The sequence below is a fragment of the Ruditapes philippinarum genome, unplaced genomic scaffold (assembly GCF_026571515.1).
Source record: "Ruditapes philippinarum isolate M1 unplaced genomic scaffold, ASM2657151v2 ctg1666_1_1_1_1, whole genome shotgun sequence".
NCBI lineage: Eukaryota > Metazoa > Mollusca > Bivalvia > Venerida > Veneridae > Ruditapes > Ruditapes philippinarum.
The window spans coordinates 66140-210318 of record NW_026852677.1 but is presented as its reverse complement, the minus strand read 5'-3'; the positions used below and the strand labels follow the sequence as shown (position 1 = coordinate 210318).

The 144179-nt window shown below is 32.2% G+C and overlaps 2 protein-coding genes across 4 annotated transcripts; both read right to left on the bottom strand.

The window, feature by feature from the left end:
- Positions 1–17830: 17830 nt before the first annotated feature.
- Positions 17831–44528, bottom strand: LOC132720988 (adhesion G protein-coupled receptor B3-like). 3 transcript variants are annotated; one of them, XM_060705238.1, is made up of 13 exons: positions 44243–44528; positions 25118–25294; positions 24806–24980; positions 23979–24089; positions 23477–23568; positions 22868–23071; positions 22546–22617; positions 22021–22141; positions 20047–20187; positions 19715–19802; positions 19299–19410; positions 18325–18368; positions 17831–18047 (listed from the first exon to the last, which is right to left on the bottom strand). In XM_060705238.1, exons 3-13 carry the CDS (start codon positions 24873–24875, stop codon positions 17846–17848), a joined length of 1257 nt encoding a protein of 418 aa, XP_060561221.1. In that variant the 5' UTR covers positions 24876–24980; positions 25118–25294; positions 44243–44528; the 3' UTR covers positions 17831–17845. The 3 variants fall into 3 exon arrangements, with proteins under 3 accessions (XP_060561221.1, XP_060561236.1, XP_060561227.1); XM_060705253.1 differs by having other exon boundaries at positions 22868–22924; XM_060705244.1 differs by lacking the exon at positions 25118–25294.
- Positions 44529–71911: 27383 nt separating this feature from the next.
- Positions 71912–130928, bottom strand: LOC132721012 (adhesion G protein-coupled receptor L4-like). The gene is made up of 28 exons (XM_060705263.1): positions 130671–130928; positions 112789–112863; positions 107209–107283; positions 104897–105007; positions 102441–102623; positions 90440–90616; positions 89437–89610; positions 88380–88553; positions 87122–87298; positions 86821–86912; positions 86211–86414; positions 85625–85696; positions 85106–85226; positions 83011–83151; positions 82320–82407; positions 81752–81860; positions 80812–80855; positions 80389–80515; positions 79948–80051; positions 79400–79502; positions 78251–78401; positions 77603–77672; positions 77350–77416; positions 76276–76361; positions 75580–75706; positions 75070–75111; positions 74828–74895; positions 71912–73959 (listed from the first exon to the last, which is right to left on the bottom strand). Exons 1-27 carry the CDS (start codon positions 130729–130731, stop codon positions 74848–74850), a joined length of 3003 nt encoding a protein of 1000 aa, XP_060561246.1. The 5' UTR covers positions 130732–130928; the 3' UTR covers positions 71912–73959; positions 74828–74847.
- Between the last annotated feature and the right edge of the window lie 13251 nt (positions 130929–144179).

The following is a 144179-nucleotide window of genomic DNA, read 5'->3' as shown; positions in this document are numbered from 1 at the left end:
TAACATGGTTGTGGAAATAATGCTGAAAACTAGTACCTAATAAAGCTATATAGTTCGGCATTTTTTTAGGTACACCGAACAGCAAACTATACAGACGGCTATGTGTGCGTTATTGTACTCATTAATATCGGCGAAACACAAATTACAACGCCAGAACAGTAGCAAGTTCGTTTTTCTAACAAATAATCTGGAATAATTGTTATGAGGGACCTTACAGCCGTATGCGCTAATTCATTTCTTTTAATTTGATGTAGTTTAAAATGTATATCGACGCTTTTTCCTAATCGAAGTGGTCATTTTCGCCCCCCCCCCCCTCTCCTCTCCCATATAAATTTTTCACAATTCAGGGTTATTTTTCAAAACTTCTGAGTTACGGGGTATACGTTTACAGTAAATATTGACTTCTCATATTTTCTTTTGTATAGAGAACAATAGAACAAAAAGAGGTCGGTATATATTTGCAGACCTGTTAAGCGGTCTGTAAGTGATATTTATTAGACCGCTTTTAACAAAAGAGCCAATGTAAGAGGGGTTATTTAAATAAGTGACAACAACTAAATTTAACCATGACTTGCACTTGAGAGGAGTACATCTATTAAGATCATTGATTTTTATATCCAACAGTTTTATTTTAACAGGAGCAATATTATATAAGCAGGCAATTTTATTGCATATTGTTTTGTAATTGTTGTAAATATGGCTGAGTTGCATTGTGATTTGAGAGAGGGCATATGTTATTGGTTTATTGCGGGCCAGAAAATAAAAAACGGATATTGGGATTTATTTTAAATGGAAAAAAATGTCTTTCCCCATTTTTTTTCAATCTGCCGGTAAATTTTCCCAAATGTTTAATGAAGGTATTACTTTTGTTGGGGAGGGATCCCCCGCCCGGGTTGGGGGCCCATTTTTTGGGCTACTTCTGAAAAAAGACAGTTCTTTAAACTGTCAAAGGGAATAGTTATGAAATGTAAGATAATACTAGGATATAACTTTATAGGGCCATAGTGTACCCAAAATGTGTTTCTTTGAAAGAAAAATTTTAAACCCTAAAAAAAAAAGTTGTGCCCCTTTTTTGGACCCCTGCATTTGCAAAACCTCACGACCAGTGAAAAAGGGAGAGGGCTGAAAAAAAGCCTCGGGCTTATTGACTTAGTTAAAAAGATCGAGATCCTAGATGCCTAAAAGAGATTGTCACAAGGGGAATTTACATGCTTTAATTTGTTTAGCAAGCCATAGAATAAAATTTGTAACAGAATGTTTGGGTGTGTGAAAGGCGATTCGACCCTTAGCAGGAAAGTGAAAAGAGTTATGTGCGTTCGATATTTTTGACAGTGATATGAATAGAGACCCGTGTAGTCTTGTGCCCCAGACAGGGGGTTGTGTTAACTGAAATACTTTACCGTAACCAAAAAAGACTCAATGCCTGTAGGTTAATCACTGCGGCACGGTCAGCCCTTGGGTTTGTTGGAAAGCTTATTCAGAGGAGCGAGGATAATTAAGGTATGTTTACTTCAGTCCACCTTTTAGTCCTGACATATATCCTGCGACTTTTGGTTTAGTCAAAACATCACAATTTGCCTTCGCTGTCGCCGGTTCGAAACCCGTTGTGACGTCTGAAGCACTCTGAACATTTGTTTAACATTGTTCCTAAAAAACAGTTCAAAACTGCTTTCGGAATGATTTCTGAGGCTGAAAAAGTGTGTATATGGCCATGTTGAATCTTTTGATGGACCTACTTATCATTTTTCACAGGTATGACTTTTTAAAATAATGCGCTGCCATTGACGCTAATATAAAAATGCCCCTCTTTAGTGAAGTTTTGATATGCCAAAACAACAACAACACCAACATCTCATGAGTTGTACGAGTATGTTTTTTATATTTTGTTGTGAAAACAGTTATACTTAAGTATTTCTTCATTGATATCTAGTGTTTACTATGCAACAGAATGAAGAACTCTAATCAAAATATATAAACACGAATAAAAATCCTAACTATTTTAAAAGCAGAAACAATACAGTAATTTTTTATTAAAACAGTAAAATTTGCCAATTAATGCACATGAAAAGCTGTTGTTCAAATCAAAAATATATAATTTCTTTTTGTAAACATTTACAAATGTGAAATATTTAAGAAATAAATATCTTTCTTACCTATTGCATTTTATTCCACAAAGGATTATGTAAACCAAGTAAATTCGAAACAAAAGCTCCATTCTTTTTATTTTTAATTTTTTTTATTTATTTTAATTTTTTGTTAAATCCACTATCTCGACCCGTTTTAAAACACTTGAATTCTTTTATTTTTAAAATAAGCAGAACAGTAAAATGTTAGATAAAGTATGTGTTAACTAGGTTATATAGCCTATACAATATATTTCAATAAAAGCGTCTGTTGTTTCTGTTTACATGACAATAGGCAAGAAAAGTTATACGTCGGAATACGTTTTTCCTTGTTTTTATTCAAAGGTAACATTATATATTCACAATGAGAAAGGATAAAGGAAGAAAATAAAAGTTTCCCCAAATAAAACAAAATTACGAAAAAGAAACACGAAACAAAATTGATTTTTTTCTAACGCAAATGAACAGGACGTTGAAGTTACTTTGTTTCACAAATGTAAATTTCCCACGGAAGTTCAAAAGCCTTAAACAATAAATTTTAAAAAATAAATCAACTGATAGAAAGGTAATTGATGTGCCCAAGACAATTATTAAATACAGTCCTTATGAAATTCAAAATCTTTTTTATGCTTATCATGACACTGTCAGGTAAGGCATTGATTTATTTACGTACTTTTCATTGCGGTCTTTATAATCCGCGATATTTTGTTTTGATGCATTCTTTGTAAAAAGTTGAGTTTGAGCATAAAGTTTCGTTTTTTTTTATGCCAGAAAATGCCTCTTTGGAAAAGTCTCGGCTGAAAATTAAATTGCTTTTACTTGCTGCAATACTATATGAGACGTTGTAGAGGAGCAAAACGTTGCGGACTATAATTATAACCTTCGACCTTTTCGTAGAATTTCTACAACACTTGCAAAAATGGCGCGAGTTTCTTTCTGTTCCTCGACTTATTATAGACAAAAGAGGGATAAAATTAAAAGCCAAGCAATGACCTTTACGGCCACTGGAGTCAAAATGTTCCTTGCTGTTATAAGATATCGAAGTTAATATGTCCCCTATGACATTTTAAGATAAAAAAATAAAATGTCTCACGGGTTTGAAATGGCCGCATTTCGATACTTTTTCCATTAACACACCTGTATTTTCGCTAGATTTGTATAACGATAATGTCGAACCGAATCGAGTGAGCTTTACAAATAATATTCTCATGAGTGGCTGCCCCGTGTGAGAAAACTCTCGTGAAGTTCATGAGAAAAAAAACATCAATTACATCTCACACACACACGCACGCACGCACGCACGCACACACACACACACACACACACACACACACACACACACACACAAAATGATATGTTTTTGTTTTCTTTTTGTATGCTTAAATTTTATTTAAAGTCATATTTATTCAACCACCTCAATTTCGGACGAAATTCTTATAGATTTATAAAGACTGGAGCTCAAAAAAGAAGCTTAGAAAATCAACCTTAGATGGCGATGTTAAACAAAAATCATGAATAATAATTTAATAGATAAAACAAGCCAATCTAGATGATGAAAATTTCCCCCACAATGCGTTCAAAAAATTAAAAAACCCGGGGGGCCCCTTTATCCCAATTTATTTGTCCCGGGCCCGAACCCCCGCCATTTTCAAAATTTCCATTGACTGTGACAAACAGACCCCGGAAAATAAATTTGGGGTCATCAAACTGGGCCGGGGCCCTTCAACTAGTCTTTCCTTCTCTAAATATAAAAAACAGTTAATGTCTTAGGGTTTTATCAAAAAAATTGGGGCCGACAAAGAAAAAAAGCTACCCGTTGGTAATTTAATTGTTTTGTACTCCACGGGGACCCTATCTGGGAAAAAACGAACCCTTAATTGTATTTACAAAATAGAAAATTTTTTTTTTTACGAATTTTTTTTGCAAAATTGGGGAAAATAAAATTTTCGTAAAAGAAAGGTTAATTTTTTTTTATTTACGAAAAAAAAATCGTATTTATGAATTAAGTCCCAGAGAAAAAAGCGTTGAAAATGTCACATAAGGGGCACCGTATCAAACAGATTAATGTTAAGTTCTTATGCAAAGCTGATATTATCTTTATAATTCTTTTCTTATACCGTATGCATAATAACAGAACGCGTTAGCAGTTTGATTAAAATTAATCAGAAGAAATTACTTTTATGATGATTAAAATTTGTTTATATCTGGTAATAAGCCCTGTGTTAAGAAAGGTGTATAAACTTTTACATTTGTAACCTTGTAAAAACGCATCACTTTGTCAGCCGTAACATTGTGGACGGTAGATAGTGCACCGTAAATTTTTAATGGTGAAATTTTGTTTGTACTTCGGGATAAGATGTCGTTTCCCGGACAAAATCTATTTGGAAATATATATCGCTTTTCATTTAATCGAACGGGAGCATTGAAATAAAGCTGATCCAGTGATCACCGTCTCATGAACGCCTGTACAGATGGTTTGAAATTCTTACTTATACTGTTTCATCTGCAAAGTTTGAATTCAGCATGAACATTGCTAGGGACATGGATTGAAACTTGTTGTGAATCATCTGTGAATAAGTTATGTTACCTTACCGTATTGTTTACGAGTTATGGGTGTTTTTTATGAACTTAAGCTTGATTATCGAAAGAGTTTTTTTTAAATAAAGACACCCTTAAACAATCTAAGATATAATTGATATAAAATATGCTTTCCTATTGATCATTATAAGGAAGCAAAGAATTGCATACAGGTACCAAATCACTCAAGCACAATGATTGCTTTTCTCGAAATGTTTGATTTTTTACTAAAAAATTTTCCCCATCCACCCATGACACTTCCCCTATTACATAGAGAGCCTTACAAAAAACACACACTAAAATATACCAAAAAACGAGGGACTGTTGTCAAAGTTTGCCATTTGTAAAGTCTTAATAGAATATTGGCATAAAATACTTTTACCATGAACTCTTTTCGTAGGTTGTATTAAACTTTGAAACTGTCGGGTACCATGTTTGTTATTAAAAATTTGGCCAGAAAAACCTTTAATAATTGAAATTTAACACTTTTTCCTTTCAAAGGGGTATCTGAGAGATACATAAATAATATGTAAAGCAAAACAGAAAGAAAAAACTGACCCCTTCTGGGTTGTGAACCGACGCCACTGAGTTTCAATGTAGTTGACAGTATTTCTAGCCAATCTGAATACTCATTAGGGGATCTAACCTTAAATGACTTTGTGAATACTGTTGCTATTGCTACGCGCGACCACAGGCCATGGATCCGATTTTCATCAATTAATCCCTTCGATTTACCGCAAAAATAAATTCGGAATTCAGAACTCCTTCCGATTTCTATTATGTAAAGAGTCATAAATTAGTTGCCCCTTCAGTGATTCGCAGCATGTCATATTAATAAATGAGATCGGGAACAAATTTCACGCCAAATCGCTTTGAAAGCAGTATAAAAATAAAACATGAAAATAAACCTAATTTCGGTAATTTAGTTCTTACATTTGTATCTCTACAGGTCATTCGTGTCGCGCTATGATAATAAATAACAAACTGGAGAATTTTGCAGGAAATGAAATGTAAACATATTCAACAATAAATTGCACTCTCTATACATTTATAAGGCCATTTTTCAAAAAATGTTATATAATAGTATTATAATTTTGAAATTGTCTTTCCGGTATATAGCACCTATATGTTTACGGCTCTGATTGCACTGACATTTTTTACCGTGAATATTTAAATTGACCCTGATTTATCGAATTTTTTCTATAACAAGTGCAAAGGACATATTGAAAAGTAAAGTCCATGAAAGTTTTTGATTTGGCTTACGAACATATCAATTTTTTATATTTCTCTTATATTTCTTACCATGATAAGTTATTGATATTTGTATAAAATAAGAAACATTATAGGTAAAAATAAATGTAAATGCTTTGATATTTTTTGTCATCTTATATAAAAGAAAAACATGTCTCGAGATCTAAAAATAAAAAATCTATGAATACATTTCTAAGTTCAATACAAATATAACTGATAAAATGTCAGCTTTATAATGTATATCTACTTGTTTTAACATTGCAAATGAAAATACCATATACCTACAAAAACATGTTGAAATATTCCAAAATATTTATCAAAACTTCCGTACAAACTAGTGACACCAAAATATAACACAAAGATTGAATGACGAACCGACTCGCCCAGGTAAAAAATAGAGGTAAAAACATTTTCTAAATGAAAATAGCTCTGAAAACCCTGTGCCCATTTGTCAACGTCGGAACGTAAGAATGGCGTGGCCTCATTCCTTGCAGGTATGTGGTAAAGCATAATAAATGTAGCATTACATATATACAAAATATATTGTGCGTTACTCTTGATAATATATTTTAACAAGGAAAACGTATTTTATGAAGTAAAACTACAACTTTTCATTTTCTTTTTTAATTCGTGCCTGATTAAAAGCCTGCTAAAATGTATGTATTATAAGAAAGCTTACTGGAAGCATATGTGATGAAAAATTAAGTTTTGAAAATTAAAAAAATAATCACTATTAATATTACACCACCAATAAAAAAAACATAAAATTGAATTTGTATTTCGTAGAAGTGAATAATAATCTTTACACGCCCTATTTATATCCCAGATATAGATAATCTACTCAAACAAACACGAAAATCTTGTGCACAACTGACCATTACCTCTGAAACCGTAAATTATGTACGTTTCGAGAAGACAAATATTTCACGATATACTACGAAACGCTTGAAATTAATAATCTTGTAAGTCTTGTTTCTATTTAATGGAATTAATTTCCTTACCAAGTAGGCATCAGTGAAAGCTATTTTTTAAATTTAATATCTGGCCCATCTCTCCGGAATAATGTACAATAGTACTTAATCTAAATAGAACATAACCTGTGTGTAGGTATGATTTGGTAAGGTATGTGTAATGAGCGCAATTTTGCGCGGTGATTCTCAATTGCAGCATTGCAGCAACATTTGTACTTGTTATTATTTTGATTTAACTAGTATATCATGACATGACGTGATCATTGAGGCCATAGTGCATTCCCGTTTATAGTAAGATTATCCAAAAGTGCACCATTTAAGTTTGTTTATTTCTGAACTTTGGTAAGAGAACTTTACTAAACCTGTAACCCATGTCAACTAGTCTAACCCTAACCACAGCTATTTTGAAAACAAAACTTAATAAAACACATTAATTTAAACTTTTAAAGTTAAACGTATATTCCATATTCATTCGATCAGGATCAAGGGTAACAGAAACGGTTTCTTTTTACTCATACAATATATAGCTTTTATTTCAAGACTGATGTCTTATATTTGGAAGAACATACTTTGGATGGTCCAGTGCAAGTAGTCACAAAGTCAATTCCATTTGTGCTTACGTAATATTTTTTACACTTTTTATTGATACTTTGTTTTAGTGTTTACCAATGTCTATACTTACAAGGAACATTCATAAGGTGGTCCTTTAGGTTTACGTGGAGTTTGTGATCATTGGATTCAAGGTTAAGTCTTGCAGATATATATATTCGACAAAGTTTTATAGGTAAAATGAATATTTTTCAACTGTGTCATAAGTCATACAAACATGCTTTTTAGTATAATACCTTTTCTATATATATTAAAAACAATATGTCAACATTTTAATAGGAAAGCATAGTTTATTTCTTTCGTATTATCAGTTTTATATATGATTATATGCATTTCATTTTGTTAACAGGAAAAATATTATTGCATGATTAGCATTGTAATTATTATCATTATCATCATTATTATTACTATTAATTTTGTTTTGTGAAATTATATTTCTTTTAAGTATCTGTTTGCCCTTCATTTAGGTCAATAAATAACACTTTATAAAGCTTATGTGTGACCGATATATGATATACAAAAGACAAATAATTTTTTGAGTAACCGAATTATTGTTTTATCATTTGGCCGGAAACTAAAATGTGAGCTTGGTTTAGGAAAAATGTTTGGATTTGATTATTGTATAAAATGAAATATAACAGTAAATGTTATAAAAACTAAGGTTACGGATGTTTTTTGAAAAGACAACACAAACAGTAAAAACATGCTTCCTAAATAAAACGGTCATATCGTAGATATTGATGAAATTCGTTTTTAGGTATTACAATTTCCGCAGATGGTTCTTTTAATGCAACGTACGAGATATTTAAGGGCCAGGTGTTGGAAGCAATATATATCTGAAGTGTTATTATGCCCCCATTTCGAAGAAAAGGGGGTATATTGCTTTGCACTTGTCGGTCCGTCGGTCCTTAGACCAAATGGTTTCCGAGTGATAACTAAAGAACTTTAAGGACTAGGAACTTCAAACTTGGTATGGTGATTGGTCATGATCAGTAGATGACTCCTATTGATTTTGGGGTCAAGGGGTCAAAGGTCATGGTCACATTGACCTTGTAAACAAAAACGGTTTCCGATCAATAACTAAAGAACTTTAAGGCCTAGGAACTTCAAACTTGGTATGGTGATTGGTCATGATCAGTAGATAATCCCTTTTGATTTTGGGGTCAAGGGGTCAAAGGTCAAGGTCACATTGACCTCTTGGGTAAAAACGGTTTCTGATCAATAACAAAAGAACCCTTAGGCCTAGGAACTTCAAACTTAGTATGGTGATTGGTTATGACCAGCAGATGACCCCTATTGATTATGGGGTTAAGGGGTCAAAGGTCAAGGTCACATTGACCTTGTAGGTAAAAACGGTTTCCGATCAATAACGAAAGAACCCTTAGGCCTAGGGACTTTAAACTTGATATGGTGATTTGTCATGATCAGTAGATGACCCCTTTTGATTTTGGGGTCAAGGGGTCAAAGGTCAAGGTCACATTGACCTCTTAGATAAAAACGGTTTCCGATCAAAAACTAAAGAACCCTTAGGCCTAGGAACTTCAAACTTGGTATGGTGATTGGTCATGACCAGCAGATGACCCCTATTGATATTGGGGTTAAGGGGTCAAAGGGCAAGGTCACTTGACCTTGTAGGTAAAAGTGCTTTCCAATCAATAACTTAAGAACCCTTAGGCCTAGGAACTTCAAACTTGGTATGGTGATTGGTCATGACCAGCAGATGACCTATTGATTTTAGGGTCAAGGGGTCAAAGGTCAAGGTCACATTGACCTTGTAGGTAAAAACGGTTTCCGATCAATTAACTTAAAACGCTTAGGCCTAGGAACTTCAAACTTTGTATGATGATTGGTCTTGACCAGCAGATTACCCCTATTGATTTTGGGATCAAGGGGTCAAAGGTCAAGGTCACATTGACATTGTAAGTAAAAACGGTTTCTGATCAATAACTAAAGAACGCTTCGGCCTAGGAACTTCAAACTTGGCATGGTGATTGGTCATGAGCAGCAGATGACCCCTATTGATTTTGGGGTCAAAGGTCAAGGTCACATTGACCATGTATGTTAAAACGGTTTCCGATCAATAACTAAAGAACCCTTAGGCCTAGGAACTTCAAACTTGGTATGGTGATTGGTCATGACCAGCAGATGACCTATTGATTTTGGGGTCAAGGGGTCAAAGGTCAAGGTCACATCAACCTCGTAGGTAAAAACGGTTTCTGATCAATAACAAAAGAACCCTTGGGCCTAGGAACTTCAAACTTAGTATGGTGATTGGTTATGACCAGCAGATGACCCCTATTGATTTTGGGGTTAAGGGATCAAAGGTCAAGGTCACATTGACCTTGTAGGTAAAAACAGTTTCCGATCAATACATCAAACTTTGTATGATGATTGGTCGTGACCAGCAGATGACCCCTATTATGTTTTGGGTCAAGGGGTCAAAGGTTAAGGTCATGACCAGTAGATACTTGATAACCCTTATTAATTGTTTGATCACTGGGTCAGAAGTCATGCATAATAACCTTATCACATGACTAATTGGCTGCTGATAGGGGGCATAGATGTTTTACAAACATATCTTGTTTAGTTAAATAGATTGGCATTGCTATGAAGTTTTCTTTTGTACTTTTCGATTGGTTCTTTGCTCCTATTATGAGATACGGAAGTAACACGTGTTAAAGAGATTCAATATTGTTCTACAGGAAAAAATGTAGATTGAGATTTTATTCAGGTCAAAAACGCACATATGCATGTACACAAAAAATTATTTCTACATTATTTTTTTTTATAAGAGCAGTAAATAGATATATTTGTTTAAAAGAACTTTAGCATTGTGTTACAAATAATAACTTTTACAAAAACATATTGACATCATGTCTAAGGTCATTCGCATGGTGCTCTTTTTAATGTCTTTAGTCAAGGAATTCTAGTCATTAATTGCACTATAAAAGAAGGTTTTATTATCTTTTCCTTTACATTTGGGATTCTTAAATGTGCCGATTTGCCCGAGTTAAATAAATATGTATCTCTTGAACAGTTACAAAGTTGTGTTTTATGCATGAAGGGCACTTATAATAATCCATTTTGAATAATTTTTTGATACAAAATTGCTCATTTCTGTTTTCTTTATTTATCAATAACATATCAACAAGACTGAAATAATAAAATAGGCTAGACATATGTTAATATGTATAGTTGGACATAAGTTTTAAATATCATAAAGTTAGTGTAAAAATTAGATATGACATGTATACAATATGATGCTAAAAAACTAAGCAATGTATCATTATAAGATTTCAAAGGCATATAACATTAAACTTTTGTTGTCTAATTTTGTATTATCAGCTTTTTAATACTTAACAATAATATGATCGTGCAACCGAAATTCCTAATGTCTATTTTACCTCTACCTTTAACCTCATTTAGACGTGTTTGACGGTTTTTCACCCCCCTCCCCCATTTTGACGCCTCAAATAGTGCAAAGAATGCCCTATCTAGGCCCAAACACAGTTTTTGTTTGAGAAGTGTATTTAAAATGTGATCAATTTTTCGGCGCCGACCCTTTCAAAAGGCACATCAAGGGGGAGGGGTCCATAGGGGGATGTGCCCCCTATGAGGTTTGGGGGTTTTGGGGTTTGAAGGGGACAGTAGCCCCCCTCCACGCCAAGAATATTTTTGACATGTGACAGGCTAGCTAAAAATGGCCTCAGGTCGATCTTAAGGTAATGTGTAACCAACGTTAAAAAGCCAGTTACTCTATCTCTATCCATTGAAAGGTTGCATCACTTTGAAATCAGTTTTGATGGGGAAAAATGCAAAATAGTGATTTTTGGCAATTCATTGCCATTGTTACAGGATATTTTTGATTGAGCATGCTGTTACAAAAGCATTGGGTATGGTTCAGTCGAAATTCATCAAGTTTGAAGGAATTTCTATAGTTCCATAGCAGTTTGAACTTGTAACAGAAAGCTTTTCAATGAAAACTTTAAATTATAAAATATGCTCCTGCGGTAAAATGTTAAATCTTTTTTTTATGCAAAATATTGCAATCGCTTTTCTTGAAATGTTATCATAGAATCTTAAATAAGTGTTCAATAATTATATTAAAAGGACTTATTATACGGAATGTCCTGGAAGGCACTGTGCAATAAGAAAGTGCTTTAAGATTACATATCATGCCAAAAAGGTCACATGTATACTGAAAATAGATATTTCATGTTAAGGTAGTATACCTCTATTGCATTACCTCCGCTTTGAAAAGTATTCAAATAGGCTAGATGCATTGAAACCTTGGGGGCATGGGTTCAAACCCCAAAAGGGGCAAATTTTTATCTTTTTTTTCTTTTTAACATTGTTTATGTATCTTTCGGATCCGTAATGGGATGGAAAAAATGTTTGAATTTTTATTATATAATTATCGTAGGTAAGTTTAGTAAAAATAAAACATACACGGTAAAAGTATTTTATATTTTTCTAGATCAACCAATATACTTTCAAGATAATTTAGGGTTGAATACAACCCCTCATTGTGGTAAATTTCAGGGATATTTTGAATAAGGCTTTTAAATAGGGAAATGGTCAAATATGTGTTTAAATATGGTTGGGTAGGTAACATTTTCATATATATTGAAAGCATTATGTGTAGAAACAATCATTTTGCACGTGTAATTTGTTGCATGTATACTATTTTTTGTTTCTTAACAATGATCAATAGGCAAACAAATTTCATTATGATGATATTGTAGATTATTTAAAATTTCTTCATTTCTGAAAAAAAAACCCTTCTAATGGCAAAATTTTAGTTCAGAAAAATGTCCCTTACTCAAAAACCATACGGTTAATTTTGTTTAAAGTTTGCAAACATGCGTCCTTTAAGGCGTATAACTGTCCTTTGTTGTCAATAGTACAGTTTCGTATACTGTCATTAGAGGTGTTCTACCACAATAAACATAACATTTAAAGAAAATAAATTTGTAAAATTTTCCTCCTTCCTTGTACGTTTGGATCTTTTGTATAAGGTAAAAAAATGATCACGCAATGAATAGATATATATTTTATTGCATACTGAATAAATTAAGTCAACATTGCATGTGAATTAAGTTTAACGGTGGAGAGGTTTAACTCTCAGTACAATGTACTACTATTACGTCTGAAAAACAGCTTCTGTTTACCTGTAATCGTATCTGAAACTTTAATAGTTCTCTTTTTAATTTACAATAATGTATTAAATGTGACATATTATACGCTGTACTCTATTCATACAAAACATTTCACTGAAATCATCATGACAGTTGGGAATATAAATATATATTGCATAAGCATTTGAACGAATTAATGTAGTTTGTATGCACTTTGGATGAGCGTTACAACAGCACAGTAATGTTTTAACAAACTCTTTTGCTTCAACTCTAAAATTAATCGTATCAAGTTTTTTAAAAGGACAAATTGTAAATACTTTGATATTTTAATGAAATTCATGGTTCACTCTGTCCCTACCTATTATTTTCACCAAATCATCATTGATAGATTTTAAATTGTTTGCTCCATTTATTCTCATATAGTAAAAAATTGAACATCATCAATATTGCGCAATTTCTTTATGTAAACAAGCAAATTCAGGAAGCATTTTAAGTAATGGCTGTAGAGAAGTCGGTTTAAGTTCCGTTCATGTTATTTATTAATTAACATATTAAACAAAACAGTCATTTAAATGTTGTCTGCATAAAAAGGCAAACCAATGTTACAGACTAACATCTATCATATTTCTGCCTCATGCATATTAGGGAGGGGCGACATACATTATCTCCATATATTATAAAAGCATCATAAGATAAGAAGGGTTAATAAAAATGTGTATTATCATTGCTTATAAATATTAAGCTGATGCATGAATGGTGCTTTCTAACAACATAGCCCAATTTCCACAAGAAAGACTAGTCTTCATAGTTTGACTTTAAGATCCAACGATTTTTAGCTCGACTTTTCGCAGAATAATCGAGCTAATGCAGTCACCCATTTGTCGGCGTCCCTGTGGTTAACTTTTTGCGTGTAAGCTGGTATCTCCATACCTGCTGAAGGGAATGGATTGAAACTTCATACACTTGTTCTCTGTGATTATTTAACATGATTGGCACAAGACCCATAACTTTGATTTACCTTTTTGCATAATAATGCCCCTTTTTCGACTTAGCAATTCTTGGTTAAGTTTGTGTGTGTAAGCTGGTATCTGCATAACTACAGAAGGTAATGGATTGAAACTTCACACACTTGTTCTCTGTGATTATCGAACATGATTGGCATAAATCCCATAACTTTGATTTGCTTTTTTCGCATAATTATGCCCCTTTTTCGACTTGGAAATCCTTGGATAAGTTTTTGCGTGTAAGCTGGTATCTCTTAACTACTGAAGGGAATGGATTGAAACTTCACACACTTGTTCTCTGTGATTATCTAACCTGATTGGCACAATTCCCATAACTCTGATTTGCTTATTTTGATAATAATACCCCTTTTTCGACTTAGAAATTGTTGGTTAAGTTTTTGCGTGTAAGCTGGTATCTCTATAACTACTGAAGGGAATGGGTTGAAACTTCACAAACCTGTTTTTCTGTGATTATGTAATATGATTCGCACAAGTCCCATAACTCTTATTTGCATTGTTGCAAAATTATGCCCCCTTTTCGACTTATAAATTCTTGGTTAAGTTTTTTGCGTGTAAGCTGGTATCTCTATAACTGCTGAAGGGAATGGATTGAAACTTCACACACTTGATCTCTGTGATGATTTTACATGATTGGCACAAGTCCTTTAATTCTGATTTGCTTTTTGGCATAATTATGCCCCTTTTTCGACTAACAAATCATTGGTTAGGTTTTGCGTGTAAGCTGGTCTCCATAACTACTGAAAAGAATGGATTAAAACTTCACACACTTGTTCTCTGTGATTATCTTACATGTTTGGCACAAGTCCCATAAATCTTGATTTTCTTTCATAATTATGCCCCATTTTCGGCTTAGAAATTTTTGGTAAAGGTTTTGCTTGTAAGCTGGTATCTCAATAACTACTGAAGGGTTTGTGCCTTTTTTGGAACAATTTTATGCATTCATAATAATAAAGCAGTAATTTACTCGAAAGAACATCTTAATAACAAGTCTTTGTACCTTTTCGGATAATTTTATGTATTCATATAGGTAAGAATTATTATACTCGATGAAACACCCTTGTGACAACTTTTCGAATAGTCGAGCGTTACTGTTCTCAAACAGTTCTTGTTTAAATTTGGGTGCAAAAGACCAGCGCAGTTGAGCCAGAAAAAAACTGAAACTGTATGCATTTCTTTCAGGAGCTGTTGTGCTTCATTATCAGAAACTGATTCAATGAATTGTTGTTTTCTCCCTCTGAGAGTAAATACTGAATCATCGATTAAGATTTAATACGTCCGCAATGACCAGTCGATGTTCTACCATCAAGTGACCCGTAAATTATATATGTTAGGTTCTAAAATGTTATCGTCCGTTTGGTATTTTCAAGGTTTTGGCAAATAGTCACACGTTTACTTCGTCCCTCAAAATTTGAACAGCTACCAATATCCTTTTATGGGTGTGGTGAAAGTTACATGAAACGAATGGCTAAAAATTAGGAGGAGTGAACTATAAGGCGGCTTTAGGTCACATATTAGAATTTTATTTAAAAAAGTGCAGCGATCAATTACTTTCCATTGCAATTTATATATTATCGAATATACGAACTATACCCTATACTTAGCGGATGATGAATATAAAGATAAGAAACACAGTTTTATTATTTTATTGTAAACTTAAGCTATAGATAGATTATCTTATGTTCCAATACAACAGAATATATAAAAAATGTCATATATATAAATATCTATAGTATATATCAAAAGATACATACATAAACACTATTCTTAACTAAGCTACTAACATGTCCTGTCTGGTCTACCATAATCCTTTAGAAAAAATCATTCTGATAATTTCATTAGCCAATAGCGGCATTGAATTCCTATTAAAATGTTACTCCAACGCTAATACGATTTTGACATGACATAATATTTGAGTTATATATACAAGATATCAAAAATAAATAAATTCAATATCGTATGAAGTTTCACCGAAACAATTCTTAAATTTAATCTATTTAATAAGCAACACCCTCTCAACATCTTGCTCAAACATGTGTTACAACTTGAGTACTGCTCAAGCCGGTGCTAGGGGGCGTGAGGGATGTTGCACGTATTCATTATCTCTCATGTACAGACTCAATCAAACCGAGTCTGCAATTCTTATGTAATTTTGTTGCGATTAATGCTTCCGATGGATCACTTTGTTTCTAGATTTTTTTACTTCGCAACAGCAGGTGTCAAGTGCTGTGTGGCAGCTGTAAAAAGTTGCCCCGTACTTCACTTCAGTGTTGTTATATTTTCTGGTCCATCGGGATCATTGATTCCAGCACTATTAAGTGTTGAGAATTGAGTACCACTCAAGCCGGTGCTAGCGGGCGTGAGGGATGTTGCACGTATTCATTATCTCTCATGTACAGACTCAATCAAACCGAGTCTGCAATTCTTATGTTATTTTGTTGTGATTAATGCTTCCGAGGAATCACTTTGTTTCCAGAATTTTTTACAACTTCATAAGTGTGTATAAATTGAGTAAACCTACTAGCATAGCAAAGAATTAAATACAAGTTGTGTCAATTTTGACCAATCTAGACGTAGTATTTACCTGAGCCATTTATATCATTGAATTCCTTTCATTTGTAAATTTGGAAATAGTGCCGTCAATGAAAAATCGCTTTTTACGTGCAGTTTTTCCAATTTTCCAAACAGATTTAAAATAACTAAAATAACTAGACAACACCGCAGTCGGATGTTAATTAATAATTAATCATGCAAAAGTTAAAAAGCAGTATGTACATGCAAAAACAACATTCAATTTTTAGAATTATGTAGAAATAATTCATTATCACTAGAACGAGACAATACATTTATTACTTGATGTGTAGTTATGTCCAACGCTGACAACATATATAGAAAGCTAAGTTACATTAGCTAATTTACAGGTTAATCGTACGTATACAAGAACATAATGTATAAAGTAATACATTGATAACTTTTTGGAAAATTGTGATCGTACAATGACATACAACATCTTATCAGTTTAAGCTAAGTTTTAAGCGTTTAAGTGTTTAAGTATGACTAATTCCCATGCCTTAAAAGGATTATTCAAATATTTACCTAAAGCAGAGCTAAAAATATATACACCTAATATTGGTGACTGCGTTCAATGAACATTTGTGTCGCCTTAAGATCTTTGCTTTCATTAATGTGCATTTGATTAACATTGAGAATCTGATTATATATATGGATAAAAGTAAGTTCAAATAGATATCGTATTTAAAAGTCGCGATTAATTACTTCTTACACTACTTTCCGTCCTGTCGACTCCCGCCAAAAATAGAATGTAGGAAAATGAAAGGGCTACACACATATTTATCAAGGCAGATACCTTTGGTTCAAAAGAAAGTGAACATATTTTATTTAAAAACATGGATGTATGCTGTATTTTAATAATTTAATCGACTTCAAACGAAACAATTATATGAAATGGTTATACCATTATAGAAGACTTACGATTTGTCCGATTTGTCAGCAGAATATGTTAAACAAACACATTTTAATGCACATTTTTATTTCATTAATACCTAGTTATCGTCATATTGAACAATCAGATACTTTTAAAATTAAAAAACGTGTTCTTTATTGAGTTATGTTCATAACTTTATTAAACAAACTAAATAAATAAAACTTTTACAAGTAGTAAAATACGTGCATGAATACACAAATCAAAAATCAAAACAATTTAGAAATTAGATAAAAAAATTAATTTCTTAGTCTTGGATTTTGATCTTAGTATTGGATTCTGATACATTTGACCCTTAGTAAAAATAAAATTTTACTTCCAAAACAAAATGTGAACGATATGGGTAACTGTTAAACAAGCTATTGAGATCCCGATGCCGCTCATAGAAATTATTCGGAGCGCTTTGGATGCTGCATCTGCCTAGAAACGTAAGAATTAATGTGTTATACAATACATTGCTTAATTACGTTCCGTGTCTGTTTTTAACAGTTATCTAGAATAATCAAAGTAAACTTAAATCAATACAAAGATTTAAATGTGTCCTACTTAATAATTGAGCAACTTTCTTATAAATGCTTGAGATGCATAAATCTCATGATGTTTAGTTACCATATCTTTTTTTATTATAACTGGTTAAACCATTTGCATGATATCAGGCAACAAAATTATATGTCATGAACATAAGTGGATAAAACAAGTTGAAAAATTTAAATACACACAAACATATCTTCAAAGAAGGGCTCATCAAAACAGCAAAGTTCGTCAGATGATCACACAGACAGATTGTGTAGTTAGTATTTGTAGTTTTTACAATACAGCCCTCTGAAGACCAAAGGCCCTGTCCAATGTTACCACTTTAAAACATATTAACATTATGATATAAAAAAAGAAAACTTCAGCAAATTTCAATCATAACAGAAAAACATAAAACATTTGACAAGTTTGTACCTTGAATTTTGAATTCCAAATGCTAACGATTTCTTACCGCCCTAGCACCTGCTTGAAGTAAATAAATTGGTTATCTCCAAAACATTTAATAATATCGACACAAAAGTCAATCATAAAACTAAATTTAATTTGTTAAACAATTCATGTGATATATTGTATACATTCATATCAAAGCTTACTTACTTTGGAAATGCCCAATACGAACACAATGGATTGGAGAAATTAGTCTGTAATATAAGACAGGACGATCTGTTTTAAAATTTGAATTGAACAAGCGTTTGATATACATATATATAATTGAATGGTCAAAGACAGAATTAACATCAGTTTTGACAGCCTAGAAGTAAAGGTTAACAGCATTTTGCAGGATGATAACAAATGAACAATGGCTAGAATATTAACCATGAATTGAGTCTATTAATAAATGCATAGCATTGAAAAGACTTAACGTGTCATACATGTTGAATGTTACTAGATGTTTAATAATAGCCAAAGTCTTAATAAACACTAATTATATAAATGCTTAAGTATTGAATTGACAAAAATGACCCAATTTGATATCCAGAAAATATTTCAGTATAAATTACTTGTAAATTATGTATATTAAAGATACAGAAAAGAGTTAACACATAAAGCATATTGTTTTTGAATGAAAGAAGAATACAACATTTACATTGACTTAAACTGTTATTGTAATAATGTGTTTCGTTTTTCAATTGATGAGAATTAATTATCAAGCAAATTACATCAACTTAAAGTATAACTCAAAAACATTGCCGTTGCAAGTATGACCTCTTTAACACCTCTCATGTAAGACAAGTCGCGTGCTTAAAATGACGTCATTCCCACGTACCATTTTTAAATGAATAACGTTCTTAGGATGACGTTAATTTGCCGTTATGAATGAAGTTGTAAATCTATATGTTATAATAAGAAAAAGTGAGAAATTAATGTGAGTTTTCTTAAATAATTTCTTTCTGAAATATGACAGATATTTCGGAAGCCTGTGTAAGATCCTAATTTTATACAGTACTGCTTTTAGATGCGCCTTGTATATAACCATTATCCGTGTCGATAGAATTCTTTACAGCAAGAAATATTGTTTATAATCTAGTGATTTACAGTTTTTCTAATTTCATAGACTTTAACGTTCTTACCATGTCATGAGTAAAATTTAATTGGAGTGGTGGGTTCAATTTATCCGACAGTGGTGGTGAAATTGTCAACGAAAGAATGGGTGCATTTATAACATCATCAGTATCCTCCTCACTGAAACAAAACAAATATTGGATTCATAAATTAATTTCGAACATACAACATATATATTAAAACATGTATTCATGTTAAATATATACTGATAGAAAATGGTACTGGAAACAGAAAAATTTAAGATTACAATACGATATGAAATTGAAATCTTATTTTTAAAACAAACAAAACGCAAGAGTCATTTTACCATAAGTTATTCGAAAACGGGTATAATCAACTCATGGTCATTCCGAATTATGTAAATAAATCTTTCTAAATGTTCCGATATTATACAATGAAGTATGTGAAAAAAGGAAGCCTTTACTTGTTATTTGTATTGTTCCGTTTGTTTGGCAATATTTTCGACAAATCTCTATACATGACGGCTGCTGTAGCGTATTGTACTGATTTATCTGAAATAGAGTAGAATGTGCTGTTAAATATTTTTAAGGTTTATAATACTAAATTTTTAAAACGAAATAAAAATATTTAAAAGAATGCACTGTCAATGTCTACAGAAGCGGTCTATCGTTATTTTGAAAAGGAAAATCTTATTAAAAGAACGTCAATCAAACACTATTCAATCATTAAATTATGTGACGAAACAAATAGTTAACTTATTAATGTATGCAGTTTATAAGTAGCCTGAGATAATACTTTTCAAAGCGGCTGCTTCTAGGCGTAAACTGCTCCTGGCCTGCTTAAACCAGTCGGCGTTGGCATCATCTTTGTCTGACACTGTTTTTTCTGGATCCGGAAATAAAACATCTTTGTTCGAAAACTTTTTCACATCAATCGCTGTAAATGTACAAAAAGTATGTTATATACATACTTTTGAAAATGATTTTCAATTAACACAAAATGGTAAGTACGATATTGTGCCTGGCGGTTTGTGGCCACATATAGAACTGTTTTAATTCACGGTTTCGATGATAACCGGAAAAATGTCTTGAGTAAAATAAGAGAATTTTAAATGCATCCAAAAGCAAAAAATCCGTGGTATATATAAAAAGTGAAGGTCGATTAACAACATAATTTTATCAGATTTGATAAGTAAAATATATTAATAAATCAGCTGGCTTTATATTTTGCATGTAATCTAAGAGTGTTTTGAAAATAGAAAAACGAGTCTCTGTGCCTTTTATAAGATATACTAAGATACTCGAGATAGACAATTACAAGACTGGCTAACTTCGCGTATTCTTTTTGATAATTTTTACACTTTCGGGGAGTGTTCAAATATGAACGCACCTCAGCACTTAAAATATGATTATCTATAGGCCTCACTGATTTTATTTTCATTTTGTTCCCTCAAACTATTTACCTCAAACCGATACAATGTATTCAATAATTTAGTGTCCGGGTCCAAAGTTTGAAATATGATAAAGAAGATCAAAAAGGGAAGGCGGTGTTCAATGAACGCAACTCAACACAACCACGCAAAAGAAACAGTGGCGAGGAGCCTAGGTGGACCCCAAACAAAAACAGGACAGGGCACAAGGCAGAGCACGGACAGGCTAATCACTTTGAAGACATATTCATTTTCTTTTTAGGTATCTTTGAAGACCTTATATTGAAAAACCCGGGTTTTGGGGCTGAACAAATTTTGGGCCTGAAAAAATTATTTAGAAATCAAAAGGGGGAAAGGTGGGAAATACAAAGGGATGGAAACCCCAAAAACGATTTTTTTCTGTTTCGGGAATTTTTGCACTATAAACCTTTGTCCCGAGGAGCGCCCTCATGAAAGAAATTTTGACTTTGGGAAAAAACCTGTTTTAAAGTTTTCCCGTTTTTGAAGTATTTTTTTAAATTTTTTTAAAAAAGGTTTTCAGAAAAATTTTTCATAACGATTTCCCCCTTGAACAAAAAACAGCAACCTAAAGGGGGGGGGGGTTGAGTTGCAACAAAAAAGGGCATACACTTCTTCTTTAACTTTTATGAAAATGCATGGGTTTTTTTCCCCAGATTTTGGGGCCCCAGATCATGTTTTTGGCGCTTTCGTATTGGCTTATAAAAATGAACCAATGTTCCTCAACATGGACGACATATACAAAATACTGTGCATTGTAATTTGGTTATTGTTTAAACAACAATCCAGCAACAGAAATGCTTTTTAACCCTATGCCAAGGAAACTACGATTCTTCATATAGGCCAGTATTCCAATGGCATACTCGGATATACAAATCATTTCTATTATTACTGTATACGAGTTGAGTTTGTTATGTGAACTATAAACGCAGATAAAGTGAACAGATTTTGATGGATGCGGTATCAATGTAAAGCTAACATGTATAACTACCCGATAATCTTCATTTCCTCGTGTGTGTGTGTGTGTGTGTGTGTGTGTGTGTGTGTGTGTGTGTGTGTGTGTGTGTGTGTGTGTGCATGCGCGTGTGTGTGTGTACGTGTGTGCGTGTGTGTGTGTGTGTGTGCGTGCTTGTGTGTGTGTATGTTTGTGTGTGTGTGTGCACGCGTGTGTTTTTGATTTTTGTTGTTATCTTTTTGATGTTAATCAACATAATGTTCTTAATGAATTTATATTCAAACATCCTTTTTTTTATTCTATGAACATTTGTTTATTTTCAAAAATATCTAGCTCTACTAAATTTGATCTCATATTTAAAACATACCAATATTTTTCTTTACGATTAGGGTGCCATTATTTTCGGGACCAACCTCAATTGAATTACTCAGGATCTCAGCCAAGGAATCAACTGCCTTTAGCACCCTTGCTAACTCATCTTTGTTCTCCTAGAAAATTGAAATATTTTGCTGTTTCATCACGTATGTTTACATATTTGAAAAAGCCAAACTTGACTCAAATTTAAAAGGGAAATCAATGTACGAGACAATTCTCAGAGGAAATAACAAACATTATGAAATTACAGACGGGCTAATTGACTGCCAGAGGTTATGAGAAATAAAATGAAAGTGCAATACCTTTTTGTTTGATCAGCATTCAGTCTTCTATGTTAAATGTAAATGTTTTCTTTTAAAAACAGAAAATAAAAATAATAGTTTTGTTTGATTGTTTGATCTTTTATTTACATTTTTTTTTCTTTTTTGTAGCAATGAAATTAATGTTATATAGTCACTTATTTAAACTGGATACTTCAATATTATATACAAAGGACGTAGACTCGCCAAATACATACCGACTGAGAAAGAGACTTCCAACTCTCCTGATTGGACTCATCGACAAGATTACTCGCAATTTCTAGGAAAGCCTATCGTAGAAAAACAAAACTGAATTCAACATCGCAAGGATAATTATCCAGTTACACTCTATGAAACAATAATGTTTAAGTAAGTTGAAATAGAGCTAAACCAATCTTACTTTACTGTTTAATATTATTATAATTGCTTCATTAAATAACAATAGTCATACTAATCTGATTTAAATGTCTTGAATGTCTAATAATGAGATCTTGTATGCTACTCATAATAATTTTTACTAGGATTGTATTCATATCATACATCAGTAATGTTTTTGTTTATGATTCCAGAAGATGTTGTCAACACACCCGCTACTGTCTCAAGCGATAAAGATAGAACACTTAATTCGCCATCAGTTAAAGTACTGTTGTTATCAGTTGTTTCATTTACGATTGTTACTTTTAAAATTCCCTGCAAAACAGTATGAACCTCATCTCCGGTTGCAATGTTACTCAGCGTTGATACCTAAGCGTACACAAATAGTCAAATAGCACTTATTTATTTTGTATGGCTTTTAGTCATTTGGTAAACTCCTTCTTTTCTAATGATCTAAAACATAAGGTACCACTTTATTCTGATTAAAGACAATATTTGGCGGCTGGGTAGACCCTCCAACATTCAATAAGCTTACTAGATAGCAAACAAGTAGTGGTGAAAAAATGCTTCAAATTTATTTATATGAACGGTTTGTACAAGGGCTTACTTCAATAAATAAAACACATTATTTTAGTGACATAATAAATGTGGATAGTCTTCAATCTTTAAAAATAATGTCATCAAAATAACAATGAAAGAAACAATAAACACACAAATTATATACGTTTATGTCACTTAACTATAACAAGAATAAAACAGTATTGACACACTAACCGTTTCATTAACTTTTACTATCGATTCACGAACACAATTATATTGTGGCAAGTTCCACTCTCCGCCAGCACAACATGTCCTAGATATTGAACCTAAAATTGTGTTGTAATAATATATATATAATATTAATAAAGCTACAATACTTTTGATTTTAAAGCAAATGTATAAATAACGTTAACAAGATGTTCTAAATCAGCTTATATTTCTATTATGACAGAATTAATATGGATTGCTCTCAATCTTTAAAAAATAACGAAAATATCCGAACAACAATTGAAGTAAGAATAAACAAAGTCATAAACTTTTTTGTTACAGTGAATTTGGATAGTTTTTAATGACATAATACAACGTGTGTCAGTAAAAAGAAGACACTGTAAAATAAACACAAATTTTAAAATGCCTTACTTACAATGACTTTACTTACAATGGTTGAATTATTTTCAAAATAATTCAATAATATCAATAAGAATTTACAATGAATTCTAACACGTATTACTGATACCTGTAAATCCGCTTGGGCAACGTTTATCCTTAGTATTTCCAGATATTGTTTCTGACCAAGTTAGTCCTCTACTGTCTACATTCTCCTTACAAGTTTTAGGTGTTTGCACTTCTACAGGATAATGGAGAGATAATCATATTTAAATTCGTGTAAGAGCTATACTAGTAACAAGATATATCTGAGAATAACGAAAGCAGGTGATTAACGCTCTAGAGTATTAGCAATCACAGACTGTAATTTATCCAGTGATTTTTTTGCATGTTTTTTTGTAGTCAAATATGATATTTTGCAAATGATGGTCGCAGAATTGATTTTATATTTACTATATAAACGTTACTTCCAAGAGGAATCTTTTTTTGGTAATTCGTTACGTTTTTCAATCTTTACAGTTTAATTCGTTTTTGAAACCATTTCTATCAAATTTATTACGATCAAAGTCCTAGCACGTGATCTGTTGCGCCATATTGAACATGCAAGCATATTTTTGATAATATTGATGGTATATATGAGAAATCGTTTACGGGAGCCTGATAAACTGGATTAGCTTACTATCAAATGCTAATAACACCAGACTAGCCTTATGAAAGTTTGGTTGCACAAGTATTTATAAAATGTTTCAATAAAAGTTCTTTACTTAATATATTCAGAAATTTGTATGATCATTTTCAACATATTATCATTATAACAGTATATGATGATGAAAATGTCTATTCATTTTGCTCCTCTTTTAAAAATATACCCACACATGGAACATTCAAATATAAACTTTGAAACAATTTATACTGCCGTGAAAATTAATTATAAATAAATGCAATAAATAAAAATACCTTTCACGCATGTCGGGGAAGTGGAGGACCATGATCCAGTTGATAAACAAAGACCGGATTTGTATGCCATTTAAAATATATCCCTCGTCACAACTGTAAACTGCTTCGTTTTCAAATGTCGTTCCTTCAGGTGTTGATACATTACCGTTTGATGGATTACTGAGAATACCACAATCTTTAAAAGAAAATTACATCAAAATAATACTTCTTTTACCAAATAGTATCTGATAACAATTTTAAAAGTTTCCAACAAAATGACAATTTTACAAAAGTATGAATGTTCAATAATATCCAAATAGTAAATAATATTACCTTTTATAGAGCAAGATGGAACTGGCGCGCTCCAAGAGCCATTATATAAACATGTGCTTGTATTAGCACCATAAATATCATATCCAGCATTACATCTGAAATTTGCCGTTGCTTTGTACTTAGTGCCAGCAGAGTTGTCAATCTCACCATTGCCAAGGGAACCTAATTCTCCACAATCTGAAAATGATTTACAAATGTGACAAGTTTGTTGGTATTTTACAAATCATTTTCTTAAAGTAAGACGCTTCAAGCACAAACAAATTTTGCTATATAAAATGTTCAATCACCTCTAGTATTTCATCCATGGTTCCCAACACTGTAGGACAAACTTCAGTACACAACTTACGAAATGCAACACTAGAAGTATTTTATGTCAAACCCGACTCTTATATATCAGTGCGGTGCAAGTTATGTCATACTGTTTAAAAATGAGTAAAATCATGGTGTCCGTATACTTGGTTCCCGTACTATTAGTTACGTACATTTGGTCCCCGTATAACAAACGAGTTAAATTCGCGATATTATCTACAAACTTAGAGCTATTTGTGACCATTAAGCCATGTTGATTTCTGTGTCGTCATTTATTCATCGTCTATTCAGAAGCAAGGTTTCATTTTTCAGCTGTCATGGAGTAAAAATCGATAGACAAATGTGAATTTGTAGAAACTTACGCGAATGTTATTCGATTATAGCTGTTCTCAGTTTGACAGTGTTTGTATTCGCCGTATAAAATAATATTTGTTTGAATATATAGTCCTGTTTGGTAATGATTCCTCGATGACTTTACAGTTTTAGTCTTTGAGTTATGCATGTTTATGATTTACGAATTAGCGTTCGAGTTCGGACACTTCTGCGTAAATAAAAATTTCCATAGATTTAGATACGATTAAAGTATATATTTTTGTTTGTACATGCCTTTTCCCATATTTTGCAACAGAAGCAAGAAATTAATATTAAAAAACGGCTCCACAGTAACACGCGCTTGTGAAAATTATCATTATGTCGAGTTCTTCCCCTTATCTACACTATATATTTTTAAGAGTTGATTTTTTTCCATACATATATCCATATTTAGAAAAGACTTCAAGAAAAAAATAAATTGACATAATAAAACAAATACATCCAAGTATGTGCCGTTCCCCTTGTTGAATACTACGGATTTATGCATTTTAAATTGTATCCTAAAGTAAGTGAAAATATATTTCTAGCTCCACTGATTGAGCTGTTTAAATTTTTCAGATCTTAAAATTAAAAATAAAAAGATGTTCCAGTTTCCATAATGTCTCATAACCCTGTTGTATAAACGGAGGATATTGAATGATTGTACACTATGTACATGTTTTATATTGCGAGCAAGGAATTATTTTAGTTTAAACAATATTTTATTAATAATCCACACATTTACATAATAAATTACATAAAATAAAATTTACGGATTGAGTAGGAAGCTTGTAAAGCTTTTTTGAAAACTCTCTCCGTAATCAGTATTTAACAAATTTCAAATAAATGGTAACAAAATATAAATATCTAAACTAAACTATACATATCATATCGACTTGTTCTTGATTTCTTACTATACATACTATGTTTATGTCAAGTATTCATGAACTAAATTTAAGATACATTGCTGTTAGATTAGAGGTATAAGCACGAGTATGAATTCATTTTTAAAGGGATATATTATTTAGTTTAGTGATTGGTTAATTAAACTAATATGTTGAGAAATTTAATTATTAAAACATGTACATTGGAGGAGAAGTAATAATAGAAGAGAAAAATAGATAAGGAACAAGAGAAAGAAAGAAAGTCACTTTACTACTATGGAGTTGGAGGACCTTTTTCTTTTCAAACGAATATTATTATGTATCAAATCTTTTTGTTTTTTGTATGTATTTATGTATATGTGATATAATTGTTTCGTTTTGAGCACCGGTAAGTGAATTATCACCGTATAGTAAATTATTCAATGTTACAGTTGTGATTTGACTTAAATTGTTTATAAGGACAGTGCGGTCATCTTGATACATGGGGCAGCGGAGGAAATAGTGTTCTGTATTTTCTATTTCACCACATATACAAAAAGGGCTGTCTATTATGTTTTTAGAAAACAGATGTTCTTTCAGAGAGCTGCAATGTGTTCTTAATCGTGTATGTATTATTTGATATCTTCTTTCACCTATATAATAGTGAGCTGGAACTTTTTGGACATCTTCATTTAGTCTTTTTTTGAAAATTGCAAGCGATGGTGCATTTCTTAGTTCGACAGGGAGATCATTCCAGTCTTTAATCGAAGATGGTAAGAATGAATTTGAATAAAGTTGAGTTTGACAGAAAATATTTCTAGTGTTACTTGCATTTCGTAAGTTGTATACTGAAGTTTGTCCTACTGTGTTTGGAACTATGGAAGATAGATATTGTGGAGATAGGTGATTAAACATTTTATATAGCAGAATTAGTTTGTGTTTATAGCGTCTTACTTTTAGGGGTTGAAAACATGTGTCTTCATACAGATTTGAGAAAGAAACAAGTTTCGTTGTACCAGTTATAATTCTGCAAGCTTCAAGTTGGATTTTTTCTAACTCGAATTCATCTTGTTGAGTAATATTATCCCAGACTACATCTGAGTATTCAAGAAGAGGCCGGATGAAAGAAAGATATATAGTTTCGAGTGATCTACGATCAGTGATAAATTTTAAAGACCTCATAATATTAAGTCGTTGCCATGCCTTTTGTGATATGTTCATTATATGGGTATGCCAAGTTCCTTCAGATGAAAAAGTTACTCCAAGATGTTTGTGAGTGGTCACCTCATTTATTTGTATTCCGTTCATACTAAGGGGAGGATGAACAGGTTTATTGACCTTACGGGAAAAAATGACAGATTCAGTTTTATTTGGATTGAAAGTGACAAGCCATCTGTTTGCCCATACAGTAATTTTCTCGAGATCTAAGTTTAGTGTTGCAGCAGCGGTAGCAGGATTGTCAACGATAATATACAAACTTGTATCATCTGCAAAGAGTCTGATATATGAATTTATGTCAAGGACAATATCGTTGATATATATGAGGAAAAGAAGCGGACCTAATATAGACCCTTGTGGTACTCCAGCTGTGATAGAAGCCATTTGTGATGAGCCGCCAGGAAGAACTACTTTTTGTTTTCTTTCAGAAAGATAATCGCGAAACCAATTTAATAACACACCATTTATTCCAGTAGACTCAAGCTTAGAAATGAGACCTTTGTGCCAAACACGATCAAAAGCTTTGGATATATCACAGAAAACAGCTCTTACTACTTTGCCATCATCAAGGGCTTTACAAAATGTGTTATATATAGAGACAAGTTGATTAGTCGTAGAGTCGTTTGGAACAAAACCAGATTGCAATGCAGTTATTTTGTTATTTGAGACAAAGAAGTTGAAAATGTGTTTGTGTATAATTTTTTCTAAAGTTTTACTAACTGTGCTGAGGAGTGATATTGGTCTATAGTTAGAAACAATTGTTGGGTCTCCTTTCTTATATACTGCACAGACATTGGCAAGCTTCCATTGTGACGGGACTTTTGAAGTTCTAATTGATTTATTAAATAGACGACATAGAGGTACAGCAAGTTCTCCTGACAGTTCCTTGAGAATTCTGTTATTAATATTATCAGGCCCTGATGCTTTGCCTACACTTAGAGTTTTTAGAGTGTCCTGAACCTCTTCATATGTAATATGTATTATATCAAGATAATTATTGTTATTATTATTATGATTAATATCAGAGTTAGGGACAGGTTTATTCTTATCATCAAGTGAGGATTGCAATTGGAAAAAATTATTTAGTAAGTTTGCCTTTTCAGTGTCAGATGTCAACAAGTTGCCATTGTCATTTAATATTTTAACATTACTATTTACTGCTGGCCTAATAAATTGTTTGAGGATTTTCCAGTAATCTGATGTGTTTAGATTTTGATTTCTTAATTTTTCCGACAGTTTTTTGATATGTTCAGATTTAGCATTTCTAAGTAAGTGAGTTGTTTTGTTTCTTAATGTTTTATATTTATTCCAGTGTTCTTCATTATTTGATTTTTTAGCTTTATCATACGCTCTTTTCCTTTTTCTTATACATTTTCTTATTTCGTTATGCATCCATGGAGGATCTGATTGTCTAATTGTTACTGTTTTGTTTGGGATGTGTTTCTTTGATAATGATATAATTGTCTGTGTTATATTGTTTGCATAGGTATCAATATCATTATTTTCTAGAGAATCCCAGTTATATGCAGCTGCATCACGCCTCATATTGTCAAAATTACATTGGTCATATTTCCAGACAAGACGTTTAAATGATTTAGCATGTGGTTTGTTGCAGTGAAGTAAGCAATAAACTGGACAGTGATATCTTTGTTGTTGATCAAGAAAAGGGTCACCAACACCTGATGTATTGACACTACACTCAGAAGAAACAAGGTAAACGTCGATAAGAGAAGAGGATGATTCGGTAAAATGTGTTGGTTCGTTTATAATTTGTGACATATTGTACTGAGTGGCTATATCTAACAATTTTTTAGATGTTGCTGGTTTTAATAAATCTAGATTAAGATCTCCTGTAACAACTATGTTTTTAATGTCAGTATCAAAGGCAAGGTCAATTGAACGTTCAATATTTGATAACACGTGTGAAGGTGAATTTGGAGGTCGATAAAAAGTACCAATGAGGAATTTTGTATGATGAATTCTTAGTTCTACCCAAACACATTCAACACCACTTATCTCAAGGTCTTGCCTTCTTATGGCTGGAATATTACTTTTGACATACACCAGAATTCCACCGTGATTATCAACAATCCTGTCTTTTCTGAAAGGTGAGGAAAAATTTTCAAAAGAGATCGAATCAGATTCTATATTGTTGCTAAGCCACGTTTCTGTAAAGGAGATGACGTCGAAGTGCTGTAGTTCCCCTTGTAAAATGTCTCTTTTGTGGAAAAAACTCTGTACGTTATAATGAACCAAAGATAATGAATTTTGAAGCTATCTAAGATATCATTTACACTTGATGTAGAAGATGAAGAATAAGAAAACTCAGAGCTATTTGAGTCGGGTCCGGGATTTGTATGGATATCACCTGATCTTTGCAGAAGAATATATGCCCAAAGTTTAAAAGACAGGAATACAATAACACCAAAAGAAATATTATGGAACCAGAAAGATCCTATCCTCACCCTGTGTGTTATTTGACTATCAATGATAATTATGTCACTCCAGGACTATAGATTTTGTAGGGTGAGGTACTCCGTAGATAAAAGTGACAAAGATAGAGAAAGGAAAGAGGATAAGGGACATAGAATAATGAAAGTAATATATATACAATACCAATAATAGGAAAACATAAACACATTGTCCTATTATACAAGATGTTCACGACAATATTAATTTTATATGGATCAAAAATTATTATAACTATATTGGTACATAAATTATAATTAATTTTGATATGATATTTTAAATTTGTATTTACCAATTTGTGACACTTGAGGACACGCAGGCTATATAATTGGAATTTACTATTATGACAGTTATGGATGCACAGTCTATATATACATTGTTTTGGCCGAAGATTAGTCACCTGTGAAATTTCAAATAAACACATGCGTTATGAATGGAGTTACATGGCTTTTACTACGCTATCACACGCTATGAATGAAATTTGTGTACTCGATTACAACTTTGTTTACACGTGTGCTTCGAAATAAAGAAGAAAAAAAAGAGATAATACAGTTTAGAAAGGTGAATCAGAACTTAAATATACATTAATATGATTCAGGTAAAAGATTTTGACCGAGTGAAATGCAGGGTTTTAACATGTTTTAGTAAAAACAGATAGAGAAATGTTGTAAAGCATTCTGGATAGGACGTAAAAATATACTGAAAGGAATCTACACTGACACTAATTCGAATGGAATACCATCATGTTACATAGACGCTGACGTTGTCTTTTGGACCAGGCTGATAGGTAGGAATTTTTACCATTTGTGAATAATGTTTGCTACTACAGATAAATAAATAAAAAGGATTCTGTATATTAGGAATTGCAGCTAAGGTTTACAATTAAAATGTCAGTATGTAAGGAATGCAAGTCTAAGTGTTCATGAATGTATAAACAGAAAACATTGTAAAAGTACATTACTAATATAGCAACAAATAGTTAGTCAATTAAACTGGTAAAAGTTTTGCACTTTTATATATATATATATATACAATACACATATTCAGTCCCAGCATACTCTATGTTCAATTAACAATAAATTTGAAAATATGAATATACAAAAAGTCATTTTTATTTAAGAATTATTGGCTTGTGATGTGACTAGGTTATTAAGATAATAATTTTATTAATAATAATAATGATAATAATTGATTTTATAAAGAATCTATAACACTACATGAAATATTTTGTGATACATGGGAATTTTACTCTAGAATGTGCAGACAATCTTTAAGCACTCATGTAGTTAATCATGTAGTCAATATCATGTTACTTTACATGTCAAATGAAAAGAGGAAAAAAACATACATGTGTATATCAATTAAGCATATCATCTGAAAATTTTGATTCAATTTTTTTCATTATATGTCATTAGGAAGAGAAATTACACAAAGGATTCTTGATATAACTCCTAGCAAATATAATGTACAAACATATTTTATATAGAAGATAAGAAGATATTACATAAAATATAACATACAAATACTCAATTAAACATCTGACAATGAAAATTTTAAGTTATTGAATTTTCATTAAATATCAACAAAAAAAACAACAACAAAGAAACAAATCACTTAGAACTTATATAAATTAATTGTACATGTATTCAATTCTGTTTATTATGTATCTATTTTTATCTTTATGAAATACATGTATGCAGTTGAAAAAAACAAACAAAAAAAACAACAACAAAAAACTTCATCATAATGATATTTAGTTTATCAATTGACACATTTAATTGTTTATATCTAAATGTTTAGCTTTGCTGTTTCTCTTACAATTTATGCTTGAATATTTTAAACATATATATTAAAAGAAGAGAAAATACAAAACAAGTATTACTCTTTGTGATTGAAATTGTAATAATTACTCATGAAACTTATAACAAATTGATACACTAACAATGTTTTCAATAACATGTATATTTCAAACAGATGATTTATTGCATTCAAAATTGAAATTTATATATCATCAAGAAGGCATAATATAATTTATTAGCATGATGTTCACATACAAATATCTTTTTCATTATGAAAATAATGTAAAAGTCATGTGATACAATGATATGCATATTATTCATATCTGAGTAATAAATTATTTATATATATCTATATACATACATATACACATATACATATATCCATACATGCCGGTATTTAATGCATTTATACACAAGTATATATATATTTGTGTATATCATTTAAAAAAAAGAATAAAAAATTAACTATCTCAGGAATTATTTTATTCAACGAGTTCTATATATTTACAATTAAGTAATGGACCTACACAAAATTAATATTTTATCATATACTTATAAATGAAATATTGAGAAAATATTGATGGAATAAAATGCATATTTTCATTTAAGGTATCTTCATTGTATTTTTTTTATTTTTCACTGCAGTGAAACATATTTTCCGAATTTTCACTGATATCTTTCTGTACTACTATCTTCTGAATTCAGACAATATACAAAATTTAAGTGAAAATCTTTCAAATTGAAATGTGAAAAATACAAAAATGTATGTAATTAAAAAAGTTTTTTCCATTTATACAGAATTTATTTTCATCTTGTGGTTTGGAAATTATAATATTTCACTCGTGGCCACTCGTTGCTTATTTTCATATGACTCGATGAAAACAAAATCCTGTAGTTATAGAAACCAGAGGGCCAAGATGGTCATTGATGACAGGTGAGTCAAACATGTGACCATTAGAGAAAAAACAAGGATTCTCCATATTTTAGCAGTAAGACCTAGTTTTCTACTTCAGTTGACCCATATTCTTACGTGACCTTAATTCATCATAACACATTATTCAGAACAATTCCCAGGATAGTTGGATCAAAACGGTAGCCATAAGAGTGTAAACAAGATTTGTCTATTTTTAAACTCCAGTGACCTAGTTCTTCATTCGACATGACAAATGTTCGAACTCTTCTAAGCAATTACATAGACAATCATTCTAATCACGTTGATGGCAATTGAGTAAAAAATGTGACCACTACATTGTTAACAAGGTATTTCCATATTTTGGCGGTCTGACCTGGTGTTTGACCTCAGGTAATCCATATTCAAACTTGACCTAGAAATCATTGTAACAAAGTTTCAGACCCATTTTCAGGACATTTGAATCAAAACAGTAGCCACTAGAGTGTTAACAATATTTTACATTGTTTAACTCCTCTGACCTAGATTTTCATCCGAGATTATCCATGTTCAAACTCATCCAAGCAATTATCTGGACAAGCATTCTGACCAAGTCTGATTACTATTGAGTCAAAAATGTGACCACCAGAGTGTTAACAAGGTGTTTACTTATTTAAAAGGTGTGACCTTTTTTTGACTCCAGATAATCGATATTCTTATGTGACCTAGAAATCATCAAAACAAACTTTCAGATTAATTTTCAGAACATTTGGATAAAAATAATAGCCACTAGAGTGTAAACAAGATATTTCTATTTTAAGCTCCTGTGACTTAGTTTTTTATTTGAGTTGACCCATGTTTGAAGTCATCTATGCAATTACTTGGACAATCATTCTGACCAAGTCTGATAACAACTGAGTCAAAAATGTGACCATCAGAGTGTTACCAAGGTGTTTACTTATTTGAACGGTGTGACCTTTTTTCTTTACTCCAGGTAACCGATATTCGTATGTGACCTAGAAATCATCAAAACAAACTGTCAGACTAATTTTCAGAACATTTGGATAAAAATAATAGCCACTAGAGTGTAAACAAGATTTTTCTATTTAAAGCTCCTGTGACCTAGTTTTTATTTGATTTGACCCATGTTCGAAGTCATCTAAGCAATTACTTGGACATACATCCTGACCAAGTTTGATGACAATTGAGTCAAAACTATAACCACTAGAGTGTTAACAATGTTTTTGCCATATTTGGGCGATGTGACCTAGTTTATAACCCAAGGTTAACCCTTATTCGAAATTGACCTAGAAATCATTAAAACAAAGAGTATATTTGAAGCAAAACAGAAGCTACTATAGTTATAACAAGATTTTTCTATTTTAAGTTCCTGTGACCTTGTTTTTAGTCCGAAATCTCATCCGAGCAAATACCTTAACAAGCATCCTGACCAAGTTTGATGACAATTGAGTCAAAAATGTCACATTTAGAGTGTTAACAAGGTTCTTCCATAGTTTGGCGTGTGACCCAGTTTTTGAACCCAGATGACCCATATTCTAACTAGACCTAGAAACAGCAAATCATCCTTTCAGACCAATTTCCAGGATATTGGATCAAAAGAGTATCCTCAAGAGTGTTAACAAGATTTTCAATCTTTAGCTCCTGTCACTTAATTTTTCATCCGAGATAACCTACTTTCGAAATCATCCGAGCAACTACCTAGTCAAGCATCCTGACAAAGTTTGATGATGATTGAGGCAAAAATGTGACCACTAGAGTGTTAACGAACAAATGTGAACGGACGATGGACATTCAACGATCCTTAAAGCTCACCCTGCAGCTAGCCCAGGTGAGCTAAAAACTTAAATGTCAACTATATATTTATCAAATACACAACTTTAGATTATTTTAAGCGCAAAATAATAATTTTCATTGACACGTCTATAATGTAACGCGTATTTACACTATGTTTATACATGAAGTAAAGAAATGTCAAGGGCTTGATGCAGCAAGACAATAGTATTTATTGAAGCAGTTCTTCAAATTTGATATAGCTTAAATAGTGTGTCTAAACCAGTTGTCCCGAAAAGGGAAATAAAGTTCGATATTGTTAAACAAGAAGGCCATGATGGCCCTGAGGTCGCTCACCTGTATAAAGGCACCCGGAGCGGGACCAGTTTAACCCCAGGTTTTTTATTTGAACAAACTTGGAAGACAACCATTAGAAGATGTTTCACGATGTTAAGTTTTACTACACACATATAATGAAAAACAACGATCTACCGCTTTTATTTGAACAAACTTGGTAGACACCCATAAGAAGATGTCTCATGCTAAACATCTAAGTTCTAGCTCATTGGGTTTTTTTAAAAAGAAGCTTTTTTAAGTTTTTACTATACACATATAGTTTCAACCAGTGACACCCCTGGGGCGGGGCCAATTTTAACCCCAGGGCTTTTATTTGATCAAACTTTGTAGACAAGTACTAGAAGATGTTTCATGCTTAATATCTAAACTCTAACTATTTGGGGTTTTTTTCAAAGAAGATTTTTAAGTTTTTGCTATACAAATATAAGGAAAATCAATAACACCCGGTGCGGGGCCAATTTTGACTCTAGGGCTTTTATTTGAACAAACTGTGCAGACAATTACTAGAAGATGTTTCATGCTTAATATCTACACTCTAGCTATGTTGGTGTTTTCAAAGAAGATTTTTAAAGTTTTTGCTATAAACATATAAGGAAAACCAATGACCCCCGGGGCGGGGCCAATTTTGACCCAAGGGCTTTTATTTGAACAAACTTGGTAGACACACATTAGAAGATGTTTCATGCTAAATATCTTAGCTCTAGCTCTTTGAGTTCTTAAAAAGAAGACTTTTAAAGTTTTGACTATATGAATATAGGGAAAATCAAAGACCCCCTGGGGCGGGACAATTTTGACCCAAGGGCTTTTATTTGAACAAACTTGGTAGATACTCACTAGAAGATGTTTCATGCTTAATATCTAAACTCTAGCTATTTGGGTGTTTTCAAAGAAGATTTTTAAGTTTTTGCTATACACATATTAGGAAAATCAATGACCCCCGGGGCGGGGCCAATTTTGACCCCAGGGCTTTTATTTACACAAGCTTGGTAGACACCCCTTAGAACATGTTTCATGCTAAAGATCTTAGCTCAAGCTCTTTGAGTTCTTTAAAAGAAGATTTTTTAAGTTTTTACTATATGCATATAGGGAAAATCAATGGCCCCCTGGGGCGGGGACAATTTTGACCCCAGGGCTTTTACTTGAACAAACTCGGTAGACACTCATTTGAAGATGTTTCATGCCAAATATCTAAGCTCTAGCTCTTAGGGTTTTTTAAAAGAAGATATTTAAAGTTTTTTCTATCGGTTGCCATGGCAACCAGAGTTCTGCATGGAATTAAATTCTTTGAACAATTTTTAAAGGTGACCACCAAAGGAACATTCCTGTGAAGTTTAGATGAAATTGGCTTAGTGGTTTATGAGAAGATGTCATTTAAAGTAAAAGTTTACGGACGGACGGACGCCGGACGGACGGTCGCCGGACGGACGCCGGACGAAAAGCGATTACAAAAGCACACCCTGTCACTTTGTGACAGGTGAGCTAAAAAGTGGAAAGAGAAAGAGCAGTCCAATACCCTTAATATAAATCGAGTTTCTATAACATAGTGGTCATGTATGGACTGTCCTTATCTTTTGCATTTCAAATATAGCTTATGATACAAGTAGAAGGGAGGTTGATTGTCTTCATGCTTAATAAAATAAGTCTGCAAATGTTTTGTTCCATAACTGCTTCTCTAAGGACATATGCAATAGTAACAGATGTGTTGATCATGTATGTATAGATATATATTAATGGTTGCCTATATTATATTTGGATATAAGCAAACTAGTTACAAATTTTAATCATGTTTTCAAAATGTTTATGATATTATGTTAAATGTTATCCCAAGGACATGGGCAACGTGCCTTTATGTTCGGCCAGCCTCCAACATTCGAATACCTTTGTTCATCTCATCTTCACTAAGACGACGTCTAACCTGAAGATTTGCCATAGTTTGTTAATTTCGAACACAATTTTACAATGAACGAAAGAAGTCTTGCTGCTTGTACACGTTTAAGTGAAAGCACATGGCCATAAAACACAAAATTTCCATGGGTATGCTTTTTCACGAGCTTATTGTGCAAGGTGTACGTAATAAATTGATAACTTAAGTACACGATTATGAGGTCCCCGTACATGTGTATCGTTAGCGGAAATATGATTTTAATATGATGATAATAGGACTGAAATATGCAATGTCAAAAAGGCGATCCTTAGCAAATGTTGAGTTGTATATATAGTTCCTGCTACAATTTACATGGTTTACTATCACAAGTAAAGTGCACAAAAAAGGAATGTATGTAATATCTTGAATGGAAAATTATTGAAAAATAAAAATAGAAATTGTTTGTTACTTTCTAGTAAATTTATTTATTTCTGCTGCTGTTTTAGCTGTATTTTACCAAGAAAATTGTAAACTTACAAAATAAATTGCAAAAAATTAGAATTTTCAATGTTTGCAATGTAACATTATATAGCTTTTTTATTTGTATTTGTGTTTTGATGTCCTTTTTTGTGTTGTGCAACTACGTCTGATGATATTTCACACTTGAGTCATCTGCAATTTACTGTCACAATGAATAGTTGAATAAGGTTGACAATGAATGATAAATGGACCCTGTGTTTTGTTCTTTTGAAGTTACATTATGATATCTTTCGGCAGTATTATATTCTGTTAACTCTGTAGAAATGCAATAGAACCATTCGTAAATATAAGTAGTATTTATTTGGTACTGATAGTTACAAGTGTTATGAAATAAACCTAGGACATGACTTTTTACATGAAAAGGGCCGCGAAGAACTATGGACTTAACTCGTTTTCTTAGGCAAAAGAATGGAAATGATGCTTGAATTATGGTCGCTGTATTCCAAAAATATTCTACAACATTTAATGATTTTAATAACACAAACAGACTTCTTCACAAAATTAATTTAAGCTTTATTAGTTGTTTTCCACATGCACGTTTTAACGTCAATTTTTTTTATTTTTTTTATTTTTGAAGACAAGAAAGATACGGCCATAAACTATTCAGGAATTACTTCTGATATTTCATAGGTTCATAACATTTCAAAAAGTGAATATTAAATATTTGATCAAGAAACCCCATTTTAGCATTTTATGACACATGTAAGAAAAATTCGTTTTGTGCCAATTTAGGCAGGTTTTACTTGCCAACATCCTTTCTAAATCACTTCATTTTAGTGAGTTAAGTCGGTTCAAACCCTTAAATTAGCAAACTTTGTTTTTCATTTTTGAACTTCGCAATTCTCCAAATCTTTAGGTTTTTTTTAACCCTTTCCATAGTAAGATGAAGACAACAAGTTAAACCTTTCGTCAATTGATTGAAATATATATGTTGTTGTTGTTAAGAATATGTTCCTTTTTATTAAAAAATGGGATATAATTTACTTAAAAATGTAATTTTTTTTTTATTTTACACTCGCTTAAGGTTCTTTGCAATATTTGAAAATTTTCAATTTCTAGTAACATCATTTAAATTAATTTTCTGCTTTCCAGCACTATAAAGTGTTGAGAATTGAGTACCGCTCAAGCCGGTGCTAGAGGGGCGTGAGGGATGTTGCACTTATTCATTATCCCTCATGTACAGACTCAATCAAACCGAGTCTTATGTTATTTTGTTGTGATTAATGCTTCCGAGGGATCATTTTGTTTCCAGAATTTTGCACTTCACAACAGCAGGTGTCTAGTGCCGTGTGGCAGCCGTACAAGGTTGCCCCGTACTTCACTTCAGTCTTGTTATATTTTCTGGTCCTTCGGGATCATTGATGACAACACTATAAAGTGTTGAGAATTGAGTACTGCTCAAGCCGGTGCTAGGGGGCGTGAGGGATGTTGCACTTATTCATTTTCCCTCATGTACAGACTCAGTCAAACAGAGTCTGCAATTCTTATGTTATTTTGTTGTGATTAATGCTTCCGAGGGATCACTTTGTTTCCAGAATTTTGTACTTCACAACAGCAGGTGTCTAGTGCCGTGTGGCAGCCGTAAAAAGTTACCCCGTACCTCACTTCAGTGTTGTTGTATTTTCTGGTCCTTCGGGATCATTGATGCCAGCACTATAAAGTGTTGAGAATTGAGTACCGCTCAAGCCGGTGCTAGAGGGCGTGAGGGATGTTGCACTTATTCATTATCCCTCATGTACAGACTCAATCAAACCCAGTCTGCAATTCTTATGTTATTTTGTTGTGATTAATGCTTCCGAGGGATTACTTTGTTTCCAGAATTTTGTACTTCACAACAGCAGGTGTCTAGTGCCGTGTGGCAGCCGTAAAAAGTTGCCCCGTACTTCACTTCAGTGTTTTTATATTTTCTGGTCCTTCGGGATCATTGATGACAACACTATAAAGTGTTGAGAATTGAGTACCGCTCTAGCCGGTGCTAGGGGGCGTGAGGGATGTTGCACTTATTCATTATCCCTCATGTACAGACTCAATCAAACCGAGTCTGCAATTCTTATGTTATTTTGTTGTGATTAATGCTTTCCAGAATTTTACATCCGGACGGGTACACTTATCAGTACAAAGGTCAGGTTCATATCACGATCATATGTCGCAGCATTTCATAAATAGGTTAACGAAGGCGTCAATTTTTACAAAAGAGTTTTTATTAAGATCGTAACAATATTACACACCATGTTCAATAACTAAACTATGAAAATTAAATTTAACAATTCTGTAATTATTTTGAAGGTAAACGTACATGTATATAGCGATTAAACAATTTCAGACCTTAAAACTGTCGATATATAGGGTCGATACTATAACCCTGATAATGATGTCACGTTGTATAATTTGTTTTAATATTTATTTTACTTCTGAAATTTGCTGATAAACTTTTTAATGTTTAATGCGATACCTAAAAAAACATGAAGTGGATAGGTCTACAATGATCACATTTTCCATAACTATTTCAAATAATGTTACAAACAATAGAAATGATTCACCTTGTTGTTTATATGCAATTTTTTTGTGGCAAAAAACCATTGATCAAGTTCTACATAGTAACGTTTGAACATTCTTGTGATGAATAATAATATTTTGATTTGAAACATTTTATTATATGCTGTAAAAATATGTGTAATCGAACATGTATTTCACATTTGCCAACATCATCCATAGGTTTGTTGACATATCTTATACTGAATACTATCAAAGTAATCATCTGTTGTTTTACAGACCTTACACAACGGAGCAATTCTTTTTAAAATTACAATGAACTTTTTTCATTAAATAAACGAAATATGTACCGTGTAAGAAATAGGTCTGCATAGTATTTACTGACCCTGGTGGCGATTTGAAGACTGTAAGAGCGTAGCGATCGAGGTTTTTTTAAAGACATTAATTAATGTTACTCACAAGAAACATATTATTTAAGTACTTTATCATGTTTAAGAAAGCATTCCAAAGCCATTTATAGATACCAACCGCTACGCTCTTGTAATTCATTCGTTCACAAATCAGGTGTTATTTGAATATTCTCGTGTATTTTGTGGGGTTTCATTATGTAATAAGGTCAGGTAATTGTACTTGTTCTGTTGAGTCACAGAAAATGAAAACATAACTAGTCCAGATTCTGTTTCAAGTAAGCAAGGGAAGATCATTATTTTGATATATGAATACATAACATATTAATAATTTATACAAATATTGAGGAAGATTAAAAAGTTTTCTAATCATGAAAACGGAACACTTTTTCTTTATATATAACAAATGTCATTATAAATAGATGATCAGGCTATTTCTGATATAAATTAAAACATACGAATATTTCAAAGTAAAGTAAAAGACAGGGTTCTTTGAATAAATATTAGTAATATATGTAGTTATACCGTCAAGAAAGTTGTTTTTTTAGGTTGTTGTTGTTTTCTTTATGAAGGCAATTTTATATATTCTTAGAATTTCATTCATGTTTGGAAGAATTTTCTTTCGGTGTATACTTAATTAGCATATCCCTTATTCATATGTTTGATAAGATCGCATGTTAGCACGCGGTCTAGCACGGAAGCGCAAGTCGTATTCTTGCGAAGAACAGGCGAGTACTGGTATACAAAATCCAAATTGTAATGTAAAAAATGAGGGGAAAATGAAAAAAAAAGTCTTATACTTAAGATGAACTATACTCTCACTGAAAGTAATATTTTTTTGAATGAAAGATGCAGAAGTTGACTTTAATCCTTTATGCACAAATAATATAATTGTCGTATATATCCCATAATTCAGAATTGTTAAAATAATGCAACATTGTGCAAAATATAACATGGTTGTGGAAATAATGCTGAAAACTATTTTCTAATGAAGCTATATAGTTCGGCAAATTTTTTAGGTACATCGAAAGGAAAACCATAAAGAAAGGCTAAATGTGCGTTATTGTCATCATTGGTATCGGCAAAACACTAATTGCAACGCCAGAACAGTAGCCAGTTCGTTTTTCCTTCAAATAATCTGGAATATATGTTATGAGGGTCGTTACAGCCGTATGCGCTAATTTATTTCCTTTAATTTGATGAAATGTACTTTAAAATATATATCGACCCTTTTTCCTATTCGAAGTGGTCATTATCGCCCCCCCCCCCTATAAATTTTCGCAATTCAGCGTTATTTTTTTAAATTTTCTGAGTTATGGGATATACGTTTACAGTAAATATTGACTTTGCATTATCATTTTCTATTGTATAGAGAACAATAGAACAAAAAGAGGTCGGTATATATTTGCAGACCTGTAAAGCGGTCGGTAAGTGATATTTACTAGACCGCTTTTAACAAAGAAGCAGGTATGTAAGAGGGGTAATATTTAAATAAGTGACAACAACTTAATTTAACCATGACTTGCACGTGAGAGTACATCTATTAAGATTATTGATTTTTCTATCCAACAGTTTTATTTAAGCAGGAGCAATATTATATATGCAGGTCATTTTATTGCATATTGTTTTGTAATTGTGGTAAAAATGGCTGAGTTGCATTGTGATTTGAGAGAGGGCAAAATTCATTGGCTATTGGATATATGCGCGCCGGAAATAATAACTGATCTTGATTTAGTTTATGGAGAAAATGGCCTTCCATAATTGTTCAATTGCCAGGTGAATGTCAATGTTTAAGAGGGTAGAACTATTGTTAAGGATGATCCACGCCCTTGGCGGCCCAGTTTCAATACTTCTGAAAAAGACATCAGCACTGTCAAAGACATAGCTGATGAAGATGGAGGAGATATGTGACATACAGGACCTTAGTGTATTATATGTTTTCTTGAAAGAAAAGTTAAAGCTAAGAAAAGTGTGCGCCTTTTAGATCCTAGTGATGGAGTAGAGACCCGTGTAGCTGTGCCTGACAGGGGTAGTGTTACTGGAATATTTTACCGTAACCATGATTTCACTGCTTAAGGTAATCACTGCGCATCGGTAAGCCTTGGCTGAAGCTTATTCAGAGGAGCAGATAATTTAAGTATTTGCTATATCCCGCTTATAGTTTTGACATATATCCCGTGACTATACATCCATACATCACAATTTGCCTTCGCTGTCAACGGTTCGAAACCCGCTGTGATGTCGGAAGCACTCTCTACGTGTGTTTAACAGTGTACCTAAAAAGTTCAAAACTGAATTCGGAATAAGTTCTGAGGCTGACAAAGTGTGTATAGGGCCATGTTGAATCTTTTGATGGACTTTCTTATCATTTTTCACAGGTAAGACTTATTAAAATAGCGAACTGCCATTGACACTAATATGAAAATGCCCCTCTTTTATCTTTTTACGTTTGAAATCACAATTTTCTTTAGATATATTCGAGTGAAGTTTTGATATGCCAAAACAGCACCAACACCAGAGCTGCATCAGTACTAAGGGTGTAGTACTTAAGTACCAGTACCAGTACTTGGCAAATTATGCAGTACCAGTACCAGTACTAGATTTTAGCTCGGTACTGCAGTACCAGTACTTTTTTTGGTGAAGTAATTAAGTACCAGTACCATTACTTTTATATATTCATCAAAGTTTGAATAAATACAGTGTCAAACAAATAATTGCAAATATTATTCAGCAAAGAAATAAAATCTTAATTTACTTTAAAGTTAACATAACATATTTACAACTTTATAGTTTTAACATACTTTTTACAAACAAATATTTTCAACATATATTCATGTCATATCTAATTGTTTAGTAACCAGTCAGCTGTATAAATACAATTAAAACACACTAGTCTTTTGTTGCCTTTCACACCTTCACACCTCTGTTCAATTTATACCAAAGTAAATAACAACTTTTTATGGTGCTAACAATATCACTTTTTTCACTGAAATGGGATTATTTAGAATAGAAGAAATTAATAAGTGTTTATTTTGCTCTTTTACTAGTAAATACAAAGTAATAAAAGAATTTGATAAGGATATTTTAGGGTTAAGAGTTATTGAGTCTGTTTATCTTAATTTAATTTTTACTTAAAGTCTTTGGTGCTTTTTATGATGAATACTTTGTTAACATTTGAAGGAATATTGCAGCAAATTATCTTTAGATTTGATAACTTACTTTTTCATAAAAATAAAATATAGTTAATGTAATTTACAGCTTTATTTTATGTGAAAAAATGATGCTATTTTTAATTTTTATCAAAACCAAAAGTACTGGGTAATGCAGTAGCAGTACCACTTTTTAAGACAGTAATGCAGTACCAGTAGTAGCAAACTTTTGTAAGAGTAAATCAGTACCAGTACTTGCAAAATCGCTGCAGTACGTACTGCAGTACAAGTACCAGTAATGCAGCTCTGACTAACACCAACAACTCATGAGGCGTACGAGTATGTTTTCTTATTTTTTGTTTTGAAAACAGTTATACTCTAGTATTTCTTCATTGATAGCTAGAGTTTACTAAGCAACAGAATGAAGAACTCTAAAATATATTAACACGAACAAAAATCCTAAATATTGTAAAAGCAAAAACAATACAATAAATTTTATTAAAACAGTAAAAATTGCCAATTAATGCACATGAAAAGCTGTTCTTCTCATCAAAAATATTTTATAAATATTTTATATGTAAACATTTATGAATGTGAAATATTAAAAAAATAAATATCTTTCTTACCTATTGCATTTATTCCACGAAGGATTATGTAAACCAAGTTAATTCGAAACAAAAACTCCATTCTCTCTTATTTCCTTCTTTTTTTGTTTCGACCCGTTTAAAACACTTGAATTCTTTTATTTCTAAAATAAGAAGATCAGTTAAGTGTTAGATAAGGTATGTGTGAACTAGGTTTTATAGTCTATACAATATATTTAAATAAAAGCGTCTCTGGTTCCTTTTTACATGAGAATAGGTATGAAAAATTATGCGTCGAAATACCTTTATCCCCGTATTTTTCAATCTAATAAAGGTAACATTAATATACACAATGAGAAATGATTACGGAAGTAAATAAAATTTTCCTCAAATAAACCAAAATTACGAAAAAAGATCACGAACAGGATTAAAAGATCAGGACGCTCAATTTACTTTGTTTCACAATGTTTACATTTCTCACTGAAGTTCAAGAGCCTTAAACAATAAATTTTGTATACAAATCAACTGAGAGACCTAAAGGGACTTTGTTACGAGCCAGGCGTAACGATAAAGAAAAGCCAGCAACAAACTTGTAACAATAACAAATTTATTACAAAAAAAAATTATTAAAGAAAAATCAAAATAACAAATTATGTGCACAAATACCTGAAGTCCAAATAAAAATGTAAAATTCAAATGTCTAGTCTGATCCTGGAATGATCCTTTTTTGAATAGCACACTTAAATCCAAGTAAAATCCAAGAACACTTTAGAATAAATTCCCACAATAACATCCACAAGAATAATTTTATCTATTTTGAAATAATCCAAGCTCCAATAAATCACTTAATATCCAAGTTGAAAAATACTCCAAATATATTAATGACTTAAAAGGTAACTGATGACTTAAAAGATAATACGAAAGAAAAATGTCTCCAATATATATTAAGCTAAGAAGTTTCTAGAATAGTCTTCCATTTTTCTACAGTAATCATAATCTATCAACTTCAACAATAAAGATCATTCCGGAAATTTCTATCTAAATATAATGCATGAGTTTTCTACTACAGTTAAGAAAGTTCTAGTACATACATGTAGTTTATGTTCTAAAAATAGAACAATGATAATATTGGAAATACCAACTGGTCAGATATAAATTAAATACATGTAATATGTTGCATACATAACAAATTGATGTGCACAAGACAAAAATTATATACAGTTCTTATGAAAATCTTATTTTGTGCTTATCATGACCCTGTCAGGTAAATGAATTAATTTCATACTTTTCATTGCGGTCTTTATAATCTGCGATATTTGTTTTGATGCATTATTTGTAAAACGTCGAATTTGAGCATAAAAATTCGGTTTTTATGCCAGAAATGTCTATTTTGAAAAGTCTCGCTGAAAATTGCTTTTACTTGACGCGATATTTTATGAGACCGTTCTAGGGGAACAAAACGTTGAGGCCTATAATTGTACCCTTCGACTTATTCGTATAATTTCTACAACACTTGCAAAAATGTCGCGGATTTCTTTCGGTTCCTCGACATTCTATAGACAAAAGAGGGATAAAATGTAGAGTCAAACCAATGACTTTTACGGTCACTGTATTCAAAATGTTCCTTGCTGTAGATTTGTATAACGATAATGTCGAACCGTAACAATAGCATTAAATAAAATATGTATGTGATATTGAGCAATATAAATCATATTTCATCGAGTGAGCTTTACAAATAGTATTATCATAAGTGGCTGTCCCGTGTGAGAAAACCCTCCCATGAAGTTCATGAGAAAAAATACAATTACATCACACACACAAACACACACACACCCACACGCGCGCGCACGTACGCACGCACGCACTCACGCAAACCCACACACACAAAATAAATGTATTATCTTATTTAATGCTTTAATATGATTTTAAGTAATATTTATTCGATATAAACTTGAATATAAAAGTATGCTTTCCCACTGATAGCCATAATTTCGGACGACATTCTTATAGATTTATGAAGACTAAAGCTCAAAAAAGAAGTTCAGAAAACCATTGTTAGATGACGATGACATTATTAATTTTAAACAAAAATCATGAATAATATTTTCATGAATAAAACAAGCAAATGTAGATGATGAAAAAGTTTCACTATGTCTTTAAACAATTATCAACTGGGCGGATGCACGGGGAATGAATAAATTGTGTTTGATCAAGAGGAAAAGTGTTGAAAATGTCACATAAAATGCACCGTATCAAACAGATAAATGTTAAGTTCTAATGCAAAACAAATATTATCTTTATTAATTGGTTACCTTCCACCGTATGCATAATAATAGAACGTGTTAGCAGTTTGGTTAAAATTAATCGGGAGCAAATACTTTTATGTTGATGAAAACTTGTTTTTATCTGGTAATAAGCCGAATGTTAAGAAAGGTCTATCTTCATCTCAAAATAGTAAAAAGTAACAGAACTTATTCACAGATGATCATGTCAACTACAAGATTCAACCCATGTCCCTGGCAATGTCATGTTGAATTCAAACTTTGCAGATAAAACAGTATCAGTAAGAATTTCTAACCATCTGTAGGAGCGTTCATGAGACGGTGAATACTTGATCAGCTTCTTCATTTTAATGCTCCCGTTCGCTTAAATGAAAAGTGATATATATTTCCCAATAGATTTTGTCCGGAAAACGACATCTTATCCCTAATTACAAACAGATTTTTACATTAAAACTTCATGCTGCATTATCTACCGTTCACAATTTTAGGGCTGAAAAAGTGATGCGTTTAAACAAGGTTTAAAATGTAAACGTTTCTTTGTATTCACCGTATTTTTTACGAGTTATGGATGTTTTTATGAACTAAAGCTTGACTATCAAAAGAGCGTTTTCTTAGAAATGAAGAAACCCTTAAACAATGTAAGATGTAATCATTATAACATATGATTTCCTATTAATCATTATAAGGAAGCAAATAATTGCGAAATGTTTGAAATTTTTACAAAAATGTTTCGCCATCCACCCATTTTAAATACTATTTGACAATTTCCCTACTTCTTAGAGAGCCTGACATAACACTAAAATGTACAAAACGAGGGACTGTTGTCAAAGTTTCCCATTTTTAAAGTTATAATAATGGCTGCTTTGGTCAAACATAAAATAATTTTACCATGAAATATTTTCGTAGGTTTTATGAAACTTTCAAAATATCAGGTACCATGTCTGTTATTAAATTTGGCTAAAAAACCTTTAAAAATTGAAATTAAACACTTTTTGTCAAAGGGGTATCTGAGAGATACCTAAATAATATATTAAGCAAAAAAGAAAGAAAGAAATGACCAGTTGTGAACGGACGCCACTGAGTTTCAATGTAGTTGACAGTATTTCTAGCCAATCTGAATACTCATTAGGGGATCTAACCTTAAATGACTTTGTGAATACTGTTGCTATTGCTCCGCGCGCCAACAGGCCATGGATCCGATTTTTATCAATTTATCCCTACGATTTGAACAAAAAATAAATTCGGAATTAAGAACTCCTTCCTATTTCTATTATGTAAAGAGTCATAAATTGGCTTTCCCTTCGGTGATTCGCAGCATGTCATATTAATGAATGAGATCGGGAACAAAGTTCACGCTTCAGCCGCTTTGAAAGCAGTATAAAAGACAAAACAAAAAATAAACTTAAATTCGGTAATTAAGTTCTTACATTTGTAACTTCTACAGGAAATAACTCATCATTTTGTAGTACACAGTGGGTAATGTATGTATTTAAGTGGCGTAAATGAATTCGAAAGCTTTTAACAGCAAGATTACCTTAATATTGTGAAAGTCCGAAACTCTATTTAATAAAAGTATTGTCGTTTTAGTCTTAACGAAACGGTCATTCGTGTCGCGCTAAAATGATCAATAACAAACTGGAGAACTTTGCAGGAAATGAAATGTAAACATATGCAACAATAAATTGCACTCTATATAAATTTATCAGGCCATTTTTCAAGAACTGTTATATTATAGTATTATCATTTTGAAATTGTCTTTCCGGTATATAGCTCCTATATTTTACGGCCCTGATTGCACTTCTGACATTTTTAACCGTGAATATTTAAATTGACCTTGATTTCTCGAAATTTTTCTATAACAAGTTGATTTTATTTTGTTTCAAGGCAAATGGTTTCATGGTGGTTTAAGTGGAATGTTGATTTGCCGAATATTGTGACATTTTAACAACAAAAATTTTCGCCTGCTGTTTGAACATGAGGTGTTATGGTGTATAGGAATGTAAACACAGAGGGTTTTGAAGCAATTCAACAAAACAGTAGATTGATCTCCCAATAAGTCAATTAACAATAGCTCTTTATTTATCATCAATGTCAAGTAGCTTTTTTATCTAGGACTCCCACTATTATGATACTAGTGAATTTCCTCATACCTTTCTAAAATTCAGGTAACAGTCTTCCATTTTATTGATAAATAATGTTTCACCATACAACGTTTATTAACAAAAAATCCTGAATTTGGTCTTTTTCAAATTCATCCCATTTTTTTTCATTCCAGTGTGTGTTATACTTTCAGTATTTATCTGGGACTTGACTATAACTACTGTTTCTTGAATCCCAGGTATTAATAGAAACTATTTATTTAATTGACTAATTTGTTACTATTTGTATATTTGCTACAATTATAATAATAAAGAAAAAACTTTGTACATTTTGACTACTGTTTTGTATGTTCAAAGGAAAATACATTTAATATGCTAATTTTGAAAAGTAAAATCCATTAAAGATTTTGTTTTAGCTTATGAACAAATCGATTTTTCATATTTCTCTTATATTTCTTTCCATTATAAGTAATTGATATTTGTATAAAATGAGTAGCATTATATGTGAAAAAACAAATGTACAAGCTTTGATTTTTTTATCATTTTATACTACAGACTACAGTTGTGACACAACCAGAACAGTGTTGCACTAGTGTCATGACAAATTACATTTAGAAGTATTTTCTTCACTAAAAAGTTTCAAATACAAGAACAAACTTATTAACGCAATATCAATCAGACGAGTAGTTTATTTAAGTAGAAGTGTAGCCGGGTTACATCATACATTTATGCATGTAAAAGAAAACAATTTTAAGAAACATGTCTGGAGATCTGAAAGAAAATACAAGTACAATAATACTTAATCTGAATAGAACATAACCTATGTGTAGGAATGATTTGGTAAGGTATATGTAATGAGCGCATTTTTGCGCAGAGCTTCTAAATTGATGCATTGCAGCATCATTTGTACTTGTTGTACTTTTGATTTTACTAGTATATCATGACATTAGCTTATCATTGAGGTCATCGTGCATTCCCTTTTATAGTAAAATTATCCAAAAGTGCATCATGTAAGTTTGTTTATTTCTGAACTTTGATTAGAGAACCTTACTAAACCTGCTACCCATGTCAACTAGTCTAACCACAACCACGGCAATTTTGAAAACAAAGCTTTATAAAACACATTCATTTAAACTTTTAAGGTTAAACGTATATTCCATATCTATTTCACAGCTGCCATGATACAAACTCGATTTCTATTTTAAGCTAGACGTAAACCGCTCGAAAGTGAGGAAGTTGTCGATCTGACTTTTGCGTATAAATGTAAAACATCTTAATATAAATATATAAGTTGCATAGGTAAGACATAAGATATGTTATTACGTCATTATAAAACAAGCAATTGTCAAAATATTTGAAGAAATACAAAAGTCACCTGGACGGGAATATCAGCCAGTTCGTTAATATTCGAACATGCTATGTCATAACATATCATGGTCACGTGACAAGAATGGACGCGTTTTTGTCCGCTCTGTGAAAATTTGTTGTTTGAGGATTTTTTAGTATTTTTGAAATAAACTGATTAAAAATTTATAAACTAGTGGATGGATTATATATTGTGTAATGCCTAAATCAGGAAAAAAACTCAATAAACGGAAAAAGGGAAGCAGTACTGATGACGAAAATATAAACATAAGTAAAAGATACATGTCTAGAGGCCCGGCAGAGGAGCGTGAAGGTAGTACCTCTGTAAGTGATATTTTGAATGAGGCTAACTCTGTCATCTATAACATTGATAACTCTGTTTTTGATGAATCTACAAAACATATCGATTCAGTACAAGATGGAGGTACTCTGAGTACTTTAAACATGTCTTGTAACTCCAGCGGCGGCGGGAGCAGTCCAAGTAATGCTGATTTATATACATTGCTTCAGTCTATTTCAAGTAAATTATGTCATATGGAAAAGAAATTAGAGACACTAACAGTTTTGGAAAAGAAAGTTGATACTTTTGAAAAGGATCTAAACAAGCTTTGGACAAAAATGAATAAAACTCAGAAAATTGTAACAGAGAGGGTGAGTGCTATTGAGTCCAATGTTGAAAATCTAGAATTTACTGATAGTAAACAACAATCCGAATTAGATCAACTATCGAAAACAAATTCTGAAATGCGTAACGAGCTAACATATCTTCAATCTCAGAGTATGCGCAACAATATCATTTTTGGTGGGATTGAGGAATCTCAGAACGAACGGCCACATGATACTGAGATCAAAATTCGAAACTTCAGGGTTGAGAAGCTGAAGTTAGCACAGGACTTGGTAAATTCAATTGTAATAGAGCGAGCGCATCGTACTGGTGTACAGGAGGCAGACCCCAATAGGCGTCGAAACAGGGTTATTATTTGTAAATTTGCTAGTTTTAAGGATCGAGAGACCGTGCGTAAACAAGGTCATTGCCTGAAAGGTACTTCCTTTTTCGTGAAAGAGCAGTATCCAACAGAGGTAGCCGAAAAACGACGCAAATTGGTACCACAGCTTCGTGCCGCTAGAGACGAGGGAAAGCGAGCGTGGTTGTCTTACGACACCTTATATATCGACGGGAAGCCGGTACAACATAAATAGGATTTCCCGGAGAATGTGCTGCAAATTATTGCCTGGAATTGCAATGGATTAACAGAAGAGAAAATCACCGACCAGGACTTTTTGAACTTGATTAATAACCATGACATTATTTGTTTATCTGAAACTTGGACTTGTAGTGACTCTAATATAAATATTGATGGGTATTCTTGCGTTAACTATTATAGAAAATTTCGAAACTAGAGAGCCAAAAGAGATAGCGGTGGTATTGTAATCTATATAAGTGACTTGATTAAAGATGGAGTAAAAATTGTTTAAAATAATTTTGACACTATTTTATGGTTAAAGTTGGATAAAAGTTATTCTTGTTTAAATGATGATGTTTATTTATGTGCTTTATACTTATGGCCGGAAGAGTCACCTATTACTCAAGTTTATCAGGAAAATTTGTTTGATATTTTGTTAAATGATGTTGCTTACTTCGAAGATTTTGGTAAGGTCATGTTAATAGGTGATTGGAACTGTAGGGTAGGAAATAAACACGATTACATTTCCTTTGATTCATGCGTTAATGGCCTAGATTATTATAATTATACCCCAGATGTTTCGTTGGGACGGGCCTCTTCCGATAAAATATGTAACTCCCGCGGTACACAAATGCTAGAATTTTGCAAAGCAACCTCATTACGTATTGCTAACGGTAGAATCGGTAACGATTATAATATTGGCGAGTTTACATACTATAATAGAAATACGTGCACTACTATTGACTATCTCGTTCTATCTGCACGAGATTTTCCACTGATTGATTCGTTCAGTGTCTTACCTTTTAATCTGTATAGTGATCACGCGCCGATAACGTTCTCACTAAAAGTAAACAGTAATCAAACCGAGCAAAACCGTGATATCAATTTTGAAACAACGGTACACTATAAGTGGAATGCTACGCATAAATCTGCATTTAGAAATGATGTTATCGCTAAGCTACCGCAATTGAATGAAATTTTGTCTAAAATAAACACTGATAATATTAGTAATGATAATATTGATCAAATGGTTGATTCTTTTTCTGCGCTTATTCAAAATACTGCTGATCCATATTTTAAACATTATTCGAATTGTAATGTTTATAGCAATTGTAACAAAGAATGGTATGATAATGAATGCAGAGTTTTGCGACAAGAGTATCAACAGGCTCTCAGTTCCTTTAATCTTTATAAAACGCAATCGAACAGGGATTTACTATGTAATGCTAAATGCAAGTATAAATCATTGATAAGAGAAAAGAAAAGGGCATTTAAGTTACGTAAGTCTCAATAATTAAGTGATTTACGACATAAGAAACCCCGGGACTTCTGGAAACATTTTAAACAAAATAAAAAGGATAATACAAGCAATGTTACGCCAGCAGAATTTCATGAGTACTTTTCAAATATGTTTAACGAATTGCATGCGACACAGATTGAAGAAATCGAAAACTTTGTAAATAATAATGATTTTAACGTAAATAATCCCACGTTTGAGTCTTTGAATATCCCAATTACCACAGAAGAAGTTCGTGAAGCAATAAGTCGTATGAATCGTAATAAATCCTCATGTCCTGTTGATAATTTACTTAATGAGTATTTTATAGAAACTGCAGACATACTTGCAGGACATCTAACCGACTGTTTTAATAAGATATTTGATTCAGGTCTTTTTCCTAAAGCCTGGTCATATGGTTATATCGTCCCAATTTATAAAAAGGGGGACAAAAATGCTCCCAATAACTACAGAGGAATAACACTTAATAGCAACTTCGGAAAATTGTTTACTAGTGTTTTAACAAAGCGTGTTGAAAATTGGTCAAGTCAATTTAACGTTTCTTCGGATGCTCTGTTCGGTTTTCGTCACGGTGCAAGTACAGTCGACGCGATTTTCGTTTTAAATTCGTTAATCGAATATTTCTTATCACAAAAGTTACGCCTTTATTGCGCTTTTATAGACCTAAAGAAGGCCTTTGATTCTGTGTACATGAATGCTTTATGGTTTAAGCTCTGTAAGGTTGGTTTGGATGGAAAAATACTTAGAATATTCAAAGCAATGTACGCTACTGTGAAGTCATGTGTAAAACATTGTAACACTTTTACAGAATTTTTCGATATTTCGCTGGGTTTGAAACAGGGCCTAAATAATTCGCCAATCTTATTTTCTCTGTTTTTAGAGGATATTGAACTTTTTCTACAAGAAAATATTGATAGTGGTATTTCATTATTCGATTTGTGTTTAATTATTTTGCTTTTTGCAGACGATATGGCTATTTTTGCCAAAACTCCTATGGATTTACAAAATAGTTTAAATAAATTATATGAATATTGTATGAAATGTGGTTTAGAGGTGAATACAAATAAAACCAAAATAATGAAAATTGGTATTATAATGATATTCTATTAGAAATTGCCGACAATTTCACATATCTAGGCGTAGTTTTTAATTACAATGGGTCTTTTACACTTAATAATCAATACGTAATTGGTAAAGGTTTAAAGGCAATGTCTGTTTTATTAAAGAACATCAATAAACATGAGTTAACCCCTAGCATTGCGTTGCAGCTTTTTGACTCTTTTGTCGGTTCAGTTCTCAGCTATTCTAGTGCTGTTTGGGGATTTTCTAAATCAAAGGAGATAAGAGCGATTACATCTTAAATTCTGTAAATCTATATTAGGAGTGAAACAAAGTACTTGTACTGCAGCAATCTATAGCGAATTAGGTCGTTATCCACTATTTATTAAACGATATGTGCAAATTATTACATACTGGCTTAAAATAATTAATAGCGATAATATCATTTTGAAAATTGCAATGTACGCTTCATTTGAATTACATGAAAACAACAATCAATGTTGGGCTTCTAAAGTACATGGAATATTAAATGAGTACGGGTTTTCTGATGTTTGGAACAACCCATTTCAATACGAAGCCAAATATTTTGTTAAACTTTTTAAACAAAGGATGATTGACTGCTTTTTGCAAAAACTTTCTAGCCATATTGCAAACAGTCCATTGTTAAGTAATATATATGTACATTTACATAACTCATTTGAAATGGCAAAACACCTGAAAATTCTCCATAACAGAACTTATAGAAATTGCATAGCAAGATTAAGATTATCGTCACATAAACTTCGGATTGAAACAGGTAGATATGGTGCTAATAGAATACTCCGAGAGGAACGCATATGTCAGCTTTGCGATAGTAATGAAATAGAAGATGAATTCCATTTTATATGTGTTTGTAATAGTTACTCTAATATACGTTCTCTTTACATTAAGCAATACTACTACTGAAGACCAAGTATGTTCAAATTGATTGAATTATTAAGTACTGAAAAGAAGTCTGAATTAATAGGTTTAGGTAAATATTTGTATTATGCTACAAAACATCGAATTGAACTACTAAATGCTCTGTAAATCAATGTATAAATTTGTCTCGTTGTATTTAAAAGTGATATTGTTTATTTCTTGAAAATACTTGATAATGTGTCTAGTATGAAACATTGTTAAATGGAATCTTATTACAGCATATAATTAAGTTTAAAATCCATTTCTTTATATCTTTAAGAATGTAAACACTTTATAATAGATAAGCTCACTCTAGTACTAAATGGTGTTAATGTTCATTCTCCAAAAATATGTAAATTAAAAATTTGTGCTACAACTTTGTTCATGTACCATGATATTGTGTTTGATTGTATTATATAAATGTGTGTAATATGACTATGTACTGAATGTATACGTCAATAAATAATCTATCTATCTATGTCTTACTCTAATACGATAGCGTATGTTTGACCGATATATGATATACAAAGGACAAATACTATTTTGATTAACCGAATTATTGTTCTATCCTTAGGCCGGAAACTAAAATGTGAGCTTGAAAAATATTTTTGGCTTTGATTATTGTATACAATGAAATATAACAGTAAATGTTACAAAATTACGGTCACGGGTGTTTTTTGAAAAAAAACAACACAAACAGTAAAAACATGCTTCCTATATAAAACGGTCATATCGTAGATATTGATGAAAATCGTTTTAAGGTATTACAATTTCCACAGATTATTCTTTTAATGCAACATACGAGATATTTGCAGGCCATGCGTTGGGAGCAATATATAAACTGAAGTGTTATTTAGTTAAATAGATTGACATTGACATGAAGTTTTCCTTTGCACTTTTCGATAGGTTAGTTGCTCCCATTTTGAGATACGGGTTTCCAAAGTAACATATGTTAAAGAGATTCAATATTGTTCTACAGAAAAAAATGTAGATTGAGAATTGGTTGATTTTTATTCAGGTTAAAAAACACATATTTATGAATGTACACATTAAATCATTTCTACATTTTCATAAGAACAGTGAAAAGATATATTTGTATAAAAGAATTTAAGTATTGTGTTACAAATAATAAATTTTACAAAAAAAAATATATTGACATCATTTCTAAGGTCATTCGCATGGTTTCTTTTTTTTAAATGTCTTTAGGCATGTAATTCTAGTCATTAATTGCACTGTAAAAGAAGGTTTTATTATCTTTTCCGTAACATTTGGGATTCTTAAATTGTGCTGATTTGCCCGAGTTGAATAAATATGTATGTCTTGATCAGGTACAAAGTTGTGTTTTATGCATGAAGGGCACTTATAATTATCCATTTTGAATAAATTTTAATACAAAATTGCTCATTTCTGTTTTCTTTATTTATCAATGACATATCAACAAAATTGAAATAATAAAATAGGCTAGACATATGTTAAAATGTATAGTTAGACATTAGTTTTAAATATCAGAATGTTAGTGTAAAAAATGACATGTACACAATATGATGCTAAATCACTAAGAAATGCATCGTTTAAGATTTCAAGGGCAAATAACATTAAACATTTGTAGTCTTATTTTGTATTATCAGCTTTTTCAATACTGAACAATAATATAAAAGTGCGACCAAAATTCCTACTGTCTATTTAACCGCTACCTTTAACCTCATTTAGACGTGTTTGACGGCTTTTCACCTCCCCTCATTTTGACGCCTCAAATTGTGCAAATAATGTCCTACCAAGGCACCAAACACAGTTTTTCGTTTGAGAAATGTTGTTTAAAAAGTGATCAATTTTTCGGCGCCGCCCCTATCAAAAGGTACATCAAGGGGGTTCAAGAGGGGGTTGTGCCCCATTCTGTTTGGGGTTTGAAGGAGACAGTAGCCCCCCTCATCGCCAAGAATATTTTAAACATGTGACAGAATTTAATTATATAATTATTGTAGGTAAGTTTAGTCAAATAAAACCTACACGGTAAAAGCATTCAATATTTTGCAAGATCAACCAATAAACTTTAAAGATAATTTTGGCAAACTTTGAAAACAACCCCTCAATGTGGTAAATTTAAGGGATATTTTGAATGAGGCTTTTAAAAAGGGAAATGGTCAAATATGTGTTTAAAGTTGATGGGCTAGGGTAACATTTTCATATACATGTATATTGAAAGCATTATGTGTAAAAACAATCATTTTGCACGTGTGATTTGTTGCATGTATGCTATTATTTGTTTCTTAACCTTGATCAATAGGGAAACAAATTTCATTATGATGATATTGTAGATTATTTAAAGTTTCTTCATTTCTGAAAAAAGCCCTTTATTGGCATTATTTTAGTTCATAAAAATGTCCATAACTCGAAATCCAAACGGTAAATTTTGTTTACATTTTGCGTACATGTGTCCTTTAAGGGGTATTACCGTCTTATGTTGTCAATTGTACAGTTTCGTATAGTGCCCTTTAGGGATGTTCTACCACAATAGACATAACATTTAAAGAAAATAAATTCGTGAAATTTTCCTCCTTCCTTGTACGTTTGGATCTTTTGTATCAAGTAAAAAAATGATCACGCAATGAATAGAAATATATCTGATTGCATACTGAATAAATTAAGTCAACATTGCATGTGAATGAAGTTTAACGGTGAAGATGTTAAACACTCAGTACAATGTACTACTATTACGTCTGAAAAAAAACCAGCTTCTGTTTATCTGTAATCGTGTCTAAAATTTAATAGTTCTCTTTTTAATTTACAATAATATATTAAATGCGACATATTATACGCTGTACTTTATTCATACAAAAATTTTCACTGAAATCATCATGGCAGTTGAAAATATAAATATATATTACATAAAAATTTGAACGAATTAATGCAGTTTGTATGCACTTTGGATGAGCGTTACAACAGCACAGTAATGTTTTAACAAACTCTTTTGTAAGGTTTTGCTTCAACTCTAAAGTAATCGTATCATGTTTTTCTAAAAGGACATGTTAAAAATACTTTGATATTTTAAATGAAAGTTATAGTTCACTCTGCCCATACCTATGATTTTCATGAAATCGTCATTGAGAGATTTTAAAATTTTTGCTTCACTTATTCTCATATGGTAAAAAGTTAAACATCATCACTATTGCGCAATGTTTTATGTAGACAAGCAAATTCAGGAAACTGTTAAAGGAATGGTTGTAGTAAAGTTGGTTTAAGCACAGAATGACTCTTTCCGTTCATGTTATTTACTAATTAACAGATTAAACGGAAAAGTCATAGGTACAATGTTTTGTCTGCACAAAAGGGCAAAGGAATGTCCATCATATTTCTGCCTCATGCATATTAGAGGAGGGGCGACATACATTATCTCAATATATTAAAAGAGCATAATTAGATAAGAAGAGTTAATAAATGTGTATTGTCAATGCTTTTAAATATTTAGCTGAAGCATGAATGGTGCTTTCTCACAACATAGCCCAATTTCCACAAAAAGGCGAGTCTTCATAGTTTGACTTCAAGATAGAACGATTTTTGAAATATGTTGAGGTGCAAAAGACCAGCGCAGTTGAGCCACGAAAAAAGGTCTGAGACTGTATGTATTTCTTTCAGGAGCTGTTGCGTCTTCATCATCAGTAACTGCTTGAATGACATGTTGTTTTCTCCCTCTGACAGTAAATACTGAAACATCGATTAAGATTTAATACATCCGCAATGACCAGTCGATGTTCTACCATCAAGTGACCCGCAAATTATACATGTTCTACCTGTTCAGTAAAATGTTATCGTCCGTTTGGTTTTACAGGGTTTTGGCAAATAGTCACACGTTTACATCGTCGTTCTAAATTTTAACAGCTGCTAATATCCTATCACAGGCGTGGTGAAAGTTACATGAAACTGATCGCCTAAGACGGGGCGGAGTTAACTATATGCAGGCTATAGTTCTCAAATTAAAATCTTGTGCAGAATAAATGCAGCGGTCGCTTACTCTCCCTTGCACTTCATTTATATATTATCTAATATACGAATTATAGCCTATATTTAGCGTCTAATGAATATGAAAATAAGATATATAGTTTCATCATTTTATTGTAAAATTGTAAAAAATGCTTTATATAGATTCTCTTGTACTCCGATACAAACAATATATAAAAAGGTACATTTTGGATTTATCTATAGAAAATTCCATACCATTCATACATTAACACCATACTATACTAAGCTACTTACATTTACTGTCTGCCATCAACCTTTAGAAAAATTATTCTGATCATTTCATTAGCAAATAGCGGCAATTGAATTCCTGTTTAAACGTTACTCCAACGCCAATACGATTTTGACATGAATAATATTTGAGTTGCACAGAGATCACTAAAATAAAGAAATTCAATATCGTATAAAGTTTTACCTTTCATTTGTAAAAAGGGCCGTCAATGAAAAAAACGTTTATCACGTGCAGTTTTTCCAATTTTTCTAACAAAATTAAAATAACTAGACAAAAACGATAATTTCCTCGGCAGTCGTGTGATAATAAATTAAGTTGTTTATCTATGTACAACCGCCCTAATTTGACAGACTATGAATCCTACAAAATCAATGGTTTCATTTCCCCACAGTCTGTGTCATTTTTGTTAGTATTGTAATATGAATAATTTATATAATGGTATTCAAAACTATGCCTGGTTATATTTCGGACACGTGATGTATTTTGGATAGAAGCTGTTCTGTTTTGACTATAGAACTCATAAATTGGTGTAAACAGTGGTTAAACTCATATGCAACAATATCCAAATTAACAAGATATGCACATCTGTTCTGCAATGGTAAAATTGTTTAAACATAATATTATCCGTATGTCTTCTTATAGTGTGTATTTCTCGATATTGTGTGAATTGAATAACGAATGTTAAGTTAAATGAAAATTAATATTATATTGATTGCAAATAAGTAGATCTGGAAACAAACATCGTTTTTTGATAACCACTTGCACAAATGCTGTTCATGCCATCTACATTCTATTCAACTGAATCATCAGCTTATCTCCAATTTATTACTTTTATTTTTATTCGTTTTATACACTTTTACGTTAAAAAGCTTATGATTTTCCACCTTGGTATTGTAACCTTGTAAATATCTGGGGAAAGGTGATCCCTCGGAAGCAATAAAGTGGAAAATTGGAGACTCGGTTTTATTGAGTATGTACACATACCTGAGTGGCATGCATGAATGTAAACCTAAACGGCATTGTAAGATGTTTATAATACAAGTATCATAAACATTTTTGTTACATCATCATAAACTCGAATCTAGGGACGTCACGCACAAATAACCGTGTTTAACGTTTAACCGACCGTATTAATAAAATCCTTAAACTTTCAACATAAACTTTGATTCTTCATGACAAGGTCAAAATGATTAAACAACATATCCGAATTTGGAGTAACCATTTTCCGCGAAGGTCGTATCGTACCCGATCAGATCGGGAAAAAATACATTGTTAAGTCATATATTTTTACAAAAAGGAAGGTTATATCTAGAATCAATTTAAAGCTGTTTCGCCTCTTTGTCAATTGCTAACCTCTGTATTTTCTAACCTGTATTTAGCTTAAAACTGACCGTACCCATTTAAAAGGATAAACGTGACTACCCTACTTGCTCGTGGTAAACGTTACATATTATCATCGTGACAGGGGAAGCAACTGCTTTCTTTTAACAGGTGATTGAACTAGTTAGTTATCATTGTAAGTGTCCCATTTTGAAAATACTTTAATTATTACAAGAGAGAGTTAAAGGTATTATTATTGAAAATTTGTGTTTTATGCATCAATAGTATGGCATTTTACTGATATATAGTTATTATTGTTTCATACTATAAATAAGGCACAGCCTCGAATCGAGCTCTTTGAAAAGAAATTACTATAAAGATCTTATACATATCATTATTATGACCATATTTATTAAACCCATCGGCGGTTGCACAGTTTTTAGCACACATTTTATAACAATACACTTAAAACCGCACACTTTATGCCGAACAATTCACTCAACTCTACCATACACCTTTTTCTTTCGAAATACAACTATTTCATATATAATATGATAACTAATTTCAATCAGCCCGACAGAAAACATAAATTCACTTAAAATCCAATTTACGGATTAATAATTCCATTTTGGGAATAAGATATAGTGAAACAGAAACCTACCTGAAATTAATATTGACTTGGCGTCTATTTCCATTTATTCTTTATTGTATTGATAAGTTGTGTGTTATTATTAAATAATAAAGGTTATTATTTTGACCCCTCTGGGCCTGCTCTTTAAACTCGCTTTTACTTACTACATGTGTTTTTTAAAATAACAATATGGGTAAATATCTATACCCATATTTACTGAGCAACTATTTCTCAGGTCTTTTCTCTGTTCTTCACTGGTAACTGAACAAAATATCAAATTTGAGACCCTGCTATGGTTAACCTTTCCATTACACATTTCGGTGACGTGAATACCAATACAAGGCCTGATTCCACATTTACAAAGTCATCCAATTTATTTTTGACATTTTGCCAATATTAAGCGTTGTTTATTACAATGTGTAGAACTTCCTAAGCAAACAAGATATTCTTCTCACTAAGCTATCAAAATATCGACATTATAGCTTTCACAGAAACATGGTAAAGCCCAGACATTGATTCTTCAACTATTCATTTCGAAACTGTTCATCACTACACAGAACAGACAGAATCACTGATACTTAGGGTTGAATTCTTGTCTACGTAAATGATAACAACCACTATTAGATGCGTTCCAGGAATACAAACAACAGAAGTACTGGAATTGGAATTAAAATTCAACACAAAAGTATTCTCCTTGGTATATTTTACCGTGTCTCGGACTCCACGTGAATTACTCTTAAATTTTGAAAACTCCATTAGATTTGCTGAAGATCCTAATATTGATGATAATTGTTACAGGTCACTTCATCCTTGATACACAGAAATTCTCCTCTGAACAAAAGATTGTTAACATTTGTTTGTAGAATTGTAGTTCTCAGCTGATGACTGAACCAGCTTACTTTACCGAACAATCAATTTGATATATTCTAGATCTTTTCTCTTTTCAAACCCTGAATATGTTGCTTTCGTTGAGATGGTCCAAAACATACGACACTATTGTCTAATTTTCTGTTGCTTAAATTATACTAAAGTAAGTGTCATTAATTAAAACGTAAAATATTGCAGTTCAATAAGGATGATTTTGATTTTACTAACCTTAGATAAAAAAGTAAAGCCAGGGTAATGAACTAACTTTCCATGTTTTAACATACAAATAAACAAAACGGTTAAACCCCTGTATTGTTCTAAATTTTAGTGTTATCCTATTTATTTATAAGTAGTCTGTTTAAATATATTTTCTATAGAAAAAATCAAAGCAAAGCTAGATGTAGAATACAGAAAATGCTCAAGTCATTGTTTAATAAAATGTGATCTGTTCTGTTCATAATATCAAAATGTATTCATTGGCTTATTTATGAGATTATTTGTAAATGAATAACTGTTGCACAAAGATAAAGTAGTTGATGTTGTACATATTTGATTGATGGTGAATGGTCATGCTTACTTTGTCATTTTCTTTTTCTTGTTTTGAGAATCGTAAATTTCATAGTTTAACGTTATTATCATTGTTTTATATGAAACAATTTAAATGATGAATATTATCATCAACTTCTCTCAATTATGATCATTGTCATTATACCCTGGACACTTTCCAAAATGTCGGTAAAAATATGTTTTATTAAGTTTAATTTTCTTTTTTATATGTTTTGTCTGTCCTTTTTTGTTATTTCGCCACCGCATACAGTCCACTGATGCATTTATCAACGGACCCATATTTTCTCCGCCATGTTTATATATGCTTTTTATTTATACCCACATGGGTAATGATCTTATGTCATGGCGTCATTTGACAATCCTAGACAATTGATCAAAGTGCCTTTAATTCTGAATAAAAACTTAAAAGAAGTCTTTTTGCAAAAATGTTAACATTTATTTCCTGAAGTATGTTGAAACAAATATTAAATTTTGAGACACTAACATCTAGATTTATTTTTAACCTTCAATTCATTATTGTCATTTTTTCTAAGAACAAGCCTTTTGCATACTATGATTTTTTTAAGTAAAAACATCCAAGTCAGTCTAACAAATATATTTCGCTCGTTAATCAAATATATCTATCTATTTCTTCTATTTAGTATATCATTTGAACTTGTCCGTTGACATTTAGACCAACCTAGGTAAATCATGAAAATTGTTTATCTATACTTTATCAAAATTCGGAGCATTAGAAACAAATTTGTTTTTATAAATGATAATTATATAGATTTGTATATTTTGTGTTTTACGAAGTCCAAACTTTACGTACAGGTAAAAGGTAGTAATTACAAATTAACAGGCTAGATTTTATGTTTAGAAAGAAAATATATCTAGTCATTGTGGCGGAATTGTAGTGTATGTGGCTGCATTATTATGACCTAAACGACTTTTTAGTTTAGAGAATGTATTTCCTGAATCAGTTTGGATAGAGATTAGTGACACAAACATGCGTTTCTATTATGACCAATTAATATACCCCCACACTACATCATCGCAGTTTGGGACAAAGTGAATCAATGTTAAGAAATAGTTCTTGAACTAAAACAGAATATACTTGTGGTCGACGATATAAATGAAGACCTATGACATTACAAACATTACAAACATTTTTTTTTTTTGATTCAGGTATATTTGAAACACCAAAAGAAGAAAGTGACCGTTTTGGAACATATCTCTTTTTTCTAAAAATCGATTTTTATTCAAATGAACCATGAAAACGACGTGTTTTGAACAACAAACAAGCTGATTTTTCAAACTTGATAAAGTTTTCCGCTTCACTGATTGGCCAAGTATAAAAAATGATAATATACATCAAGCTTGTGACTTTTACGCTGTTTAAATATTAGATTTTGCAAAACAGTGTATTTCTACATATGACATTGATAAGACCTAAAGATAAACCCTGGCTCAATTCAGAAATTTGCAGAAAATCGCGTAAAAGAGAAAGACAGATTCACAAAGCATTGAATTATAATAGATCAATAGACTGGATGTTATATAAACAATTAAGAAAAACAATAAATAGTATGTAAAAAAAAATATGCAAAAGAAATATATAATAGCCTGAAATTCTCCCTTAACCCTTTACTTCATATATGAGTGTTTTGAAGACTTTTACCCCACCCCCTTTTGAGGCTTCAGAAAGTAAAAATATGCCCTATTTAGGCCCCAAGTACAGTTTTTCGTTTGCGTCGCCCCTATCACAAAGGTACATCAAGTCGGTACTAGAGAGGAGATGTGGCCTCTTCTGTTTGTGGGTTTGAAGAGGACAGTAGCCCCCTCATCGTCTAGAAAATTATGAACTTGTGAGACTCTAAAAATGGCCTCAGGTCAATCTTAAGGTAACTCTTAACCAACGCTGACAAGCCATTTACTCATATCTCAATCCATTGAGAAATTACAGCACTAAAATCAGTTTTGATGGAATAAACCACACAAAAAAGTGATTTGTGGCAATTTTGAGACGTCCCCCGTTGCCATGGTAACAGGAAATTTAGGATTTATCATACTTTACAAAGGCTATGGTCTAGTCAACATTTATGCCAAGTTTGATCAGTATTAAAGCATTTTTTGTGTTCATAGCAATTTAACTTGTAACAGGAATAATCTGTTACAGTCACTGGTCTAACTGCACGACTGTCGTCTTCAGTTGCCTCTCAACCATCTTTTAACCGCTTCATTCACTTTAAAATGGCACCTTTTGACAGTGTGACGCCATTTTCGAACGGACGCCCGTAACGTGACGTCATTTACGGTTTATGATTCTACCCTCCTGACTCTCCTCTATATAACCCATTTTTGTTTTATATTGCCGTCTTTATCGAGATATTCTGTCCGTCGTGGGTTCTGGCCCGACTTTCACTAACGTTCTCAAACTCAGATAAATCTCAACTTAAGATTGTCTCAATATTGTCTGAGGTTTAACTCACTTTAGAAAAATCTCAAGTTAGCTTTCAGTTAACTTTTTTTCAACATTTGAGAATTTTCTCAACTGAGACTGCTTTTTTCTCAAGACATAAGCGGCTACCTTGAAACGTCAATCTTATTGTGCATTGTTGATGGGCTTGTAAGATATGGAGTTTTTCTTTTTGTTACAAAGTATAAAGTCGCTATTTTGATTTAAATTGACGCAACAGGGAAAGGATTTGTATATTTATCACATTATATCTTTCTTGTTTCATTTAAAAAAAAACAAGTTACAACAAAAAAAACCAACAGCAAAAAACACCAAGAAGCAAATTATGTGTGAATATTTTAATGCTAATGAAAGTGATTTATCAAGAATGAATGTAGATCTTAATAATTTTTTGCAAACAGTATTTTTAATGAAAATAAAACAAATTTTAATGAATTGTATTTAGTATGATTATTGTGACCTTATAGTTTAATGACGTCATAAATGAGAGCGCATGATGTCACCCACAAAAATCAGTCAATATATTACTTAATATATGAAGTTAATAGGGACTTTATTTGCGAAAAAGGTCAAATTATGTTTATTTATTAAAGTAGCCATGCAGAAAGTAAAATACTCCTGAGAACAATAATTTAGCTTTACTGAGACATAGTCTGAGACAGCCAAACCTTGTCTCAATATATCTGAGAAAAGTCTCAAATATTAAGTTGAGATTTTCGCAATATTTTTTAGTGAAAGCCAAACTGAGAAAAAATTCAATCTCAATTTCTGAGTTGAGAAAAATCTCAGATTTAAGTTGAGATTTTGACATTGAGAACGTTAGTGAAAGCCGGGCCTGGTGTCTCCAAAGCATGCTTATGAAGAAAAATCTCACTAAACAAACTCAAAAAAAAGAAGAGATTTTACAAAATCGCACTACAAAGCGATGACTAACATTCAGACAAATCCTGATTTAAACATTTATTGAAATTTGGCTACAAACGAAGAAATCGCTGCACAAAAATGCATTTGAGCTCCATGTGTGTTGAGGTGATCAATATGTGCATAATATAAAAAATCAGCAACATAATATTACGTATCACTTTAATAAAGCAATCTATAATTTATTCCTTTGAGTATCATTCTGTAATAAAAAACTATTTTCCAAAATAGACACATTTTAACGAGACGAGCTTGAATAACATAGTATCCATATAGAAAGAGATAAAAGACATTCTGCATACGAAATGTATTGAACATACGTAGATATGGTGGGAAGGCTTTGCTTATTTTGATTTATTGACGTCATGTGTACTGCTGCCATTCCCTTTTTATGCCGTCATGCATTAATAAATTAATTAATTGATTAACTAATTATTCACACGACTGCATTGTCTGCTTAATAGGGGAGTAGTGTGAAGCTTGTTTGAATTTGTTATGACTCTGTAACAAAGTTTGTGATAAACTATTTGAAGATAATCAAATAAACTTTGCATATTTATTTTTCACATCAAGGAACGTCCTTGCATAATATCTTCATGGTCCACTTCATGCCCATAGTAGCAGTTATGGGTCAATACCTATTTGTTAATTATAAAAGCGCTTTCGTAATTCGTTTCTTTTGTTTTGTTTCTTTTCAGGAAATAGGTCGTTTACTAGACACAAAATGGAAAGGTTAAATTGTCAAGAATAAAACTGAAAAAGAAAGTCGTCGAATGTATTGCTTCAGCCTAAGTAATTGGCAGATAGCCACACACAACCTAAACAACGCTGTTGAGGATGATTCTTCAAAGTATGATATTCTTAATGAGTTTCACAGTTAAAGATATTTATATTCTATGACACCTAAAGATATGTTTGTGTCACAGGTCTTAAGCAACTATTACTCCAATGAGCCTGATTTAGAGAGAGCCCAGATCCAATACTCCATTGTAATAAATCATGAAAGTGACAACATTCCATTGGTTTAAATGCCAAATTGAAGCGGCGAGTGTCACACCGAAGTGAGATCTGGTCGCTTATATAGTAGTCAAAAAATTGTTATAAATTTCGACCACAAAACAAATAATGAGTAAACAGTACAATAAACATTTTCTAAATGGTCAGAAGGAGAACGGTTAAAAATAAGAAAGTTCTCAAGACAACGTTAGACACGGGATTCTTTTCTACATTAATTAATGATAATTCCGCGCGAGTTACGCCATACACTTATGACAGTGGTGACGAAGTTCGTAGCCTCAATATTGTAAAAGAATGTAATCAGACGAAGAAGATTTAAACGATTTATTTAAGAAATTTGAAAGAAACGTTCCAATCTTCATTTATTTACGCACTATTTAGATGTACTTATTTGTCTCGTTTGACGAGTGAAATAATGTAAAGTAGAATTGCTTTAATAACACGTTGCGTAGTGTATACATCATATGACGTCAAAAGAAATAATAATTTATAATTCCATTACTTATCGTTGTATATATTACTATGCATTTGATATAACACTTTTATTTCTAAAGAAAGCGTGGTCATTTTCAAGATATCAAACCAAACATACAACATATATGTTTCTTTTCCTTTTTGAATTCACAATAGGATGTTACCTTTTATATCAAAAATATAAAAAAATCTATGAATATTTTTTTTCGAAATCTTTTTCAATTTACATAATTCATCTTTATTTTTCGCATTTTATAGAGTTAAGAAATCTAAAATACTCATTTTGGACAGAAATGTGTTCAGTTTATTTATTCTTTGGTAGCTTGTCCATAAATTCACATGTCAATGTCTTCCCATAATGAAATAAAGATATTTGTGCATCGCAAGTAAGTATAGGAAACTTATCTTTGTCACCAAATGAGACTGTAACAATAAGAAGTAAGAAGTAACAATAAGACCTGGTGACATCCCTTGGATGAATAACGATATCCGTAAATTAATCAGAAAACGAGCCAAACTTCACAAAAAAGCCAAACAAAACAATACTGATTTTCATTGGTCAAAATTTAGAAAAATTAGAAACGATGTCACTACACTAATACGAAAATCTAAATTAATGTATCAAAATAAACTAATTGAAAAAATCAACTCAAATAATGTAAACCCTAAAGAATGGTACAAATGTAGTAAAAAATTAACAAAGAAGCAATCCTCAAGTTCAATACCTTCACTAAATTACAACGATATCATTGCATCATCCGATCAAGAGAAGGTAGAAGTTCTAAACGATTTCTTTAGTTCGCAATCAAAGGTAGATGATAAGGATTCAATACTTCCACCCCTTACTGAAACAAACATTCCTACCCTATCAAACATTAACATAACGCAGCAGGATGTGCTTGACTCATTATCCTTAATAGATCCCTCAAAAGCATGTGGCCCAGACCTTGTAAGCCCTAAATTACTACGAGAAGCCGCACCTGTTTTAGCCAGTCCACTCGCAGCCTTTTTTAACAAGCTTATTCGTTCTTCTTCCTTTCCTACACCCTGGAAACTTGCTAATGTAACTCCTATTTTTAAAAAATCTGATCCAACACGTCCCGAAAATTACCGCCCTATCTCATTGTTAAGCTGTATCGGAAAATTGATGGAAAGATGTGTTCATAAGTATCTGTATAATCATCTTGTCACTAATAATTTGCTTACTCCTCACCAATCAGGTTTTATAAGAGGTGACTCAACAGTTAATCAATTAGTTTATCTATACAATGATATTTGTCAAGCTCTCGATCAGGGTAAAGAGGTTAGGGCTGTATTTTCTGCCATCTCCAAGGCCTTTGATCGAGTATGGCATCAAGGTCTTCTCTACAAACTATCTTCATTGGGTTTAAATGGATCGCTTCTCCAATGGTTCTCCTCCTATTTGTCTTGCAGGCGACAAAGAGTCCAGCTCAGCATGGGTTTCTATCTCCGCAGGTGTCCCTCAAGGTTCAATTCTTGGTCCCCTTTTGTTTCTTGTTTACATCAATGATATCGTACATGACATATCTTCTAACATAAAACTTTTTGCGGATGACACGAGTATGTATATAGTCGTAGATAACCCACTTACTGCAGCAACCATTCTTAACCCAGACTTAGATCGGATACATTCTTGGGCCAATACTTGGCTTGTTTCTTTTAATCCAGAAAAAACAAAAACAATTACTTTTTCAAGGAAATTATCTAAACCGTCTCATCCTTCACTTAGTTATAATTCTATTCCAATATCTCAGGTCACATCACATAAACACCTTGGTGTTACTTTATCTCATGATGCCCGTTGCAAAACCCATTTCATCTATTACTTGATAAGGCCTGGAAAAGAATCGGACTACTCAGAAGTTTCAAATTTCTTTTATCACGAATAAGTTTAGAACGCATGTATTATTCATTCGTCCGCCCACTTCTTGAATATGCTGATGTAGTCTGGGATAACTTAACTGACGAACTAAATAAGGAAATAGAATCCGTTCAAAATGAAGCAGCAAGAATAGTCGCAGGCGCTACTAAACTGTGTAATATTAACCAGCTTATCTGTGAACTTGGGTGGGAATCATTAGAAAAAAGAAGAAATAAACATAAATTAATCTTATTGTATAAAATGAAAAACCATATATCACCTTCTTATCTTTCAAATCTTCCAACTCCCACCCAACAAAGTACATATAACCTTAGACATATTGACGATTTAACTCCAGTTCCAACCAGAACACTTTTATACTCAAAATCATTTCTACCTTCTACTATTCGCACCTGGAATTCTCTTCCTGAAACTCTTCGATCTAGTCCAACTTTAAACATATTCAAGTCCAAAATAACCCCGAATATCAAAAGACCACCGTCTTACTATAATACAGGCACACGTAAAGATCAAATCCTTCACACAAGATTAAGATTAGGATGTAATTCATTGAATGAGGATCTGTTCAGAAGGTCTATTGTGGAAAGTCCAACATGCACATGTGGAATCAGAGAAACTGTATCTCACTTCTTATTGCAATGTACCAAATACATAAATATACGCGAAAGATGTCTCACTAATTTAAATTGTCCGGCTACAGTAAATAATCTTCTTTACGGCAACGAACATCTCTCTTCTGATGAAAACAAAACCCTCTTTCAGAATGTCCAAAAATTTATTACACAATCGAAGCGCTTTTTGTAAAATTACTATCAGTGTGAATAAACTTGGTCTTTCCGTACGCTCATATTTCCTTACATGTTAATCTTAATTATTAAACTCCGATATATATATTCAATCATACCTTTCCTTACATTCTTCCTTTCTTTCAGCATTTTACCATAATTTACTTTAGATTTTCTATAGTGATAATTCAACAATATATTATTCTCTTATTCTTTGTTGTACATTCAAAGAGCTTACATCTAACCGCAACATTTTTGTATCTTTATCTTGAAAATTACTTTTACTGGAGAGGAATTGATATAAGTATTGCTTTACTTGTGTTCCAATCCAGTCTGAATTACATTGTTGTGCAATGTTTGTAAATGTCGTTTATGTACAATTTATTGATTAAATAAAGTTTAAACTAAATGAGACCGTATGTAATTTCAACTGTTTAACGTATGACATGACACGCTTTAATGAATTGAAATCAGTTCCTGATAAATGAAGCAAATATATTACTGAATGTATACCAATTAACAAAATTAATTATATAAAATACTTCTATATGTTCATCTTAAGAGATTATATTTCTCTCGTGTTTTTCATATACTTATATAGGAAATATTGGGAAATATTGATGAAATAAAATGCGTATTTTTATTCCGTATTTTCACTGTAAAATCTATTTTTCACTGAAGTGAAACACATTTTCCGTATTTAATTTTCACTAGTGTCTTGCCGGACTACTTTCTTCTTGATTCATTTCAACTAAATGATAAAAATAAGATAGTAATAAATCAATTGTATAACTATTTGATAATCTAAATAAACAATTTTTATTTTAAAAAAAAACAACTTTTCTGTTCTAATCAGTTCTATGCATCAAGTTCAGTACTGTGAGTATCTCCTGCAGAATGTCACAAAAGAACAATATGGTATTGGAAATTAAAATAGACAAAGATGCAGACGAAATTTAGAAAATAATGATTTTCATTTGATTAAGGCAGCCATGGACATACAACGGGATGATATGTTAAAGAGTGAAAGCATGACCAGAATATTAAATTGCTCCTGGATTGATATCTGTGGGTTATAATAGGCCATTCCCTTTAGTCCTGCTAAAGAGTTATCTGCATATGTGAGTAACTTTATTTTATTACATTCAAAACAAGAGCTGTCACAGGAGACAGCGAACCTCGACTAATGATATACTGGACACAGTAAGGAAGGCAAAACTGTAAAAGAAAAAATCAATTATATATAACTATGTATTATGTTATAGTAAAAAATAACATTTGTTAACATAAATTCCAAGTTCAAGGGAGAATATTTCTGGAAATAGTCACGCAAGAGTTATGAACCTTGTCACACAACATGTGTGTAATGATAAGAAATATATATTTAAAATTTGAAGTAGATACCTTAACAAGAGCTGTCGGTAGGACAGCAAAGCTCGACTATTCTTAGTGCTTGATAGTAAAAAAAATACTTGATACAGTTACCTCCTCCTGTTTACAGGTTGGGGTCATGATGGTGAACAAGTGTGCAAAGTTTCAAAGCCATATGTCAATGGACTTTGAAAATATTTGAACTATTACAAAAACTTTAACGTAAATTCTAAGTCAAAAAAGGGGCATAATTTTGTGAAAATGCTTGATAGAGTTACCTCCTCCTGTCTACAGGTTGGGGTCATGATGGTGAACAAGTGTGCAAAGTTTCAAAGCCATATGTCAATGGACTTTGAAAATATTTGAACTATTACAAAAACTTTAACGTAAATTCTAAGTCGAAAAAGGGGCATAATTCTGTCAAAATGCTTGATACAGTTACCTCCTCCTGTCTACAGGTTGGGGTCATGATGGTGAACAAGTGTGCAAAGTTTCAAAGCCATATGTCAATGGACTTTGAAAATATTTGAACTATTACAAAAACTTTAACGTAAATTCTTAGTCGAAAAAGGGGCATAATTCTGTCAAAATGCTTGATAGAGTTACCTCCTCCTGTCTACAGGTTGGGGTCATGATGGTGAACAAGTGTGCAAAGTTTCAAAGCCATGTGTCAATGGACTTTGAAAATATTTGAACTATTACAAAAACTTTAACATAAGTGGTTACGCCGACGCAGACGCCGACGCCGACACTGACGCCGACGCCGACGCAGACGCCGACGCTCGGGTGACTACAAAAGCTCTATTTATTCTTATCGAATAGTCGAGCTAAAAAGTAAAGAAAGTATATAATACTCTTAAATTTGCTATAAATAATTCTTCATAAAATGTGAATGTGTTGATTGTTTTCTTTCCTTTAATGTCAAACTCTTTAAAACGATACAGACATTATACAAACAGATGGCAACTGTCACGTGATCAGAATCAGTTGTCACAACTTTGTAGATTTAGTATGATAATAAAGGTTAAAGTTCGCTAAAATTACTTTTAATAATCCAGGTCAACGGGATTTAAATTTTAAAAAGGTAAGATATTCGTTTCTTACAACAATGAAGTTCACATAATAAAACTGAATAAAGATACAAAAAAAATGAAAAAAGATACAGTAAAGAAAATATGTAACTGATTCTTTATTGTATAATACATAATTATTCATAAATGATTGCAAAAAGTAAAAATGTATAAGGACAAAGTATTGGCATATTAAGAATTGCAAGTAGTAAATTGTCATTAGTTACTTAGACCAAAAAAGAAGCGTATATTCAGATTGTTTTACGTTTAGCAGCTAAATGTTAATTGAACAGAAAATAATAAATACATTAAAAAAACATATTAAATCAGAAACAAATTCTTACAGGAAACATTTATTATGTTAGAAATGAAATGAGAGCAATGTTCAACACAAAACTGATGACGTCATTCTATGATCATTCTAATATGATTACAAGTAAAAGTACGCAGCCACAAAACAAAACAGAAATCATTATACAAATCAAATCGCTTGCGTTTCTAATTTAGTATGAGGAAAAATTGATATAATTTTCAAAAAATATTAATTTCTTCTATATCGCAAAATTAATGACAAGGTGAGACAAGGCAGTCTGAAGGACAGCTTAATCCGCTTCCGCAGAGAAAATGAATGTTTACAGCTTGACCTTAACCAAACTTTGACCTTGATAGTTATAATTTGTGCCAAGTAATTCCAAATATTTCATACAGTCAAGACATTATGGAGAACATTTAAATTTCACATATGGGGTAGCATCCCAATAATTGCGCTCTGCAGATCGTCTCATAATGGTGATCACTTGTACCGAGTCATTTCAAAAAGTTTTCAGCAGTTTGAAAGTAATGAAGCGGACATGGAATGTTGACTTTTTAACTATTGACTTTAAAGTGTGATTTTGACATTGGGTGTAGCAACCCAAATATTGCGTTCTGCACATTGGCTTAAAATGGTGATCATTTGCAAAAGTTATTTAGAAAAATCAGCAGTTTAAAAGTTATTAAGCAGGCAAGAAATGTACAATTTTAACACTTGACATTCTAGCGTGACCTTAACCTTGGGGGTAGCAACCAAATTATTGGGCTTTGCACATCGGCTCATAATGGTGATCACTTGTGCTAAGTTATTTAAAAAAATTATACGGTTTAAAAGTTATGGAGCGGACATGAAAGTGTTACGAACAGATGAACGGAAAGACAGACGGATAGACGGACATACGGATTCCATTTCTATAATCCCCTTCCCGCTGTGCGTTGACATTGAAGCACTGATGATTTTGATGTGTATATGTAAAACGGTATAAAGTTTGATATATATGAATCGTTTACATCTTGTCAAGCGTAAAATAAATGATATTTTATATAATCCCACCAAACCCTTAACCTAACCCTACGATGTCGATGCCTTGGCAATGAGCAGAACTTTCCTTAGGTTAATTGTCACAGAATGATTTGAGTTTATTTGGTAATGGGCCGGGTTTTTTTTTTTAAATTTATGAACACGAAACTTTTGCTTTGGATAACAATTGTAAAAACAAATTAATCTTTGCACATATTAAAAATCGCACTAAGCAACATTTAGGGTATAGGACTATCTTGAACTGGCTGACACGAATAATTCTGTTTATATGGACGATCAAGAAACAATAGAAAAGGTCCACACTTTATAACACTAAATGGCTTTCATTTTACAATGGTGCACATGGAATCGTGTCTTTATTATCAAAGTTTTGCTGAACATTAATAAGGTCACTGGATATCTGTAAGGCGTTTGAAGCTGATTTTGAAATATTTCTAGTTCATTTGTCACATGATTCAACATAAAAAGAAGCTGCTCGTCTTCCATTTCCAAAATATCCCATCGGCGTTGCAAACTTCATATCCGGCGAAGGGTATTGAGCATTTATTATCTAAAGGGGGAAGAAAATGCATAAATAAATAGCGTGCAAAAAATGAAAAATAAACAAAATTGATGGACTTAAAAGCAATCTATTCCTTTAAAACAATAAGCTATTATACTAAAATTGTTGCATATCATATCAAATTTGTACGTTTATATCTGTTTTTTTACAGCTTTTATATGGCTTATCAAATTTGCCGTTAAATTCGACGGGAATCGACATTTCTTCAGGTTCTTTACTTTTTTTCCATAATTTGGTCATACCTTTTAAAAGAGCGCATTGGAACGCTTAACTCGTATTATCTTTACAAAAACATAAAGCCGATAACTAAAAAAGACTAATTTGATTTTCATTTCTGAGTCAACCAACGTTTTTTGTTGTTGTTTTTTTTTCAGAATAATAACAAGCTTAAGATATGACGTCACGTCATATCCTCAAGTCCTTTTGACGATTTCCTTTAACTTTTTTTCTTAGGAAAAAAGGTAGATAAATTCTGAAAATTGATTACTAGAAAAAAACAGGAAATACACTCCGATATTTACCTGACAGTGTTATGATTTACGAAAACGAACTTTTTAGCCAATCAGAAAAATGCATTTTAAATTTATTTATAGATAAATAGAAAAAAGAATGTTCATATTATATTTATTACAAAAAAAACTTCTTAGCCAATAGAAAAGTAGGCATTTCAAAGTCATGTAAAGATTATGTATAAAAATCTCTATATTCTGTTTGCTGATCTTCCAATGGGCAAAAACTTTGAAAGGACATGACTATTCAGTTTGTAACAACAAAATCGATAAATAACTCTAACTTTTCTATAAAATTAAGCTCTATATATTCGACATTGATATAGGTGTAAATATTTTACGCTTACCACGTGGTTTTCAATGTTTCTTAAGACGAAGATCTCCGTCTATTTCTGAGCTGAATAGCTTTCTTTACCTGAAAAGAATATTTGGATAAATTTCATTATTGTACATAGTAGTCTTCTGGTGAGGTTTATAATATTAAATGTTGATTAAATATCATATCCTTGTTCAGTAATTCTATTCAACACTATATTTTATAGTGATCATAAATTTATTCTACCTATGGTTAACGAATGTAATTACCTACCTGTTCATTCAGGAGGCAATGAAATAAAAGTATAAAAAATCCCTGAAAAAAGAAGGATAATGATTTAGAATATATTAAATAATTTTATATACGATAACATTGTTTCTAAAATATAATCTTTTAAACAGCTAACCAGATATTTTCAAAATTCCGCTGTAAAACATATGAAATATAGTTAGTTATTTCTTTTTACCTTATCATATAACAATGTTGTTTTTTAAAAAATACTCTTTGAAGCAATTCTTAGCAATAAATAAGTGTAAATTTTAAATATATTTTATGCCCGTTATAGAAAAAACTGGAGAAAAGCGTAACTGCAAATTAATGTTCAGAGCGTAAATTTACAACTACATGTTTGTACTTTACAGATGTATCTGGTAGTCATGATTAGAAATGAACGTATTATATCATTTTATATATATCTATATGAAGTTTATATTTTTGCTAAATGACTAAGTAGCAATAAAATAAGGAAAAGGCGCATTTCTCTATCTCCAAATCTTAACTTACCTGAAGTCCATTTAGTATTGCAAATACATACTGAATGAAGTTTAAGGTATCATTCACGTAGAATATTCCTAGAATCCAGGACACCCCCATAATAGGAAGTAGCACACACAATGACCAGACGCTTGTTCTGCATAAATTAAACATAACTTCTTTATCAGACAAGATGCGATCGGTATAATTATCTGTTCATTGTAGAGACTGATAAGAAGTAAGAATCTTACTTTTACTCATTTGAAATATGAAATAAGCAACCACTTTTATGTTAACAAGTTTTTTTTGACATGCAATTATACTAAATTATATTGATTTAGGAGTGAAAGAGATGATAATCTGAACACGTCGCAGTCATTGAATTTAAGATTTTGAATTTACTGGCCCGAATTCCAGTTTTGAATTTATTCTACTATATATTTAACTAAATTTTCTTAAAATTTACACTGGCCCGAAACTAAATTTCACTGGCCCAAACTAATTTTCACTGGCCATGGGCCACCGGGCCAGTGCTAAATTCGAAGACTGCGTCGTGTAACCTTATTCAACATGAAAATGCATGCATTCTTTACGAGAAAAACACAAATGAAAGTTATAAATTGTTCTTATAATTAAACAGCTACTCAACATTTTCGATCATTATATTTTTGTGAAATATACATTTTATTCAAAACATACTTTGTTGCAGTTGTGAGTAATATTTACTTTATTTTTTCCGAAACTGTCTTCGTCTCCATTGCTTTAGTTTTGAACATTATGCGAATCACAATAATTAAGCATATTCCATTGAACTGAAATAAAAATGAAAGCCGCTTCAATTTATTTGAAATAGAATACACTGAACCATGACTTTCCCCCACTTCTAGTTATTTGAAAAGATGTTGCATTTTCACACAAAATGACTTTTAAAAACATTGTAGAAATGTGTTCATAGAACACTTATGTACCTACTAAATTGGCTCTCAAAGTGAATTATTTGAATACTTCTTTGCAAATTTTATCAATGTCAAATGGTTTGCAATCCTATGACCGAGGACATGCTTATTCTTGATTAAAAACGTATTTCATGTGTAACAGTTAACTTGACCTAATGATCTCAAAGTGAAAAGGAGTATCCTACATGTCTTTGACAATGTAAATAAACTTAAGTAATTGATAAGACAAGGACTGTGCACATAACTAAGTTCATAAAACTTAGCGTTTTCCTTCTCAAGTTATCAAAATAACGGGTATTTTACAAATTTTGTCACCTTTAAATCAAAATGGATTATCTACTTTTTAAGTTCATCTCCCACATTAATCTCTAGTCATTGCTTATATTTAACCGTGAACATAACTATTAACATGTGTAATTATTAGTCATTGTTTACCTCAAATTAAATAGTGTTCATTTTCAACCCATAACCAACATCAAAACAAAAGCTTTTGAATGTGATGTTAACAACATATGTGTCATACTTAAAAATCAAAGTGATTATTTCCTTGTTATGCATACCACCATACCGATTAAAAAATACTGTTGGAAAAAAGCGTTTTCTACATGTATTTATTATTCGTACGAGCTATGAGTGGTCAAGGCCACAGTGATTGAACTGTGACTTATTGAGCGAAAAAATAAATAGGGGTCATCCTCTTGTCTCACTTATCTCCAAACCAAATAGACTTCTTCTCAAATTCAAGCTATTTTCGTTTCTAACCTTAAACGCCAAGATTGACCAGTTAAAGTCACGTTATAATGTTATTTAAAAACATACGCATTGGACTCTTGATCATACTTACAGTAATTATAAATAATGCAGGTCCAATAAAGGACCAAATTAAGCCATTTTCAACTGACAACCAGCAACTAAAATAAATAAATAATGCGTTGCAAAAATATTAAAATCAACAAACATCTTATAATTTTAATCTGATAACAATACAATGTTTATTCACATCAAATTTTGATAAATTGCGTGAGATAGAAACAATATTGATTTATAAAGTATTTATCAAGAACTTTAAATTGTTTTAAATTAAAGTAGATTCTTACAAATTGTCGTTGCCATAGCCTTCAGCTTGTGTAGCACCGAGAGAAATTCCCACAATAATGGCAGGTATCACTGTAAACACAAGTAATCACATGTGCAAAACAAACACTTTTATTACCTGTTAAAAGTATTTAAACAGATTTTAAATGATAACCGTTGGTAATAACAAAGCTGATATAAAGTGAATCAATAATGATTAATAATTAATCAATTAATATTAAAGACAACATAAACATTTGCAATAAAAGTTCAGCAATGTTATTTTGTTGCTCATTTTACAATGGTTTTGTTAAGTGTTGAACCCCTGGCGAGATTCTTTTTGGTGAAGATTTTTTCAATGGTTTCTTGAGACCATCTACATTGACTCTAAAACCTACCATCAATCTACGGTTTAATTACATACATTTATGGACATTTATTTTAAGGAATATTTTTAATTTTTCAAACTTTTCGATATCAATATTGTAGAACACTCGATAAAATTGAAAAACAAAAGGAAATGGCTCACTACCATCATCAGATTTATTGATGAGAAACAAAGTAAAATAATACAAAGTTCTGACTTATATAAGTTTTATCTTTAGTTGGACGTCCGTTTTGAAAATTATTACATAATATTTTAAAAAATCAGAATTTAAATTCGGATTTACCCCAAGCAAATATAAGCATGATTCTTATTCTTGACTTTGTTTTGAACACATATAGTACAGTGATAGCTATTCCAATGCCTTCCACCAGCATAATGCAGAACACAACCAAATATATATACTGTAACACAGCAGCAATAACAGCACATGCGACCTGCAGGCAAATACCTCATTTAAACATATATGTATATAACACTGACATCAAAATGTTTGAATACAGTTACACACCTCCAGATGATTTTACAAATAATAAACAAAATCAAAGCACACTTAAATGACATATCCATAATTCAAGACACACCTTGCATTCATATTCTTATCAGCATGCATGTCATCCCCTTACTACAAGTGTATGGGTTATGTTTGCAATTTTAACTGCTTAAAGTCATTTTGTGGAAATTAAGTTAATTCACTTCATTTGCACACCCACTTAACAACATGCTTACAAGTAAGCACACTTTTCTTTTTTTCTTTTTTATATTAACAAAAAACGACTAAAATAAATCTGGAGACGTTTTGATTTACAGATTTATTTATAAAGAAATAAACCTGCAAATTTCTACAAATTGACTTGACAATAACTGTAAAGTCCTTTCGCCTCTGGTATAAAATAAATAATCATGAAAAAGTTAAAAAGCAGTATGTACATGCAGAAACAACATTCAAGTTTTAAATTGATATAAAAAATAATTCATTATCACAAGACGAGACAGTACATTTATTACTTGATATGTTAAAATGCACAACGCTGAAAACATACATAGATATCTAAATTATATTAGCTAATTTACAGGTTCATCGTTCGTATGCAAGAACATATTGTATAAATTAATACATCGATAACTTTTATGAAAATTGTGATCGTGCAAGGAAATACAATATCTTCTCAGTTTAAGCTAAGTTTTAAAGCATGACTATTTTGCATGCCTTAAAAGGATTAATTCAAATTTTTCCCTAAAGCAGAGCTAAAAATATATACACCTAATATTGGTGACTGCGCTCAATGAACAGTTTTTCCCTTAAGATCATTGCTATTATTAACAATCATTAACAAATTAAGATTGAGAATCTGATTATCTTTTCATATATATATTGATAAAAGTTAATTCAAATAGAAATCGTATTTAAAAGTCACGATTAATACTTTCTTACACTACTTTCTGTTCTGTCGACTCCTGCCAAAAATAGAATGTAGGAAAGTAAAAGGGCTACACACAAATTTATCAAGGCAGTGGTGCGATCATTCTGCAGATACCTTTGGTTCAAAAGAAAGTGAACATATTTTATTTAAAAACATGTATGTATGCTGTATCTTAATAATTGTATCGAGTTCAAACCAAACAATTATAACATATGGTTATAAAATTATAGAATACTTCTGATTTGTCAACAGAATATGTTAAACAAACCAATTTTACTGTATATCTTGTTTTCATCAATACCTTGTTATAGTTATATTGAATATTGAATATTCACGATACTTTAAAAAAATGACGTTCTTTATTGAGGTATGTACAAATCTTTCTTACACAAACTAAATAAATAACTTTTTACACAATAGTAATACGTGCATGAATCCACACATCAAAAATCAAAACAACTTAGAAATAAGATAAAAGGAAATTAATTTCTTAGTCTTGGATTTTGATCTAAGTATTAAATTTTGATACATTTAACCCCAAATAAAAATAAAATCTTACTTCCAAAAGAAAATGTAAACGATGAGGGTTACTGTTAAACAAGCTATTGAGATCCCGATACCGGTCATAGAAATTATTCGGAGTGCTTTGGATGCTGCATCTGCCTAGAAACGTAAGAATTAATGTGTTATACAATACATTGCTAAATTACGTTTCGTGTTCGTGTTTAACAGTTGTCTAGAATAATCAAAGTAAATTTATACCAATACAAAGTTTTAAATGTGTCCTACTTAATAATTGAGTAATATCTTAAACTAATATAAGCTCTGTGCAACTTTGTAACAAATGTCTTATGTGCATAAATCTCATTATGTTAATTCAACTTATTATTTTATTATTACAACTGGTAAAACCCTTTGCTTGATATCAGGCAACAAATTTATATGACATGAACATAAGTGGATAAAACAAGTTTAAATATTTAAATACACACAAACATACCACCAAGAAAGGGCTCATCAAAACAGCAAAGTTGGTCAGATGGTCACATAGACAAATTGTGTAGTTAGTATTTGTAGTTTTTACAAAACACCTCTCTGAAGACCAAAAGCCTTGTCCAATGTTACCACTTTAAAAGATATAAACATTATGATATAATAAAAAAATACTTCAGCAAATTTCAGTCATAACAGAAAAAAACATAGAACATCCGAAAAGGTTGTACCTTGAGTTTTGAATTTCAATTGCTAACTTACAGAACAGCAAAATGATTTCTTACATCGTTAGCACCTGCTTGAAGTATATAATTTTGTTATCCCCGAAACACTTAATGATATCGACACAAAAGTCATTCATAATACTTTATATAATTTGTTAAACAATTCATGTGTTATATCGTATACATTCATATCGAAGCTTACTTACTTTGGAAATGCCCAATACGAACACAATGGATTGGAGAAATTAGTCTGAAATATGAGACACGAGCATCTTTTTAAAACTTTGAAATGAACGAGCGTTTGATATACATATATATAATTCAAGGGTCAAAGAGAGAATAAACATCAGTTTTGACAGCCTAGAAGTAAAGGTTAACAACATTTTTCAGGATAATAACAAATGAACAATGGCTAGAATTGGCATGGCATTGGAAAACTCAACGTGTAATATATGTTCAATGCCTCTAGGTGTTTAATGATTGACAAAGTCTTAATAAACAAATGCTAAAGTATTGACAAAGGTGACCCCATTTGATATCAAGAAAATATTTCAATAAATTACTTGTAAATTATGTATATTAAAGATACTGAAAAGAGTAAAGACATAAAGCACAATGTATCTTAATGAAAGAATTGACTCAAACTGTTATTATAATAATGTGTTTCAATCTTTAATTGATGAGAATCAATTATCAAGCAAATTACATCAACTTAAAGTTTAACTCTTTAGACGATGTTATTCTTACAAACCAAACAAAATTGCCGTTGCAAGGATAACCTCTTTAACACCTCTTGTGTAAGACAATTTGCGTGCTTTAAATGACGTCCTTTCCGCGTGCCTTTTTTAAATGAATAACGTTCTTATTATGATGTTAATTTGCCGTTATGAATGAAGATGTAAATTCATATGCTTTAATGAGAAAAAGTGAGAAATTCATGCGAGTTTTTTTTAATAATTTTAATTTGAAATATCATAGATTTTTCGAAAGCCTGTGTAAGATCCTTATGACATTCATTATTGAAGTTAGATGCACCTTGTATAAAATCATTATCGGTGTCGATATAATGTTTTATACAACAAGAAATATTGTTGATAATCTAGTGATTTACAGCTTTTCTGATTTGATAGACCTTAAAGTTCCTACCATGTCATGAGTAAAATTTAATTGGAGTGGTGGGTTCAATTTATCCAATTGTGGTGAAATTGTCAACGAAAGAATGGGTGCATTTATAATATAATCAGTATCATCCGCCCTGTAACAAAACAAATGTTTGGATTTAAAATATTGTTTGAGATATAAAAAATAAATATAAAACATAGATTCATACTGGTAAGTATTTGTTAAATATAAACAAGTAGCGAATGGCACTGGAAATGGAAAGATAATGATTACAATACGATATGAAAATGAAAAAATCCTATTTTTAAAACAAACAAAACGCAAGAGTCATATGTCTATCATGATATAACAGATTCAAGAACAACTGAAAATTAACAACGTATGAATCAATTGCATGCTTTTAGATGTATTACATAACTTGCCTACATTTCATTCAACTAATGTGTATTTGATCAAACAAAGAAATGTTTTACCATAATATTATGTTAATCAAAAACGGGTTATCAAATCATGGTCATTCCGAATTATGTGAATCAATCTTTCTAAATGTTCCATTATTACACAATTAATTATGTTAAAAAAAAGCCATTACTTGTTATTTGTATTGCTTCGTTTGTTTGGCAAGATTTTCGACAAATCTCTATACATGACGGCTGTTGTAGCGTATTGCACTGATTTATCTGAAATAGAGTAAAATGTGTTGTCAAATATTTTTCAGGTTTATAATACTAAATTTAAAAAAAAAAGTTAAAGGAATTCATTGTCAATGTCTACAGAAGCGGTATATTTTTCTTTTGGAAAGGAAAATGTTAATAAAAGAACGTCAATCAAACACTTTTCAAATATTTTACTTTATTTCACACATTATAAGATAAAATCGATAGACTTTCAACGTTTGAACTATGCAATGTTTCAACTGAAATCACTATTGGATCAAATTTTATCAGTTTAGTTAAAAAATATCGACATCAAATGCGTATGTCATGTAGCCTCGTTTTCATTTAAGTGTTAAAATTTAATTTAATTTAAAATGTCAAAAATAATTGTGTGAATTAAATCAGTCATAATACATCGCTGATAACAATACTGTTTGTTTTGGACTCGCACATAGCTACAGAACTTGTATCAGAATCTGAGCTTTACTCGTCTAAAAGAACTCTGTATTGTACTCAACATTGTATAATAACCTAGTAATACTTATTACAAAATGAACATTAAGTTATGTGACAAAACCAATAGTTAACATATTAATGTATGCAGTTTTTAGTAGCCTAAAAAAATACTTTTCAAAGCGGCTGTTTCTAAGCGTAAACTGCTCCTGGCCTGTTTAAACCAGTCGGCGTTGGCATCATCTTTTTCTGACACTGTTTTGTCTGGATCCGGAAATAAAACATCTTTGTTCGAAACCTTTTTGACCTCAATCGCTGTTAATGTACATAATCAATGTTATTTGCATACTTTTGAAAAGTATATTCAATTAACACAAACTGGTAAGTAGGATATGGTACCTGATGTTTCGTAGCCACATATGGAACTGTTTAATTCACGGTTTAGATGATAACTTGAAAATGTTTTGAGTAAAATAAGAGAATTTTAAATGTATCCAAAAGCCAACAATTCGTTGTATCTATAAAAAGTGAAGATCGATTATCAACATAATTTTATCTGATTTGATAAGTAAAATATAATAATAAATCAGCTGGCTTTATATTTTGAATGTTATCTAAAAATATTTTGAAAATGGAAAAACGACTCTCTGTGCCTTTTATTAATAATACTCAATATAGACAATTACAAGACTGGCAGACTTAGCGTATACTTTTTGATGAATTTTATACTTAAAGGGAGTATTCAAATTTGAATGCATCTCAGCACGTAAAATATGAATATCTGTAGGTTTCACTGATTTTATTTTCATTTTGTTCCCTCAAAGTATTTACCTCAAACAGATACAATGTATACAATGTTTTAATATCCGGGTCCAATGTTTGAAATATGATCAACAAGTTCAACAGGGAAAGGCAGCGTACAATTGTCTCAAAGTAAACCATTTCGTAAATGCTTAGAAGTGCTTTCAGTACTTTGATTTTTACATAATTCGTAAATGCTCAGAAGCGCTTTCAGTTCTTTGATTTTTGTAGTATTCAATTTCATGCCGAACCTCAGTTTTATACCAAATCCAATGTAAATTATTGTATCATCTTTTTGTAAAATTCAGAGTTATTTGTTTTTCTCTTTTCATTCATTGCTTATCATTTAATTTCATTTATTAATATTCATTTATTTTTTGTAAATATATATTTAAATAGTTTGTACTGAGTTGTGCGTTGTTTTGTATGGTAGTCGTGATCAGCCTGTGTTCCAACGTAGTCCATAATGTGACATCAATGAATGCATCCCCCACACGACCCAGCAACAAGAACCAGTGGCAAGAAGCCCAGGCGGACCCCTAACAAAAACAGGCAGAGCACGGACATGCTAATCACTTTGAAGACATAGTCTTTTAGGTATACTATGAAGACACTGGAATATTGTGCTGAACAAATATTCGGCCTGAAAGGTATTATAAGCAAGTCACAAAGGGCAAGGTCAGGTGAATACGTAGGATGGGGAAGCAAAACGATCTCTTTCTGCTTCAGAAAGTTTTTCACTATAGGCGCTTTGTGCGATGACAGATTTGCCTTGAGAAAAAAAACAGCAACCTGAGTGGCGTGGGCCTTAAGTTGGAAACAAAATGGCATACACTAAATTCTTTACACTGATGGTCTGCAATGCAATTTTTCCAGACTTTTTTTTTAATTGTAATTTTATTAACCCCGTCATAGGTACAAAGGGGTCGTATTTTTTCCAGCCTTTGCAGCCAAGATCGTGTTTTTTCAGTTCTGGTGCTTTCGTATTGGCTTTTAAAAATAAACAAATGTTTCTTAATATTGATGACATATACAAAATACCGTGCATTGTAATTTGGATATTGTTAAGCAACAATCCATCTACAGAAATGCCTTTACACCCTATGCCAAGGACACTACGATTCTTCATATAAGACAGTATTCCAATGATATACTCTTTTATTATTACTGTATGTTGAGTTTGTAATGCGAGCTAAAGTGAACAGACTTTGATGAATGCGGTATCAATGCAAAGCTTACAAGTATATCTACTTGATAATCATTTCCGTGGGTGTGTGTATGTGTGTGTGCGCGCGCCCGTGCCTGTGCGCGTGTTTTTGTTTTTTGCGGTTGTCTTTTTAATGTTAAACAATATTATGTTATAGATGAATTCATATTTGAACATCCTTTGTATATTCTAGGAACATACATTTTCTTATTTTAAAATATATCTAGCTCTACCAAATTGCCTCTCATATTTGAAACATACCAATATTTTTCTTCACGATTAAGGTGCCATTATTTTCGGGACCATCATCAGTGGAATTACTCAGGACCTCAGCCAAGGAATCAACTGCCTTTAGCACCCTTGCTGACGCATCATTGTTCTCCTAGAAAATTGAAATATTTTGTTGTTCCATTACGTTTTGTTAACATATTTGAAAAAGCCAAAGTTGCATCAAATTGAAAAAGAAATCAAGTTGTTACGAGACAATTCTCAGCGGAAATTACAAACATTATGAAAATTACGGACAGGCTAATTGACTGCCAGAGACTCTGAGAAATAAAATGAAAGTGCAATAACTTTTTGCTTGATCAGCATTCAGTCTACTATGCTAAATGTAAATGTATTATTTCAAAAATAAAAATAAAAAAATCAGTTTTGTTTGATTTTTTGTGTTTTTTTTTGTTGTGTTTTTTAGTAATGAAATTAATGTTATATAGTCACTCATTTGAACTTGGTACTTGCATATTATATACAAAGGACGTAGACTCGTCCAATACATACCGACTGAGAAAGAGACTGCCAACTCTCCTGATTGGACTCATCGACAAGATTACTCGCAATTTCTAGGAATTTCTATCGTAGAAAAACAAAACTGAATTTAACATAGCAAGGATAATTATCCAGTTACACTCTATGAAACAATAATTTGTGAGTTGAAATAGAGATAAACCATCCTTATTTTACAGTATTATAATATTATAATTGCTTCATTAAATTACAATAGTCATGTTAGTTGGGGTTTTTTTTATTTCTGAAAATTTAACAATTTTAATTGCATACACGATTTAAAAGTTTTATCCGCAAAGATATAATGAAAATTCAAATAACAAGTCATGTTAGTTGGTTTTTTTTTTTATTTCTGAAAATTTAACAATTTTAATTGCATACACGATTAAAAAGTTTTATCCGCAAAGATATAATGAAAATTCAAATAACAAATTTCATTAGTGATTACAAATCTTTACCATGTGCTGAGATAGCTCTCGTTCTCTTACTAGAAATCTGATTTCAATGTCTAGAATGCATAATAATAAGATCTTGTATGCTACTCATGATAATTTTAACTAAGATTGTATTAATATCATACATCAGTAATGTTTTCGTTTATGATTCCTGAAGATGTTGCCAACACATCCCCTACTGTCTCAAGCAATGAAGATAGAACACTTAATTCTCCATCAGTTAAAGTACTGTTGTTATCAGTTGTTTCATTTACGGTTGTCACTTTTAAAATTTCCTCTAAGACAGTATCAACTTCATCCCCGGTTGCATTTTTACTCAGCGTTGATACCTAAGTGTACACAATTAGTCAAATAGCACTAATTTATTTTGTATGGTTTTTAGTCATTTTGTAAATTCCAACTTTACTTATGATGTAAGACATAAGGCACCACTTTATTGAGCGGCTGTGTTGACCCTCCAACCTTCAATATAAGCTTACTAGATAGCAAACAAGTAGTGATGAAAACAAATCTTTCAAATTTATTTATATGAACAGTTTGTAGAAGTGCTTACTTCAATAAATAAAACACATTATTTTAGTGACAGAATAAATGTGAATAATCTTCAATCTTAAAAATAAAGTCATTAAAATAACAATTCACAATGGAAGAAACAATAAACACACGACGTCGTTTAATTATCAACATTTATGTCACTTAACTATAACAAGAATAAAATTGTATTGGCACACTAACCGTTTCATTAACTTTTATTATCGATTCACGAACGCAATTATATTGGGACAAGTTCCACACCCCTCCAGCACCGCATGTTCTAGATATTGAACCTTAAGTTTTGTTGTAGAAATATATATTCATTTGATTTTTAGGCAATTATACAAATACATTTTGTTACTGAATAGTCTAAGTGTTTCAGCAAAAAGGATTAACTGTAAAATATACATATATAATATAACGCCTTAAATACAATAACAACGTTGAATTATATTCAAATAATTAAGTAAGATCAATAAGAGTTTACAATCAATGATATTACCTTTGATAGAGCAAGATGGAACTGGCGCGCTCCAAGAGCCATTATATAAACATGTGCTTGTATTAGCACCATAAATATCATATCCAGCATTACATCTGAAATTTGCCGTTGCTTTGTACTTAGTGCCAGCAGAGATGTCAATCTCACCATTGCCAAGGGGACCTAATTCTCCACAATCTGAAAATGATTAACAAATGTGACAAGTTTGTTGGTATTTACAAATCATTTACTTTGATAGATTTAATATTAAGTACAAAATAGACTTTCTGAACAAAACATGTCAAATATAAAAATCTGGGAACGTTTCTCTTCAATGATGTATAATATTATGCATATATTGTTACTAATAAAATAGTAAAATAGAAAAATACAGTATCCCTAAAGAAAGCCCAACACGGCAAAATTGAAAATGTTGCTAACTAAAGATAAAGCTATTTCTTCCCCCTGCGATTGCTTTTCAAACAATTCCTCTTTCGTCGGTACCTCTTTTCACCTGTTTAACAACAACTTTAAATAAGAAATAATAAATCAATTTAAAGATGACAAAAAATACGTGCATTTTAACGATGTGTTGCCATCATAAAGGTTGCAACTATAATTTATCCAGCATCTATTATAATGTTCAGCCAAGCACATTTTCTATAACTCTTGAAATAGTGAAACTAAACAACTATTTAATGGAGTTTAATAATCAATTAACTTCATATTTTAGTTAAATCAAATATTAAGGAGTTAACTTTAAGTAAACAATATGGCTTCGTGTTACTCCATCATGTCTTTGTTTCGTACTTGGTTAATATATTCATTACATATTGATACAAGCACAAACCTATTATTGAACAGATGGCAGTATCCCAAGTCCCATTTTCACGGCATTGTATAGCAATTATACTTGCAATATATCCTGTTACACAGTCAATAGGAGCTATTGAACCAAAAGAATAATTGCCTTCTTCTTGTAAATTTACTTTTCCGTTTTCTATCGTTGGTGATGGTTCACAAACTAATATCATAATGTACCAACAATAGATTCAAGTAAATTCTTGTTCAGTGCTAAGATCAAAATATTAAATTCTGTTACTAATTTAATGTAAACATTTGGACATATAATACCTAAGGCTAGACCAGGATCAAATTACGATATTTTTCAATAAAGCTTGGTTCAATATTAAAATAATATAATAAAACGAAGCCTTCACTACCACTTCATTTAAAAAGACAAAATAGCAACAATAAATTGCAAATGTTAAAATATTACCGATTAAATCGCATGTAGCATTTTCCCAGACCCCAGTATCACGACACTGTATGGTTTGCACGGAGGAATTATATCCAGCCTCACAGAATATTTCCGCTAATGCATCATATGTTGTTTTTCCATCTTCGAGTAAAGCTACGTTTCCGTTTGCAACTTTTGGGACAGTACTACAATCTAAACAACAATCCTACTCTTAAGAATATTATATTGTAACATATGATTTGCTTTGGAATTATCGTACTGTAAATGCATGTATGTATATACGGTATAATTATTTGTGTTTGCTCTTAAAAATATGTATCTGCTTTAAAATAATATAACATATTTTTGAAGATGGACTGTAAAACGTAACCATTTTTCACACAATCTTAATTACAGCAAATAGGTTAAGAAAAAAGTATACAAGTATATTTGATCCAGTCATCTGCGTGAGACACTGAAATAATGGAACAACTACAACATTAAAAGTAACTGTAACTTCAATCTTGTTCAGAATTAAGACTTAGTTTACCATAATTATCAATAAACAATTCATGGTATAAAGGCTAGAATTTTTTTTATCTTTTTATTTAATTTAAAAGATAAAACCCTAAAAGACCCTTTTAGAGAATTACATGGTGGTGTCAAAAATAAACATGGAGACAAACTAACCCTATAAAACAAAGTAGATGAGATATTTTGCTTGTATCAGTTTGTACGTAAATGAGACATAGATGTTAGTGATATATCTGTTATTTAGATATTTGCTTTGTTCGTGTTACGCACGGGAAAGGTTTATGAAGATGTCTTGTAAATTTATTTCCCCGTTTTGTACCGTTGGTGATAGTTAACAAATTAATATCATAATGTAACAAAAATAAATGCAAATAAATTATTGTTCAGTGCACAGCAAAGTATGAAATTTCGTTACTAATTCAATGTAAACATTGAAACATATAAAAAGCTAGCTAGACCAGGATCCAATTACGATATTTATTCAACATTAAAATAACACAAAGCATTCACTACTATTAAACAGGCTAAAAAGAAATCAACAATAAATTGAAAATATTATTACCAATTAAATCGCATGTAGCAATATCCCAGACCCCGGTATCACGACACTGTATTGTTTGTACAGAAGATTTATAACCAGTCTCACAGGTTATCTCCGCTATTGCATCATATGTTGTTTTTCCATCTCCGAGTAAAGCTACGTTTCCGTTTGCAACTTTTGGGGCAGCACTACAATCTAAACAACAATCATATTCTTAAAGCTACATTTAATAAATTTCATGAACACAGAAATAGCAACATTTCATTAATAAATTGGGTTTCATATCGACTCCATATCATATTTTGGTGTCAAGACAACCAAAATGAGTTTTATAAGCATAAACATCTGCAACCTCATTGTGGCGAAATCGGAAGTTCAATTCCTGTTTGCATGAGAAACTCTGCCTTCTGATCATCCGTACATCAATATTGAATCAACAAACATGACTATAAGTAGCAGTCCTAATTTAACGGTATATTTCCGCATTTGTAACGGATGTTTTTATGTTATGCTTAATGCACCGTGAAGCTAAAACGGTTAAAGTGCGTTTGCACATAAAAAGCTCATATTTGCTGTGTTCCGGATAACAGCTATAACACTGTGACGTAGCACATACACGAGCTGACTATAGTTTTCCTTTGCATGTTAAAATTCGTATACGAACTTTAATGTTACCGTGGGGTTTTCCGTTAAAAACGTAATTTTTGAACAATTTTTGGTGAGATTTACAACAATACTGTTAAAAAGCTTAATGATACTGTAGAATGCTTGGTTTTGAGGTCGAAGGCAAAATATTTTTACATATTTATTTAATGTTACTTTAAGAGAATTACATTGTTACAAATTATTTGCGATAGAATTATCGTAAAAAGTGTTTAACCTCCAAGTTATCATTTGATAATTTATTATAACAAAAGGACACAGCAGAACTCCGTTCAAATTCAAAATAGTGTGTTTTCCAAAGAAAGAATTGTTTACTCTTACATTTTCTAAATTGCAAAGAAGGATGAGATTGACCACAAACCTATTAAATTACATGCTGCATTATCCCATGTTCCGAATGAATAATGACACTGTATAACATCTACTGTAGCGTTATATCCTGTTGAACATGAAACATTCGCTATTGTTCCATACAGGGTATATCCATCTTGTGTAAGAGTAATTAGTCCATTAGCGATTACCGGAACTGTCTGACAATCTTTAATTATACATCATGCATATAAAAATCATATTTTTAATCATAATTCTTTTTCAAAGACAATTTGTATGAATATGATAGTTCTGCACCCAGTAGCGGTACGATATGTAGCCCAGAAATGAGTTCAATGTGACAGACAAATTATAACATGTAGAATATTTGTGTAGCAACTCAGTGTCAAATCATGCGACATGTCCTATATATTTCACCACCAGTGACGCAAACTATTGTCAATGTCAGAAACAAAAAGCTATCCCACCCTCAACCTTATGTTAGCTTTTTGTCCCTTAGTGCGAATGTAATCATCCAGTAACCTTAGTTTTGCTCGAGACATTGTGTGGTCCAATGATGGTGAATTCTTTTATAAAGTCTATTCTACTCTTATTCTATCAATATCGATTTGTACATGCAATCCTCGTTAGTTATACACTCCGTTGCGTCCGATTTGACCACTGCTTACATGGTGTGTAAAACAATTGCATAACAGCGGCGATAAAAAGGGAAAAGTACGGAAGCAAGTGGGGACCAACAACGTAACTAATCTTTCTTATACTTGGTCAACTGTGCACAGGAATAAGTATGGGTGTTAATTTTGAATACATATAGAGAACGTATTGGTTCTGGACTTTCTTTAGGGATTCTTATTTTCTCTATTTTATCGCCACATCAGCGTTTTTGTGCAGTGTGGAGGCTACAAAAAGTCGCCCCGTACATTCAATCAGAGATGTTATATTTCCGATCCTTAAAGATCGTTCAGCACGACATTATTGTTGTGCTTGTGGTATTTCTAGTTTTAACTTTTCGGCATTTTCTAGTTGGGTGGTTCCAATATTCCTACTTTGATAATTTTGAATCATCCTTAGGAACTGTTGCCTGCTTTTTAACTTTGTCTTTTGACGTCTTATCTGTGATATGCAGGCTTCATAACCTCTGATCCCCTTTGAAAATTCCATTTTTTTAGTTCCGCCCATTGTTTTCTCGTTTAGGGCACACGCTTTCTATTACTTGGGGACATACGCCGCTTTTCATGGAATGGCACGCATGTGTCACGTTAAAGGTTCCATGATAACCGCCGTATGAACACATCTGCGGATGTTTCTAAATTCAAAATTTTACAATCTCATGTTTAAATGTTGAATTCTGCTTTAGCCGGTGCTACCGGGCGTGAACGGTAATTTGCACTTTACATTACGTCCATGAACAGACTCAATCAAACCGAACCTGCAACATTTTCAATTATGTTATGTTGGACATTCTTATAGGGATTCTTATTTTCTCTATTTTATCGCCACATCAGCGTTGTTTATGCCGTACGAAGGCTGTAAAAAGTCGCCCCGTACATTCAATCAGAGATGTTATATTTCCGATCCTTAAAGATCGTTCAGCACGACATTATTGTTGTGCTTGTGGTATTTTTAGTTTTAACTTTTTGGCATTTTCTAGTTGGGTGGTTCCAATATTCCTACTTAAATAATGTTGAATCACCCTTAGGATATGTTGCCTGCAACATTTTAATTATGTTATGTTGGACTTTCTTTTAGGGATTCCTATTTTCTCTATTTTATATCAACCTGGTTGCAAACAATAATTGAAAAAGAAGCAATATAGGCCATACACTACTTCACAAAGTTCTGATAAACACTACATAATATTTGCAACCTTAACTGTTCAAACATGTCTATTGTGTGTAAACTTAATGCTATCGGTATTTAATAGTTATATTCATACGAATGAAAATTTTCACTGCCCGAAGATCAAATTATTGTAGGCTCACAGAGAATTCCAAATCTTATTTATGCAAATATTCTTATTTGCCTGTGGATTTTGGCACATACTCCAGTCTATACACACTTTGCTCACTATTCGCAGGCATACAGAGAAAACTTTACCTGATTTTTGGTGACATTGAAACAAACCCTGGTCCAGTTTCTGATGACAGCGAGACGAGAATATTAGAATATGATAAACAAGATCAACAAGGAAAGGCGGCGTTCAATGAAGCCATTCGTGCACTTGACCATCGTTTAATGAGAGAGCTACATGATGTTAATTCGGAAATCTTGTCAATTAAATCTGATATAGCTTTAACAAAAAGTGAATGTATCGAAAATAAAAAAGAAATATATAAACTTAAAAAATGTCGAAATTAAAAAGTAAGGTCGATTTTTTGAGAGAGACCAGAAAGAAGTGCTTAATGTTGCAAGTTTTGGTGAATCTTGGATACCTGATGATCTTGAATTTGTTTCAAGAAAAGGTAATAAAGTGGATGGGGTTTGTCGCATGGTGTTTGTCACTTTCAGGATAATAAGTTTATAATTTTCGAAGGAAGAAATATGCTACGGAATAAAGGGATCAGAATATTAAGTGATGATTTGACGAAAAGGCAAAAGGCAAAAACTGAATAAATTTAAACGTGAGGGGAAAATGGGCTATTTTTATAAAGGTCAACTGAAATTGTTTGAAAATAGTGGCATAAAAACAAGATTAAGTCAATCTGAAAATAAAAATAGTGATCGTATCATTAGCGTAGGGAAAAGAAGGGACGTAACTAAAGCCAGAGTGGAGATTAGGAACCACCAATCTATCCGAAACATTCGGGCTAATATGAAAATAGCAAAAAAACAGAATCCCTAAAGAAAGTCCAACACAACATAATTGAAAATGTTGCAGGCTCGGTTTGATTGAGCCTGTTCATGGACGGTACTGGAAAGTGCAAGTTACCGTCCACGCCCCCTAGCACCGGCTTAAGCAGAATTCAACATTTAACACGGAAATGGTGAAATTTTGAAATTAGAAACATCCGCAGATGTTTTCATACGGCGGTTATCATGGAACCTTGAATGTGAATACTGAGATCAACGAGTTGACTGATACAGAGAGTTTAAATGAAGTTTCTTATATATAGTAAAATGGCCGAGGTTCAAACAACGAGATATCGTTGAACTGTTTATGTTGGAATATAAAAGGCTTTTGTTATAAGACATTTGATACTGAACTTAAAACATTTTTACATAAATATGATACAGTTGTATGCTAACTGGCCAATCACTTGTTGAATCCTTTTTACCAGAATATAATGTACATTTTGTATCAGGTATAAAACATGCATTTGTAGGAACAGCAATGGCTGGTATTGTTGTTTTATATTAGAAAAATCATTCAGCAAAAATATGCACGAGTCTTTCATAATTGTGATTTTAGTGTGTTTCTAAAATTAAATGAGAATGTGTCTAAATGTGAAAAAGAGTATAATTATTGGCTTTATATATTTACCTCCGATATCTTCCCCCATTTTATAGTGGGGAAGTTGGAAAGGTATTGATATGTAAGAAACATTTTTATTACTTTTATGCAAGATGCCAATTCAGGGCATATTATCTGTGGAGATTAAAATGCACGAACAGCTGACAGAAGCGACTTTTGTATAGATGTAAATATTCTTTTGATATAGATGCCTATCCTGATTTTTGTTTTGAAGATAACTTTTTAGGTCCAAGAATTTCTTGTGATAAAAAGTTATGACAAGTTATGTAAGAGATCAAAACAAAGGGGATTTTACATTTGTTTGTCACCACGATTGCAGTGTAATTGATTATTTGTCATTTTCTGACAGAATTTTAGAATTGATAACTTTTTTAAATATTGAATACAGAACTGAGTCATCGCAATTGCCATCATGTTTTGAAATTGAACGTCAAAAAAACAAAAAAAAACGATAGTGTATAGCAAATAAAGTTTAAAATAAACATACCATAAGAAACAGATATATTTTTACAGACACCAATACAACTACTTTTCGTGAACAATTGGCACATGTTATATCGTTATTAACCAATATATGACTGGGACTCGAATCCTGGGACCCTCGGAATACCGTTCCGCTGCTCTACCGAATGAGCTATCCGGCTGTTTACATATTTTCTCCCCTAATTAGTGAACAGTTCTGAACCGTGACATTCTCCCCTGCTATATTGAAATGTGTCATCGAATTTCATAGAGTTACAGAGCAATGTAATGTAGACACTGAGCTATATCAGTCACGGACCCCGTTGGGCGCAAAATGTCATAGGGTGAGAAAAATGTCTGACCAGGACTCGAACCCGTGACCCTCGGAATTCCGTAACGCGGCTCTACCGACTGAGCTTTCCGGCCGCTTACACATTTTTTCAAGTAATAAGTGAACAATTCTGAACCGTGACTTCTTAATTTAATGATGTACGTTAAAAGAGAAGCAAATGTTGTTTAAAAATGTCAAAACTTAATCATAACACACAGCCAAAATGGTTTGATAAAGAATGCAAATCTTTAAAGTATTTGTAAAAATAGCAGACTTTGTATGTTTAGCAGAAACAGATCGGAAGAAAATTTTAAAAAATATTTATCGGCAAAAAACACATTTAAACAGACGTGTGATTTTAAACAAAAAGGTATTTTACAATAAACAATTAAACGAGCTTAAAGATTCGTCAAATAGTACAAAATTATCCTGGCATAAACAGTAAGGTATTTGCAATAAGAAAGCATATTGTTTTTACTCGATAACTTTGAACGAATGGGAGAAATCATTTTAAATCATTATTCATTGTTATTGACTATGAAATTTTTGAAGAGATTGACTCAATTTTACCAGAGCATATAGATAATGATATAGAGTTTTCAATTTTTACATTGGAAATTGCAGACGAAGAAATCTTAAGGGCTGTCAAAGACTTTAAAAGTGGAACTAAGTGGGGTGAAGATGAAATTGTTCCAAAAAAATACCAATGGTATTGATTTATTGATTCCTTTAGTTAATAAGATATTTAATAGATTATACAATAATGGTGAGTTTCCGGAATCATGGAGTAAGGCAATTGTTGTTACTTTACATAGAGGTATTTCTTTTTTAAATATATTTAGCAAGTTTATACTAGTATTTTGACACAGAGATTAACTAATATATTTATATGTTTTATAAAAGTAGTCAACCTCAAGCTAGATTCCGAGAAGGTTACTCGACGATTGATAATGTTTATGTACTTCAAGCAGTTATTGACAATCAAAAATGAAAGTCAAGTGGTAAACTTTATGTAGCATGTATTGATTTTATGAAATGTTTCGATTTGATAAATAGACATATTATCTAGCAAGTTTTAAAACAAGCCAGTTTAAAGGATAATTATATAATGCAATGTTTGGTATATATAGGTCGGTGCAAACTTGTGTTAGAAGTGATGAAAGGCTTACTGAATATGTCAGCTGTTCCATGGGTCTAAAACAAGGTTGCATGTCTTCGCCAATTCTATCTTTAGCTTTTATTGATGAATTACTTAAACGAATTGAAAAAAAGTGGAATCAGAGGTACAGTACGCTCACCGCGGGTTTTGCTTTTTCCACGATACCACCGCGGACGATTTTTTTTTTATCGCGGACAAACGCGGAGGTTCGTCCGCGATGAGAAGCCTAATTTCCCCGCGATCCCCGGTGTTCAGTTGTTTCCACCGCGGACAAAATTCTGACGACCGTTCTTCATTCATCGATAAAATCACTCACCCGTTTCCCGCGGGGGAACGCCATGTTCAGTTGGTCAGTATAAATTAACCTCCAAAAATAATAGACGTTTTATTATTTTTAACGTCATCTTTTTTACACAATGACTTGAAAATTGACCACAATCGTCCCCTTAAATGTTATTATACGTTAAATTATTTGAACGGAATTTGAAATAAAAATAATTACAGCTGTACCTGTTTTTGTTGTTGTTTTTAATATTCAATTGTATGTACTTAAAACTACATGTTGTCTACAAATACAATTATTCCTATGAACAATATTATCTTAAGATAAAAATAAAGTGAAATATTTTTAACTTGAAGATCGGTCGATGGAAGTTCTTAGAAAATAACTGCCATGAGCTGGTTTGCCTTATATACATGTATGTACATGCATACTGTTCATAATAAAATAACAAAAAGTATAACGTCAAGTTTAACAAAATTTTGCAAAAAAATCTATCAAAAAATAAAAAAGAACAAACAAACATACTACTAAAACAAAAATGAAAATAAACTTCAACAGTTGATACAAACTTTAAAACATATACATTACGCTCACACCTGTAATTAGATAAATCAAGAATATCATTTAATGTATATTTTGGTGAAATAAACGCTTTCTTTTAATGTTCCAAATAAAATATAAGACATTATGATCAACATGCAAATAAACAGAAACAGTAAAACGCATCTGACAATTGAAAGAGACGTCCTGGAATATTGCCTGAATAAATTGTTGAGGGTTACGTTTTCAAAGTTTTTAAATAAGAAACAAAAGCTGGCATATAAATTGTTGCAGTATCTTTTTCATAAATGTCATATGCCGAATTTTTCATCATTTGACTTCAAGTTTCTCACTACCATGAAATTGCGACGACAATTATTTATCTTGATGTCGAATACATATTATACATTACCCAACACAATAACAAGAAGAAGAACAAGAAATACACTGCATTTGTACATGTACTTTTATTACAACAAAAAAGAAAACAAACAAACAAATTTTACATATAGTTATATGTACAGTACATGTTACAGTACGTACGTATACTGATGTTTAAATACAGTGTTTATTTTTTTAAAATTTTAAGGTTTCCACCGCGTTGACCGGTGTTTGACCGCCGCGTTCCTCCGCAATTTACCACTGCGTTCCGGGGGGGGGGGAAACGGTTTCAGCCGCCGATTTATGTCCACGGTGGTGAAAATTTTCTGTCCGCGGGGTCACGCGGACAATATCTGAGCAAATTTTCGTCCGTGGTAAACCTCATCCGCGGGGTCACGCGGGTTTTGGAAAAGCCGCGCTAAGCGTACTGTATTCAGGTATTTCCAGATACAACCGAGTTAAGATCTTTATTTGTGGAAGATTTGGAATTAGTTGCAGATATTGTGGTTGGTCTTCAAAAGTTATCAAATTTGGTAAAAAAAGTATGTGATGAAAAAAAATGTTAAAGTCAATCCTTAAAAATTTAAAGAAATGGTGGTTAAGAATGGTGGAAATTTAGCGAAAAGCAAGAAATAGGTTTAAAATAATCAAATTCTTGCAGTAATAAGCAATTTTAGTTATGTAGGTGTAACTTTAACACAACAGTTGTCCATAAACAAAATGGCAAGTGAACAAGCATCTAAAGCAAAAAGAGTGCTTATTTGTATATTTTCGCAATTTTGCCGGCTCGCCACGGCGAGCCGGTATTACGGTAGGATTTTACTAAGAAACAACCCCTTAAACTCCGAATCCATCCAAAAATTTAATCGAAGCTTGGCTTCCAGCTTTCTACAAAATTTATCTGTCAGGGCTGGAATCCAAAATTATTTAGCCAATTAAATTTAATCTTACATAGCGTCAAAAAAACCTTCAATTTTCACGCCATTTTTAAAAAGCAGCAAGTATTGCTTTGAGCGCAAAGATAAAATGATGATTAAAATGTTTGTTTGCATGAATTCTTTTCAATAAATCATATTTACACTGACTTTTGATTTAGCGATTTCACCTGTTTTCTCTGTAGTAAGTTTTCGTTTGGTTAATTAACATAAGTGTACATCTGGTTCTGTGCATTTTTTTCCGGTCATTTTATCCTTTCCGGTATTAAGGTTCGCGGGGGGAGGATCCCGGGATCCGGGACGCCCGGGATCCGGGATAGTATTAGATATATATGGAAAAGGAATAAACTATATTTGTGTGGATTATTGTCGTTGAATCTTTGTACAGGAGATGATCATTATACCAAGTCCTGTTACAATATAATTCCCTTTTATGCTCACTATGAGCAAGTTGTGTTCTGATGAGCATAAACAGGCATTGAGATCCCTATTCATCTGTTGTCACTAATGTGTAATTTAATTTTTCTTTAAATGATATCTATGAAACATAAGACTGCACATTAACCACACTACACGAGTCCCCTTTCATAGTTGTTCATATTGTTCTACACATAGGTCAAGGACACGTCTTATATAGAAACACATGCGCACGCCTTTATACCTTATTAATGCCTTAACCTTAAATATTTGGCATGTGGTATTGCCTTGTTGACCACTTTAAAATTTTGTTCATGTACCTACATCATATCCATTTGTTTAAAATGCTTCACATACCAAGATGAAGTGGACATAATTTTTAATAAAATGCTTAGGGAAAATATATTTAAGTCTAATTGATATAAACTTCAATGCCTCCATTTAATATTGAATATGTACCAATGCCTTTAGAACTTGTACAAATCAAATATTAATCATGCCCCATGAATCTAAATTCGCCCACACCCAAGCGAGTTCTTCAGTGATATATTCCTGTATAGGACTTTTGTCTGTCACTCATACCAATACTAAATAACATATTACAACTTAACTTCGTATAAAGAGACATCTTTATGAATTCTACCTATGTAACATTTTTTTGGTTCATTTGAACTGGCCATATAGTAAATGTGCATAGACATAGGGACTTCATTCTATCGGTTTTCATGCATCTTCATATATACTCATATTCCTCTTTGTTAAACTGATAGAACTGGCTTCCGTTACTTTATATGTCACTTTATTTTGATGTTGAAGTCATTTCAGCTAACAGAACTGTCATTTTTACATTTAAACACACCCCTGGAAAAAAAATTACGAAGCGAGTCGCTACTAGCTTTTTTAAAAGCTAGCCTTGTATGACTACGGAAAGTTACCCCAAAGTATTTTTTTATGTGTTCGTACTTATTTTCAGAAAGTCACATTTTAGTGGTTACGTCACTTGTATAATGATTACGTCACATGTCTAAATATAGATCGTCAAACTATGATTTTAATGCATAATAACACACACTTTCGGTTCTTCTATGTTTAATTGAAAAAAATGCTGGTCGTGTTAGAAAATTACTCAACAGAAGTGAAAATTAGAAAATTCACAATTGCTCTTGCTAAACTTCTCTTGTCCTCCCATAATTTAGAAATTGAAAAAGGTAGATACCAGATATTTTAAAAGAACACAGTATATATGTAAATTATCAAAGCAATTTGGAATGAAGATCTTTTTGTTTTAGTTTGTATAACATTGTCTTTGATAAGAGAAAGGTACATTGACGAAATTGTTTTTATTAATCCTAATAACCACAAATTAAATGGTCTAAAGTGCTCTGGCTCTGAAAATGTTGTAACAAACTTAGGTATGTGTGCATATTATACATCAAAAGAGAGAAATGAGATATATGGGTAATACAGATACTGACTGTTAAAAATTATTTTTGATAACTATTGTTGATAAACTTACTATATTGTTGATATTATATCTATTTAATCATTTTGTATGTTGTAACACAATACCTAAATTTGAAATCGTTTCTATAAAATATTTGCGAATATGCTTATAACATCATTAATGTTACTTTTAAGGAATCGAATAGTTTGTTGTTTTCAATTTTGAAACTTCAGTGTTGACTTAGTTTCTACAGTGATGTATTTACTGTTCATTTCGGGCAATGTTGTACGAAATAGTCTTATCAAAACACTATTGGCCTTGAAGTTATGGCTATAGAATTTATTTCTTATTTTGCAATAAATAGCCATAAGTGAAGATCTTATGTTTTGTTTTTCGTTAAGATCGACACGCACCTTTGTAAACTATTAAACAATATTGTGTGTGTTTTAATAGAAACATTATTATGAACCATTGTACATGTTATATTCCAGTTTATGATTATGATATGTTTCACTGTGAATCGTACGGAGGTATACAGTTTTGTATTTATCGATTAATGACAAAAGTATGTTGTTAATTTACGTTTGTCTCGTGAGTAATTGCCTGCAAGCATTCTAGTTAAAATAATTTTATTGTTAAAAACGTTTTATTTGCTTAGTTTTGTTTGTTTTTTGGGGGGTTTTACGTCACATCGACACAGTATAGGTCATATCGCGACGTTCCAGCTTTACTGGTGGAGGAAGACCTCAGGTGCCCTTCCGTGCATTATTTCAGGCACGAACGGGTACCTGAGTAGAACCACGGACGTTCCGTAAGCTAGCTGGAAAGCTTCCTCACATGAAAGAATCCAAAGTTCCTGTCGGGATTTATTTGCTTAGTAAAGCCACAAGCTAGATAATTATATTTCCATTCCAAACTATATTATCAAAGATGTTTTATATTCATTGTGATATCAATTCAAGGATTTGCCCTCGGTTAAACATATCAAGTTGAAATAAATGTAACTTGTTCAAAGAATATGTTTAATTATCATTTATAACGATTATTATCGATCTGTGCTGGCACCATTCAAGAAAGTTTATCTTAATGTATATATTGTTGTAATAGGTCGTTGGCCAATATCAATATTATCATTGTTATATTCTATCAATAAGAAAATATATGTATTTACATAAAGTTTCCTAATCAAAAACTGGTCATCTTTTGACACTTGAAATTCAAGTATGTCATTAACATACATTCATGCATGTAAATGCATATATCCATTTCATCAAAATAGATAAAAAGTGTTTTATTTAATATTTCACATTGATTAAGTACTTTTTCGTTCATACTAATAGTTAAAAGCAAAAGCTTTACACAGCATACTTCAATACTAGGCATAAGAATAAAAGAAAGAACACGCGACTTTTCAGTATCAGCATCATTGATTTTTGGAGCATGTAATCGTCGTTATTTTTAGCTTTGTAAGTATTCCTGTCTTTAATTGTTGTGAAATTAATCAAAAACAAACTATTTTATATTCTAGCGTAAAACCTAAAAATTGTTTGTAGAACTCTAGATATTTTAAAATTTATTTTAACTAACTATCTATTGTCAGTTTTGAAATAGAGAAAATAAGAATCCCTAAAGAAAACCCAACACCGCAAATTGAAAATATTGCAGGTTCGGTGTGATTGAGCTTGTTCATGGCGGTACCGTCAAGTGCAAACCAACGCCCACGAACCCTAGCACCGGCTTAAGCAGAATTCAATATTTTACATTTTAACTGGTACAATTTTGAATTTTGGAACATCCGTAGATGTGTTCATATGGCGGTTATCATGGAACCTTCAATGTGACACGTAAGTGCCATTCCATGAAAAGCAGCACCTATACGGGGAAACAATGGGTGGAACTAAATAAAATGGATTTTTTAAAGGGGATCAGAGGTTATGAGGCCTGCATATCACAGATCAGACGTCAAAAGACAAATTTAAAAAGCAGGCCACATATCCTATGGGTGATATAACAGTATTTAAGTGAGAAATACTGGAACCACCCAACAAGAAAATAGCCGAAAAGAAAGAATTGTATTATAACAAGCACAACAATAATGTCGTGCTGAACGATCTTTAAGGATCGGAAATATAACATCTTGGATTGAATGTACAGGGCGACTTTTTACAGCCTCCACACGGCACAAACACAAACACGGCGATAAAATAGAGAAAATAAGAATTCTTAAAGAAAGCCAAACATGACAAAATTGAAAATTGTGCAGGCTCGGTTTGATTGAGGCTGCTCATGAACGGTACAGTGAAGTGCAACCAACGTCCACGTCCCCTAGCACCGGCTTCAGCAGAATTTAACATTTAACATAAACTTGTACAATTTTCAATTTTGGAACACCCTGCAGATGTTTTCAAAGTCAAATGTAAGAAAATTAAATATTCATGATCACTGGCAGTAATTATAGGCCACATCTACTGACAAAAAAATAAGAAAGAATAAGTAAGATCCATTTTCAATCTTTGAATTCAACTGTCAAAGAAGACATAAAATGTAGTTATGACTCATAACATGATTATTTTAAAAATCCAATCTAACAATTAAACATAACATTTACCACGTAAGCAGGATAAAATTGACGTCATTTCGGTCCAGCCTCCTTCTTGACATATCATGATTTTACTCACGGGCATATCGTCGGAGGGACAATCATAAAATAAAGAATAACGTTCAACACTGAAGATAATATAATAGTCGAAGTTTATTCCATTTACTTCAAAAACTGGCGGAACTCCACAATCTGAAACAGAATGAGAGATTAACATTCTACAAAGAAATCATTGCTGTATTTTTATAACATTGTAAACAATATAAATGCTGAATTTTTGTGGGGTAAATACTTATCATATACTTATAAACGAAATATTAAGAAATGTGGATGAAATTAATTTTATAAGCTCGACTTTTTAAAAAAAGTGGAGGTATTGTTATAGTCCTGGCGGCGTTATCGTTGCCGTCCGTAAACTTGTACCTGGATTATAACTTAGTGAGCTTCACTCATTAATGACCTTGACTTTGAAGGTCAAATTATTGAAATTTTCATTTTTTTTGCTATCATTGGCTGTAACTTTATTATATTTTTAATGGATTGTCATAAAACTTAAACATACTAATATTCTTGGATAGCCCTTTAAAATAACTAGACAGAACTTGACCTTTACTCATAAATGACATTGACTTTGAAGGTTTGAAAATTTCATTATTGTTGTCTATTATTGGCTGTTACTTTGTTATTTTTGAATGGATTGTCCTCAAACTTGAACTTTATTATTTATAAGGATAGCCCTTTAAGATAACTAGACAGACCTTAACCTTCACTCTTAAATGACCTTGCATTTTAAGGTCAAATTATTGAAAATTTCATTTTTTTGGCTGTAACTGGCTGTTACTTTGCTATTATTGAATGGATTGACTTCATATTATAAAAGAACATTCTTAAGGACAAATTCTTCATGTTTATCAAACTCAATTTGACCTAGGCTCTTTATGACCTTGACATTGAAAGTTAAATTATTGAATTTTCATTGATGTAATGACCAAATATATTTATTGGTGTATATAAATCTTTATATATCACATTATATATTTTTTTTTCTTCTTCTGTAATACACATGCGGATATTATATATGGAAAACATTCATAATTTGACAGAAACTAATGTGACAAGACAGACCTATTAAATTTATAAAAAGGCAACGTTTAGATTTGTACAAACATTTCTTTGTTTGGTTTTAGAAAAAAAAAAAGTTGACCGTTGCCCTCGCCCGGCGGTGGCTCTTGTTTTCTGTATTGTTACTATAAGAAAACATCTTTCACTACAGTGACAATTGTATTCCGTATTTTCATTGGTGTTTCACCGGACTACATTTTTCTAAATTCAGATAATACACACATTTTTAGGGGTGAGGTCATCAAAATTGTAAATGTCAAATATCAAAAATGCATATAATAAACATAATTGTTTTCTATAATAAATGCACGGATTATTTTCATCACGTAGGATGAAAATTATCATATTTCACTCGCGGCAACCGCAACTCTCGGTGCACTTTCATACCACTAAATGAAAAGAAACCCAGTCTTGATCTATAACAATCTTGAATATCCAACTATCGGATATTTCCATTTCATTGAAATGCCGGTTAAAGGTCTCTCTTTTTTACCCCTAAGTAATTTCACTTTAGCACGTTTTCTCTCAGCATTTATTTTATTTTTTTTTTTTTGTTCTTTCTTCTTCTTATTTTTGTGAAGTATGTCTGAGAATTTTTTGACTTTCATTAAAATGTGCATGAAATTAGAAAATATAAGTATAATTTACATTGGTCATTTTAAAGCTAGAATATGAAATCAGGGAATATCATTGATCATTCTAAAATTGTTAAAATATTATAACGTCTAAATTCCTAGATAATCTAAAGGAGTTTGGGAAACTATTTTTTTCAATCAAATTTCAATAATATTTGCGTTCTATGGACCTTTCAGCCATTAAACATTCTATATTTTAGAATTTTACTTACCACCTAATAATAAACTCATATAACAAATTTTGCCGTCCTATAAATTGTATTTTTTTTAGATTTTTAAAGTCTTGTCTATAATAACGAGATCACCAATAACGTTCACGATTTAAGAAATCCATGTGCAAAAGAAACTAGAAGACATTTAATTAAGAAGGTAAAAGCAGGTTTACTCTGGCCAAGTATATTTTGAACAGGTAATGTGGTTAAAACTTCATACTGCAATTTTAGTTTAAAAAGACAGCCTATCAGCCTTAAATAGATTTTCAATACTAAGAATGTACAATTAAAGCAGTAAAATATCGATGTCAATGAGTCTTTCTACACATTAGAAATCGTTAACATGAACACATTGTAAATCCATATAATTCTACATTCTCCTTACTTTGACAAACCCCATCGCAACAAGCAGTGACAAATCTTTATAATTACAAGACACAGTGAACTCTTCTCAATTGAATAATTGCCCGAATGAATAATAAGCAGAGATACTTACCGTAAAAGCAATAATTGTCATATAGGAAATAATTAGGTGGACACTCGCATTCATTGACATTGCTGCAAGTGAAGTTGTTAACGTTCGGACAGTCTGCATCACTGCCACAAGCTGAAATAGAAACAAGACATATTTAATAAATTTAATTTAATAAAAATATTTATAATATACCATTTGTAAAAAAACACGAATGAAACAAGAATGCCGCTTAGGCTGGAATTAATTTGCCCTATGACATATTTTTTAATTTCAAATCCATGACAAACTTAGCCAATTTAAATTCACTTTTTACACATGACTGAGAAAGTTGTGACTTATACAAATGGTACTAAAGTGCGATCATCCAGATTAATTCTTTCAAAGGTTGTTAGCACTCCTTTTAGATCTCGTTCATGCAGGAACGAGATAAAAAGAAAAAGTTCAAGAATATGCATGAACTCTATGCCACCATTCTTAACGGACATCCTGGATAATCCCATGTATATCTTTATAAATAAGACGGATATTACTGCGAAAGAAAATCATCATATTTAAGTCGTAAGTTGCACGATACAAATTCGTTATACTTCTGAGTTAGTAATAATAGAAATATTCATAATCCATTGCAGTAACACATATTGAAATGATACGAGGTAGTTTGCCAATTTGCTTTATAGCAAATAATAGATAGAACATTATGTTTGATAAGTTTGGGTTTAATAAAAATTATCCAGGATGTTCGTTTAGTTTAAAAATCACACAATAGAGTTTACATTTCTTACATATAACAGAAATATATATAAGTTCTTATGTATGGCTGTGCATATAATTAATTACTTATTCCAGCAGTGATCGCCAAATGAAAATGAAATAGGACGTAATTCGATTGCATTTCATCTTAAGTCAAATTTAATCACCCAGTGTACAATACAAACCAGCAGTACATGTCAAATTATATAAAAAACAATCAGGAATCAGTATGCAAAACAAGTATGTTAGAAATCTAATGCTCTTACATTGCTTGCAAAAGTCGTAACTTCGGAAATCAAAAATAAGACAACGTAAGCTTTCAATACTCTTGAAACGGTTCGTATCAGAGTCTTGAATGAGATATTAAAATATGTCAGTGTGATGCAAGTCATACTGTTTACAAATGAGTTAAAAGAGTTTGTTCCTCTTACATTTGGTTCCCGTACAATTGGTTCCCTTACAGTTATTCCCCGCATATTGTCAAAAGATAAAGAACTACTACCTTTTCATAATGTTAAAGTTGATTGATTTGATTGATTGGGTTTTACTTCAGACAGACACAGTATAGGTCATTTGGCGACTTCCAGCTTTACTGTATGAGTAAGACCTAAGGTGCCCTTCTGGCATATTTCAGGCACGACCTGGCACCTGAGTAGAACCACCGACGTTCCGTAAGTTAGCTGGATAGCTTCCTCACATGAAATAATTCAAAGTCCCTGTCGGGATACGAACCCACAGCGGTGAGTGGCAAGTGATTTGAAGTCAACGACCTTAACCACAACAAGTGACAAATTTGAACAATGATTCTTTGTAATCAAGTAATTAACATCAAAAGAAAGAACATCTTAATGGGAGAATGTTCCACTGAATTTTAGGCACAGCGACGCGAGCCACTATTCCACTACTGTCTAAAAAGACAAAACATATTACTTTAACGCTCCTGTCAAGAACGCCGTTTTCACCTTCCTAAATTTTGCTACTGAGTTTATCATCTAACTCAAGAATGCTACGTTTAACGCCATTAACGATTTCTCTCTGGCGTCTGAGATCTCGATTTAAATATTTTAAGCTAGTAAATATGGCCAAGGATAACTTACGGAACGTCGGTGGTTTTACTCAGGTGCCAGTTTGTGCCTGAAATATGCACGGAAGGGCACCTGAGGTCTTCCTCTACCAGTAAAAGCTGAACGTCTCGATATGACCTATACTGTGTCGATGTGACGTAAAACCCAAAACAAACAAACAAACGTTTACTATCACAGAAGTTTTGAAGATATATTCAAGTCAACTTTTGATAATCTAAAAAACAACAACAACTCATTAGATGCATGGGTATGTTTCCTAATTTCTAACAAAAAAAATTATAAGAAGATTGATTTATTTTAACAAAAAGCTATTCGTTAGTGTTTTTCCTTTGATATTTAAAAAATTGTATGCAACAAAACGAGGAATTAAAAAAAAAGTAACAACCAACAGACAAAATATTATTAAAGTTTGTCACCGAATCATTGAAGTGAGTGCAATTTTATCACTTTACCAACTTTTGATAATTTACTGCAAGGATGATTAGCTGAGGTACCTACAGTATATACAATGAAAGTTTTGTAGATTGCAAGTCATGTTGATTTCCTGGGTACAGTTTGCATCAGTGCTACAAGCTGAAATGGAAACAATACATATCCAAATAATAAATAAAATATACATGTATAACTGTAATATACCATTTCTAAAAGTACTAAAACTCGGACACGTTCGGGGACTAAACAATATGACATCAAAATCGGACAATATCTCTGATTTGCTGTGACCGCTTAATGCCGGGAACATCTAAAGACTATGGGTTTAATATAAACAGGCTAGAATTAATTTGTCCTATGACAATGTTGTTATTTTTCAATTTCAAATCAATGGCAACTTTGCAATTTCAAATACACATTTTATACATTTAGAAAATTGTAACCTTCAAAGAATTATTTTAAATGCTATAAGCTTTGTCGTGGAAGGACGTAATGTCTCATTCCCAAGACATGTCGATTACTCGTTCCAACGAGTAAGTAAGCAGTTAACCTCGACATAGCTTACGTTCACTGCTCTTTTTCATTACACAGAGGAAGCGGTTTAAGCAAGAGCTAACACATTTAAAGTAGGTCTACAATGAGCACATTTTCCATTAGTATTTCAAATATTATTACAAAAATACATATGCATAATTTTGTTATCTTATCCAATAATCTGTTGAATATCGGATCTTGTATCTCACATTTGCCAACATCACCACGACACAATTATTTCGAAGTTTTTTGATATATCTTATATTGAATAGTATCGACATTATAATCTTTTGTTCTAGAGACCTTCCGTTACAGAGCAATTAAAATTAGTATGAATTTTTTTCCGTTAAATGTGCGAAGGACATATTTTGAATAGTGGCAAAACTCAATTTCGACATAATTTGCACCTAAAAATTATTGTGTAATAAACTTTTTGAAATGTTATGGACTGTTATAACCAACAATTTTGCAACATTTGCACGTGCAATAAAATTTCCGCAGGTCATTTAAAAACATTGGTTTGTAAAGATGGCTGGGTCGTATTGTGATTTGTGAGAGAGCAAAGAGCCTATTGCAAATTTTTGGGATTAAAGTCTTGGCCTTATTTACTACATACTAGGCCAAAAGATATAGACCTTAGACGCTTGCGAGAAATTGTTGAGGTAGAATAAATGTGGCTTTATTTTTTGGAGAACGAATAAACTAATAAACTCAGTTGCAAAAAATGGGTAGGTGAAATCAGAGATTCGACGTAGGGGCAGCGTTAAAGAGTTAAATACACTATTTTGTGATAGGAATGGAATAGTAGCCCGCGTCACTATGCCAAAGAGGGGTAGTGTCACTGGAACATCTGATCGTGACCATGTTTTCACTTCTGAAGTTAAGCACTAGATAACAAAGAACCCAAGTTCAAGGGTGCACATGATCAGATAACTCCATGATAATCAACATGCGCACTAGTTAACTTTGATTCAAGTTTATCTAGAGGAACAGAGACATGAGGTTTTGCTATATTCCACTAATAGACTTGACCTCCCTTGTTTGTGGCTTTTTGGTTTTATTCATACATTTAAAGTTGTCTTTGCGGTCACCGGTTCGATTCCGTAGTGCCTTCGGAAGCATTCTCTACCAGTGTATAAAGATTATACCATAAGAACCTTTCAAAACGGATTTCGGAATTGATTCAAAAATGTTTAACCTTTTACCCCGTTTTCATTGAAAAGCCTCCTGCAACAAGTTCAAACTGCTATGAAACTATGAAAAATGCTTCAATACTGATGATACTTGGTACAAATGTTGACTAGACCATAACCTCTGTAACAGCATGCTCAATTGTAAATTTCCTGTTACCATGGCAACGGGGGACGTCTCAAAATTGCCAAAAATCACTATTTTGCATTTTTCCCCATCATAACTGATTTCAAAGTGCTGCAACTTCTCAATGAATTGAGATACAAAATGTATTAAAAGGCTTTTCAGCGTCGGTTACTTGTTACTCTAAGAACAACCTTAGGCCATTTTTAGTCTGTCACATGTCCAAAATTTTCTTGGCAATGAGGGGGACTACCGCCCCCCTTCAAACCCTTCAACCCCCCCCAAACAGAAAGGGGACACATTCCCCTTCTGGTAACACCCTGATGAAACATATGGATGGGGGGACGGCGCCGAAAAAGTGGTCACTTTTTAAACAACATTTCTAAACAAAAACAGTGATTGGGGCCTAAATAGGGCAAATTGTCACTGTTTGAGGCCTCAAAAGGGGGGGGACAAAAAGCCGTCGTCAAAACACGTCTATATGAGGTTAAGGTTAAGCCGCTCGTATAACTTGATGCGTTGTAAATCACAGACGTTTTCAAGATATAGTCGAGTTAAATCTTTATATGCTAAAAACAACAACAACAAGTCATAAGGTGCATGGGTATTTTTACTTATTTCATACTTACAAATAAGTTGACGGTTCATTTTTTGAGAAAAAATTATAGTTTTGTATTGTTTTCTTAAATAATGAGAAACTAATATGCAACAGAACGGAAACAAAAACAGTAAAAAAAAACACCTGGTCATACCCGGAATGTAGGTCAAACCCATCCTTTCAACGTAATAACGGGAGGGTCTTTTATATTACTTAAAAATTCCATAACATCAGAGCCCTAGCCTACCTTTAAGGAACTAAACAATTGGGTCATTACAATGTAGCCGCTTTTGTATTACAGAACAACAGAGGATTTAACGATTATTTTCATTCTTTTCATTCCTAAATTAGTTCCTAAATATTTCCTGTATCATATGACATCCGACACACCTTAAATAACGGAAAATTCAATTATTGACCTTACCTACATTTCGTTCTTTTAACTACAAAACAATAGAGATTCATCATATTTTACACGCGGGATAATTTAAGATATAACACATGAAAATTATGTCGCCACGCACTATTTCTATTTATATTCATCTATATATATTTTATATGTTACCGCACCTAAATTGTTTATCATGTTTTCGATAATATTATTTTTAATAACCACGGTCACTGTAACTTTATACCCGTGTGTATATAATATTTCACCTTTAACTTTGACAATACGGCGTGTGCGCAGGACGTAAAATAAATATTCCAATACTTTTATGAAAGTAGTCTTTTATCGATATCAACGCTTAAAATTTGAATAAAGTTTCATTGAAGACATATTTTACTCATTTTATTCGTTTGATTTTGTACACATATTGCGTGAAAATAATAATATGGCTTTTTATAATCGATAATGTCATAATAGTACATGTATTACGGTTTCAACTCGATTCAGATTGTCACATCATCGTTTGTTTTATTTTTTTCAATTCCTTCCTATAACGGTAACAATTTTTGGTGTTGGGATCGAAAAGTCTTTTCGTTTTTGCCTGACGTTCAAGCATTCTTTTAGATATGGTTGTCATTTTTTCCGCCGGTTGAACCCGGCGTATATAAAATTGTCCATTCTTTGGTATCCCATACGTTTTAGTCTTTTCACGAGACTACCGGAATGTATTGGAATACTTTTTGAAGCTGATTTTATTTCGTTCTTCCGACATTTGCCCATAATTTCGTCTGTTCTCATTGATGTCATAATGCAAAATGCTCTAAATAAAGTATCGAGCGAAAGTTATACAGTACTTTATGGGAAAATACTTTTAATCTATCCCATCATTATCATCGTCGTCGCCGTCGCTCTCGTCGCTTCTGTCTTTTTCATGATCTTCTATCTTTTTAATGGCGTGGCGTTTTCAAGATCCACATGCGACTTGTAAAACTGACGATCATCAGCGATTGTCTGCGACCAAAACCATTTTTGCAGATTAATTTACCTCTACAACTATCGTAAGACAAGTCATCATTGACAATCGCACGACAGGTCATAAGCAAACGTACGATGGTCTCAAGATTGTGTGGGACTACTTACGACTACCCGTGACCTGTCATGCGATCAACTAAAGCCCCAGTCACATTAGAGCTTACGACCAGTGAAGACCAGTTCACGATCACCAGTGACCTCTGGTCGCGGACAATCTTTAAAACGTCTTACGACGGTCATCGGTGATCTTTGACAGTCGCAGGTTATCTTATTTAGGTCCCACGACCAATTTCAGTCGTAGAGAGGTTTTTGAGCTTGCACAAAAACCTCCTTGCGATCAAACAGGTCGCTAGTGATCTTATAAGGTCTTTAGGCTGTCGCACGATGGTCGTTCGGAAGTGCGACAATCTTACGACAGTCTTTACAAATTGCCACTAGTCACTGATAATCTTAAGTAGTCTTTAGTAATCGTGTGATGGTCGTACGACAAGTTGTAGGTGATCGCATGTTATGTCACGGGTAGTCGTAAGTAATCCCAGGCAATCTTGAGACCATCGTACGTTTACTTATGACCTGTCGTGCGATTGTCAATGATGACTTGTCTTACGATACTCGAAAAAGTAAATTTATTTATGCAAAAATGGTTTTGGTCGCAGACAATCGCTGATGATCGTCAGTTTTACAAGTCGCCGGTGGTCGCAAGTAATCGTAAGCTCTAGTGTGACTGGGGTTTACAACTTTTCTTACGAACGACCATCGCACGATAACTCAAGATTATCAGTGACTAGTGGTAATTTGTAAAGACTGTCGTAAGATTGTCGCACTTCCGAACGACCATCGTGCGACAGCCTAAGACCCTATAAGATCAATAGCCACCTGTTTAATCGCAGGGAGGTGGTTGTGCAAGCTCAAAAACCTCTCTACGACTGAAATTGGTCGTGGGACCTAAATAAGATAACCTGCGACTGTCAAAGATCACCGATGACCGTCGTAAGACGTTTTAAAGATTGTCCCCGACCAAAGGTCAATGGTGATCGTGAACTGGTCTTCACTGGTCGTAAGCTCGAATGTGACTGGGGCTTAACAGAACGGAATGTAGGTAAGGTCAATAACGGAATCTTTCGTTACATAAGGTGTGTCGGACGTCATATGATACAGGAAATGTTTAAGAATGAATTAAAAACTCTGTTTTTATGTTATACAAAGTCTGCTGCGTTGTAATGATCCTATTGTTGAGTTCCTTAAGGGTAGGAATCTGACGTCATGGTAATTTTAAGTATTATAATGGACGCTTCCGTTGTTACTTTAATAGGATGGGTCTGACCTACATTCCGGGTAACACCTCACGAAAACTTATACCGGGGATGCGGTATTGCCCATTGTTCGCACGCCTTTACGCGTGAATGATTCCATTGTTATATAATAGGTCACCAGATGACAGCAGGCTATCAGCTTAGCTGCTAAACTGCTTATTACTGACATTTTCTGAAAGTGTCCGAATTATACTACTCCCATCAAACATGATAATTGTTTTTCAATACAACGCAAGTATGATTTAAGAAGTATGATCCCGATTTCAATGAATTTACTTACATACAAATGTATTTGAAACTCAAAGTGAACGCATTCTAAAACATTTCCTAAATGCTAAATGTGACTATCCCCATCCAAAAAAAAAACGGTCATTTTTCTTGTCATCCAAAACAATGAAAAGTGAGTTCAATTTTCACATTACACTCAATTAAATAATTTACTGAAATGATGATTAGCTGATACCTACGGTATATACATTGAAAGTTTTGTAGATCGCAAATCATGCCCTTTGCAAAAAGGCAGTCTTTATCACTGCTGCAAGCTGAAATAGAAACAATACATATCCAAAACAATGAACTAGATGAAAACCTGAATAAAGCATTTGGAAACAAGATTGCATTTGAGAAAAATGCTATGCAACCGCCTTAAAACAACACTAAATAGTAGTGTAGGAACATATGTTTTTGTTTCTATACAATTGAAGATTGTCATAATGCATATATCACTGACCTACCTAATTCTTATTATCAGATAAGTGGTTAAATTTGTGTTAATCCAATAAAAGATCACAGTAGGAATATATCAACGCACTTGAGTCTAGTGAATTTGGTGGTGAAGGTCATATTTCACACAGCCTAAATTTCATGACTACATCGAAGGACAACACAGTAAGACACTTTGTCATAATCTAGGTCAGCTGATATCAAAGTTTACTTTACATCTTAATCTGTGCACATGGTTCAAATTTCATAGCTATACATCAAAAAACAAGAAAGTAGATCACTGTCCCATTAGGCAAGGCATAATTTTGACCCAAGGGTTTAATTAAAAAAAAATCTTGATACAGGTCCACCAACAACATTTCAAGTCAAATATCTAAGCAGTAGCTTTCTCCCATTTCGAAAAAAATTGTTTTATTTTCTGTTTTTACTACGTGTACATAATGGGAATCACTGCCCCCGGGCAGGGCAAATTTTGACACCAGGGGAAAAATTTGAACAACTTTGATAGAGGACCTATAGATGATATCATATATAGCAAACATTAAAGCTCTATGCCTTGAACCTTCAGACAATTTTTTTTGTACTATATGTACATAATGAAAATCAATGACCCCCAGGGCGGAACTAATTTTGACCCCAGGGCTATAATTTGAACAATCTTAGTAGAAGTTCACTTCACAAAGTCTCATGCCATATATTAAACCTCTAGCCTTTGTCAATTCACAGAAGAAGATTGCTCATGTTTTTACTTTATACATATAAGCAAAACTATCGCCTCTTGGGCAAGGCAATTTTAACACTAGGGGCATGATTAAAACAACTTTAGTAGAGGACCCATAGATGAAATTATATACCAAATATCAAAGATCTAAGCCTGTACCTTTAGACAAGATATTTTTTTACTATATGTACATAGTGGAAATCAATGACCACTGGGGGTGGGGCCAATTTTAACCTCAGGGCTATTATTTGTACAATCTTGCTAGAGGTTCACTTCACAATGTTTCATGCAAAATATCTTAACTCTAGCTTTTGTAAATTTAGAAAAGATGATTTTTAAGTTTTTATTATATACATATAAGTAAAACCTATGGCCCCCGGTGCGGGGTAATTTTGACATTAGAGGCAAAATTTGAACAACTTTGGTAGAGTACCTATAGATGATATCATTTAACAAATTTAAAAGCTCTTAGTCTTGTACCTTCAGACAAAAAGATTTTTTTGATTTTTTACTATATGTATATATCAAAAATCAATGTTCCCCGGGGCGGGGGTAATTTTGACCCGATGGCTATAATTTGAACAATCTTGTTAGAAGTTCACTACACAATGTTTCATGCAAAATATCTAACCTCTTGCATTTTTCAATTTCTAGAGGAAATTCTTTTTAAAATTTTTACTATAATGTTTTACTATAAACATATAAGGAAAACCAATGACCCTCAGGGCGGGGCCGATTTAGACCCAAGGGCTATAATTTCAACAGTCTTGCTAGAGGTTCACTACAAAATGTTTCATGCAAAATATCTAACCTCTAGCATTTGTCAATTACTAGAGGAATTTTTTTTTAAAAAAATTACTATAATGTTTAACTATGTACATAAAGTTAAAATCAATGACCCCGGGGTGGGGCCGATTTTGACCCGAGGGCTATAATTTGAACAATCTGGGTAGAGGTCTACCAGACAATGCCTTATGAAAAATATCTAAGCTCTTCTTAACAAAAAGGTATTTTAAGTTTTTACTATATGTACATATAGTGAAAATCAATGACCCCCGGGGCGGGGCCGATTTTGACCCCGGGGCTATAATTTGAACAATCTTGGTAAGGGTCTACCAGACAAAGCCTTATGCAAAATATCTAAGCTCTATGCCCTTTGGGTCTTTACAAGAAGATTTTTTAAATTGTATTTTTATAATTCTTTTTGTTTGCCATGGCAACCAGATATCGATCGATCGATCGATCGATCGACCTATCTATCTATCTATCCATCCATCCATCCATCCATCCATCCATCCATCCATCTATCCATCTATCTATCTATACTGCCAACCCCTCTTACGAGTGTTGAAGGCAGGAATTTAGTGCACGTCGGATTGTTAGTAAAAGGTGAAAAGAAAAGCTTAAAAAGAAAAGTCCAAACATTGACATGCGTGGAAGGTGAGACTGAAAATGTATTCTAGTCATTGTTAAAATGATAATAGTGAAACAAGATGATAAGAGATAAAATAGTGTCAAAACACTGGGAGTAAGACTAGTACTGCAAACCCACCACTGCCTGTTTGAACTGACTCAAGTTGGGCAGGGTGGCAATGTTACTAGGAAGTTCATTCCATAGTATAATGCTATGAGGGAAGAAAGAGTACTTATGGTAGTTGGAGCATACCTGTATTTGGCGAAGGGATAAGGGGTGCATATGTCTCGTTAATCTACGTGGGGTTTAAATATATGTTGGGAGATTAATTGCAACTAGGTTATGGTATATCTTATAAAACACAAGGTTAGCTTTTAAAAAAGCTAGTAGCGACTCGCTTCGTAATTTTTTCCAGGGGTGCGTCTAAATGTAAAAATGACAGTTCTGTTAGCTGAAGAGACTTCAGCGAACATCAAAATAAAAGTGACATAAAGTTATGGAAGCCAGTTTCACTCAGTTTAACAAAGAGGAATATGAGTATATATGAGGATGCATGTAAACAGATAGAATGAAGTCCCTATGTCTATGCACAATTACTCTATGGCCTTTTGACCTTGACTAAATAAATGTTAGATAGGTAGAATTCATAAAGATGTCTCTTTATACAAAGTTAAGTTGTAATATGATATTTAGTATTGGAATGAGTGACAGACACAAGTTCTAAAGTAAACACAAGTTGTCAATAAATTCAGCCAGAAAAGCCGGGAGGGATCCCGGGAATTAACCAGTCTTAGATGCTTTTCAGATAAGCCAGGATCCTATTAAAACATATAGGGATCCCGGAATTGAACAGTTCAAGAATATAGTTTTCAGAAAAGCCGGGATCGTATTAAAGTATAAAGAGATCCAAGGAATTGGCCAGTACAAGAATATAGTTTTCAGAAAAGCTGGGATCGCATTAAAACATAAAGGGATCCCGGGATTTGACCAATTCAAGAATGTAGTCTTTGATTTTTCCAATTAATTAGGCATATAAATATAAGTATTGTGATTTTTAAGTTTGTTGATAAATAGCTCTAGAAATATATTTATATCCAAAGTTTAATTAATTTAACGTTCATTACATACAATAAAAAAACTTAACGTTTAATGGCCTTTCATTACGACAATAATCAACACAAATATAGTTTATAAGTTTTTCCTCTATATCTTATACGATCCCGGATCCCGGCCAGTCCGGGCGTCCCGGATCCCGGCCAGTAAATATATACACTAAATACCGGAAAGGATAAAATGACCGGAAAAAAGGAAAAAGAAAAAATGCACAGAACCAGGTGTACACTTATGTTAATTAACCAAACGAAAACTTACTACAGAGGAACAGGTGAAATCGCTAAATCAAAAGTCAGTGTTAATATGATTTATTGAAAAGAATTCATGAAAACAAACATTTTTAATCATCATAATATCTTTGCGCTCAAAACAATACTTGCTGCTTTTTAAATATGGCGTGAAAATTGAAGGTTTTTTGACGCTATGTAAGATTAAATTTGATTGGCTAAATAATTTTTGATCCTAGCCCTGATAGATAATTTTTTATAGAAAGCTGGAAGCCAAGCTTCGATTAAATTTGTGGATGTATTCGGAGTTTTAGGTTGTTTCTCAGTAAAATCCTAACGTAATACCGGCTCTCCGTGGCGAGCCGGCATTATCAGTCTACAGTCCAATCAGCGATGTTCAAAGGATCACCAGCCCAGTTCTCCCTGCATGGCTGTGACACTGGAGTGAGGGGAGTAATTCCTTTTAACCCATCTTATTGCACGTCTCTGGATCATCTCAACTTTGTCAATATTGGTTTTAGTGTAAGGAGACCAAATAGTTGAGGCATATTCAACCTGTGGCCGGACCAGGGACTTGTATGCTAGTTCTTTCACTTTCTCATTTTTAGTAATGACATTTCTTTTAATAAAGCCAAGGGATCTGTTTGCATTGGAAGTTATTCGAGATTTATGTGTATTAAAATTAAGGTCAGCAGATAGATCTAGTCCGAGATATTTAGCATTTGTAACAGACTCTAGGACTTGGCCATGGAGCATATATTTGTGTTTAATTATGGTTTTATTTTTGGTGATATGGATGACTTGGCATTTTGAAGGGTTAAACTCCATGTCCCACTGCTTCTCCCACAGAACCATATTGTCTAGATCATGTTGGAGAGTTAGGGGGGGGGGGGTCTGAGGAGGAATTGATGGTTTGGTATACAGCAGTGTCGTCTGAAAATAATCTGACTTTGGATTTAAGGACAGAAGATGGTAGCTTGTTGTTATATAGAAGGAAACAAAGGGGCCCTAGGACAGAGACTTGGGGCACTCCAGAGGTAACTGGAACTTCAGATGAGCAGTTACTATCCACAACTAGTGTCTGTCTTCGGCCAATAAGGAAGGACTGTATCCAGTTTAGAATTTGAGGACAAACACCATGTTCTTGAAGGGTAACTAAGAGTTTAAGATGGTTTACTTTATCGAAAGCTTTGGAGAAGTCAAGAAGTATGAGATCTGTTTGTTTGCCATTTGAAAGGTTGTTCACAAGTTCACATTTCTGCATGGAATGAAATTCTTTGAACAACTTTGGAAGCCCTTCACCCAAGGATCAATCCTACCAAGTTTGGTTGAAATTGGACTAGTAGTTTTTCACAAGAAAGTGTTTTTTAAGTTCACTATTTAATCTATATAACACACACACAAACAAACACACACACACAAGTGAATCGCTATATGCTACCGCATCACAGATGATGTGGTGGCATAAAACTGAAACACGTGAAGTACACGGGACTTAAAACTTTTACGTCAAACTCGAAAAATATATCTGATTGGCTATGATCAGATACCGGGAATATCTAAAAATATGGATTTAAATAAAACAATTGACGCCGCTTATGCTGGAAATTATTCGCTATATAACGATTTATATTCAATGTCAAATTTATGACAAACTTTGCCAATTAACACACGGTTTATACATGACTGTGTAAAAGAAGAGAAAGTTGTGACTTATACGAAGGGCAATCCGATCAAGCAGATGGGTAATTTCAAAGGTTTGTAGATATGTCGAGGAAGGACTTTGTCTCATTCCGACGGAATATAGCTAACTCTTAATCGGGACATATAGCTTACGCGTCCACAATTTAAATAAGCCCTTTCCATGTACAATTTTCTTCCTCCATAATACGGTTCTTTTTTATTGCGTTATATTTTTATTTGAAATAAATTATATGTTTTATATGCAATACTTTTTTAATTGCTCTCCATTTCCATCTTGCACTACTACTAGGTGACTCGTTACAACGAGTGTCTCCGGGGAATGAGATAAAAAGAAAGTTTAAATTTATAAAGAATATGAAAGTCACCTTTATGACATCATACTAAATGGATATCCTGGATAGTAAACAAATACCCAAATTCATCATATGTAATGTAACGAATATCCATCTGTTTAAGTTTGTCAAATGCCATAAATCATAAAGAAGAACATGAGAAGAAAGAAAAAAATGTTTTATAAAATAAATCGTAGGCCTTTCTTAAAATAAGGCGCATATTACAGCGAATATAAATGCCATCATATTTAAGCCGTAAATCTACTTTTGTTATACTTCTCAGTTAGTTATAATAATGATATTCATATTCTATTGAAGTAACACAATATTCCTTAACACGAGGTTTTTTACCAATAACTTTAGTCCATGAATATACGGTAATTAAATATTATATCCTTGGTTTATACTGCCAATTATTTTATCATGTTTTTACCTTTATCAACAAGCCAGACCCTTGCATCTTATGCAATGCAATACCGGCTTTAATTTAAAATTGAGAAATCTTCATTGTGTTTTTGACAAGCGAATCACACGCGCAAAACATTGAATGATTCAGAATTAACATTACTTAAATGAAAGTGACATAAAGCACATGGTAGATAAAGCATTACGTATGATAAGTTTATTGATAACTATGAAAGATGTCCGTTTAAGTTAACAAGAGCTGTCACAGGAGACAGCAAAGCTCGACTAATAAAATACTGGACGCAGTAAGTAAGACAAAACTATGAAAGAAAAATCAATAATGTGTAATCAAGTATTAAGTTATAGTAAAACAATATCATTTGTTAACATAAATTCAAATTGGGGATTATTTGGGAAAAAAAGTACCTAGTGTTATGAACTTTTCACACAAAAATATGTTAAAATTTTAAGAAAAGTTTTTTTGAATTTTTAAAAAAATACCAAAAAATAAAAAGTTATAAAATTTCTTAAAGAAGATCCTAAGTTCAAAGAGAGATAAATCTGAGATAAATATTGCTTCAAGAGTTAAAAGTTACCTTTCTAGCCTGTAATTCTAACAAAGATTTTTTTACTAACGGTATAGTTAAACATTATACTATGTGGACCTGTGACGAAGTTTGTAGAGCACTCTCTTTTCTTTTAGACAACATTTATGTCAGGTTTGGTAATACCCTATTTAAACAGATCATAGGAATTCCAATGGGTACTAATTGTGCACCCCTGGTCGCCGATTTGTTTTTGTACTGCTATGAAAGAGACTTTATGTTGAGTCTCTCTGAAGAGAAACAACAACATGTTATAGTCGCATTTATTAATACTTCCAGATACCTTGATGATATTTTTAATTTAGATCATCCTTATTTTGATCAAATGGTATCTGACATTTATCCGCATGAACAACAACTTAATAAAACGAACTCTTGAAATTTAAGTACATCATTTTTGGATCTTCATATTACTATCAACAACAATTCTAGTCACACGAAAATCTATGATAAAAGAGATGACTTTGACTTTTGTATAGTTAATTATCCACATTTAGATGGAGACGTACCCCATGCAACATCTTACGGGGTTTATGTTTCTCAGTTAATTAGATTCGCTAGAGCTTGTAGCAACGTAAAGGATTTCAACGAGCGGAATATTTTTATTACCAGCAAGCTTCTAAAACAGGGCTACCGCTATCATAAATTACGGAAATATTTTACTAAATTTCACAATCGTAACTTTGATTTAATTTCTAAATTCAATAGTGATTTAAAAACTCTTCTGCGACAAGGGATTAGCCAGCCTGGTTTTTATGGCGATGTGATTTACAAACTTCGTAAGATTTTGGGTCATGGTAATTTTTCTGCTGTTTTTACTAAAATCATTAAACGTTTTATTAAAATAGGTTATGACCTTACTATTTTAAGACATACTGCATGTTTAGTGTTCAACCCTTTTACAGTTGGACACTACGCTTTCCTCTTTTGATTGCATCTGACGGACCAAGTGGGAAACTCTATGATGGATAGCTCGTAAATCCATTTGGGACTGAATTGTCTTAATGTTCGTCTTCTGCCTTACTTCGTCTGGCCCTTTTAGGTGATTTTCTTGTTGCTCTGTCTTCCTCTAGGACATTGAGTACTTTTGTTATGGTCATTGGGATTACTTTTATATGTTTTTACATGATCATTTTAGTGTTTTACTTATTTAACCTTTTGTAACCATGACAACTGTTCGAATTTCACTTGGCGGGGATACATTTTATTTACACTGTCTCGTTTATAGGAACATGGTGGGGCTAAGAGCGAGGTTTGGCGCACCATTAACCGGTTTAAACTCCCCAGCAGTCATTATTATGCTGCTGACCGTTCCAAGGCGGCGCCCCACTGTGTTCCGCAGATGTATGTCTATGTTGTTTCATACTGTTTTGGTGACACTTTTGCTTGTGTCCCTTGTTGTTATTTCGTCTACGGTAAGTATCTTCTCCTTTGCCCCGGATTATTGTTTCTTTGATTACCCCCCCCCCCTTTTCCCCGGTCTCCTGTCCCCTTCCCCTTTGTGGGCCTATTATTATTTTCTTTGAATTCCTAATCAGTTACAAATTATTTATCATTTAATGATTAACCTGTCTTTGTCCTGTCCTTTTTATGTTTGGGGTCCGCCTGGGCTCCTTGCCGTTGGTTCTTGTTGCTGGGTCATATGGGGGTTGCGTTCATTGAACGCCGCCTTTCCTTGTTGATCTTGTTTATCATATTTTATGATTCTTGTCACATAAGATGTAATCGATGACAAAGAATAAGTACATTTATTTGAAGTTTGAGGTACATACCTTTTAAATTAAAGAAGTTATAGTAAACCATAATGTTTTTCAAGTAAACAAATCTAAGTTTATGGGGAGATAATTCTTGCAATCTTGGTGCTAGAGTTATGAACCTTGTCACATAGCATGTGATTATTGATAACAAACATATATTTGAAGTGTGAAGTTGATCTCTTTAGAAATAAAGAAGTAACAGTAAAATATAGTGTTTTTAGGAAAATTCTAAGTTCAAGGAAAGATAAATCTGAAAATATTGGTGCTAGAATTATTGTCACATAAGATGTGGTTGATAAGGATAAGGAAATATATATCTGAAATAGAGAAACACAGAATCCTTTAAGAAAGCCACCCACAGCAAAATTGTAAATGTTGCAGGCTCGGTTTGATAAGACTGTACATGGACGGTACTGGAAAGTGCAAGTAACCGTCTACGCCCTTTACCACCGGCTTAAGCAGGATTCAACAGGAAAAGGGTGAAATTTTGAATTTAGAAACATCCGCAGATGTGTTCATACGGCGGTTATCATGAAACCTTTAATGTGACACAGAAGTGCCATTCCGTGAAAGGGGCGTATGGTCCCTAAGTAAAAGCATGCGTGTGCCCTAAACGAGAAAACAATGGGCAAAACTAAATAAAATGAAATTTTGAAAAGGGATCAGGATTATGAAGCCTGAAGTTTGAAGTTGATACCTTGAGAAATGCAAAAGTTACAGTCAAAAACATTTTACTGCACCAAGACTTTATTCTGGACGCCGACGCCGACGCCGAAGGAGTAGAACAGCTCTCCATATACTTCGTATAGTCGAGCTTACAATCACACAAAGGATTTTACAGTACTTACATGAAACAGTGATGTAACTAACATCTTACGTATATCTCTGCATCCAAATCCAGCTTATTTTTACATGAAGTTATGGTGTTCTTGGGGTCTTTTGAAAGGAAAATTGTATAATTCATCAAGGGACAGGGACTGTTCATGTTCATTTGTAGCGTCCAAAACAGGCACCGCCTGCCTATGCACCAACCCAGTAACTGTGTGATTGTCCAGCTTTGATTTATCTTAATCATATCAATACATATTTATGTTTTGATTCATCTTTCTTTAGAATTAACCAGATACGGAATTACCTTTTTGTAGCGCACGTTTAAACAAAATTGTAATTAAATATGAAAATTTAATTCATAGCGTTTTCCATTCATAACTCCTGTGCAATTTAGAAATTACACAGATGACTAATCTTCTTTTAAAATGCGGGCATATGCTTTTCAGAAAAGAGCTTGTGACATCCATACAAATCTTGGACCCGACTTAGATAGTTCTAAATTGTCTTATTCTTCATCATCTACATCAAGAGTAAATTATATCTAAGAAAACTTAAAAATTCATTGTCTTTTGTTCATTACAACAGACAGATGTTCTCCCGAAAAAGACATATTTTACAAGGTGAACTACAACATTTCGATGACATCATCTTTACAGAAAACGTGACTAAGCAACAATATTGAGTCGGATTCTATCATTTATCAAACATATGCCCTCAACTTTCAGACAGGATAGGGTTGCTGATAATCGTGGTGGAATTCTGGTGTATGTCAAAAGTAATATACCTCGAAATTAGATAAAATCTGGAAACAAAGTTATCCCTCGGAAGCATTAATCACAACAAAATTACAAGAAAATTGGTGACTCGGTTTGATTGAGTGTGAAAATGATAAATAAAATCTAACAATCAAATAATGAAGTACACTGAAATAAATATTAAACAATAAGAAACAAAAAAACTTACTGACTTAGGACTGCTAAATCTGAATATACCAGAAATTGTCGGAACAAATTAAAAGCCAACATTTAAACGAGTGTGATTACTGAAAAATGATCAAGCGATGTATTAGCCCAACAGTAAATAGTTATGGTAAATATGAAATGATAATGGCCGCTTGATGCATATGACACTCAAAAAACTAACTTACTTAATAATATTTTCCAATTACAGTCGTCACATGATTATAAGAATAAACATATCCCTAACTCTATAGTCAATCCAAATAATAACAATACTAACGTAGCACAATACATATAACAAAAGAAGAGATTCAGGACACTCTCAAAACACGCAATGAAAGCAAATCGTCAGGACCTGATAATATTAAAAAAGATAATTCTAAATAAAAACTGTCTAGAGAACTTGCTGAACCTTTCTGTCATCTATCTAATATATTAATAAAAACTTCCTAAGTCCCGTCATAATGGAAGCTTGCCAATGTCTGTACAGGGTACAAAAATGACCCAACAATCGTTTCTAGACCTATATCACTCATAAACACAGTTAGATAAAATTTAGAAACAATTTACAAAAAAAATTCAGCTTTTTGGTTTCAAATAACACCATAATTATTTGCAATCTAGTTTTGTTCCAAATGATTCCACAACCAATCAAGTTGTTTATATATGTAATAAATTTTGTAAATCCTTGATGAAGGCAAACAAATAAGAGCTGTTTTCTGTGATTTATCTAGAGCTTTGATCGTGTTTGGCTCAGAGGTTGCATTTGTAAGTTTGACTTTACTAGAATAAATTGTGTGTTATTCAAATGGTTTCATTTGGTTTCGCGATGATGTCCCTGAAATGAAACAGAGAATGGTTCGTCATGGTGGTTCACCACAAATGGCTAGAGTGTCATCTTATGTCAATTCCTTTTCCTTATTTATATAAACGATAGTTTCCTTGACATAGACTCATATATCAGACTTTTTGCAGATGATACACGTTTGTATATTATCGTTGACAATCCAACTACTGCTGCTGCAACTTTAAACTCAGTTCTTAAAAAATTTACTGAAAAAGCAAATAGATTGCTTGTAATTTTTAATCCAGATAAAACTAAATATGTGATATTTTCCCCTAAGAATAATAATCATAAACATATTCTTCCTTTCTTTTGTATGAATGGAGTACAAATAAATGAGGTGACCACTCATAAATATCACACATATGATGAAAATTGGCATACAAGTGTACTAAATATATTACAAAATATGGCAACCACTTAATATTGCGAGATCTTTAAAAATATTTCTATCGCAGGTCACGTAAAACAATTTCTTTCTTTTATTCGGCCTTTTCTTGAATATTTAGATGTAGTTTGGAATAATATAACTCAACCAGACGAAATTGATCTAGAAAAGGATCAAACTTGCAACCTGCTGAATTATAAATGGTACATAAAAAGCTTGTTTCTTTCTCAAATCTGTATGGAGATACTTTTTTATAACCTCTTAAAGTAAGACGCTTCAAACACAAACACATTCTGCTATATAAAATGTTCAAGCACATATTGCCACAATTTATTTCATCTATGGTTCCCAACACAGTAGGACAAACTTCAGTACACAACTTAAGAAATGCAACACTAGAAGTAGTTTATGTCAAACCCAACTCAAATATATCAGTGTGGTGCAATTCATGTCATACTGTTTAAAAATGAAAAACTGGTATTGAAGTTATCCATGTTTATGATTTACAACTTCGCGTCCGAGTTCGAACATTTCTGCGCAAATAAAGTTTTCCATAGATTTAGATACGATTAAAGTATATATTTCTGTTTGTGTATGCCTTTTCCCATATTTTGCAAAAGAAGCAAGAAAATAATATTCCAAAACGGCTGCACAGTAACACAGTATTCGAACGTGACCTAGAAATAATCAAAACAAAGTTTCATACCAATTGTCATGAAATTTGGATCAAAACAGTAGCCACTAGAGTGTTAACAAGGTTTTTCTATTTTTTAACTCATGTGACATAGTTTAACATCCGAGATTATCCATGTTCAAACTCATCCAAGCAATTATCTAAACAAGCATTCTGACCAAATCTGATAACAATTGAGTCAAACATGTGACCATCATAGTGTTAAAAAGGTGTTTCCTTATTTGGGCGATGTGACCTTGTTTTTGTCTCCAGGTAACCGATATTCAAACGTCACATAGAAATCACCAACACAAACTTTCAGACCAATTTCCAGAATATTTTGATCAAAATAGTAGCAATGAAAGTGTAAACAAAATATTTCTATTTTTAGCTCCTATGACCTAGTTTTTTCATTTGAGTTGACCCATGTTCAAAGTCATCTAAGCAATTACTTGGACAAGCATCCTGACCAAAATGATGACAATTCAGTCCAAACTGTGACCACTAGAGTGTTAACAATATTTTCCATATTTCTGCGGTCTGACCTAGTTTTTAACCCCAGGTGACCCATATTCAAAATTGACCTAGAAATCATTTAAACAAAGTTTTAGAGCAATTTCCAGTTTATTTGAAGCAAAACAGAAGCCACTAAAGTGCTAACAAGATTTTTCTATTTTTTGTTCCTGTGACCGAGATGTCATCCAAGCAAATACCTTAACAAGCATCCTGACCAAGTTTGATGACAATTGAGTCAAAAAATATGACCACTAGAGTGTTAACAAGGTTTGGCGATGCGACCTAGTTTTTGACCCTAGATGACCGATATTCAAACTTGACCTCGAAACATCAAAACATTCTTTCAGATCAATCTCCAGAATATTGGATAAAAACAGTATCCACTAGAGTGTTAACAAGATTTTTCTATTTTTAGCTCCTGTGACCTAATTTTTCATCCGAGATGTTCTATGTTCGAACTCATCCGACCAATAACCTAGTCAAGCATCCTGATAAAGTTTGATGATGATATTGTGACATAAATATGATCACTAGTGTTAGCGAACATATGTGAACGGACGATGGACATTCAACGATCCTAAAAGCTCACCTTGCAGCTAACTCAGGTGAGCTAAAAACTTAAATGTCCACTATATATTTATCAAATACACAACTTTAAGATTATTTAAAGCGCAAATAATAGTTTTCATTGACACGTCTATAGTGTAACGCTTACACTATGTTTTATACATGAGGTAAAGTAATGTCAAGGGCTTGATGCAGCAAGACAATAGTATTTATTAAAACAAATTCGGCAGTTCTTCAAATTTGAAACAGCTAAAATACTGTGTGTTTAAAACCAGTTGTCCCAAAAAAGAATTAAAGTTGGATATTGACAATTATGATAAAAAAGTGGAAAGAGAAAGAGCAGTCCATTACCCTTTATATAAATTGAGTTCTTATAACATAGTAGTCATGTATGGACTGTCCTTATCTTCTTCATTTCAAATAAAGCTTATGATTCAAAAAGAAGGGAGGTTGATTGTCTTTAATAATATATACAAATATTGAGGAAGATAAAAAAGTTGTCTTATCATAAAACGGAACACTTTATCTTTATATATAATAAATTTCGTGGTACATAGATGTTCAGGCTATTTCTAATATTATTAAAATATACTCTTTTTTCGGAGGAAACTAAAAGACAGGGTTCTATGAATACATATTAGTAATACACGTAGATATACAGTCATGTTAGTTGGTTTTTTAGCTCACCTGTCACAAAGTGACAGGGTGAGCTTTTGTGATCGCTTTTCGTCCGGCGTCCGTCCGTCCGTCCGTCCGTCCGTCGTCCGTCGTCCGTCCGTAAACCTTTACTTTAAATGACATCTCCTCATAAACCACTTAGCCAATTTCATCCAAACTTCACAGGAATATTCCTTTGGTGGTCACCTTTAAAAATTGTTCAAAGAATTTAATTCCATGCAGAACTCTGGTTGCAATGGCAACCGAAAGAAAAAACTTTAAATATCTTCTTTTAAAAAAACATAAGAGCTAGAGCTTAGATATTTGGCATGAAACATCTTCTAGTGAGTGTCTACCAAGTTTGTTCAAATAAAAGCCCTGGGGTCAAAATTGGCCCCGCCCCGGGGGTCATTGATTTTACCTATATGCATATAGTAAAAACTTAAAAAATCTTCTTTTAAAGAACCCAAAGAGCTAGAGCTAAGATACTGAGCATGAAACATGTTCTAATGGGTGTCTACCAAGTTTGTTCAAATAAAAGCCCTGGGGTCAAAATTGGCCCCGCCCCGGGGGGTCATTGATTTTCCCTATATGCATATAGTAAAAACTTAAAAAATCTTCTTTTAAGAACTCAAAGAGCTATGGCTAAGATATTGAGCATCAAACATGTTCTTATAGGTGTCTACCAAGTTTGTTCAAATAAAAGCCCTGGGGTCAAAATTGGCTCCGCCCCAGGGGGTCATTGATTTTCCCTATATGCATATAGTAAAAACTTAAAAAATCTTCTTTTAAAGAACCAAAAGAGTTAGAGCTAAGATATTTAGCATGAAACATGTTATTATAAGTGTCTACCAAGTTTGTTCAAATAAAAGCCCTGGGGTCAAAATTGGCCCCGCCCAGGGGGGTCATTGATTTTCCCTATATGCATATAGTAAAAACTTAAAAAATCTTCTTTTAAAGAACTCAAAGAGCTATGGCTAAGATATTTAGCATCAAACATGTTCTTATATGTGTCTACCAAGTTTGTTCAAATAAAAGCCCTGGGGTCAAAATTTGCACCGCCCCGGGGGTCATTGATTTTCCTTATATGTGTATAGCAAAAACTTAAAAAATCTTCTTTGAAAAAACCCAAATAGCTAGAGTTAAGATATTAAGCATGAAACATCTTTTAGTGAGTGTCTACAAAGTTTGTTCAAATAAAAGCCCTGGGGTCAAAACTGGCCCGGCCCCAGGGGTGTCATTGTTTTTAACTATATGTGTATAGTAAAAACTTAGAAAAAAATCTTCTTTTAAAAAGCCCAGTGAGCTAGAGCTTAGATGTTTAGCATGAAACATCTTCTTATGGGTGTCTACCAAGTTTTGTGCAAATAAAAGCCCTTGGTTTAAATTGGCCCTGCAACGTTTGGGGGGGTTGGGGGGCCTATATACAGGTGAGCGACCTCAGGGCCATCATGGCCCTCTTGTTTGTTGTAGTTTTTTATGATGGCTGATTTTAAATATTTTTAGAATGTCATTCGTGTTTGGAAGAATGTTCTTTCGCTGTATTCTTAATTAGCATCATCCGTTATTCATATGTTTATACTGGGGAAAAAATGAGAAAAAAACGGTCTTATACTTAATATGAACTATACTCTCACTGAAAGTAATATTTTTGGAAAGAAAACTGCAGAAGTTGACTTTGATTCGATTTGCAACAATAATATAATCGTCGCATATATCCCATAATGCAGAATTGTTAAAATAATGCAGGATTGTGCAAAGTCAGACATAGTTGTGGAAATAGTTGCCGAAAACCAGAATCTTATGAAGCTACTATATAGTTCGGCAATTGTGTTAGGTTTACCGAAATGCAAACTATAAAGAAAGGCTAAATGTGCGCTATTGTACTCATTGATATCCTTCAACGCCAGAACAGAAGCCAGTTCGTTTTTCTCACAAATAATCTGGAATATATATTATGAGGGTCCTTACAGCCGTATGCGCTAATTTATTTCAATTAAAGATGAAATGTACTTAAAAATATATATCGACCCTTTTTCCTTATCAAATGGTCATTAACCCCCCCCCCCCGATATAAATTTGCACAATTCAGCGTAATTTTTCAAAATTTCTGCGTTTACAGTTCATATTGTGTAATGCACGAGTTTCTCGACTTCACATATTTTCTATTGTATTGAAAACAATAGAACAAAAACAGGTCGGTATATATTTGCAGACCTGTTAAGCGGTCGGTAAGGGATTTACTAGACCGCTTTTAACAAAAGAGTCGGTAGGTAAGTGATATTTACTAGACCGCTTTTAAAAAAGAGCCGATAGGTAAGAGGGGTTATTTTAATAAGTGACAACAACTAAATGTATCCATGACTTGCACGTGAAAGTACATCTATAACATTATTGATTTTTCTATCCAACAGTTTTATTTTAGCAGGAGCAATACTATATAAATAAGCAGGTCATTTTAATGCCTATTGTTTTGTTATTGTTGTAAAGATGTCTGAGTTGCATTGTGATTTGATATAGGGCAAAATTCACGGGTGATTGGATACATGCACGCTAGAAATAACAACGGATCTAGATTAAGTTTCTGGAGAAATGCCCTTCCATAATTGTTCAATTTCCAGGTGAAAGTCAATGTTTAAAGAATGTAGAACTATTGTTAAGGATTATACCCTCCCTTGGCGGCCCAGTTTTGCTACTTCTGAAAAAGACATCAGCACTGTCAAAGACATAATTGATGAAGATGCAAGATGTACCGTGGAGGAGATATGTGACATATAGGACCCTAGTTCATCATATGTGTTTTCTTGAAAGAAAAGTTTAAGCTAAGAAAAGTGTGCGCCTTTTTGATCCTGCATTTGCAAACTTCTGACTAGAAAAAGGAGAGTGCTGAAAAAGTCTCGTGCTTATTGACTAAGTTCAAAGATTGAGATCCTAGACGCATGAAAGAAATTGCCACATGAGGTTTAAACGTGGCTTAATTTGTTAAAGCCTAAGAATAAAATCTGTAACAGAATGTTGGTGTGTGAAAACAGCGATCGACGTAGCAGGAAAGTGAAAAGGTTTATGTAGATTCCATATTTTGACGATGATGGAATAGAGACCAGTGTAGATGTACCTGACAGGGGTAGTGTTACTGGAATATTTTATATTAACCATGATCTCACTGCTCTAAATAATCAATGCGCATCGGTCAGCCTTGACTGAAGCTTATTTAGAGGAGCAGATAATTTAGGTATTTACTACATCCCGCCTTTAGTACTGACAAATATCCTGTGAATTTTGGTTTAGTCCATACATCAAAATTTTGCCTTCGCTGTCGCCGGTTCAAAACCCGTTGTGACGTCGGAAGCACTCTCTACCAGTGTTTAACAGTGTACCTAAGGAACAGTTCAAAACTGCTTTCGGAATGAGTTCTGAAGCTGAAAAAGTGTGTAATGGGCCATGTTGAATCTTTAAATGGACCTACTTATCATTTTTCACAGGTATTACTTATTAAAATAACGCGCTGCCATTAACACTTATATGAAAATGCCCCTCGTATAACTGTTAACGTTTGCAATCACAGATTATTTTTAGATATATTCGAGTGAAGTTTTGATATGCCAAAGCAACAATAACAACAACAACTCATGAGGTGTACGAGTATGTTTTCTCATTTTTAGTTGAGAAAACAGCTTTACTTTAGTGTTTCTTCATTAATATCTAGAGATTACTATGCAACCGAATGAAGAACTCTATCAAAATATATTATCACGAACAAAAAACCTAAAAATTGTCAAAGCAAGAACAATACAATGAATTTTATTAAAACAGTAAAGATTGCACAATTAATGCGCAAGAAAAGCTTTTCTTCCCATCAAAATTATATATTATTTTTGTTAACATTTACAAATGTGAAATATTTGAGAATTACCTTTTGCATTTATTCCACGGAGGATTATGTAAACGATGTATATTCGAAACAAAAACTCCATATCTCTTATGTCCTTGTGTTTATTTTTGTTTAATTCCGCTATTTCGACCCGTTTCAAACACTTGAATTATTTTATTTTTAAAATAAGCAGATCAGTAAAGTGTTAGATAAAGTATGTGTGAACTACGTTACATAGCATATACAATATATTTAAATAAAAGCGTCTCTTGTTTCTGTTTACATGACGATAGGCATGAAAAGTTATGCGTCGAAATACCTTTATCATCATATTATTCAATGTAATAGTATATAAATGGAACATTAATATTCACAATGAGAAATTATAATCCCCTAAATAAACCAAAATTACGGAAAAAAAGTATGCGAACAGAATTAAAAGTTTTACTGACGCAAAAGAACAGGACGTTCAAGTTACTTTGTTTCACAATGTTTAAATTTCCCTGTGAAATTCAAAAGCCTTAAACAATTAATTTTGAATATAAATCAACTGGGATACCTGAAGGGAATTGATGTGCACAAGACTATAATTATATACAGTCCTCATAAAATATTCAAAATGTTATTTTTTGCTTATCATGACCCTGTCAGGTAAGGCATTGAATTTTTTTCATACTTTTCATTGCGATCTCTAAAATCCGCAATATTTTGTTTTGATTCATTCTTTGTAAAAAGTCTAGTTTGAGCAAAAAGACTCGTTTGAAAATTGCTTTCACTTGCCGCGATTTTTTATGAGACCGTTGTGGAGGAACAAAACGTTGCGGCCTATTATTGTACCCTTCGAAATTTTCGTAGAATTTCTACAACACTTGACAAAAATGTCGCGGATTTCTTTCTGTTCCTCGACTTTTTATAGACAAAAGAGGGATAAAATTTAGAGTCAAACCCATGACCTTTACGGCCACTGGAGCCAAAATGTTCCTTGCTGTTGTAAGATATCGAGGTAAATACGTTCCCTATGACATTTTAAAATAAAAAGATAAAATGTCTCACGGGTTTGAAATGGCCGCATTTAGCTAACTTTTTCATTAACACGCCTGTATTTTCGTTAGATTTGTGTAACGATAATGTCGAACCGTTACAATAGAACTAAATAGAGTATGTCTGTGACTTTGGGCAAGATAAACAATATTTTATCGAGTGAGCTATACAAATAGTATTCTCATGAGTGGCTGCCCCGTGTGAGAAAACTCTCGTGAAGTTCATGAGAAGAAATACAATTACATCTTATACACACAAAAAAGATCTATTTTTTGTTTTCTTTTTGATGCTTTAATATGATTTAAAGTCATATTTATTCAATATTTACTTGAATACTCACTGATTTCCCCAATTACGGACGAAATTCTTATAGATTTTTGAAGACTGGAGCTCAAAAAAGAAGTTCAGAAAATCAACATTAGATGGCGATGATATTACTAATTTTTAACAAAAATCATGAATAATAATTTCATATATAAAACAAACCAATCTAGATGATGAAAAAGGTACACGACGTCGTTAAGCAATTATCAACCAGGCGTATGCATTTATTTGTGTTGTCCGTACCGCCTTTTTCAAAGTTATCTTTTGGCGTGGGGATTAGGTTAAAATTGGTTTGATATAGAGGAATTTTCTTTGAGTTTGCTAATTTAACTCTATTATAAAGACCAGAAAATGTATGAGGATTGTTACAAACAAAATGGTTTTGTTTTACTTCTGCCCGTGGGTAATGTAATAAAGCTAAACTTAAAAAATAGTTTTTTTTCTTTTAATGTAATACATTTGTTCAAAAAGTTAAATAAATATGATAAATAAAAAGCGCCCTTATTTCATAAAGTTCATATATACGACTTTATATTAAAGTATAAAGTAGCAAATTAGACTGTTGATTAAATTTAATTATTTTTGTTTATTAGAAAAAAAATATTCAGCATAATAATAATCAAATAGGTGCATAGATTGCATTTTCTGAATAAAATAATATAACATTTACCAAAAAAATTAATAAAGTAATCATAAAGTATTTTCATTTCGCAAAAATATTCAGCATAATAATAATCAAATAGGTGCATAGATTGCATTTTCTGAATAAAATAATATAACATTTACCAAAACAATTAATAAAGTAATCATTAAGTATTTTCATACCGCAAAGTATCATAAGTAAACGGTGCGTGACTTTTAACCGTTTCTTTACTTTATACATTATATAAATCATAACAAATGAACACAATCAAATCAACAATTACATAAAAGCATGAAACTACGATCTTCAAACACTTTTTTTCCGGGACTTAATTCGTAATGTTTACTTATATTATTTCGTTTTTTACGAAATATTATTAAGTTTTTACGAAATATTATTTCGTTTTACCAAATATTAATACGTAATTACGTAATATAAATTCTTTTTTATGAAATCTTATTTCTTTTAACGAAATAATAATTCGTTTATACCCTCTTTATATTCCACCTTTATGATAGCTTTTTAATTTTTGAAAATTTCTCAATTTTACAAAATATCACATAAGTTTCTAAAATTATAACAAAAGGCCTTTTCCCAAAATAGCTGGATAAGGCCATGTATGATTTATACAGTAATGTCATTAAAACATTGACTGTCACGACAGACCCGAAAATCAGTAGGGGTCATCTTTTGGCCAGGGTCTCACTAGTTTCTTCCTTCATTAAATAAAAAGAAAGTAAATGCCATAGGTATTAAGTTATTTGGCCGACAAGAACGAAGCTATTGTTGCTATAGTGATTGCGTGTACTCACAGAATCTATCTCGTAAAAAAGAACTATAAATTCGTATTTACAAAATGATGTTTTGCTTTTACGAATTATTCTTTCGAAATTAGGAAATGATATTTCGTAAAACGAGTTAACATTTTTTATTTACGAAAAAAATCGTCTTTACGAATTAAGTCCCAGAAAAAAAAGTGTTGAAAATGTCACATAAGCGGCACCGTATCAAACAGATAAATGTTAAGTTCTTTTGCAAAGCTGATATTATCTTAATAAATTATTTTCTTTTACCGTATGCATAATAACAGAACGCGTTAGCAGTTTGATTAAAATTAATCAGGAGAAATTACTTTTATGTTGATTATAATTTGTTTATATCTGGTAATAAGCCCAGTGTTTAGAAAATTCTATCTTCATCTAAAAATGGTACAAAGTAACATAACTTATTCACAGATGATCATGTCAACTACAAGATTCAACCCATGTCCCTGGCAATGCCATGCCGAATTCAAACTTTGCAGATGAAACAGTATAAGTAAGAATTTCAAACCATCTGTAGGAGCGTTCATGAGACGGTGATCACTGGATTAACAATTCTGGTAAAATCCAATTATCATTGAAAACATAATAACAGGCAAAGAACATTATGAAAAGTAAAGTCCATGACAGTTTTTGTTTTGATTTATGAACATATCAACTTTTTATATTTCTCTTATATTTCTTACCATGATAAGTTATTGATATTTGTATAAAATGAGTAGCATTATAGGTAAAAAAGCAATTGTACATGCTTTGATATTTTTTTTGTTATCTTATACTACCGACTACAGAAGTGACACAAACAGAACAATGTTGCACTACACTCATGTCACATTGCATTTACTAGTCTTTTCTTGACTAAAAACGTTTCAAATACAAAACCAAACTAATTAGTGCAATACCAGACGAGTAGTATATTTAAGTAGAAGTGTAGCCGGGTTATTTCACATGTAAAAGAACAACAATTTAAGAAACATGTCTCGAGATCTAAAAGTAAAAGATCTAGGAATTCATTTCTAAATTCAATACAAATATAACTGATAAAATGTCAGCTTAATACATGTTTATCTACTTGTTTTGATATTGCAAATGAAAATACCATATACTTGTTAAAACATGTTAAAACGTTCCAAAATAATTATCAAAACTTCTGTACAAACTAGTGAAACTTGCAACCAAAATATAATCCATTAACCATGATACAAACTCGATTTCTATTTCAAACTACGTAAACCGTTCGAAAGTGAGGAAGTTGTCGATTTGACGTTTGCGTATAAATGTACAACATCTTATTGTTAAATAGAAGGTAACCTTTAATATTTCTTTCCCCCTTTCTAGCATGAAAACTGTTCCAAATCTGTATATGTTGTTTAACATTATCTAACATCTTACAACTTTCCAGAATAAAGGATGATATGAATAAGCGTTTATCAAAACAAGGTACGTAATTTACAAAAGTTTAAACTGATTTTATTACTGTTCTTTACGAGAATTTGATCATGAGAATATTATATTCGTGTAAGTTCATAAGAAAAATTCTTGAATTCTTTGAAAAAGAATATCATGGCAGTCTATCATGATAATAAATTCAGAATTGAAGCTTCACCCATTCAATATCATCTATACATTGAATATGCATAGCGCGATTAAGAGGCTGAATTTATAACTTTTACAAAACAATGATTGTTATCGGTCGAGAAAAATAACTAAAGAATTGCTATTTTTTTATCAATGAATGAATGTTGCCTCTAATCATGTCTGAACACAATACAAAAATTGTTCCTTACAATTCTGAAATTAATTATAGCTTTTGTTATCTATTGATTATCTGTACAATTTAAAACATTTTTTAAGAAAATGTTTAAGAGTTGATAAATATGAAAAGAAAATATTTTGATATTTAAGAGTGCTTAGGAAATCATACACCGGGCTGTTGTATAAAATGTCAATAAAAGAAACATAAAGTATGATAATCCTATTATTTATAGAATTCTTTTTTTAACCCCGGGCTTCAGGTAATTGAACCGTTCGTCCGTCAGAATGTCATTCTGTCCGTACGAGGTAAAACAAAGCAATTTGATTGTTCTTCCAGTAACAATGGTTTAAGAATTAACATGAATTTGAAAAGTTTTCTCCTTTGGATAGAGACTGAGGTCAGTTTTTTCATGGGCACCAGTGCTAGAATAGATATTTACACTTTTTTCCATACAGCTTTTATTTATTGACAGATGTATTTCATATTTGGTAGCAAGATAATTTGTGTGGTATTCTTCCATTTGATTAAGGCAAAGGACAGCTTGTCAATGACACAAGTGTTAAAAATATTTTTTCACACTTTTACCAAAACAGCCTTTATTTATTTATGTTGTTAGGATACTAACTTGCATGGTCTTCCATTTCGAATTGTTTCGGCAAGGGGCCAATTGGATCAAAATCACGAGTGCATAAATATAATTTTACACTTTTGCCAATACAGCCTTTATTGATGGACATGTGCATTTCATATTTGGTAGGTAGATAACTTTACTATATAATGGGGTCAGTGGGTCAAGGTCAAAGGTGCCAATAATAATTTTTTACACATTTGATTAAAAAGCCTTCATTTTTGACACATAAGAAGATATTATTATTTTCATACTTGAAAGGATGAAAACTTGCATCCTCTGAATGAAGTAATGTGTCGGTTTGTCAAGTTCATATGAGCTTAAAATAAGTTTTTACACTCTGGCCCATACAACCTTTACTTATAGACGGACTTCTATCATATTTTGTAGGAAGATATCTCGCATAGTCCTTTTCTTTGTATTGAATTAGGGGTCATTGGATCAGGATCAGGGGTGCCAAAAACGTTTTTTATTTACTCATACTTGTATAGCCTTTATTTCAAGACAGACTGATGTCTTTCATATTTGGAAGGAACATACCTTGGATGGTCCAGTGCAAGAAGTCACAAAGTCAATGCCATTTGTACTTACATAATATTTTTAACACCTTTTAGTGAGTCTTTGTTTTAGTTTTTACCAAGGTCTTATACTTACAAGGAACATACATAAGGTGGTCCTTTAAGTTTAGATGGAGTTTGTGGTCATTTGATTCAAGGTAAAGTCTTGCAGATATATATTTTCGATAAAGTTTTATAGGTAAGATGAATATTCTTCAACTGTATAATAAGTCATACAAACATGTGTTTTAGTATAATACCTTTTCTATATAAATTAGAAACAATATGTCAACATTTTAATAGGAAAACATAGTTTATTTTTTTCGTATTATCAGTTTAATATATGATTATATGCATTTCATTTTGTTAACAGGAAAAATTAATTTTATTGCATGATTATCATTGTCATTATTATCATTATTATTATTTGTTTTATGACATTATCTTTCTTTTAGTATCTGTTCGCCCTTCATTTAGGTTAATAAAAAACACTTAATAAAGCTTATGTGTGACCGATATATGATATACAAAAGACAAATAATATTTTGAAAAACCGAATTATTGTTTTATCCTTTGGCCGGAAACTAAAATCTGAGGTTGGTTTCAGGAAAAATATTTGAATTTTATTATTGTATAAAATGAAAACTAACAGTAAATGTTAAAAAAACTAAGGTCACGGATGTTTTTTGGAAAAAAAACAACACAAACAGTAAAATCATGCTTCCTATATAAAACTGTTATATCGTAGATATTGAAAAAAATCGATTTTAGGTATTACAATTTCCGCAGATGGTTCTTTTAATGCAACATACGAGATATTTGCAGGCCAGGCGTTGGAAGCAATATATAAACTGAAGTGTTATTTAGTTAAATAAATTGAAATTGACATGAAGTTTTCCTTTGCACTTTTTGATTGGTTTGTTGCTCCTATTATGAGATACGATGATTCCAAAGTAACACATGTTAAAGAGATTCAATATTGTTCTACAGAAAAAAAATGTAGATTGAGAATCGGTTGATTTTTATTCAGGTTAAAAAACACATATTTATGCATGTACACAATAAATCATTTCTACATTTTCATAAGAACAGTGAAAAGATATATTTGTATAAAAGAATTTAAGTATTGTGTTTCAAATATTAAATTTTACAAAAACATATTGACATCATTTCTAAGGTCATTCGCATGGTTTCTTTTTTATGTATTTAGGCATGGAATTCGAGTCATTAATTACACTATTAAAGAAGGTTTTATTATTTTTTCCATAACATTTAGGATTCTTAAATTGTGCTGATCTGCCCGAGTTGAATAAATATGTATGTCTTGAAAAGGTACAAAGTTGTGTTTAATGCATGAAGGGCACTTATAATAATCGATTTTAAAGAAATTTTTGAGACAAAATTGCTCATTTCTGTATTTGTTATTGATCAATAACATATCAACAATGATTGAAATAATAAAATAGGCTACATATTTTTAATTATCAGAATGTTAGTGTAAAAAAAAGATATGATATGATATGATGCTGAAACACTAAGAAATGTATCATTATAAGATTTCAAGGGCATATAACATTAAACATTTGTAGTCAAATGTTGTATAATCAGCTTTTTCAATACTTAACAATAATATAAAAGTGCGACCGAAATTCCTACTGTCTATTTAACTTCTACATTTAACCTCATTTAGATGTGTTTGACGGCTTTTCACTCCAACCATTTTGACCCCTCAAATAGTGCAAAGAAAGCCCTACCTAGGCCCCCAGCACAGTTTTTCGTTTGAGAAGTGTTGTTAAAAAGGAATAAACTTTTCGGTGCCGCCCTATCAAAAGGTTCATCAAGGGCATTCCAGAGGGGGATGTGCCCCCTTTCTGTTTGGGTGTTTGACAGTAGCCCCCCTCATCGCCAAGAAAATTCTGGACATGTGACAGGCTAAAAATAGCATCAGGCCGATCTTAAGGTAATGTTTAACCAATGCTTAAAAGCCAAATACTCTATCTCAATCCATTGAGAAGTTGCAGCACTTTAAAATAAGTTTTGATAGGTGAAAATGCAAAATACTGATTTTTGGCAATTTAGAGACGTCCCTGAATTGCCATGAATACAGGAAATTTTAGATTGAGCATGCTGTTACAAACTCGATGGTCAAGTCGACATTTGTGTTACGTTTCATCAAGTTTGAAGCATTTTTCATAGTTCTATAACAATTTGAACTTGTAACAGGAAGTTTTTCAATGAACGGTCATTTTCACAATATGCTTATACTCATGCGGCAAAAGGTTAAATCTTTTTATGCAAAATATTGCAATCGCTTTTCTTGAAATGTTATCATAGAATCTAAAATAAGTGTTCAATAATTATATTAAAAGGACATATTAAACGGAATTTCTTGGGAGGCACTGTGCAATAAGAAAGAGCTTTAGGATTACATATCATGCCAAAAAGATCGCATGTATACCGAAAATAGATATTGCATTTCCTCCTCTTTGAGGTGTTTTCAAATAGGTTAGATGCATTGAAACCTTGTGGCGTTCAAACCCCAGAGGGGTAACTTTTAACTTTTTTTTCTTTTAACATTATTAATGTGTCCCTCAAATCCGTTATGGGATGAGAATAGTGTTTGAATTAAAATCATATAATAATTGTATGTAAGTTTAGTCAAATAAAACCTACACGGTAAAAATTTTCAATATTTTGCAAGATCAACCAATAGTTTTTTAAGATTATTTAGGCAAACAACTCCTCATTGTGGTAAATTTAAAGGATACTTTGAATAAGGCTTTTAAATAGGGAAATGTTCAAATATATATGATTAAAGTTGGTGGGGTAGGGTAACATTTTCATATATATTGAAAGCATCATTTTTTGCACGTGTGATTTGTTGCATGTATGCTATTATTTGTTTCTTGACAATGATCAATAGGCAAACAAATTTCATTATAATGATATTGTAGATTATTTAGAGATTCCTCATTTCTGAAAAAAAAAACTTATAAGGACAAAATTTTAGTTCAGAAAAATGTCAATAACTCAAAACCCATACGGTAAATTTTGTTTAAATCTAGCATACAGGTGACCTTTGAGGCGTATAACTGTCCTATTTTTTGTCAATTTTACAGTTTCGTATAGTGCCCATTAGGGATGTTTTTACCACAATTAACATAACATTTCGTAAAATTTTCCTCCTTCCTTTTACGTTTGGATCTTTTGTGTCAGGTAAAATAATGATCACACAATGAATAGAAAAATAATTTATTACATACTGAATAAAATTAAGTCAACCTTACATGTGGATTAAGTTTAGCGGTAGATAGGTTTAACACTCGGTACAATATACTACTATTACGTTTGAAAAACATCTTCAGTTTACCGATAATTGTGTCAAAAATTTGATATTACTCTTTTTAATTTACAATAATGTATAAAATGTGATATATTATACACCGTGCCTTATTCATACAAAAATTTTCACTGAAATCATCATGACAGTAGGGAATATAAATATATATTGCATAAACGAATTAATGCAGTTTATATGCACTTTGGATGAGAGTTACAACAGCATAGTAATGTTTTAACAAACTCTTTAGAAAGGGTTTGCTTCAACTCTAAAGTAATCGTATCAAGTTTTTCTAAAAGGACAAGTTTTAAATTGATATTTTAAATTAAATTTATAGTTCACACTGCACCTACCTATGATTTTCACTAAATCACCATTGAGAGATTTTAAACTTTTTGCTCCACTTACTCATATGGTAAAAAATTGAACATCATCAATATTGCGCAATTTCTTTATGTAAACAAGAAAATTCAGGAAACAATTAAAGGGATGGCCGTAGAAAGCTCTTTGTAAGCACAGAATGACTCTTTCTGTTCAAGTTATTTAATAATAAACATATTTAACGAAACAGTCGTAGGTTCAATAATTTGTCTGTAAATTAAATTGGGGTGCAAAAGACCAGCGCAGTTGAGCCACGAAAAAAGGTCTGAGATGTATTTTTTTCAGGAGCTGTTGCGTCTTCATCATCAGTAACTGCTTCAATGACAGGTTGTTTTCTCCCTTTGACAGTAAATACTGAATCATCGATTAAGATTTAATACGTCCGCAATGACCAGCCGATGTTCTACCATCAAGTGACCCGCAAATTATACATGTTCTACCTTTTCAGTAAAATGTTATCGTTCATTTGGTATTACAAGTGTTATAACGCAGATTTGGACTGGGTGAGGAAACTGAAAATCAATATAAAATCCAAAATCCAATATAAATTTAAACACAACTTTATTTTTAGAACGATAGATGGTGAATTATGGCCATAGAAACAAGATCACTAAAATAAAGAAATTCAATATCGTATAAAGTTTCACCTCTCATTTGTAAAAAGGGCTGTCAATGAAAAGTCGTTTATCACGTGCAGTTTTTCCAATTTCCCTAACAGAATTAAAATAACTAGACAAAAACGTTAATTTCCTCGGCAGTCGGGTGTTAATAAATAAACTTGTTTATCCATGTAAAACCGTCTTTATTCGACAGACTATGAATCCTACAAAATCAATATTTCATTCGCCCCGCAGTCTGTGTCATTTTTGTTAGTATTGTAACATGAATAATTAATATAATGGTATTCAAAACTATGCCTGGTTATATTTCTGACACGTGATGTATTTTGGATAGTGGCTGTTCTGTTCTGACTATAGTACTCAAAAATTGGTGTAAACAGTGGTTAAACTCAAATGCAACAATATCCAAATTAACTAGATATGCACATCTGTTCTGCAATGGTAAAATTGTTTTAACAAACTATTATCCGTATGTCTTCCTGTAATGTGTATGTTTCGATATTGTGTAAATTGAATAACGAATGTTTAGTAAAATAAAAATTAATATTATATTGATTGCAACTAAGTAGATCTGGAAACAAACATTGTTTTTTGATAACCAATTGCACAAATGCTGTTCAGGCTATCTACGTTCTATTCAACTGAATCATCAGCTTATCTCCAATTTATTACTTTCATTTTTATTTGTTTTATACACTTTTACGTTAAAATGCTTATGATTTTTCACCTTGGTATTGTAACCTTGTAAATATCTGGTAAAAGGTGATTCCTCGGAAGCAATAAAGTGGAAAATTGCAGACTCGGTTTTATTGAGTTTGTACACATACCTGAGTGGCATGCATGACGACATTGTAAGATGTTCATAATACAAAACAACTTTTGTACATCATCATAAACTCGAAGGTAGGGATGTCACGCCAAAATAACCGTGTTTACCATTTAATCGACCTTATTGATAAAATCCTTAAACTTTCAACATAAACTTTGATTCTTCATGACAAGGTCAAAATGAGTAAAGAACATATGCGAATTTGGAGTAACCATTTTCCGTCAAGGTCGTATCGTACCCGATCAGATCGGGAAAAAATACATTGTTAAGTCATGTATTTTTTACAAAAAGGAAGGTTATATCTAGAATTAATTTAAAACTGTTTCGCCCTTTTGTCAATTACTAACCTCTGATATTGTATTTTCTAACCTGTATTTAGCTTAAAACTGACCGTACCCATTTAAAAGGATAAACGTGACTACCCTACTTGCGCGTGGTAAACGTAGTATATTATCATCGTGACAGGGCAATCAACTGCTTTCTTTTAACAAGTTATTGTACTAATTAGTTATCAGTGTTAGTGTCCCCTTTTAAAAATACATCAATTATTACAAGAGTGAAAGGTATTATTATTGTCAGTTTGTGTTTTGTGCATCAATAGTATGACATTTTACTGATATATAGTTATTATTGTTTCATATTATGAATAAGACACAGCCTCGAATCGAGCTCTTTGAAAAGAAATTATAGATCTAATACATATCACTATTATGACCATATTTATTAAACTTATCAACAACAATTCACTTAATTCAACCATACACTTTTTGTGACCCCACTTTAATGGCGGGCATTTAGATTTACCCTTGTCCGTCCGTCCATCCTTCCGTCCGTTCTCTTTTGTGTCGAAAGTAACTCAAAAAGTATTTGACCAAGAGTCATGAAACTTTACAGAAATGTTGATCAGCATGTGTAGTTGTGCACCTGGGTATTTTCGTCTGGATATTTTAAGTATTTTTAGAGTAATTGCCCTTGACTTAGTAAAATTTTGCAATTTTCAAATTGTGTCGCATGTTACTCAAAAAAGCATTTGACATAGAGTCATGTAACTTTACAGGAATGTTGATCAGCATGTGTAGTTGTGCACTTGGGTATTTTCCTCTGGATATTTTTAGTATTTTTAGAGTTATTGCCCTTGACTTAGTAAAATTTTGCAATTTTCAACTTGTGTCGCATGTAACTCGAACAGTATTTGACCCAGAGTCATGAAACTTTACAGGAATGTTGACCAGCATGTGTAGTTGTGCACTTGGGTATTTTCGTCTGGATATTTTTAGTATTTTTAGAGTTATTGCCCTTGATTTATTAAAATTTTGTATTTTTCAACTTGTGTCTCTAGATAGTTTTAGTACTTTTTGAGTTTTGTGTCTCTAGATAGTTTTAGTACTTTTTGAGTTTTTGCCCTTGACTTAGTAAAATTTTTCAATTTTCAACTTGTGTCGCATGTAACTCGAACAGTATTTGACCCAGAGTCATGAAACTTTACAGGAATGTTGACCAGCATGTGTAGTTGTGCACTTGGGTATTTTCGTCTGGATATTTTTAGTATTTTTAGAGTTATTGCCCTTGATTTATTAAAATTTTGTAATTTTCAACTTGTGTCGCATGTAACTAAAAAAGGATTTGACATAGAGTCATGAAACTTCACAGGAATATTGATCAGCATGTGTAGTTGTGTATTTGGGTATTTTCGTCTGGATAGTTTGAGTATTTTTAGACATTTTGCCCTTGACTTAGATTTTTTTTTGCAATTTTCAACTTGTGTCGCATGTAACTCAAAAAGGATTTGACATAGAGTCATTAAACCTTACGGGAAGGTTGCTCAGCATATTTAGTTTTGCAATTCGGGTTTCACTTGTGGATTTATCCAGTATTTGTAGAGTTATTTCCCTTGACTAAGTAAAAGCCGTTTTGTTATGTTGTTATTTGTTCCTTGAGTGCTTGAGTTAGAATCAACCAACTTTACAGGAATAATGATCAACATCACTAAATTACAGGAATAATGATTCACATCACTGTGAAGCTATGAACCTGGGACTTTGCATGTGGATTTTTTCAGTTTTGTAAGAGTTATTGCCCTTGACTTACAGTAGTATAAATTTGCAATTTTCAACTTGTTCTTGCATAGCTCAAAAAGTATTTGACTTGTAGACCTGAAAGTTTACAAGAATGTTGGTCAGCATGTGTACTTATGCACCTTGGGATTTGCTTGTGGATTTATTCAGTATTTGTAAAGTTCTTGCCCTGAACTTAGTAAAAGATTTTTAGTTTTCAAAAGATATTTGACCTAGAGTCATAAGATTGGCAGAACAATGGCGCGGTTGGGGCACCCGTGTCCTATGGACACATTTCTTGTTTTCTTTCAAAATACAACTATTTCATGTTTAATATGATATCTAATTTCAATCAGCCCGTCAGAAAACATAAATTCACTTAAAATCCAATTTACGGATTAATAATTCCATTTCGGGAAAACGATATCGTGAAACAGAAACCTACGGAAGTATATATTGACTTGGCATCTATTTCTATTCATTCTTTATTCTATTGATATGTTGTGTGTAAAGGTTATTATTTTGACCCTCTGGGCCTGCTCTTTGAACTTGCCTTT

What these genes read in the sequence shown, in the direction of transcription:
- LOC132720988 (XM_060705238.1), bottom strand. Translation starts at nt 24,875, where the DNA reads ATGGCATACAAATCCGGTCTTTGTTTATCAACTGGATCATGGTCCTCC. An exon ending in TAAACAAAAACATTACTGAT is followed by an intron (nt 22,618 to 22,867) that starts GTATGATATGAA and finishes TTTCTACGATAG; the next exon opens with GCTTTCCTAGAAATTGCGAG. An exon ending in GGAAGTCTCTTTCTCAGTCG is followed by an intron (nt 22,142 to 22,545) that starts GTATGTATTTGG and finishes TCAATTTTCTAG; the next exon opens with GAGAACAAAGATGAGTTAGC.
- LOC132721012 (XM_060705263.1), bottom strand. Translation starts at nt 130,731, where the DNA reads ATGGAGTTTTTGTTTCGAATATACATCGTTTACATAATCCTCCGTGGA. An exon ending in TGACAATTATTGCTTTTACG is followed by an intron (nt 102,624 to 104,896) that starts GTAAGTATCTCT and finishes ATTCTGTTTCAG; the next exon opens with ATTGTGGAGTTCCGCCAGTT. An exon ending in AATCGTGAAGAAAAATATTG is followed by an intron (nt 83,152 to 85,105) that starts GTATGTTTCAAA and finishes GTACATTAACAG; the next exon opens with CGATTGAGGTCAAAAAGGTT.